This window comes from Ceratotherium simum, chromosome 10, assembly GCF_057802395.1.
Source record: "Ceratotherium simum simum isolate JZ-2026a chromosome 10, ASM5780239v1, whole genome shotgun sequence".
In the NCBI taxonomy this organism is placed as follows: Eukaryota; Metazoa; Chordata; class Mammalia; order Perissodactyla; family Rhinocerotidae; genus Ceratotherium; species Ceratotherium simum.
Window position 1 is genome coordinate 38,264,792 of NC_141909.1, and position 144,179 is coordinate 38,408,970.

Below are 144,179 nucleotides of genomic sequence, written 5' to 3' on the forward strand. Positions count from 1 at the left end.
GGCCCCTCATTGTTGTTTTAATTTACGTTTCCTTGATGACATATGATGTGGAGCATCTTTTCAGATGTTTATTTGCTATCTGCATATCTTTTTTGGAGAAGTGTCTATTAAGGTCTTTGGCTCTTTTTCAATTGGTTGTTTGTTTTCTTTTTGTTGAGTTTTAAGACCATATTGTTCAAAATGTTAATACTTTATTAATAAGTGGGAAGGAGAGGATTAGCAATAGGGAGAAAAATAGACTACTCTTTTTTTATTAAACACACTAAGTTCATCTCCTGTTGCTATTTCTTAGTGGAAAGATAATGGAGAGTCCTAAATTATATGCTATTTAGCAGGATTCTTGTCTCTCAATATGTTTATTGTAAATAAAGCCAGAAGCTATAGATTCTGGGATTTGGCTCCTGGAATACATCACATAAAATTAAGAGATTATAAAAGGAAGATATTTCACAATTGAATATCTCATGTTTTGCAAGTTATGTCCCGCTTGAATCATTTGAAAGCTCATGCGTGAAGTCTAAATTATTGTGCATTCTGAAATATAAGGAAAAGAGTGAAGGAGCTGGAGAATTCTCAGACATATCCATGTTTTATCTGTGCTATGTGATTATCTGGACTTTTTAAACTATTGGTAAGATTTTGTGCTGAGAAAATCTATAATTACTGTGAGCCTGATTTGAATATTTGACAATTTATGTTATGTAAAAATCTTATAAAGAAGACCTCAGATAAGGTAAAATATGTTTGTGGATGGTAAACAATTTTAAATATGTCAACTCTACTAAAATTTGTCTATATAACCAGTGAAATTTCAACAGATTTCTTGGAAAACCTTTTGGGAAATTAAGCCTATGCTATAATTTACATAGCAGGATAAAGTTAATGATATCTATCATAATTCCAAAATGGAGAGCAAATATATATGTATTTCACTATTATATATCACTATTATACATTAAGTATAATATATATACTTAAAGTTATATATATATATATATATATATATCACTGTTAGACATTAATATACTTAACAAAAATGTAGTAGTAAAAAGTGTAGTTGTGTACTTTGTGTACAAGAACTGACAAATAGACCAGAAAGAGCCCAGAAACAGATTCATGAATAAATGGTTTCCTCAATTTGATAAGAGGTAGTAATTGGAGGGTGGGGAAATTATACATTTTTTAGTAGATGATCTTTGAGAATTTGTCTCAGTATATGGACTTGAAAAGTTGGATTTCAAAATTGAGTAAAAAAATTGCTTCACGTAGATTAAATACCCAAATTCCAAAAGTAAAATTAAAGTTAATAATGTAAAAAATAGAATTTTGTGTCCACCAAGTTAGGAAGATTTTTTTAAACAAAATCTTACAGTATAAACCATGTTCAAAAAATTGTTACTTTGGTTAGGTAAAAGTGAAAAATGTTTAATTAAAAAACTTCATCACAGGCAAAGTAAACCACTATATGACACTCTGGAAATGATATATGCAATGTTAAATACAAGCAATTGATTAATATCTGTATTTATAAAGGAACTCATTCAACTCAGCAAGCAAAGGAAATATTTACAAAAATGGGCTGAGGACGTAAATAAAAATAATAGTTAACATTTATATAGCATTACTGTGTGCCAGACACTGGGTTAAGTACTGCATACTTATTAATTTATTTAATACTCAGAGTTATGAAGTAGATATGGTTATCCTTATTACAGATGAATAGACTTGGGCACAGAGAGTTAAATAATGTGTTCAAGTTTATTTTTGTCTAAGTAAGTGATGGAGGCAGGATTTGCCCCCAGGCTGTCTTGGTCCAAAATCTGTGCTCTTTCTTAGTTTGTTATATTGCCTTTGAGGAAATATCCACAAAACTAATATGTGCATGATCAGCCTCACCAGTAAATGTGGAAATATATATTAAAACAAAAATTGCATACCCTCTTGCAAATATCAGAATGGTAAAAATGTGAAAGGTCCTACGCTATGAAATGTAAGAATATGGGGAAATTGGAAATTTTAAGCATTGCTGATGGAAATGTAAACTGATACAGGCATTCTGGAGGTATTTAGTAATATCTGGTAAAACCATATATGCAAATATCCCACGTCCAACAGTTAGTCTCACAGCAGAGTATATACCCCTGAAAAATCTTTCCCACAAGTCTACAAGGGGATATTAATCAAGACAGTCATCACAGTGTTGTAGCTTTGGGTAACACAAAGGTGTAGGCAAATTACAAATCCATTACCAGAGGGATAGATTTATAGTTGTGTGATAGATACATCACATATATGTGTATGAGAAATGAATATGTGTCTACACATAGATATATCACATATATGTATATGATAAATGAATATGTTGAATGTAATGAGTTACATTTATTGTAAGAGCATCCATGTAGCTCAAAAACCTAATGTTGAATGGAGAAAGCAAGACCATAATACAGTTTATAGGGCAATACTGTTTATGAAAATGAAAACTCACATTTCAAACAAATCTATATAACTTTTAAAAGACACATTTATACCCAATTCAGGGTGATTTTGGTGAAAATATAGGCATTAAATACACTAGAAAGTGTTCTATGGGTGTGTGGGGGGGTAGAGTACAGGAATTAGTGTTATGTGAAAAATTCAGTTAAAATAAGAGAGCAATCAAAAATGAAAGAAATCTTAACTCATAAACTTGAACTTTGTGTTGTTTAGAGCATTCATATTTATATTTGGTTAATTGAAAATCAAATCATTTGTACATTTAATACATAAATATCAAGTCTTTTCTGTTACGAGCTGAAAAATTATTTTTATATAAGCTTTTATAATCATATTAAAGTCAGTAGCAGATGTTCTTGCAACAATTTAAAATTTATATTTATGTATGTGTGTGTATATATATATTTTACAATTTCATTCTTTAACATACCTCAGTTTAATATTTTTCAACCTAAAGCTGCAGAAGCAATGGTCTTCCTTTAATAAGCATACTCATGAAGCATACATTTATTTTGATATACATCTAGTGTATTTTTTTTTTTTAATTTTTTGTTTATTGCAGTAACGTTGGTTTATAACATTGTAAAAGTTTCAGGTGTACTTTAATTCGATTAATAATGAAGAAAAATGTTTCAAAGAAGATTAATTTAAAATAAGGGTTTTCAAAAGTAAAGATAAAAATATTATTGTTATATCTAAAGTTTTGGCATTTTAATATGTTAATATGAAAAGGAGATATTGAAATATCTATAGACAATATAATCGATAACTTATTTTTCCTTTTAATGCCAACTGAATGTAAACAGAATGAGAGTATTTAATCCTTAACATTGCCTCTTGAGAATTTTCCTTGATTTTAGATATGATGTGAATGCTGGATGACTCATTCAGTATGATTCAGTGCCCTTGAGGAAAGTTGAATAGAATAGCTCAAATAGGGAAGATGAATTCCCTATAGCATCTCAGAATGTAGCGTTTTTAAAAGCTAGAAATATTTTTCCACACAATTAGCACAAAATCACATTGCCAGGGATTTACCTTCAGGTCATTAACTAATATGTTCACTAACAACTTGCACAAAGTGGAGCGAAAAAAAAAAAGATTTTTCTGTCTGAGTCAAAACTGTGACTGATTTGGAACTAAACCACACTTACTGGAGTTCTATCAAGACTTCTACTTTCAGTATTTCTTTGTAACCCTGCAATGACTTTCAAAAAAATGTATTTTCTACCTCATTTATTTCTTCAATATCTAAATACTTTTTGAACAAAATTCATTTAATTATTTCATCTTTGATCCTGCTTCTCTCACCAAGAAATAAATGTATCACTCATCATAGAAAATAAAACAATATGTGTGCTGTCTTTGTAAAGCTTTACATGTGTTAATGTTGTGGTAGTTGTACTGTGTACAGAAGGATATTAAATAATAATATAGTGACAAAGATTAAAGAATAAAAAACAATCTTTATGAAGAAAATTGTCTACAATTCACAATAAATTATGAAAAACATCTCCCAAATATTACAAAATTTGAAAAAAAACAGAAATTTAGGGATGATTTTGGTGTTAATCAACCTCTGGGTGGGTGAAAAATTCTCTAAAATCAAGTCATAAAAGGTTTATTAACTGTCCTTGGATTAACATGATCTATGTGTACAGGTAGGACATGGAACAATTTGGAAAACATCCTTATAGGGGCACAATTTCATGTTACAGAATAGCAACTCAGTTCTTATTCAAGTTAAGGGATAGAACCTGAGATTTTACGTATGCCAAAACTAGAATATAGTTTCTTCCCAGCTCAGAGGGTTTTATGAGAAATGAAAGAACTCACATTTATTATTAAGAAAAAAGTGATGTAGAGATGTGAATGTAAAGGATCTATAAGACTCACTGACCAGCGTAGTAACTCACTTCCATCATTCAACCTCGCGGCTATGGCATATATTTAAAAGTGTGCCTCAACAAAATTGCAATTTGATTGCTCTTAATAATTAAAAGCATGATAGCTCACAACTGGTTCAGAAACACTCTTTGCAGTACTACTGATATGCCAGAGATGCTGTGCAGATATCTTGGAGTAGATTGGGAGCTTGAATTCCCCTTTTGCTCTCTCCTTGATATATTCACACAGACCACTGACACTACTACTACAGTTATCTGAGATGGCAGGAAATAATGGCAACAGGAAATGAGTCCCCACTTCCCAGCTGGATTAATCAACCCCCTGCTAACTGGGACTTTCCTCCTCTGATAGTGCTATCAGCCACCTTGAGGATGTTAAGAGAAAAGCTACAGAAATTTAAACCCTCAGGACTAGATGGAAAAGAGAAGTCAGCATCTCCACTCTCTGCAGAATGGAATGTGGTGGTTGAGAAAATCTAATCAGACCAGAGAAGCTGATCTTGACTTAGAGACTTGGTAGTATTAGACACAATATCCAAGGGGCACATCAAACTCGGAAAGGCATGGCTTGTCAGGAAGGGAAATCTAATATATTTGTTTTCTTTTTGTTTTCCTTCTCAATTCTATCCTGATTATATTCCTTCTCCAAGGATCTTTGTCTTCTTCATATTACTATTTGGAGCTTTTTGGTGGGATAACTAATAACTTATTGTATCGTATGTGTATTGCAACTGTTTCTCTGACTCTTTGTACATTTTTCCATTTTACTCATAGTAAATTTTGCCATGGGGAGTTTTTTTTTTTCTTTGTTTTTTTATTTTAACAAATATATAAATCTTTTCCTGTATAGATTCTAGATTTTCTTTCTATGATGACAAAAGTTTTATTTGTTATATTAAGGTGTAATATACCTTGAAGTATGTCTGTATCTTATGTACAGTGTTATGGGCTGAAGTGTATCCCCCCAAAATTCATATGTTGAGTTCCTAACCCGCAGGACCTCAGAATGTGACTATATTTGGAGATAGGGCCTTGAATGAGGAAATCAAGGTAAAATGAAGTCATATGAGTGGGCCATAATCCAATATGCCTCATGTCCTTATAAGAAGGAGAGATTAGAACACAGACACACACAGAGGGAAGACCACATGAAGACACAGAAAATGGCCGTCTAGAAGCCAAGGAGAGAGGCCTCAAAAGAAACCAATCCTGCCAACATCTTGATCTTAGACTTCTAGCCTTCAGAACTGTGAGGAAATAAATTTCAGTTATTTAAGCCACCCAGTCTGTGATGCTTTTGTTATGGCAGCCCTAGCAAACCAATGTATATGGGTACAGATATAGATGATATAGATATTACACATACTCATACAAAAATATATTGTGTTTCGGTGGTAGCGAGAGTGAGAAGTGGAGGCTATAACTTACTTCACTTTATCCCAGATAATAACCTATTGTGAAGATCATTAGGTGACTAATTCATCTTTTACTCAGTGTAGTAAATGACACTTATCACTTATTAAATTCCTTTATGTACCTGGATAGAATTCTGGACTCACTTTCTGCACTATATAGGAGGCTATATGGAAGCTTGTCCTTGGAAAACCAAATTTTTGGGTATGTTACCAGTGAAAGGGACTTGGAAACACAGTAAATGTGGTTGACTCCAACACCTGTGAAGTTGAACTTAATTCCCAAGTTTACCCAATGGCATACTGCCTACTTTGATCAAGATTGGTTCAGGGCTTGTGGGATACTTGACTCCATGCTATTGTAGGAGAGAGAGAAGGGGCACGAAGCCATGCAAGGAAAGATAGATTATCTCTGATCTACTAGTAAATGACTACCTCTAGTAGAAAAAAATAAATGAAGCTAGTTTAGAGTAACCCACTTTTCTAAAATTATACTGACTCCTTCTATCATATGATTTCTGCTAAATGAGCTTGAAAATCATCTTTCAGATTATATTTGTGAGAATTTTTCCTAGGTTGAATACATATGAGCAGTATAATTTAGAGGTATTTTTCTTTATTTTTGCTATAAAGTGCTTGCATTTCTTTCTTATCATATGTAGACAATTAGTAATATGTGTCTTCTTGTCTTCAGTTTAATTAATATACATTATTCTGAAATTTCATCATTTACTAACAGCATGATTGTGTTTATTCTTTCATATAAATTTAACAGCCTGTTAGTAGCATTTTAAACAGTATTAATTATCACTACACTTCTCAGTTAACCATGATACTTTGCTAATGATTTAATAAAATATATTTACTTAAAGTAATTAATTTATATCTGTAAGCAAATTTATTTTATTAATGTTATAAATGTACACAACAGAACATAAAATGTCATTGTTTAACTGAAAATGCCTTGAAAATTGTTTTTTAAAATCCTAGAATTTTCAAACAAATAAAAATTGTAGAATAATAAAAGAGAAAGAAGACAAAAAAATTATCTGATTCTTATTCTCTTTAATCCCTCAATCATATTGTATAACAAACCCAACATCAATAATTAAAATTAATAAGCTTTTATTTGGCTCACAGGACTGTGGGTTGGTGATTTAGACTTGGCCCTTCTGGGTTGTTCTGGTCTAGGCTGGGCTCATGCACATGCCTGTGGTCAGATGGCTATTGATCTTCAATGGGATGACTGGTGGAGTTGAATCTGCTCAACATGCCTCCTACCTTAAAACGAACTAGCCCAGGAATGCTCTGAGGATAATGATAGAGGCAGTAATGCACAAGTAGAAATACACAAGTGTTTGTTTGAGGTTCTGCTTGAGTCAGCTGATCACAACCCCTTGGCCAAAGCAAGTCAGGTGGGTTAGCCCAGATTCAGTGTGGGAGAACAAGTGAAGTGAACATAAGCAGCAGTGACAAAATAAAACTGTTTTTGTGAACTATCACACTTATTCAAACTATTGAATCCATAGTGCTTATAGAAAAGATTTATAGAGGTCCTTTTGGGTCTCATTTGTTATGGCATTATGTGTGGCAGTGATTCAAATTTTACCTCTAGCTTTATATTCTAATCAGGCTAAATCAATAAATTTTATTGAAAGTTTCAAAAAATTTTATCAAAGATATTCAAATATTCCATTATGCAGTGATAATAGCAATAGTTTCTATAACTGAATGGTGCTAAATATTTTTAGGAGGTGCAGAATATCTCTATATAGATGTAATTTTCTGCCTCAAAGGTATATCTAGGGATTTTAGAGTGTAACAATTGCAAGTTGGAGCAGAATAATGGATAATACCAGATATTCTACTTTAATGTTGTTAATAAACCTCTTATCTCATTCATTAATTTTTAATAAATAATATGAATATCAAAATTATATGAATCATGATTATTTTTATTGATTTAGCAAAATAACTGTAAACATTTTCTCCTTTGTTGATCCAATTGTATGTCTTTTTGGCTTTCACTCTGAATTTAATTTAGTTTATCACTACTCTTTTGGTACCAAATCTATAATTTCAGACAGCTCTAATATTTTCCTAGCATCCCTAACTATACAATGATTTCCCTTTGGAAGCCCCTAATGAGCCATTTTCTCAGGTTTGCTGTCTGGCCTATTATAGTTCCTGAACATAAGGCATAGTATCCTGAACACAAAATAGCTGGTGGTCTATTCTTACTTTCTTCTTGAATTTGTGTAATTTCCCAGTTACTTTCATGTTTTTCATTCCCCATATACAAAATCATATACTAATTCTATTTTTAAGGACCGTAAAATAATACATAATTTTTAAGTAATGTAAATATTTTAAAATATATATTAGTAAAAATAAAATAAAGATAATGATTTAGAGGAATTATGTCTTGCTTCATTGTTTCCGGTATACCTTTGTTTTTCCTGTTTAAAATGTGAATCATGGTCAACAAATTGTAGATCATTAATTTCTTGTGAGATTTCTTTGAAAGATAACTGATGTTATGAATATCTGAAGTTAATTGGACAATATTCTCTAATTTATTTAAAATGCACAAATATTCAAGGATTATAAAACATCTAGATTTCATTGTTTTCTTTGAGCAATTTTCAGGTACTTTGATTTGTAGTGGGTTGGTAAATGTTTAACAACAAAAAAAAAAGCCCTAGTTTTGAGTATACAGAATTCAAGATACCAATGTGATGTCATCAATTCAAAGTTGGAAGAGATGTGTACAATCATCTCTTTGAGCTAAATATGAGCAGACTTAGTGAGCGGGTTCCAGCACTCTGAGACCTTAAACATCTTGTCTCACTTTCTTCAGATAATATAGCTATAGATATAGCTTATTCTCATAGCTCTTCTGGCAATGAAAAGACCCACAGGAATTGATAATATAAATTATTTAGGTGACTGTGGGCAAGGACTAACTAGGGTATATCACAGGGGCTACGGTGAACCAGAGAGCTTATCATCCCATCTAAATGGCACAAAAATTACTCAGTTCCAGTGGACTATCTCTGGAATATTTCCAGGATTCACTTTATGTAAAACAATGTTTATTGAGAGTTTCTCCCTAAAAAAAGACGTTTTTATTAATAGTTCCTGTATGAGAGATATGTATTCCCTAGAGGCAAATACCACTCTACATTAGCCGGAAAATTATGGTTAGTAGGTCAGTGACCCGACAATTGGGGACTGAGCAAATCATTGCTCCTTCTTAACTAGCAGTAGTTTTATAATTTTAGCTTTTAAAAAAGTAATCTTAAAATATTAAAGAATTGCTGATGATTTCCAGGACAAAACAAAAGAGGCAACATTCCTAGTTAAGGATTCACTATTAAGCATTGGAAAGTTATATCAAGTGAAAACGAAAGTGCTGAATCTACCTAAAAAACTTCATATTTAATTGAAAAGGTACTTAAATGTAATGAATTTTAAAGCATAGTTACCAAACAAGTGAGAAAAATATAAAAATTTATAAAGTTCAAAACACTCTCACACATTATCATATACAGTAATTCTAAGAAATCTTTTTGAGTTACCAGGTACTGTTAATCCCTGAATTCAAATCTCTCCTTTGTTACTTTGTAGCCATTTGTTGTTTTATTTGGACAAGTTATTTATCCACTCTAAAGTCACAATTGCCATCTGAAAAAATGTGAATGGTAATTGTAGGATGTAATTTAAGGGTTAAATAAAATGTTTGAAGAACTCTTATCATAAGTCTAGCTCAATAGATGTTACTTATTAATATTCCTAACTTAATGTTGATAAAACTGCAGCTCAATGAAGATATTTTTGGTCACACAGTTTATACAAACGCAAGCAAATGTTTGATAGTAGAGTCTGGTTGAATGCTGTTATCATGAATCCGTATTCCTGGACAAAAATATATGGTTCAGAATGAGAACATATACTGTTAATAAGACAGTAGATGCAAATATAATACAGCACTAATTGAAATAATGGATACCTTGGACTTTATATTCAAAATTTTCTCCTTTTCACATCTCGCTGTTGAAAAATGAAAGGATAAGGCGTAAATTGGCAGAAATATTTGCAAGACATATAACTGTAAAAGGGCCTGTGTCCCAAATATATAAAGAACTTTTAAAAAATCAATAAAAAGAAGACAAACCATTGAGAAAAACTGATCAAAATAATTGAAAAATATTTCACAAAGTAAGATATGCTAATAGATAATGTGTATATGAAGCTATGCTCAATGTCGTTAGTCATCAGGGAAATAAAAATTAAAACCTCAGTGAGATGCCATTTTACGTCCATTAGAATGACTAAAATTCAAAAGACTGGCTATCATTTTTGAGAATGTTAAATGTTAGAGAATTCAGATCAGAATAAATTCCTTGAGAGGAAAAAACAGGATGAAATTTTGATCAGATATAGAAGGATTAACCTTTGATAAGTTTATTTTCCTTTTAATGATGAGACTGACTCCCCATATTAACATGGAGGGCTCCACGTTTTGAACTTTACCTTACCTCTGTGTTACCCTCACAGTGTACTTTTATTTTATTTTTTTAAATTAATTAATTTATTTTTTTGGTGAGAAAGATTGTCCCTGAGCTAACATCCATTGCCAATCTTCCTCTTTTAAGATTGTCCTTGAGCTAACATCTGTGCCAATCTTCCTCTATTTTGTATGTGGGACATCGCCATAGCATGACTTGATGAGCAGTATGTAGGTCCGCCCCTGGGATCTGAACCTGTGAAGCCTGAGCTGCTGAAGCAGAGCGTGTGAACTTAACCACTACACCACCAGGCCAGCCCCACGGTATACTTTTAGAAATGCTTAGAACTGCTCATAGGTGAGCTAATCAGTAACCAGTAGAAAGAATAACCTGTTAGCAGAAAATGTATGTCTTCTGCCCAAAACTGTTCCTTCTGTTCCAGATAAGGAAGTAACTGATGTTTTCTCAGATTCCTCAGGAATGTCACATTCAGCAGATCCAAAACTTTTTGTCTACGAAGAAGTGCCCAACTGTCTGCAGTCATCCATCACCTGACATTCCTGAGCCCTCTCCCCAGCCCAGTTTGGCTTATATACGTCATTTCCAAACCAGTTCCCCTTTAAGATGGTTTTTTAGGATGATAGTCTGCCATCTTCTGACCAACTAGCTCATCACTTAATAAAATGTTTTCCCTACCACTGCCTTGCCTTTGGATGGATTGGCTTTTGTCTTGTGGCAAGCAGATAGAGCCCTTACTCGGAAACTACAGTAAGGAAAGTAAGCCCTGTGTGCACAGAGTAGGTACAATTGTATTTGCGGTAGAGTGATAATGTCAGAGTTCTTGATATATATTTTCTTAGAGATCAATGAAGCAGATTTATCATTTGGTAGTAAGAGATGCAAGAGTTTTCAGAGGTGGTGAAAAGAGGAGAGGTTAAAATCCAGTTACAGTGGTAAGCAGGAAAAACGTAAGGTTGCTGGGCAATGTTGCGTCTCCATTTGCATTTTGGGTGATTTTGTAGTGTTGATACCCAGTACAAGATAGAGACAAGATATTGTAGAGTCTGAGAGGACAGAGTCTGGAGTCAGACCACATGTGTTTAAATCCTATTTCTGAAATAAATCATATGTATGATCCTGGAAACAGTAAAATTTTCTTGCGCTTCTGTTTTCTCATCTGTAAAATGGGGATATTGACAATACTTAGGTTGTTTGTAAAGATGAAGTGAATTAATAAATGTAAATGTTTAGATACTTTTAGTATGTATTGTTATCTCTGTGTTAATAGCAGCAATACCTCTGGCTATATTCCACTACTCTGAACTCGAGGAAATAGACAAGATATAGACAAGGAAAAAACACGTACTTACAGGGAATCAGGGTTGAAAAATTTTCAAGTCGGTGCGCTGGAGACTGAGTTCAAAAAGTAAAGAGCATTTTCAAGGGTGTTATAATAAACCAGAATCTAGGCTGAATAACAAGAGAAGTGAGAATATGAGGGGTAACAGTACTGAAATAATGCTGCTAATGTTGCTAATGAGTTAGATTTCTACGTGAGTTGAGTGAGTAAGGAAATAAGACAGAGGTGTGGGAAGTACATTCAGAAAGTGGGACAGTTCAGATTTCTGAATCAATGTACTTGCCAATCATAAAGGTTTTAAGATATGACAATGGGGATGGAGACTGAGATGATATGGATAAAACGGTTTTTGGAAATAAGAAGATCCAAGGAGCTGAGCGGCACATTTCTGGGCTAGTCATCTACGTGCAGTTTGAAGTCATACAGAAGAGTAAAAGCAAAAGAGGTAGAGAGGAATACTATGAGCCAGATTCCAAAGGTTTTAATGTTTGAACGAGAGTGAATAAGAAGTTTGAGTATGAAGTACCACATAGGATAGAAAGTAGTCTCTCGTATCTTGTGCTTCATCTAAACTAAATCTTTTATAGGAGGAAACAGCATAAACATTTGGAAATGCAGTGAGAAATGAGGAAACCTACACTAGCTCTTTCTTTGCTGGTGCCTAAAATCCTTCACAAGAGAGGCAGACTAAGAAGGCAGTATCATTGAGGTCTATCCTGGTGAAGAAGACAAAAGGAACTTTCAGAAAAGAGGTTCAAGATATAGGAAGTTTGAGAAAATGTTTCAGGAAGGTGGGGAATGGTGTAGAATTGCTAGATATTGGAGGATATATAGAGCATAACGGAGTATAAATCAAAGTTAAGAAGAATGGACCTGGGAGCCTGGACTTCTGGCATTAAATAAACAGAGCTTAGCAAATGGGTTTAGACCTGATGGTCTCTTAAAGAAAGATAATCTCTCATCTCTAAGAAGATATTTGGAGCATCCATGCAACTATTCTCTCCTGCATTAGTGATTGTTTGCTGGCCTGAAGGCACAGCAATCCGATTGGGAGCATTAGGCATTCAGATGTCCTCCAAGCCCTTTCTGGAAACCATGAGGAAAGATCTAGAAATGAACAACAAAGAAACAAAGTCCAGTCCGTAGACACTGAACTTTTTGCATTGTGAGCATCAAAATGCCCCCATTTTTTCCTTCAAAAAATATTTCATCTTCATTTAACATACAATTTCAATAAAATTGATATTTAAAAATGTATATAAAACTTTTTAATGTACACTTAAATATATCCATATTTATAAATATATAAATATTTAAATATATAAATATATAAATATTTCTTATATGGGAAAATATAGTTTTCAATATAGCGTTTCATAAATATGATGGTAACTGGGACTTTTAGAAATTTTTGATTAGTCTGTGAAGGTGAAACCTCATAGACATTATGATGAGTGATATCAACATAAATTGTTTTAACCCATTCCTTAATTATACAATTTCTCACTTGTAGAGTATGCTATAAAAATGGAAATTTCTTTGTACAGTGCCAATCCTCAACATGGCATGCCTGCTTGGCACGGGCACTACTCTTCCTGACCTCACCACCAAAGAGTAAAATAGTTATTTCTCTAAACACTACAACAGGGATTTTCCAGAACAAGGATGCTTTTCTGTGAACAATAACATATCAGAATTAATGTGTAGGCAATAGAGTGCCTATCTATAAATCCCTAGATCACTAAGTTGGCCATTCCCCTGTCTACAGGCTGCTTCCACATCTCTTGATGTTGGAACAATGATAAAGCCTTTGCATTTTTTCCCTGTCCCAATTGGTCTACAGTTCAGTCAAGCACACATCTACAAACCTTGTTTTTAATCTTCTCCAAGGCCAAATTGTTTTATTTCAGTGGTGGCTATATAAGTTCCAGGGAACAGTGGTCAGTAAGCTGTTATTCAGGCAGATGGATGCTCAAGGAATGAAGTAATAATGTTTATTTTCCTTTACAGGCTGTAGAATCCTTAAAATCAAGGACTTGTCTCTTTTTACTTTTTAGACTTAAATGTATCCATATTATTTAGTAAGTGCTAGTTAGAAGTGTTTAATAAATGTACATTGATTTTTGCAGATATAGCAGCACCTAGGGAAGGAAAAAAATGTGTTCTGTTCCTCTACTTTTCTTATACTTGTGTTCCCCAGCACCACACAAGAATCAAAACGAGATATGACCTCAGCTATATTCAACAAAGCCCATTAAATATTTACCCTTGTATTAAGTGTTCAATATTTACAATGATGAAAAATAAGGTACAGTGCTAGCGCTCTAGCAGTTTGCAATCTCGTTTTCTACAACTATATATGTCATCTAATAAATCCATGTGTCCATGTGACTCAGTTTCTACAGAATTATTTTTTTTTAAAAAGAGCATTCCATTAGACTAATTATCACATTAACACTCCTGAAAAATCCCTTTCTTCTTTCCCCAATCTCCACTGAACGTGAACTGCTCCACAGATATACATTCCAAGTTCCAAAACCCCTATTCTGGTTTGGAGACTTTTATTCTCTCACTCCCTCTTTTCTCTCTTTAATACATTTGTTGGCCAGAACAGCCCGCCTCCCATCGAGCAAAAGGAGGAGGACAAAAACTGAGAGGAAAACTAAAGAGAAAGTGGGAAAGCCCGTGAACACTCAATAATTTTTGTACCATTACATAGTTTTTAAATTCTTATTATTTTATTGGCATCTTCAACTAGATCATTGGAGTAAGCATAAAGAGGCAGAAGAGATATTCTTCTACAATACCTATTTTTTCACAATACATCTGAACTAAGTATGCAAAACTTTATCTTTCACTATATTGTTTATAATTCTAATAGCAAGTTTTGAGACAAATATATTCCTCTGTGCTGTTAATTTCTTATAATATTCATACAATGTCTCTGAAAGTAAAGGGCAAACACACCTGGTCCATTCAGTATCACGTGTTTTGAGCAATACATCTTTTGTATTCTGAAATAATATTTACCACCAAAGTAGTGTAAAATTTAAGTAAACCTAAAGAATATATTTTTTTAACTTTTCAGGACTTTGTTTAGTTTCCAGGACTAAACATTTCCAGGTTTTTGACTCCAACCCCAACAATAGTATTTCACCTTCAAAAGTTCAAATTTTTTTTTTGGAATGTCAGTGGCTTCATGGTTTGCTGGTTACATCTTCAACTCCCACTTCTCTTGCTCTATTACATTATTGTGCATTTATCCAGCAAGTGTGTTTGCTGTCTTTTCCTGGAAGAACCTTATTCCACTCCTCAAGGGCCTTTACCTCTTCCAGAAGGGCTTTTTCCTCCTCTTGAGGAGCACTGTTTTCTTCTGTAAGAGCCTTGTTCTCCTCAGGAAGGGCCTGTTCCTCCTCCCACAGAGCCCGTTCTTCCATCTCTAGTGCTGTTCCTTCTTTCATCAGGGTCTCTTCCTCCATCCTGATTGCTCTCTCCTGATGCTCTAGGGCCTTTATCTCCTTGTGGAGAGACCTTATTTCCTCTTGAAGAGTTGTCATCTCATTCTGGAAGTCTTTCTCTTGTTTCCCGAGAGCCTTATCTGACCTTCCAGGGCTCAGTTCTGTTGCCAATAAGACTTTCTTTCTGTGTTCAAGGCATTGATTTTTTTCCCCCGGTGGCTTTTGGCTTTCTAAAATCACAGTGTAAACTTGCACAGGATCTGGTTTTGCTGTCTCAGGGACTGATTCTCCTCCCACATTAACTGGTTGTCCATTCAGAAGGCTTTGTTTTCTGCTTGAAGATCTTTGTTTTCTCCCCAGAGGGACTTGTTTTCTTTTCTAAGAGCCTTGGTCTCATCCATGGACATCTTACTGTCTCTCTGAAGATTTTTTTCCATCTTGTGAGATTCATATTTGAGCTTTTTTTGATCTTGAATGCAAGAGAAAAAAGAGGAAAACAAGCACGATATCTTCCCTTTATTTATCCACTTTGATTCACAGACAACCATTGTTACTTAGTGTTTTATCTGAGTAAAATGTATAAGCTCCAAGTGTGCTGGGTTCAACCAGAGGTGAACTAATGATGCTGGCAACAAAAAAGGTCTTAGATTTGTTAAGAATTTGATCATACAGAACTGCCTGTTGTGTTGACTTGCATAAGGAGTAATATTGCAGGATCTAAACGAGGCTCAGTCAGGCCCACTGCAGGAGAAAACAGCGAAAATAGGAAGAGAAGTCAGAAAATTAATTATTAGGCTGATATAACAAACTGAGTATGTTTAAATCTCAACAGATATAAATTACAAGTTAATAATTCTAGATTACATGTTGAATATTGATCAAGGTTAATGCATTGAATTCCTGTCTATGGTAAACTAAGGTAAACTCTGAGCTAACCTACTTCTATTAACTAGTAATCTTCCACTAATACATTCATTATTTATAATTAAATCACCTGTTGTTGATGTGGTAAAATATCATGTATTAAAAAAAATTTCTGGCTTTGTAAGAACTAGAAATAATTTTTTAAAGAAGTTATACACTATAATTTGTACCATATTTACTTAAATATTTAGTACTGTATTCACATATTTAAATGGATATTGACACTTACATTTCTGTGGCCTCTGAATTCCCTGAAAGCCTGATTCTTTTTAGTACTAGACAACAACTAGGCAACATTTTATGTCATCTATAGCGATGTCATATAGTGTTGACACTAATGATATAATGGGTGTTATACATAGTCTTTGGGTGTTTTGTTGGTATGTATTTTAGGGAAAAAAATGTAATTTAAGAAGCAAGGTTATATCTGATAGATTTTCTCTATTATTAAATGAATATGTATTTAGTCCTTGCTTCCATCTAAATTATTAAAATTAACTTAAAAGATTGATTTTTGTTATTAGCAAAATAATTTCTAATTATTGTATCCTAGGAATTGGCAAATACTTGTAAACACTGTACAATCAAAGGTGAAAATATTTTAAATGACTTTAAGATCACTGCTGAAAAATCAGAATTAGGTAAATTTGTATGTTATATCGAAGAAACAGCACTGGCAACGTTTTAATTCCAGCAATCCTATTTAAGCTAAATTTTTTATTATGCAACAGTTGCCCACTGCTAGAATATAAAGCAAAAGAGTATTTTCATAATTTTTTAAAATGTAAACTTTTGGTGAGATATAGAAATATTTAAATATTTGTATATTACATAGATGTCACAATGTTTTAACTATTTATTCTTACAAATTTATAATTGGTTTGAGGTATAAACTTGAAAATTGAATACACAATAGCATATATAAGCCAAAAAACCACTCACACCTGAATAAAGATTTGCCAACTTATTCATCGTACCAGATTTTTAAGCAGCTGTTTACATTACATCTGTTGTGTTTAACAAGGTTGAAAAAAAGTGTTTTTCTCACACATTCATAACTTTCTGTTTAACTTAAAAATAGTAAAAAAAAAAATCATAATGGCATGGAATAAGAGTTAATGTAAAATTAAGAAGATGCCTGTAAAAGTTGTCAATTTCTTTGTTTTTCAATTGATGAGAGTGAAATATCCATTCAATAATCTTCATCTATAACTGAATTGAAAACGTATTTTATGCAACCATGCACAAACTTCTTCTTTATACTAGTGTTTCTGCTATTTTGCTACTGCTGCCATGGTAGCTAAAGATTCAGAGAGAGTTCCAAAAGACAAAGAACTCTGGGCATTCTGTATTGGAATGTTGTAATTCTTGAGGTTTAAGGGCAAACTAGGAAACAAGAAGAAAATCTCTGTTGTCCTTGATCTGTTGAATAAATTGATTCATAATTTAAAACTTTCCCTCAAATAAATTACAGGTCCAGATGGTTTCATGAGTGAATTCTTCCAAATATTTAAGCAAGAAAGAATATTAATATTTCCATGAACTCTTTCAAATGATAGGGAGAAAAAATTAACAACCTGTTGTTTTGAGACCATCTTACCTTACATAGAAATCTGACAAGGATATTACAAAAAAGGAAAACTGCAGTCTGAAGTATCTCATAAACACAGATGCAAAAATCCGAAACAAAAGATTAGCACGCCAAGTCCAACAATGCATCATATAAACAATATATCATCACCAAGCTGGGTTTAATTCATGAATGCAAGATTGAGTTAACATTGGAAAATCAATTAATGTAATTCACTACATTAACAGAACAAAGGAGAAAACTTTTATCTCATGCCAAGATGAGAAAAGCAATTTCAGTAGATTCAGAAAAAACATTTGATAAACAAAAATCAACACACTTTCATGATTAAAAGCCAAACCAAACCAACAATACCACCAGCAACAGTGTCCTCTTAGCACACTAGGAGCAAAAAATAACTTCTTTAATTCAATTATGAGTATTAAAGAAACCCTGCAGAAGCACGCCAGATGATGAAATGCTAATAGATCACAAATATATAAGGATGCCCACTATCATCACTTTCATTCTTCATTGTCCTGGAGTTTCTTACTGCTGCAAGATAAGAAGTTACATATGTAAGGATTGGAAAAAAAATAAGGCTCTCACTATTTGCAAATAATGTTGCAAACATTTATAATAAAATGTTGAACTATTGTAATAAAATAGTTGAACTATGCTAAACTATTAAAATTAAATATAATTTAGCAAGCTTGTTGGATATAAAGTCAATCTAAAAATCAGCTATATTTTCATATATTCAACAAACAAACAACTGGAAAATGAATTTTATAGTTATATATCATTTACATTGGCAGCAGCACAAAACACTTAGAAATAAATCTATGCAAGACCTTTCCACAGAAAGGTATAAACATTATTGGGAAAAATTATAGAGATATAAATAACAGGAAGAATAGACCAAGTCTATGATTGGAAGATTCAATATTGGAAAGATGTTAGGTTTCCTCAAATTGATGTATATACTCAATGGATTCCCTGGAAAAATAATACCAGCAGTTTGTGTAGATGCATGTGTGTAAATTGAAAAGTTGATTCTAATATTTATGTTGAAATGCCAGAAAAAGCCATGACAATCTTGAAAGGATTGACAACTTTTTAAAAAGCTATGGTAAATCAAATTGTGTAGTGTTAATTCAAGGATAGGTAAGTAAACTCAGGAAGGTAACTCAGTAAGTAAACTCAGATATTCAGTGGCTCAGAATAGGATGCTCAGAAACAGATGAACATATTCATGGACACTTTCTACATGGAACAAAACTGATGAATCTCACAAACAATAAAGTCAAATGAAGTAAACAATACATATCAGATAATTTCATTTGAGTAAAGTACAAAGTCGTGATAATATATGATATTACAAGGCATAGTAGAGATTACTTCTGAGAGGGAAGGAGGTACTAATGATGGGATGCTGGTAGTGTTCTACTTTTAGTTCTAGGTGGGGATTCCATGAGTTTGTTCATTTTTTGATAATTCATAGAGCTGCCCACAAGATTTGTACACTTTTACACATGTATGATTTACTAAAATAAAAATATTAATGTAAAAAAGCAACAAGAGAAATTGTTCGTGTGTAAATTGATGTTATCTTTGTGTTTGATTATTTTTATAAAAGTCTACCACTAAATAGCAGTGTTATCTTGGGCAAGTTATTAACTTTTTTCCTCTCCATTTCATGAATTGCATAATAAGGAATACCCGATCATTTTCTTATGTGGATATAGTGAATTAAAATACATATAAAGAACTTAGAAGTTCACCTGGCCCATGTTAAGTGTGAGTCACCACCAATTCATCATCATCATCACTTTTTTTTTTAATTTGCTTATAGTGAAAAGAACTTTCTAGCATATGTTTACATCTGTATCAAATGTCACTGGCATTGTTGCTCCAGTACCTTGCTTCACAAAATTTACTGTGTTTCAGGATTTTCTAAAATTCCTGGTCACATTAATGTTTCCATTATTGGTAAATACGTTATTTCAGATCTCTTCAGGTCAGTTATAAATTTCAAGGTAGTCTTGCCTTTGCTATCATTTAAACAAATTAAGTAGAAGATAGGGATGCAAAGAAAGTGACACCTTGGCTGTTTAGTAATATTAGAAGATCAGACTCAATTAAAAGAAAACTAATGTTTAGTAACAACATTATTTTAGAAAGGAAAGTTCCCAAACTATTTCTAATTATCTGTTTATCAATTTGCAGATGAATTATTTGGTTTCAGACTTTTAATTTATTTTAAACTGTTGACTAGTGCCATGTTCTAAATACTAATGTAATAATAGTGTTCATATAATTGCAGATTGTTGGGTAGAGCAAATATAGTGAGGATTTGAAATCACGTCCTCAGTAAGTTTCCTGCAGCTGGTCAGGAAACATCCAGCGTCATTTTATAGTTAACATGATTTGTTTTTGTTCCTTTTAGTTGAAGGCTCAGAACATATTGATTGCATAAAAATATTTTACGAATGAATAAAAAATTGTGGTTTACAAAGTCAGCCTTCTAGAATTAAAACATCTTAACATTTAAATTAGTGTGGTCTAGCCCTGGCTCTGTTGCTTTCCAGTTCTACGACCTTAAAAATTCTCTCTGAGAATGGGCTATCTCTGGTCTAAGTCAGCCTAAGTGACTCTTCTCTAAAGAAAAATCAGGCCTTCTGAGGATGAACAGCCTCAGGAATGTCAGTATCACGAGTCCAGAGACACTTGGGGAGCAGATTGTGAAGTCTTAAAAGCCTAAATTATTCTTAAATCTTAAATATTTTTATGTTCCACAAGTTCTTTGAGCTCCCAAGACTGGGAAAATAGCACAAGGAAAACAAAGGACAAGCAGAAATCAAGCACGATAAATGTGGTATTATTGAGGTTTGAGGAACCACTCCCAAATAGTGTCATTTGTCTGAATTGTGTCCCACCAAAATTCTTATGTTGAAGTCCTAACTCCCAGTACTTCAGAAAGTGTTTGGAGATAAGGTCTATAAATAGGTAATTAAGTTAAAATGAGGTCATTAAGGCGGGCCCTAATCCAATATGCCTGGTGCCCTTATGAGAAGAGGAAATTTGGACACAGACAGGCAAAGAAGGAAGACCCATCTGAAGACACAGGGAAAAGACCACCATCTCCAAGCCTCAGGGGAAATGAACCCTGTTGACACCTTGATCTCAAACTTCTAATGTGAGAAAGTATGTTTCTGTCATTTTAGCTGCCCAGTCTGTGGTACTTTGTTATGGTAGCCTTAGCAAACTAATAAAAGCACCACTCTTCTCTGCTTAAGTAATGAAAAAATTGACCTGTGAAATTAGATTTCATGGAAAGAAATTGACCATCAACAGGTTGATTTTGGTCCTCCTATGTTACCGTTTTGCACAACTTTTTAATTTCTTTTTCCCCTTTGAGTCTGTGATGTCTGACACCCAGTTCTATATTCGGTTTGGGCTCTAGCTAGGAACCCAGTGTTTACATTCCCTCATGAATGGGTATTTTCAGTCATGCACAACAGTGGCTATTTTTTCTGTTGCCTCTTACGGAACTGTTTACACTTAAGAAATCTGTCTCCTAGGGAGGTTTCTTTCTTATATAAAGTTAACCAATTCACAACCATCTTGAGTTCCTCTGGTTCTTGCACTAGTGAGAAGACTCGGGGTATACTCCATTTGTGGTTTCCTTCTCGACCTGGAATATAGAAGAGAACCGGGGCAGCTAATCCAGCTCTACTCATACAGGCTTGGCATTAAAAATTTAAAGCTGGAACCTCCCTAGTGCTGTGAAGGACACACAAAGTTCAGCTTCCACGTGATTCTGTAAATCAGTTTCTAAAAGAACTTTAAAAATATAAAGTGTTCTTTTGCCTAAAACTGAACCTTGGCTTCATCTATGCCTGCTTAGGAAATGCTGAACTTGTGAAGTAAACAATGAAAACGTGCATACTGAAGCCACATCTACCAACTAAAGGTACAGTTGTTAGCTTGCAGGCTCACAAGTAATCTAGCCTTTGTAGAAGGTAGGCTTGAGGTCTCCATGCATTTTGCCTGCTAGACCCCCAGCAGCCAGCCTGTGCTTGTCAGACTTCAATCATGAGGTTCTGCTGGCTGTTAAGCCCCATGAAGTCTGTCCTACAGAGCAATGTAGCACCCCAAGTGGTCCCCTTTGAGCTTTTCCAAGGTCCAAGTGACTTTGCCAAACCTAGAGATATCTGGCACTTCTGAAGCCAAGGCATCTTTCCTTAAGGTAATACCTTTGCTCAAGTCCCTGCAGTCACCGCAGAACTGGCTTGAACATCTTGCACAAGCCTTAGGAATAAAAAGCCAAATGCTCAACTGTAAAAATATCACCTGGATAAACATAAACATCTCTCAGGCTAAAAATATCTTGCTCACAAACTAAAATCCAAGGCCCAATGCCGTACACCCTGTACACATGTGTAGCCTTAATCACTTCCTTAAATTTCTTTTTTGTCTTATGTTTTAGAATATCTAAAGAGCATATCAAAGTTTCAGGTCTCTGAAATTAACTACTCAAAGCTGCAAATGTTCCAGGGAGAGACAGGACTTTGTGAAACATAAACTTTTCAGAAAATCAATTAATAGTAGGTACTATCTGTGGGTAAGAAGAGTGGAGATGATTCGTACATATTTGAGATAAATCACCCCACCTCCCCAAGACAGAATGAGTAAAGTGGTATAGAGAGGTCAGAAAGTACACTAATTGAGAACCTTCCAGTGGATGTTAGAAAGAAATGCCCCTCCCCACCCCCAAGAAGTAACAAGTGAATAGAGACCTACCATTGGGAAAAACTGTTGATGGAGGACACTCAGGGGCAGGTCTGAGAGCCTCCACTCTGTAAGAGTAGGGGATTAAGGGTAAGTAATGCAACCGTAAGAAGGTTAGGGCTATAGCCAGAAAATCAAGGAGCTTGGAAATAAGATTTAAATTTGCCAGATCAGGCAACAGCGACCTTTCATTTTGTTATATCTGTTTGAAAAGGTCAAGATTGACTTTGATTGTGATCCACTAGAATATGTTCCAATTTAAATTTCACTTTCAACCCTAAAACTCCATTATTGCCTTAAAAAAAGGAAAACAAAAGCAAAAATGGTAATCAAAACCAATAACAACCAAAAACAACCACTTACTTTTAACTTACATTCAAAGAACATCTCCTAAAGATATGAAAACTAAATACAATCACCACGATGGTTTGTTTGAGTTAAATGACTGTCTAATTGCTTTATAGAAAATTACCTTTCTTTCTCAAAACAGCATGAGGCTGCCAAATCTACTCCTGTTGTAGTGAGGAGCCTCATGCTATTTGGCTTCCGGGCGCCATCTGCGTTTGTCTGCATCTGATTTCATCCTCCTCAAACTCCTCTCAAAAGGAGCACAGAGAATCTGCAATTCATGTCAGGGCACCCAGCCAGATTAGAAGCTGCCAAATATCAACATCAGGTTTTGTGAGAAAAATTAAGTTACTTAAGCCTTCTCTCTAGCACAGCGATGATGTTGGATGAAAGGTTATGTAATTTGAATCTCTTTCTACCCTGCCGGGTAAAGATAATTTGGAAGTGAAAATGTGAGGTTATGATGTGATTAGGACATTTTACGGTGACCTAACCTTTTCAACTGTTATTCTCACTGTGTCTGGTTATCATGTTAGTGATTTTTTTTTTACTGTTTTTCTGCAGTTGTCACCCTATGACATGGAGAGTAGAATGCAAATATCTTCACATACTACATTTTTAAAGGGTTTTGTGGTTCTATAGCACATCTTCAACAATACATTATCCTGTGCAGCAAAAGTGATGATATGCGTGTGTTTTCACTCTGGTTATTTTCTTCCCAATAAATTGTTTTGGACTGATTTATGAAACAGAAATTTAAAACTGGAGAATAAAAGCAATAAGAAACCTCAAGGGTCAGGTATTGAATGGGGCATTTGATTAATATTTTTAGTATTAATTTTTCTCATCAGTAATGATAATAATAATAATAGTATATCCTCATAGGTTTACTTTGAGCTTTGACCAATTAATATATGTCAAATTTTAAAAATGTATAGTTACTGATGAATGAAATTAGCTGCAATTATTCTAGTAAAGTATATTTTCAATTCCAAATAAAAATTAGGTAGTGTTAATAACAACAGCAGAAATATTTTAAATGTTTATAACATTTTGTGGTTTGAAAACCTGTTCTCACATACATCAATTCATTTGACTGTCATAAAGATAACAATAAAATAAAAATTCTAAATTTAAATCTAAATAGCTATCACTTTGTAAAATTTAAGACCAAAATATTTTTATGACATTCATAAAGTCATGTAGGGTTGGAAAACTTTTCCATCTTCCCTTCTAGGTTCTTTGGCTGGTCTAATAATTAAATTGACATAAACAGATTAACATGAGAAAAACAAATTTAATTTAATATGTATGGGAGCCCCATAAGAAATAGGAGACTCAAAAAAGTGACCAACGCAGGTAGGTTTTATACCTTTTAGACAAAGAAACAATAAATTTGTGAAAAATTGATAAAGAAGTTTGGGTTTGGGATAGTAAATTAGAGAGGAAGTAACAACGTTTGTTTATATAGCTTTCTGGCCCTAAATTCCCTATTTCTGATGCTAAGGATGCCTTTTACCCTCCTGGTACAGGAAGGATACCTTTCATGTGGGAGATTTATTTCCTGCTTTTAAAAGGACAAAGAAAGTTTAGAGCGTCCTTCTTGTACCAGCTGTTTCTTAAGTAACTATAATTCAAAATAATCAATTTACCAAAATGGAGTATTTTGAGGTGACATATTCTGTTCCTCTTCAGTCACTTGGTTACTATGAAAAGGCAGAACTTCAGGATTTTGACTACAAATCTATGACTGTTCTGTACTATGAGTTCTCACAGATCCAATAGTTACCAGAGTCCTAGAATTCTTGGGGGAATTTTTTCAGACTACACTGATTTTTTCCTGCTTGGCTACTAGGTACAATTAGTTTGTATCTCTAAAAGCACTTCATCCTTATATATTTGAGCATACACATGATTTTATAGAATGTCCCAGAAAAGAGGAATGATGCAGAGTTTGAGATGGAATAAAATCAGAGGATAGATGGGCAGACATGTTGTAAACCAAGTGGCTTACTCACTGAATAAAAACAACAATAATAATAAAAAGCTTTATTTTATCTGTGAATGTAAGCAATAAATTAATATCAGAGGGATATTAATGATTAATAAAGCTGATAACTTTATTATTCGGGATCTCCCTTATTCTTTAACTGTGTAGATGAGTGTGAATGTGTGTGTGTTTGCTTTCTTTTTCCTTTACATTGTAGAGGAGGAAGAAATATTCCTCTATCTTCTGGGTTCTTCTGGCTGATCTAAGAATTAAATTAACATAAGATAGAATAACAGGAGAAAATCAAACAAATTTAATAACATGTATAGGGGAGAGAAACCCAGGAAAACTGAGTAACTCACCAAAATAGCTGAAGCCACGGCCTTAAATATTTTCTTTAGCTAAAGACAAAGCAGGATGTTGGGGGTAGTAGTGTGGGACTTCAAAAGGAAGGAAGAAGACAATTCATATGGAGATGGAAAAGTAAATGCTTGGTAAACAAATGTTTGCCATACCTTGTGAAGACAATGAGACATGGGGAGGACTTGGATTAAATGGACCTTGCTAGGTTCCTCCCTGTCTACCACACCTAGTTTATTTTACACTATAATAGTTATCTATGGTGATAGCTCCTTCCTGAAACAGGCCTTCTATCTTAAATTCTTTTAGGCAGTTAGGAGGAAGGTCAAAGTTTCTTTCTAAGTCTTTTTTCCTAAAAATAATCAAGCCAGAGTGGAGTGGCAAATTCTGATCCCCCACAACATACACTGACAAGCACAGCATTCATACCTCATTTACTTACTTTTTAAAGAAATTTTATGAATATTTGGGTGGAGTATCACTATGGGAAACTCTTATAATTTAGTCAGCTTTTTCTAAAAATATGTAATTAAGAAGAGATCCTAAACTATTTCCAGCAAATCAAATTGTCAATATTAATATATATCATCATTTTATTAGTCATAGACTACAGATCTTATGGCCTACTGGATTAGAAGATCTGAGACTATAGAATGGGTCTCTCAAAGTCTCAATCAAAAGAGAGAAGAGACATAAAGGATTTCGAGATAAAATATTACAAACATCTCCATATTCTTTGTAAATGATTGCTATCCCACAAATTCGTATGATGAAAAAGGCAGAAGGACAGGTTCGTTATTCTATCTTGTCCAGGTCCCATATCTCCACTAATATTTCATTATGGGTAACTGCACCAATTGGTTGTGCATTGTGCTTTTAAAGAATCAAGTCTTCATATTTACATTTCAATAAAGCTGTAGCCTAAAAGTGAGATGCACAAAATGACTGTTACTCTAATGCAATTGTTAGGGTAATTTAAATAATAAAGGAAATTAGTTATGTAAATGTCCAGCTATTCTCACCATTCAGCCTTGATGAGCTTCAGCAAAGAATAGGAAAAGTTGTGCATCTTTTCCTTTTTCCTTCAATACCCTATGAGAATAATATTCACTAGAGCTAAACTGCTCAATGAAACTGATACATTTCTAAAAATATGCTGGAACGTATATTGTACAGAAAGGAGAACATGAGTCTAACACATTTATAAAAACAGCATAGATATTAACGGTTGAAGGAATGGAGGTATAATTTTAACAATAGAATAGTTTATAGCTCACAGTAATAATAAGAAAGTGTCTTTTTGTAGCATCTACCATAGCTAGGAGGGAATTTAGAGATAATTGAATCCAACATCTTCCCTTCAGGTGGAGATACCGATGTGGAGAAAAGGGTAAGCTTCATGCCTAAGGCCACATAACTGGTTAGCAGCAGAACCTTCACCAGATCCAAGATATTTGACACTGGGACCAGATCACTTTTCAGTATGTCATAGCTGACTTTGAATTTAGTGAAAAAATTGTTTTATTTCTTCTTAAGTAGTGAAAATCCTGCTAATAGCTTTTATTTTGTGATTTAAGGAGACATTTTCTTATGTCTAGTTTTACATGAGGCTAAAAAAGAAAATCTTTCCATGATTTGGCCAAGCAATCCATGAATCCATTTCTCTACGTGACGTAGTAGCCCTTGGGTCACAAAGTACTTGCTTGCGTTTGTAAGACTTGTAAAAATCCTTAGCTATGACCTACACATTCTTGTATTTCTCTGAGGGAAGCAGAGAAAAAACAGAAGTAGTAATTTGAGCAGATGTACACTTGAGAATGACAGCGATAGGAGATGAGGGAAAAGGAGAATGGAGGCAGTTTATTTTTCCTTTACGACATGAGAAAACCTATTTCTTTCAGGAATTCAGATTCATTTAACAAATATATATCTAACTTAGACCAAAAGTATATAAGATATTCTTAAATGAATCATATAGGATCTTTGCCTTTAAGTTATGAACAATTAATTGAGGGTATCAGGAAAAACATAAAGCAGGACGTTAACTGAGAGCACTCTGAAAAAGCACTTAGAGTATGTGGCACATAATTAGTGCTCAAAAGATACTCTCAGACACTAAATTGGAATATAACAAGCACTATTATAATGCTTGTAGGCTAACAGGGAAAGAGAGGCATTGATAGTAGGGCTTGAATAAATAGGTAGGATTTCAACTGATATAACTTGACAGAATGAATATGTGAAGGAAGAAGTGTGAGGAAAATTGAGAAGGCAGAAAAAAATAGTAGGCACTTCTGTGAGCAACATTAAACATAATTCTGAAAAGATCTGTTCCTTTCCATTGATCATAAACGCTCATGTAAAGAGTGTAGGTATGTCATTCCTTACCTGAAATGAACAATAAATTGGCCCAGATTCATTATTCTGTTTGTTTTCATTTCCTCCGCAAATTGCCTTCGTTTCCAAATTGTGCTTTTTTGATAATGTACACCTAACTACATAATAATGGTCTTTTATACATACATGGTTTTGTTTTTCTTTCTCATATTTCTTGTTATCATATGTATGTTACCGACATTTGCATTATTTATATCTTTAGAGACTAAGCGTGACCTGTAAATTTCCACATTTGCTTTGTGACAGCCTGCTGAATGATAGTAGACTTATTATAAGCGAAGAAAATCAACACCTTTTAAAAGACAGATTGCCTTAAGTAGAACAACAGTTATGAAAAACTGAAAAAAAAAGTAAAAGCCCCAACCTAACAACAGATGTTGCTGTTTCTGCCAAATATTGCTCTATCTCTAAGCCCCATTTCTGAAAATGTAAGTTAATCAGCAGAATATAATTTTATTTACAAAGTTTATATAGATAATCCCTTTCAGTGCAATTTAAATTCTTGGAAACTGATCTAAAGCATCAACTTAGTTTAAACAATGTCTTGAATTGAAAAATTATATGTGACCCTGTCATTTGACAATGAAATTGTTGACAGAGATTTTTTTTTTCATTCTTTACTTAAATTGATTGCAATATTTTGTAGTGACTATACTGTTTTTCTTGAGTAGGCTCAGAGAGAGTTTTTTCACACTGAAGTGTAACTTTCATGAAAAAAATCTTCACAGGCCCTACTAAAACCTGCCTTTTCCTTATAAATTTGTATAAGTTACCAATTCTATATAGATATAGGTATAAGCATAGGTACAAATATAGATTGATATCAATTGATATGTATATATATATAAATATTTAAGAAAATATCTCCATACACACACACATATATGTTTAGATATTTATAGGTATATATATATGTGTATATTGAGGAAGGTCAATCCTGCGCTGTAATGTGGTGTTCAGAGTAAAGGGGGATCACATGGCAAGAGTCAGGAGCTTTACTTGGGTGTGGGTCAGTTAAGCTTTATGGAAATGGCCATGTTTTCAGTGAGTTTAGAAAAATATGGAACTGGTACTAGGTAAGTTAAAGGAGTCCTAAGTTCATGTTGCGAGTCAGCATGAGTAAACTCTCATGTATTTGAAGAATTGCAGTGTGTGGCTGAGTATAAAGGACGGGTATGAAATAAGGAGAAAATAAAGCTGGAAAGGGAAGAGAGATAAAATCACGCCTTATTGAAATATTTGGACACTTTCTTTTTTTCTAAAGGCAAATCATACATGTTTTAACCTGGAGCAAGACAAAAATCAGCTTTTTAATTTAGGTACCATTCTAGTAGCCAATGTTTTTGAGGGCTTACTATATTCTAGTATTTGAAGATATATTAGAAAATAAACCCAAAATTTTTGCACTTATGGCGCTTAAAGCCTAACGGAGAATACAGATTTTTAAACAAGCAACTAAAATCAATCTTGATCAGAGGAATTATTGGAAAAATCTCAGATCTCAATGAAAAACAAAGGGCATAAATTCATTTCTGAATGTTGATTTTGAGGTGCTTTTGGGCTATCTAGGAACAAATGTTTTTACAGTGTTTTGGCTCTATGGAGCTGATACTGAAGAAAAAGATGGGCTCTGGAGAAAAAGATATATTTATTATAATGGTGTATGGATGAAATGGAGTAAATAAGAGAGTCCAGGGTGACGTCAGACCAAGGTTTAGGTGAATAACTTGGTGCAAAGGAACACATCAAGGGTAAGAGAAGAAAGGTCATTTCCCAAAGCAAGACTGAAAAGTAAGGCCGGAGATGTAGGTGGAAAATTAATAGAAGAAAGACAAGAGATTCAAGAAAAAGATTATGGTCAAGTGAAGAGAATTTGGGAACTGATTTTTTTGGTGCTTTTTTAGTATAATTTCAATGAAATGGTATTGAAAATAATAATTACACTTCGTTGAAAAATGAATGAAAGTTTAAGAAGTTGAAGCAAGAATTATACAGAATTATTTGGAAGACCTTAGCATTGGAGGAAAAAAGTTACTGGATGGTGATATTGAGTGAAGGAACATTTTGTTTTAAATTAAAAATACTTGATCATGTACGTAGAGTAACCCAATTGAGGTGAGAGAAACTCTATAATGTGTGAACATGTGCGTGTAATTATATAGAAATATGTAGAAAAAAGTCCCTGTAACTCAGTTTCATTATTTGAATATCTGTCTTCAACAACTGTGAGATTACTTTTCTGGAACCTGATTTTCCTAAGTGCCCTTCTATCCTGCTAGTTGAATGTTTAAATGTATTTGTGACATCTAAGTCTTTTCTCCATCCTTGAATTTGGCCAGTGCAAGGATGGACCAAGGCAAGCTGCAACCTAAAGAGAAAGTGGGTAAGAGTGAATATCCTGCTCTGATCCAAAGGAATCAAATTTTCTGTGTCTTCCCTCATTTGAATACAAAACAATGTTTAACGAATTGCATAGGAATGTAAAACAATGTGTATTTCCCAGTGAATCTCCAGAGGTCTTTCAGCATGACTTTATGAACATCTTAGGGCATACTAGCTGCTAACAGAAGGCTTAGCAGGGACCAGGACCCTAAAAAATATGGCCATCAAGAGCCATTACCCTATGAAACTGATCCAGCAAATAAGGGTAGCTTTTGGAATATGCTTCCATGAAGAACATCTGAGAACTACAAGGAGCAGCGCTATAAGCTGAGTACCAGCACTGCTACCACGAAGAGAATAAAAAGCTTAGTGATTCTGCATGCAGCCACCATCAAGAGCCGTTATTAAGAGCCACAAATGGGGAAAAAGTGCTGTCCATGAGTGCTGCCTCCAGGATCAGAAACCTCATGGTTTGAGTAAGGAGACGTTATTGCTCAGAAATCTCTGCACCTCTGGCAATACGGAGGGAACAACTCCTGAAAGAGATGGCTCACATTGCTTTCTTTTAATTCCTGTGGCACTCAAGTTCTTTATTAGTATTATTATTATTTTTACTGTGGGTATTTTATTATTATTTTGTTTTATTCTACTCACAGATAATAAAATGTTCAAAGGAGAACAAAAAACTCTTTTTCATAAGAAACTTGATGTTTTAGAGTCTTAAATACTGAGTGTTACAACAAGTAAAACAGAGACTTTGAGATTGAGTTCTTGATGGACCACACTGTCCAAGAAAACAAGATTTTACGAACTGCGATACATTGAGAGATCATGCTTGATGTACAGTAAAAGTACAAATATCAGAGATTATTTTAGTTCAAATGTGTTTTAAAATTTATGTGGAACATATGTTCTTTTTTAAGCATTAAAATATTTTTTTGGTGGGGCTGGCCCTGTGGCTTGGTGGTTAGGTGCTCGCGCTCTGCTGCTGGCGGCCCGGGTTCGGATCCCGGGCGCGCACTGATGCACCGCTTCTCCAGCCGTGCTGAGGCCATGCCCCACATACGGCAACTAGAAAGATGTGCAACTGTGACATACAACTATCTACTGGGGCTTTGGGGGAAAAAAAATAAAATAAACCTTTAAAAAAATATATATCTATATTTTCATGGGGAGACTTCTACTTGTAGCAGTCTAGTCCTCCCTCTAAGAACAACTGTAGAGGTTGGATAAAATTAATTTAAAAAACAATGGTGTTTAGAAGGTAGCATAAAACAACCAGAACAGCTAGGATTAAACAAATCTGAGTTTTAATTTCCCCATTTAGAGAATGGGACTAATAGTTTATACTTTATAGAAGCTGATGATAATGATGGTGGTGATTGCTGATATTTATACAATGTTCCCTATGTCAGGTCTTGGAAGAAGTGCATTACTTGCTTTTGTTCAACAGTGCCATGTTATCACTATTATTATAATCTCTATTTTACAAATAGAAAACATCTAATAAGTGCCAGGACCTGAATATAATTTTCTCTGGTTTCAGGGATTTTGTGTTTAATCAATCTGACATGTAGCCTATCTGCATAGCAGAAATAAAGTGTTTCAAGCATCCAGTGAGGTGCCTGGGTCACAGAAGGTGTCCCACATCCACAACAAGCCTGTTCCACCTTACGCCCCCAGCTCCTTCTGTTCTGTTGCTCAACTCTTGGCCTCTAATGCTCTTTATCCATTGGTTTTCAAGATTTTTCTTATTTCATTTAAGTGTCTGCATAAATATCACCTCCTCCAAGAGTTCTTTCCTGCCCTCACTAACTAAAATAGCATCTTTATTATTTCTATCTCCTTAGCTTGCTTTCTTTGTTTACATTACACCAACCAATATTTAATTTTATTATTATTGTATGAAAATATATAAATAAATATTAAATATATGATGTGTCTCCCTCACACACTGTAAGCTCTATAGGGTAGGGGCATTTTCTGCTTTGTTCAATGTTACATGCCCAGTACTTAGCACAGTTCCTGATTTATAGAATGTATTCAAAATATTTGTTTATTTTATTAAACTAACGTTACCCAGCAAGGGCTTGCCACTGAACATGCATAAAGAGCCAATTATTACGACATCAGCTTTCAGGAAAAGAAAAATAGCTTTATTTGTGCGATCAATCTGCAAGGAAACAGGAGGCATATGCTCTCAGATCTGTCTTCCCACTCCAGGGTTTGTGGCAAAATTTACGAGATGAAGGGCAGGGCAGTCTGAAGTGTGGAGATAGATGACTGGAAGTAAGGAGAAGTGAGGTAATTGATGATCTGCACAAGCATAGTCAAGCTTCATGGCTCTTCATAGGATGCATGCTCACAAAATGGCGGTGTTAGCATGATCTGAGGGTGGAATTTTCAGCCCTTTGATGTCAAAAAGGTCACTTATTGGGCATTTGCTCAAGCACAATTGATGGGTTGGTGGTCTCAACTGGCCTGAACTGGACAAGGGGTCTCAGTTCCTGAAAAACCACTCTTAATTACTCTGTTGATAAGATGGGGTCAGTTGAACTGGTCCTACAGGGCCCGTGGTTACACTAATAGTAGCGACTGTCAAAAATCCAGAAATAGCTAAATTAAAACCACCAGATTAGTAAAATAGTATTTAGTAAGAGTTTACTGTGCATATAAGAACAGTTCATGAACTGGGAGCTTTCAAATTCAAAACTGATATGAAGCTCAGGGGCATGATGTCACAGGATGGCTTATGAAGAGAAAATGAGGAAATTGTTTAACCTTTACAATGATTGGTGATTACAATGGAGGTTTCCGTATGGCAGGGGATTGGTTAAAAGTGATTATCTTATACCATTTTTAGGAAAATGACTTGTTTCTTTTATGATTATAAGAGACATTTACAAGAAATAACCTAAGTTGCACTTATGTTCATGAAATAAGCTAGTTTTAGTTTTGCTTGTGTGGTTTAAATTGTTTTGTCTACTCAGAGAATTTTCAAGTTCAGTCTCCATTTTGTATTTACTTTTAACATTTCTTTTATTATTTAAGTTATTATAAGTTGAATTAAGAAGTGATATATAAAGCACAGAATAATATAAAGCATTATACTATAAAGTATAATGGTTGTATTAGTCAAGATTCTCCAGACAACAGAACCAATAGGATAGATAGATAGGTAGGTAGATAGATAGACAGGTAGATAGATAGACGGATAGATAGATAGACAGACAGACAGACAGACAGGTAGGTAGGTAGGTAGGTAGGTAGATAGATAGATAGATAGATAGATAGATAGATAGATAGATAGATAGATAGAATAGATAGATAGATAGAAGGTAGAGGAAATTTCTATTTATTATAGGAATTTGCTCATGTGATTATGGAGGCAGGAAGTCCCATGATCTGTCATCTGCAAGCTGGAAACCCGGGAAACCTGGTGGTCTAATTCTGTCTGAGTTCAAAGGCCTGAGAACCAAGAGAGCTGATGTCTGATAGCAGGAGAAGATACATGTCCCAGGTCAAACAGAGAGAATAAATTCTTCCTTCCTCTGCCTTTTTGTTCTATTCAGGCCCTCAATGAATGGATTGAATGATGCCCACCTGCCTGGGTGAGGGTGATCTTTACTCAGTCTATTGATTCAAATGTTTTCTTTTCTGGAAACACCCTCACAGACACACCCAGAAATAATGTTTTACCAGGTATGTGGGCATCCTTCTTTATTCCATTCAAGTTGACACATAAAATTAACCATCACAATGATAATATCATAAAGTGTGAAACATGTCATAATTCATTGTCTAAAAATGAATAGAGAAACTATAGATGTTAAAATAGTCTCAATCTTTTAGAGTTATGAGTCGTTTTATTGTTTGTTTCTTTGTTTATTTGTTGGAACCCAAATAGAACAATTAAATAATTATCATTCTTATCACTCATTATATAATTTCATTATTGACAATACTCCTAATTTATAAATGAGAAAACTGGAGTTTTAAGTAAGTTAATTATTATGTATGCTTTAAAAGGTTGAACCAAAATTAAATTTGTACCCATGGTATAAGTCTGAAAACTTCTTTAATTTTGAAAAGTACCATTAAAAATAGTATCTTCATCTAGTAAATAATACATCTAAATATTTCATGAGTAAAATACATATTGAATTTGTAATTTTTTTTAGTTTCCTGCCTATTGTATATTATTCTACTAGTTATTTAAGACATATTGTGTCAATATAGCATTTTCTCTCTCCTGTGGTTACAAAACATAGTTTGTTTTTAAAGGGGACCGAAGACTGGGATCAAGTCACAAAGGCGTTTTACCTGTCACAGACTAGGAGCATACCACAGAGAGCAAAACTGATGGTACTGTGCATCTGTGCATTCACATTTCATGGCTCACAGCCACCAGACTCTTTTCTGCATGACCAACTGACTAATTGCTGTACTTGGCCTCTCCTATTCTCTTCAATTAATGCAATGCACAATTGCACATAGCAACAGAGTCACCCATACAGAACAGAATGTGGGCCAGAATTAGGCTCTAAATCCCAGAAGCACCTGTTACAAATATAAAGCATCCAGATGGTCCAATCTTTGTGGGGAAGTGTCAAGCATTGACTTATCTGTCTTTCTTACTTTTGGTTTAAGGTCAAAAACATGATCTGTTGGAAGCAGGGAGCCAAGTAGAAATCATAAAAAATACCTAGAATTAGTGTGGAAACTTCTCAATTTGTTTATCTAAATCTTTATTGCGCAGTGGAAGTCATTGTTATCATTTTCTGAGCATGCAAATGGGATTAGTCCATGATTACATGGCAGCTTCAGTATAATTAGATAGATTTATTTAAACACAGCTGTAAATCATAAAAAAAAGTGAAATATTTGATGTTTGTAAATTCAGCAGTTTGTATATTCAAGCTACAGTCTTCAATCAAGTTCATTGTTCTGATTTTGTTTGGGATTCTAGAAAATGCAAAATATTACCTTAGCTTAGTTCAGCTTTTTATTGTTTTCATTTATTTCAAGCATACAGCAAAAAAGAAAAAAGTTACATTATGATATCTTTCGAGTGAATCTTAATGATATATAGTATTTGTGTTCTTTCTTTTCCTTCTCACTGACATAATATTTACATTGCACTTTTGTCCACATGCATGATCCTTAGCAATAACAGTTTAAACTTTAGTGAACATCTAGCTATTTTGTGAGCATTACAAAAGAAGTTAATGTGATAGATAGAAACTTTGCTCCTTCCCGTTATCAAATTCTAAATGGTTTATCATAAACTTCTCTCCAAATTAATATTTTATGTAATTATCTGCAAATAAGAGGAAAAAGTTATTTTCTGAAAATAACCACTTGTCCATTTGTTAAAAACTGAGTAATCCTCAAATATTGCAACGAGCAGAAGTGATTTTTGTTAGTTTGTTTTCCTGCTCATGCCAAAGCTCTAAGGAATTTTGTTACCACAACGATCACACTGGTTGCCTCTTGTTTCAGAGGTGGTATGGACATGACACATATAGTACATTCTTCAGCTTTTATTCCAGGTCACAATTACCAATTGACAGCAGTTTATTTCTTTGCCCTTTTGATTTTTTTTCTTAAAAGGGATACATTTTGGGGGCCGGCCTGGTGGCACAGTGGTTAAGTTCGATGTATTCCACTTCGGTGGCCTGGGGTTCACAGGTTTCGATACTGGGTGCAGACCCTCACCACTCATCAAGCCAAGCAGCGGCAGCAACACATGTACAAAAAAGAAGGAGATTGGCAGCAGATGTTAGCTCAGGGCCAATCTCCCTCAACAACAAAAAAAGGAATACATTTTAAAGACAGTAAGGTCTGGATCTTTCTTACTTTCTTACCAAGATTAAGTGATGATGTCAGTTGTCACACAATATTCAGATTCCAAACAGATACACTTTATCACTATTTGGAAATATTACATATTCTTCTGAAGTGTATTATAATTTTGAGCAGTTGAATTAGAATATCCATGGATACTGAATTATTTAGATTAATAGATTTTTTACTTTATAAAATCATCATGTAAGAGCTCAAAAGATTAAAAAGTAGTTTACTTAAAGCACATAAAATGTATACATATGTGTATATTTATGGGGAATATATGTATAAATCTATATGTTCATATAGAAAAGGAAAACAATTGTACTGAGAACTTAATATTCTTGAAGATAAATTTAAATGAGAGATTCCAATTTCTAACCTACATATTTTTTAGCCACAGTCCCTTGTTCAGCAATTGATTATGGGGTAAGCAGTATACTTAAATATTAACATTTTTAAGTTATTCACATTCACAGAGAACATATATCTTAATATTACAGCAAAAATTATAGAGCTTCTATATTGAAAGGTCAGATTAAAATTTCCACTCAAGTAAAATCAAGGGTCTATTTTCATTTTATTCTGAAGGATAATGTGCTTATTTATGAGTGAGATATACCTGCTAACCTCACTCTAAAATAACAGAGATAGAAATATTGTCTTAGGCATATTGCTTGGTACTCATCATAAATGAAAATGGAAAAACATAAACTTGACCTCACAAGCTAACTACCTACCAAAGAAAGAGGGAAACAACCAAGCACCACTTCCAGCAATGGCAATCAATATGTTTTATCTCCAGGTTCTTACTGTAAATAACTATAAAAGCTACACAAATTGTATTACAGTATATTTGAAGAAATCAAGGAATTTAGGAAGAAATTGCAGACCAAAATCTGTGAAAAGGCGGGGACTACACAGGTGAATGAGGCATTTAAGACGTGTCTATTCATGAAAGCATGGCTGAAAAGGTGAAAAGCTGAGCATATCTCTAAATAGTTTTGGCATGGGGACAAAGGTGTACTATGAACTTAAATAAACCAATCTTCATGGGGACTGAAGACTACTTTTGACTCATGTCAAGACTTCAATGGATTAAAGTGATCTGATATTGCTATATTGCCCATTGCCTAGTGGTCTCCTAGAATCCAATGAAATCCTTTCTGGAAAAAGATAACATCACACAGAGCATCAAAGTACCTCTAACATTTGCACAATATCCAATGTTGATATAAAAAATTATTGGACACATGCTAGGATAAGATTGTATGAAGAAAAACAACAGAAACAATAGAGAATAGAAAAAGATATGGAGGCAAGTTAGGTGATGGCAATATCATTCACAAAATTTAAAAAAAACTTATGTTTGATGTGACTAAGGAATTAAAAGGTAATATTGATAATTTTGGCGGAAAACTGTAACTATAAAAACAAAAGAACTAAAATAAAGTAACTAATGTATGAGTTTACAATGGATTAGATAACACTGAATATATTTTATGACGCTGGGATATACAGTCAATCCTCACTATTTGTGGATTCCACATTTGGGAATTCACCTACTTGGTAAAATTTATTTGTAACTCCAAAATCGATACTTGCAATGATTTCACAGTCATTCCTGGACACACACATGTGCAGAATGGTGAAGACTTTGAATCACCCATGCAGACATTCCCAGCTCAGATCAAACAAGACAACACTCTGCTTTCTTGTATCAGCTCTCATACTGTAAACATGTGTACTAATGTGGTCTATTTAGTGCCACATTTCTTGCATTGGTGTACTTTCTATTGATTATTTCACCACTTAAAATAGCCCCAAAGCATAGTTCTTAAGTGCTGTCTAGTGTTCCTAAGTTCAAGAAGACCGTGATGTGCAAAAGGGAGAAAATACATATGTTAGATAGGCTTCATTTAGGCATGCGTTGTAGTGATGTTAGCCATGAGTTTAATGTGAATGAATCAACAATGTATATTAAATAAGGTGTCTTTAAACAGAAACATGCACAAAACAAGGTTATTTATTGATTAGTTGATGAAAATATTTTCAGGAATCTAGCTCTGTATTTCCCTAGGAGCAATGACCGGTATTCACTAATTCGGTGTCCACAGCAACTTTATATAGAACATAACTACTTTGAGTAACAGTAATTGACTTTATTACAGAGGAAAATTTCCAAAACAAACGTAGAGAGACAGAAAGGTATGCTATACAAGAAATAATTTAGGAGACATAGGAAAAGATCAATCATATAAAAAATTTGAGGTCTCCACAAGAGAGAAATAATAGGAATGAACCCAAACAAAGAGGTAATAACTTAGAATTCTATCACACCTATGACAGATATCAAGCCACAGACAAAAAGAGTACTCTGAAACCAAGCAAAATGAATATAAATATAAAATATCTAGACTATTAGAATACAATAACTAAAACCAAAGAAAGAAGACATATTAAAAGCATTCAGAATTAGAATTTTTTAAAAAAAGATTAACTTCAGAAAGCAATGATAAATTTGCCAGCAATTTTTTCAAGAAAAAAACAATGGAGCCAGAAAACAATGGTACATCTTTTAAAAGTACTGAAGGAAAATAAGTGATATAGATAATGGGACTACAAGTGTCAATATCTGGATAAAAGGGTCACAGCATCACAAAAAGTTGAATTAACAATGGAGATAGATTTCCTAAAATGAGAGAGCAAGAGAGAAACAAATTTCAAACAAAAGAAAAATGATATAGATATATGTATTAGCATTAGTTTTCTATTCCTGCACAACAAATTATTCCAACATTAGTGGCTTTAAACAACAATCATGGATGATCTCACGGTTCTGTAGGTCAGGAACGTTGGCATAGCTTAGCTGGGTGGTTCTGGATCAGGGTCTAACCATTGGTTACAGTTAAGTTGTTGTCAGGGGCTAAATTCATCTCATGGCTTTACAGATGCTAGAGGATTCACTTCAAGGATGGCTTACTCACATGCTTTTCCTCAGAAGGCCTCAATTCGTCACCATGTGAGGCTTTCCATAGGTGGCTTGAATCCTCACAAAATGGCAGTTAATACCCCCAAAATGAGCACTCTAATAGAGAGCAAGTAAGGAGGAATCCACAGTGCCTTTCATGACCTAGTCTCCAAAGTCACATAGCTTCAGTTCCACTATATTCTATTTGTTTGAAATGAGTCACTAAGTGCAGCCAACACTAAAAGAGGGGAGGTCAAAGAATCTTTGGACACTTTTCAAACCACAACATATGAGATGGTTAAAATATAATAGAAGAAAATTATGAGTAACTGTGTTAATGAGTTTGAAAACCTAAATGAATTTGGTTAATTTGTATAAAAATTAAATGCAGTGTTGAAGCCCAAGACATGATAAACTTCTATTGACCAGTAAGTAGTAAAATAATTGAAAGAATACTCATAGATCACATCTAACCGCCACTCCCACTGAGACAGATAAAAATGGAAACACAACATACAAAAACTTCTGGGACACAGCAAAAGTAGTACTAACAGTTAAGTTTATAGTGGAAATTTCTACATTAAAAAAGGAGAAAAATCTCAAATCAATAACCTAACTTTACACGTCAGGAAACCAGAAAAAGAAGAACAAACTAAAACCAAACTTAGCAGAAGGAAGGAAATAATAAAGATTAGAGCAGAAATAAATGAAATAGATAAACAATAGAAAACAATCAACGAAACTAAGAGCTGGTTCTTTGAAAAGATCAATAAAATTGGCAAATGTCACATTAACCACATTAGGCCACATTAACAGAATGAAGGACAGAAACCAGACGATTATCTTATTTGATTTAGAAAAGAATTTGACAGAATTCAACACTTCTTCATGGTAAAAAAAAAAAAAAACTGAACAAACTAGGAATAGAAGGAAATTACCTCAACATAGTAAAAAGCATATATTAAAAGCCCATGGCCAACATCATATTCAATGATGAAACACTAAAAGCTTTCCCTGTACGATCAGGAATAAGGCAAAGATGGTCTCTCTTACCACTTCTATTCAACACAGTAATGGAAATCCTAGCTAGAGCAATCAGACAAGAAAGAGAAATAAAAGGGATCCAAATAGAAAAGGAAGAAGTAAAATTACTTCTGTTTGTAGTAACACGATCTTGTATATATAACACCTAACAATTCCACAAAAAAAGTATTTGAACAAATAAACAAATTCAGCAAAATTGCAAGATACAAAATCAACACACACAAATAAGTTGTTTTTCTATACACTAGCAGTGAACAATCCAAAAAGGAAATTAAGAAACAATCTCATTTACAATAGCATTAAAAGGGGCCAGCTGGGTGGCGCAAGCAGGTAAGTGCGTGCACTCTGCTGAGGCAGCCCGGGGTTCACCCATTCGGATCCCAGGCGCCCACCAACGCGCTCCTTTTGAGCCATGCTGTGGTGGCATCCCATATAAAGTAGATGAAGATGGGCACAGATGTTAGCTCAGGGCCAATCTTCCTCAGAAAAAAGAGGAGGATTGGCATCAGATGTTAGCTCAGGGCTGATCTTCCTCACCACACACACCAAAAAAATAGCATTAAAAAATATATTTAGAATAAACATAACCAAGAAGGTGAAAGGCTAAGGCACTGAAAATTACAAAACACTGCTGAAAGAAATTAAAGAAGACACAAATAAATAGAAAGACATTCTATGTTCAAGGACTGAATGACTTAATATTGTTAAAATGTCCATACTATCCAAAGCTACCTACAGATTCAATATAATATCAAAATTCCAATGGCATTTTTTGCAGAAATCGAAAAAATCCATGTTAAAATTCACATGGAATTTCAAAGAACCCTGAATAGCCAAAACAATTGTGAGAAAAAAACATAGTTGGAGTCCTCATACTTTCTTATTTCTAACCCTGTTACAGATCTACAGTAATCAAAACTATACAGTACTGGCATGAAGACAGACATATAGACCAATGAAACAGAATAAGGAGTCCAGAAATAAACTTTCACATATATGGCCAAATTATCTTAAACAAATGTGTCAAAGCTACACAATGGGAAAAAATAATTTCTTCAACAAATAGTATTGGAAAAACTTGATATTCACATGAAAAAGGATGAAGTTGGATCCTTACACCACACACAGAAGTTAAACAAAATGGAATAAGGACCTAAACAACACTTGGATCTATACAACTCCTAGAAGTAAACATAGAGGAAAAGTTTCATGACATTGGATTTAATAATGATGTATTGGATATGATACCAAAAGCACAGGGAATCAAAGCAAAAATAGACAAATGGGACCACATCAAAGTCAAAAACTTCTGTGAAATAAAGGAAACAATCAACAGAGTGAAAAGGCAACCTATGGAATAGGAGAAAATATTTGCAAACCATGTATCTGATAGGGGTTAATATCCAGAATGTATAAAGAATGCCTACAATTTAACAACGAAAAAATCAATTAAATAATAGGAGAACTTGAATAGACATTTCTTCAAATAAGATATCCAAATGGCCTACCAACATACGAAAAGATTCTCAACACTACTAATCATCAGAGAAATGCAAATCAAAACCACGATGAGATGTCACCTCATACCCATTAAGATGGCCATTATTTAAAAAAAGAGAAAATAAAAAAAAAAAGAATTAACAAGTGTTGGTGAGAATGTGGAGAACTTGAAACTCTTGTGGACTGTTGGTGGAAATGTAAAATGGTGCATCCACTACGGAAAATAGTATGGCAGTTCCTCAAAAAATTAAAAATAGAACTACCATATGATCAGCAATCCCCCTTCTGGGTATATATCCAAAAGAATTGAAAACATAATCTCAAAGAGATATTGGCACACCCATGTTCTTTGAAGCATTATTCACAAGAGTCAAGATGTTGAAGTAAACTAAATGTTCATCAAGAAATGAATAGATTAAGAAAATGGGGTATATATGTATAATGGAATATTATTCAGCCTTAAAAAAGTAAGCAATCCTGCCATATGCTACAACATGGATGAACTTTGAGAATATTATGCTGAGTTTAATAAGCCTGTCACAACAAGACAAATACTGCATTAATCTATATATGTGAGGTACCTAAAATAGATTCTTAAAAACAGAAAGTAGAATGGTGGTTGCAGGGGCTAGGGGACAGGGGAACAGGGGCTTTACTCAATGGATTGTTCTTTTTTGCAAGATAAAGACTTCTAGAGATCTATTGTGCGTCAGTGTGCATATAGTTAACACCATTGGGCTCTATATTTAGAAATAGTTAAGATGGTAAAATTTATGCCAGGTGTTTTTGACCACAATAAAAATAAATAAATAAATAAATTATGTTGGTGATTATTCTCTCAAGGAAATTTTACACTTGCTTTACTCTAGTCACTTGAAACAATAAATTTATAGAAACTCATCACTATCTCTTGATTACATGAGATTGATATATTTCTAATCACATCAATTAAGATAATTAGAATGTTTCACTTAAAGGCTAACTGTTAGCAATGAATGTACTGGGGGGTAAGCTTCAACTTTATCACTAGCACTCTGGCCTTTGATGTCATAAGCCCAATTCCTCATCTTTAAGCCTCAACATCTGAGAGTGGTGCCAGGATTAAAAGATATATTAGTACAGTTTTTGGTGCAGTGTCTGGTATCTAAGAAGCCTTCACAAAAGTTAGATATTATTATTCCCTCTGTTATTATTCTACTTATTCAGACTAGATGACATGTAATGTAAGAAATACAGACTTTTATGTATTCAAATATATTATTATTATAAGTAAAATTATCATTCTTATACAAAATTATGATTTAGTGATGCTATATTTTATAAGCAATTTGTTCTTGAAAACAAGAACAAAATCAATAATACATTTTATTGAGTGTATTTGAAAGGCAACTGCAGAATGAAATTAAGGAAAAAATTGTTTCAACTTTCCTCTTTACAAACACCATACCACAGTTTCCTAATTTAAATAATAAAATAAATCATGACATTTCAGACCTCATCACATGCATTTCCCAGAGTGTGTTACAATCTTATAAGATATTCTAGGGAAGATAAGTATGATGGCCAAATAAGTATCAGCACTGCTGTATACTACATTCACCCCTTTGAGATTCACAGTGTATCCATGCAAGGCTCTAAGAAGTCCTACTTCAGAGATACCATTTGATAACTGAAACACCCTTTCCTCAAACACACATGTTGAAATAAGTTTCTCTAAAACACATTTGGAACGTGCTTCACAAGAAAAGTAAAAACGAAATGTGTAAAAACAGCTTAACAAAAATGTTTAAATAAGTTGAACCTTCAAAGAGTGAAGTACAAATAAAGACTGTTAAAATAGAAACAAAATAAAATGAAGAAATGATTTAAATGGCTAAACAACTATATAAATAAATTAATTGTAAATACTAAAATTTTAAAAAAGAAACTCCAGTGTATTAAACACTAATTTAAAATAGAAGTACATACACATTTCGAAGCTTAGATTCTCCATTAAATACAAGTTCTTAATTTCTTCTTCTTAGGAATTCTTTCAAGGAAAACAAAAAAACCTTAGCAAGATGACTTGCATTTCTGAAAATTAATAGGTTTAAGAAATCAAAGAACAATCTAAAACCAAATACCCAGGTTCTAGTAGCTTATTATTCCCACTCTCTACCGAAAGTCATTCAGCCACTCCCTTGGATATGCATATATTTATTGCACACACTTTAAGAGTATTGACTTAAACATGAGCATTGTTGATGGCTATATATTTGGAATAAAGATGGCCTTTTAGTTCTCTAAATTCTGTTATAAAATTATCAAATCCATCAGTTTCTGCATGGCTTGAGACCAAAGTGATGGATGATGTGTGGAGTGGTCAGTCCATCACCTTGGCTATTTTTATTTGTGACAATGTAATATTTATTCAGATGCTATAAGGGTTCCAAACTCATTTGTGTGTTCCTTAATGACAATGACCATGTCACAGGCATGTTTATTTCAGGAATTCCACAGAGTATATTGTAATTAGTAGCAATTTGAATAAATATTAAATTAATCATGAATTTTGAAAACGCTCTTTTGGCATCAATAAAATAGTCACAGCCAAAACTAAAAATCCAGATGTCTGAAAAGATAGTGAAAACGGATTGTGAATACATAATTTAAATTGTTATTATGATGTAGATTTAAAGAAAGGCTCATAGATTCTATTTGCATGACATCTTAATTGTCATGTTTCTTTTCTTATATTCATTTTCACAATATGTTTATTATGTACTTTCTCCTAGCCCCTTCCCCCTAAAATATTAGATAAGCACATCTTAACCACCACCCCTCTTTGCCATTCTGGCTGATTGAACTTGCCAGTATAACTTTCAAATACAAGAGAGTTGGGGGAAGAATAACACATCCTCCTCAGGTATTTAAGCAGTAAAATTAGGAAACTGTAGCAGCTCTATGAGGCATTGGTATAAAACGTTTAAAGTCATTTTAATATTTCAGTAATGTTATTGAAAAATTTATAACATACTAAACAAAGAATATTTAGAATAATTAATGGCATTAAATATTATTATAAGACCATAGCTAAAGCATTAGAAAATCATTGCTTTGTTATATTAATATATATTTGCTGCAGTTGTCAATTTATATTCTGAGAAAAGGATAAGGACACTTTTGGTTTAATTATTCATTTTAGTAAATTCAGAAAAGACGCAGTAAATCTCCTTGATAATGAATATCCAATCTACATATATTGTGCTGCATAATAGCAGAACATATGTAACATTTTCAAGTATGCTTTGCAGATAAAATTGGTAACAACAGCTTGATATAGTAAGAGTGCTCTCTTTTATGTTTTTCCCCAAAATGACACTCAATCCTTAACTTCACAGATGTGATTTTTTTCTTCTCGTTTCATTTATGCTATTGAATTTTACGTTCTTTTCCATGTGTATAGTCAGATGATTATAATGGTATATGCTATTTCAGACTATAGTGTGAAACCGGTTGTGTGGCTGAATGTCATTGCACTTAGAACAGGTGGCTCCTGTGGTTAGAAGTAGGAATATCAATTATGATTATTTATAGATTTGTGGAAACAAAACCATGTCTCTGCAATATGAAATTTAAGATTAAATGCTAACGTTTAGAATGATCAGTGTTTTTTGTTTGTAAAAATACTCAGATTGGTTTCTGGTTATGTTTACGATTGTGCATTGCAATTCAAATGATCACATTAAAGGAAGAGTTTGTTTAGTTTCCATTTTAAGTAAACTGTAAAATCACATATTCAGCAATATATGTGCCTAGTCTGTTCAAAGCATCTATTTCTTTTCAGCCCTATCTTGTTTTTTCTTTAGTACAAAAGAATTTAATGGTTAAGAAACAAAATAACCCAAGAAACCCTAAACTATATACTTTTATAGCTGTATAATTCTGCTATACTATTGAAACTCCTATAGTTAGCACATTACTAGCTCAGTGTATGTGAGTGATCAATTTAATAGTAATAGAATTTATAATCACTATATATTTTCAAGCTATCTTTAAACTGTTAACATTATTTTATTCCAAAATAACACATATTCACTTGGAAAATTTAGAATACTACAAACAAAAAAATAACAAAATCATTTATAGTCTTTCCACAGAGATGATATTTCAGTGTATAGCATGGTTTTTAAAATAATTCACGTATACATGTTATCTGGCTTCATGGAACTTACAATACTGTGGACAAGATAAATAAAAAAGAGGCAAAATAATTGAGACTTTTTTTTAAACAAAATACATGTGAAAAATAAATTAAAAACTACGTTAGACTTGAAAGGGAGCCTGCATTTAAATAGGATGATCAGCAAAGGCTTTTCTATGAAGGTGATGTTCAAGTTCATAAATACATGATGAAGAAAAGATAGCCAAACAAACAGAAGGAAGAGAGGAAGAACATTACAGTTTGCAAATATCTTGCTATATGAAAGATCCTGACATATTTGAGAAAGTAAATGTAAATGTCAATGCTGTTGGGCATAGTTAGCAAGTAGGAATGAGGGTAAGAGAAGTAGGAGACAGAGATAATGCAATGCATTCTAGGAATGGTAAAGTTAGAGTTTTATTCTAAGTGACACAGAACACCAGTAAAGGATTGTGGGGAGAGCATTTATTAGCCTTATAAAGTCAGGCTAAAGTTGACTACGTGTAGGACTAAAGGGGAAATGGCTCTGATTTATTTAGGGAGAATTGCTAGGATGTGGTAATGGATTGGAAGCTGGTTAGTAAATGAGAGGGGAAGATCATGGCTCTTTTAATTTTATCATTTGAGCAAGAGGAGGGATGCCAATCTCCTTTAGAGAGATAGGAAAGACTAGAGTTTGAGGAGGGGCAGATTTTGTGAGAAATAAGAATAAAGAGTTTCAATTTAATTATATCAAGTTTGAAATGTCTATGAGATATTCAAATGGAGGTATTAGGTGGTAAATTGGATATACATGTCAGAGGAGAGGTGTGACCTGTAGATATAAATTTGTGAATCACAGAATAAACATAGTACGTAAATAAAGTGAAATTGAGAGCTCACCTAGGGAGAGAGTGTTGAGAAGAAAAGTGGACTGAGTTTGATAACAAAGAAATCCAATACCTAGAGGAGGGTGATTCCTAGGCAGCAATACTGTTATTAAAAGATCTTCTAGTTATAATGTTGGAAAGAAAAGAAACAAGGGAAGAAAACTCTACAATAAGCCACAGTTTGTTTGAAAATATGTTTTTTTATTTAATTTTTGCTTTTGTAAATATTTGAAATAAATAGCATAGGGAAGCTTAAGCAATTCACACATACTAATTGACATATTTAGTCTTCCGTGATTTTATGGTTTATTGCATGTTTTTCTTCACCTATATTTTGGTATATTTTTCATGTATTTCTCAGACATAAGGGATTATTTAAGACCACTCCAATGTTGTCTGAGTTGAAGTGCATATTTATGTCATGTATATTTTAACCATTTCTCTAATGCTGAGTACGGCTTCCAAGACTTGGTTAGAGAAGATATAAACACACGTTTGTTGAATCAATAAATTGTCTAATTGTCAATATATTCAGATATTCTCAATCTTAAATATTTTTTCCCTGCATTAAGGAATACTGTCTTTCAAAACATGGATAAAACTGCATAAATGGTAGCATTACGTCTTCTCTTCTACCTATAATTTTACCATTTTAGTATTACAGTAAAATTCCTTTAAAAATAATAGATCCTTCATTTGCTTTAATAATTCTTTTGAAAAATTCCCAAACTTTTGTTTTTAAAACCTAGAACACTGATATTTATATTTTGTCTGGTCTTTAATGTAGGAAGGGTTAAGGGTGCTAATATTCATGAGGAGGTTGACATATATACAGAGGCACATGCTGTCTACCTCTATGGCCCACTGTAATTGTGGACAATTCACTAGACGTGCTTCTAATTGGAATGTGAGCCAAGTTTTGTAATTGACTCTTCCAGAAAGGCATTGATTCGAAGTTTTCAGGAGTACAATACACAAGGGAAAATCAACTATGATAATTTTTTGGGAAAAGTTTTTTCAAAAATATCTCCTTCCATTTTGGAGGCTGATTTGGAGGTGAGTGAAGGATATCGGTGTGTAGAAAAGATAAACATGAATCTAGTAAGGAATGAAAGCAGACCCCTCAAATAAAGATTAGCCACAGAAAGAGTATTGGTAAAATTGGTTAAACTGCTTAAGAAGCAGGCTTGTGTCAGAATCTTTGGATAAAACGACAGAAGAGAGAAGGCTCACTATGCTTTCAATGATAATTTAGATGAATATGCAAAATATGGTTTTATAAATGTTGGTTCCATATGCAAGGTTTAATAATTGCTGTTATTAATTTCTGTTAATGAAAACTTTACTCATGCTTTCATTTTGAGAGTGCATGCAAACATGGAACACAAACTACTTAATATGTTTGGGGTGACTCTACCTACCATTTGTTGTCAAGGTCGGGATATTTTGGAAAACAAAATTGGACACTGCTGATAATTATGTTAGGCCAACTGGCGTGAGCTGGAACCATCCTGGCTAAACAAATACATATAGCCATTTTAGTGGTACAGTAATTTCTCAGGTGTTCTAAGTGGGCACTAGGCTTCTTGATATTCCACAACAAGATAACCCGAATCTTCCTTGTGAGGAGTGTGTGTTTGTGTGTGTGTGTGTGTGTGTGTGTGTGTGTTTAAAGAGCCTTTTTTTGGAAATGAGAAAGATATGGTTTAAACTTTGAAAATTGGTCAACAAGTTTTTCTGCAAATTAAGAAAAACTCATCAATAGCTTCCTGGAATAGCTCCATTGTGAGGGTTATAACAGTAAATTTTCTGTCAGTGGGCACTTTTCTCTAAACACATAATATTAAAAGTTTGCCAATTATCAAATTGAAAACACTGCCATAAAATGAATTTAATTTTTACAAAATAACAAATCCATATGGATAGGCATATATCTATTCTGTATCTTTTTTTTTAAATTAAACCACTGGATTCCATATCAGAGATATATGGAACTCAAATAGTTAATTCAAAGCCATATATATTTTTTTAGCTTGCAAACAGCACAGAGATTTATTCTGGAAGTAAATTAAAAATACAAATGGTTGTTAATATCTGCACTGTTTATAGGCACCAGTTAGTTTGTCATCAGTCGCTGTCATGTTAAAGATAATTCTCTAGGCCATACAAGCCTGGATGGGAAGTCAGGGCACAAGATAATTACAAGTCTTTTCCTTTGTAGCTCAGCTCCACGGACTACTTTGATAAAAATGTAGTTTTGATCCAAATCACTTCTTTACTCAAGAATAAGAAGATAATGTGATCCCTGAGATGTTTAAAGAACTGTTGTTTTCCCTCTGGCCCATGTGACTGAGAATTCTCTCACTCTGTGGTGCTCCCTGTGTTTTCATTCAAACCTTGTTCCCTGAGGTCATCGTTAGAGGCCTTCTCTAGCACCAGTAATACTGTGTGCTGCACATTGATATTTAGCTTGTAAAATGGACAGTATTTCCCTCTGCACCAGCCATCATGACCATTTTTCACAAAGGGTCATAATCTTTTGTTAGCTTTCTTTCGTCAAAGCAAAAATTGCACTGGACAATCTTAAATAGGCAAGGAAGAATTTATTCAAGGCTATTGCAATAGGAGAGAGAGACCAGAACTCAGTCTTAACTCAATTTTGTTGAAACAAAGCGTGGAAGAATTTTTAAGTCCTGGAGTAAGCTAGTGGAAACTATAGAAGAATGTTAGTGGGAGGTTGTTCAATGAGATGTGTTGAGCGTATTGAGTTATTCTCAAGTTTGCAAATGTTTTTCTCTGTGATTAGGCCACCTGTGTTTGCTAATTGGCACTCATTAATGTTAGGCTTCCACCCTCCCACAGAGACAGAGAGATAGGTGCTATCTTCATCGATGTATTACATTTCAAAGAGATGGTTCCCAGGTCCTTGAGAAAGACGTTACTGAATTGTAGTACTGGCAAGAGGATTTTAAAGGATTTACACAGATCTTGAGGGACAGAGAAAGAATTTACAATTACAAGTTTGTTTTAAGTAAATGATCTAAGGAAAGGAAGGTCAAGAACCTAGATTTAGGAAGAAGGCTGTCTAAAGTTAAGTCAAGCTGAGGAGAACATTAAGACCATCTTCGTCTTTTTCGTGTTATCACACAGTGAATGTCTATCCTGGGAAGTTCAAATCAACTTAAGAACCTTGTCTCTTAAATAAAAATATTTAGCCTTTTTCCCAATTAGAGCAATCTAGTCCCAGTTTTTCTTCTCAGAACCATAGGCTATCATGCCTTATAATTGTCCTCATGCTTTATGGACCTCTTATGACTTTTCTAGTCAGCTCAGCTCTTGCCACAAAACAATAGAAAACAAAACATTGTTTTCCTCCTGATCTACCAGCCAAAATATCTCCTATCCCACCTTGTAGGTCAATCCAACTAAATCTTGTACTACTTTTCAAAAATATTTTCATATTTTATCCCACTCATTAGCAAGTGCACTATGGAGTAAAAATATTGTGGAATGTATTTAATTTACAAAGATACATCTTCAAGTACAGATCAGCATGTTATGATTCAATCAACCGGGTATTTAGAAATTTTTTAAGAGTTAAAAAAATATATTACTTAGTTGACTTCCTTTAAACTAGTGCTAAGCATGCATTAACTGAGAAAAACTGTATGACACACGAATATAATTAAATGTAAGAAATACAGTCATGTGTCGCTTAACAACAGGGTTACATTCTGAGAAGTGCATCATTAGGTGATTTTGTGATTGTGCAAACGTCATAGAGTGTACTTACACAATCCTAGATGATATAGCCTACTACATACCTAGGCTATATGGTACTAATCTTATAGGACCACCATCGCATATGCGGTCTGTCATTGACTAAAAATCGTTATGCAACACATAACTGTATGTCATTAATTAATTAATAAGTGACAACATAACAGTTTGCCTGACAGGACATGTAAAACAAAAATAACTATCTGATGCACTTAGGGTTGTTTAATTGAGAGTTGAAGGAAGGATATTCTAGCCCATAGGATTACTAACCCACATTAAAATGAACTCTTCATTACTTATTTTATTTCCTAATGAAAATGAAATTATGTAGTAATTAGGTCTATTAGTATATTATCAAGATATTAAGTGGATTATGTCACATTAATTAACTATTTCATCTTTAAGGATATTTCTCTTACAATTTTTACGACTTGCTGTATCATAAGAGTTACATTTTTGAAAATAGGATGTATATTGTAACCTCAAGCACTTATTTATTAACTCTGAGTAAAATAATATAGCAGAGGGAACACAGCATTGGAGCTCAGAAGATCAGAATATAAATTCAGATTATGCCATTAGAGTCTTAGGATATTGAAAAATTAGATGTTACTCTTAGTTCCAGAAAGTATGAAATGGTCAATAAAAATGAAGGCACTTTTTTTCAGAAGTATAAAAGAAAGATATGTTTTAAGAGCAATAGTCACAAAAGATCTGTTACTAATCTACACTGAGGACAAAGTCAAAACAGAAGGATCCTCTGTAACAACCCAGGCAGATTTCCAGCCCCACAGTTTGCCTTATTGGGGGTTACAAGCAAGTAGGTAGGCAATTACAATATAATATCCTGAACCTTAACATGTGGGAGGAAGAAGTGCTACCTTATCAGATATACCTATGGGAAAAATTATCATAGAATTAATAGGTAAGACTCAAAGATAAATAAAACTACTAGGTCTTAATAGCTAGAGGAGATATGTGCAAAAATCATTGGACAGTGAGAACTTGGGACATTCTTAAAGTTGATTTTGGACTTTATGCTGAAATATTTTAAGCAGGCAAGTGATATATTATTAAGTTTGAATTTATAAACATTAACCTTTTTTTAGTACAGTGAGTTCTTTGGAAATGGCTAAGATAGGAAACAAAAAACCCAGATAATAAACTGTAATTAAGGGCAGTTTCAATCTGTTGTCCATTCATTCCTTTCCAAAGTATTTTTTGAAAATCTACTATGTGAATTAGTCTGAACTGAAGGAGATGTAGTAGATATAAAGCAAATTAAACGAATTTAAGAGTAATTGCAGAATTAGAAATGGTTGGATTTGGAGATTGTGTTTATCTTTTTTTTTTTTGTAGAGTGTAGAAAGTATGCTAATGATGTTAGAAAATCAAAAAGATGGATTATCATTTATTTTTCATTCTTCAAAAGTTCAGTACTCAATAAGACCCCTCTGGGTTATTCAGCACCTTATGGATACTTAGGGGAAGGAGAACTCATATCCCCAATTTAAACAGTGACACCAGAACATCACTTTCCTAGCCTCTCTCTGGTAAAGCATTGGCTGACTCGGTATTAAACCCTGATCAGCCAAAGACCACCAAAACCAACCTGTAGCCCAACAAAATCAGATCTATTGACTCACAGGGAGGATGATCCAGAGGACTGAAGGATGCACTCAAAAACTGAGAAGAAGGTGCCTTCTTTTATAAGGTTCAGGTTCTTGTTGAAGGATTTCGCAGAGGGCCTCAGAGAAGCAAGGATCAGTTCTAGATTGGTTGCTTTTCTCAAAAAGATTGGGACTGACTAGGGATTTAGTGGTTTAGCAACTAGGCGTCCCCAGGAATGGTTGAGAACAGCAAAGTAGATCTGACACGTTATTGGCAAGAAAGCAGTAATCAATCAAACAGGGGTCCTTATGGCATTTGACAGCGGCTGCATGACCTTAGGAGAAACAATGTTTTCTGTTCATTAGACAGCTGTTTTGACCTATGTCTACTCCTAGTCTGATTAATGGCATGGCAGCTCTTTCTTTTCTTTTTCGTTTAAGCTGATTTTCACTTTTTTGTTCATAAATAGTTTTCATTCTTTCTCTGCTTTCTGATAATTTGATCAATCCACCCCTGACTTTGATTCAGAAACCAGAGATTCACGTAGCAAGAAGGAGGTCTATGGAAAATCTATTCTTGTAATAGGCCGGAATAGCAGTGGTGGCAGCATGCGTGTGGGAGACAGGGTCTGGCAAGCAGAGGCGCAATCTGTATCGTCCCTTGTCAGTATTACTGGCAGCAGTTCTCAGAAGAATGTCATGATTTCGGCTATTAGAGCAGCTTCAGCCTACTTCCAAACTCTCGTCTCCGCCCGTGTCCCAATCTGAACAATGCCCACAAGTCTGTGAATTTCCTAGTGACCTTTGGACAACCACTTTCTGTTGCTTCTGATACAATGTTGTGCTTGCTTCAGCAGCACATATACTAAAATTGGATTTTTTATCATTGTGAACATTTATCATTGTGAACAATGATAAAATTACAAAAGGGGTATCCAACTTCTGGGTAAATCTGGCTTTAATGTGGTCTGAAACTTAAACGTCCGGTTTGCTTGAGAATACAAAACTAATTTAGAATTTTAAGTATTATAAAAATATATGACCATGTGAAGACATTTCTAGGGCTCTTTTATGGGACCATATAAGGTACCCTTACGAGTGAAGAGGCCTGAATCTTAAGCTTGGTTAACTTCAGAGTAAATCGAACCTGGACAATTTGGAAGTCAAACTTGGAGATTTAGACAACACAACTTATTGCTCCTTGCCTGTGGAACGCTTCTTCAAAATGTATGCTTGCCATACCCTCTTTCAAGTTCCTACTCTTCAAATCTCAGGATTCTCTGTGGATAGATGTCATCCAGCCCAGTGCTGGGTTTCTTTGGACTAACTTCCCTATTAGGCGAGGTTCAGAATTTATTAGATATCTCCCCTGTATGTATTTTAAAAAATTGTTTTAAAATAAATGAATGAATAATGAAAACAAATTGTTAGTGAACGAAGATAGTGAAGAATAGTGAAAGCCTTTTGAAGAGTAGTGGAGAAGCATGCTTATCTTATAGATCGTAAGTTAGGCATTGTTTATAAATATGTGTGTCTTTATTTCAGATAAGACATAACATCTATTTTAATTACGTAATTTCTGACTACAATCACTTGACACAGATTGTTGATCGTTTTTAAATAGTTTCAGTAACTCCATTTAATGAGAATATTATAACCAATTTATAATAGCTGTCAAAATACAAAAAATAATTCTAAGAAACCCATGTGTACTAGATTATCTGAATTTGTTTCCACAAGAAATAGTTAAATTAATGTTGAAGATAGTGAACTACTTTGAAAAATTTGCAAACCTAATATATCATCATTTGTAATAGTATTAGAAATTTCTTCACCATGGTTAATATGGTATTAATGAGGTTTTGAGGTTAAGCAAACCAGAATTGTTATTTCATATAAGAATTTAAATAACTTTAGATGTCATTGGGTCCCAAGTTGGGATTTATTTTAATAATCATAATAACATACTTGTGCATGGCTTAAACTAAGCTACAGCCTAAAGGAGACAAGGAAATAGCAGGGAGATATTTTCTCCTGCTCTGTTATCCTTCTTCATTCCCAACTTCTCCCCAGTTATCTATGCTCTCTGCTACCACATCTGCCAAGTCTTTACCACAAGATGGTACTGCTACTTTTGTTTACTATTTATATCATCATGGCTTTGAGGCATTTAATAAGCAAACTAATGCTGAGGTTTCATCTCTCCGCTTTCCTTTTAAAACACTTGAATCCATTTTCTTGCACACACTTTTGATCCCTTAGTCTGTCCAGGGTTCATGGGTGAATACTATTGCTAATCAGTTATTTGTAGTGTCTACTTTTTCTTTTTCCACAGAACGCAGGGACTTACTTACAGTTTGCTAGTTATACAGACAGAAATAAAATATTTGAAAAGTTAGTGTACGAATAAATACTTAGTAGAAGAAAGAGAGTGCTTGGTGACTATCCAGGAGAATGCATATCCCTAGTCATAGGAAGGCATATAACCAACAGACGAAAACTTACGTGATTATACAGTTTGCGTGTTTTCCCATGGCTCTATAAAGTGGGCAAGTAAGTAGAGCTTATGTTTACACTTTCAAACATCACAATGTTAAAAAAACAACAAAAAAAAAGGGGGCCCACCCGGTGGCATAGTGGTTAAGTGCACGCACTCCACTGTGGCAGCCCAGAGTTCAGATCCCGGCACACACCAAGGCACCGCTTGTCGAGCCATGCTGTGGTGGTGTCCCATATAAAAATAGGAGGAAGATGGGCATGGATGTTAGCCCAGGACCAGTCCTCTTCAGCAAAAAGAGGAGGATTGGCTGACAGATGTTAGCTCACGGCTAATCTTCCTCACCAAAAAAAAAAAAAAGAGAGAGAGACGAAAACCTCATTCTTCACATCTAAGTGAAAATGTGATTATTTTTCCATGTGGTTAATTAGATATCACTTTAATTGCCAAGAAATCATATGTAATATAGATGCTGTAAGTTAAACTGAGACATACTATTAAATCCAAATTGTTAGATCAAATGCTTTTAAAAGTAAAATAAAAATGAATTAACTTCTTTTAAAAAGAATATTTAGAAAAGGTGAACATTTTACATTTTACTTATAATTATGCATCACTTTCAGCTTAACAGTCCAGGCAAAGTGCAACACATGAGGTTACATTTCAAAGAGTTACACTATAAATATCTTTTAATTATATCTGGTACAGCTTTTTTATCAGTTTTCAGTGACAAAGTATAGTTCATCTGCTTAATTAAAAACAGATTCTTTAACTGTAATATTAATCTTTCTATGAAAATAACTATTTATAATTTTTTGACTTTAAGGAAATTAAAGGACTATTTTTCCAACCACTATATTATGTTTAATAATAATAGTAACAATAATAGCAATAATAATAAAAACTGACTGATGGTTACCCAGATTGTGCTTGAATATCTGCATTGGAGAGCAACTCACTACCTGACAGAAAAAAGTGACTCGATGGCCTGAAAGATGCCATTCCATTTTTGAGGAATGCAGACTGTTAGAAATCTTTATTGACATAAACTTCAAAATGGTTTTTCTGTATGACCCATTCATTAGAGATAATTTCTATAAAGCTAATCTTTCTATTTGATGATAGATCTTGAAACATTCAAATACTGATGTAAATTTTCCCTTTGTAATATTAAATATCCCTCTCGTATCTTTAAGAATTCTTTATAAAACACTTTTCAAACGTCTCTGAGTATTCTCATTGTTCTTCCCAGAATAGGATTTATTTTGCAATGGTATCTTCTAAGAGAGAGTAATTAGGACTGAAAGCAGTGCCGTGTTACAAGCAGAGAGTACACTCTGCTTTAGTACAATAGAGAAAATGTTTGATTAAAATAAAGAAGGTAAAATATTGCTCTTGTTATTATCTTGGCCATCTCAGACCACGTGAATAAAGAGAATAAAAAGACATGAATAAAAAGAAAATAATTTGGTTGGCTAATGCTTTTGATATCATTTAAAAGATATGTGGTTTAGTTATTGATTCAACATTTACTCATATGAGAGGTTGTATTTTGCACATGGGAGGATAGAGAGATAAGACATCTGGAGGTGCTGCTCAGCTTCTCCAAAGCTGTCACTAACAGTTTATTTATTGCTGGTGGTAATGTAAAATGGTATAATTAACGTCAAAGACAAAATGCATGGAATGATTAAGGGTATGATTTTACTCAGGTTCTTGCAATAGGAAAAATGTTCATTAATGAAGAATGTCTCAAAGAAAACAAGTGAGCCTGAGGTTATAGAGAGGCAAGTAAACAAGGGAGTCATCTCTGAGTCCTTCTTTCTTTAACTGAGGGAACATTGGTTTACATTATATAGGTTTCAGGTTGTACTACGTTATAATTCAACATCTGTATATGCTCCAGCGTGCTCACCACCAAAAGTCTAGCTTCCATCTGTCACCAAATAATTGACTCCCTTTACCCATTTCACCACCCCCCCCTTCCCTTCTGGTAACCACCAATCTGTTGTCTGCATCTATGACTTTGTTTTGTTTTGTTTTTGTTTATATTCCACGTGTGAATGAAATCATACGGTGTATGTCTTTCTCCATCTGACTTATTTCACTTAGCTTACTACCCTCAAGGTCCATCCATATTGTCGCAAATGGCAAGATTTCATCTTTTTTATGGCTGAGTAGCATTCTGTTGCATATGTATATACCACATCTTCCTTACCCATTCATTCATCAATGGGCACTTAGGTTGTTTCTATATCTTGGCTATTGTAAATAATGCTGTAATGAACATAAGGGTGCATATATCTAAGCAATAAGCTCCTTGACATAGGTCTTAGTGATGTTTTTGTGGTTTTGACTCCAACGGCAAAGGAAACAAAAACAAAAATATACAAATAGGACTACACAAAACTAAAAAGCTTCTGCACAACAAAGAAAGCCATCAACAAAATTAAAAGGCAACCTACCGAATGGGAGACGACACTTGCAAACCATATATCTGATAAGGGGTTAATATCCAAAATATATTAAAAACTCACACAACTCAACAGCAAACAACCCAATTAAAAAATGGGCAGAGGATCTGAATAGACATTTTTCTGAAGAAGACTTGCAGATCGCCAACAGGCACATGAAAAGATGTTTAACGTCACTAGTTACTAGAGAAATGCAAATCAAAACCACTATGAGATATTACCTCACACCTGTTAGAAAGATTATTATCAAAAAGACAAGAAATAACACGTGCTGGAGAGGATGTGGAGAAAAGGGAGCTCTTGTACACTGTTGGTGGGAAAGTAAATTGGTGCAGCCACTGTGGAAAACACTATGATGATTTCTCGAAATATTAAGAATAGAACTACCTTATGATTCAGCTATCTACTTCTGGGTATTTACCTGAAGAATATGAAAACACTAATTAGAAAAGATATATGCACCCCTATGTTCATCCTTGAGTCTTATGACGGTCATGAGGAAGGATGGGAATGGGTTTTATCTCAGAATGTGTGGGTGCAGGGTGGTTTTTTATAGTCAGTGATTTTCCTGAATATAAAAGGGTGGGGGGATTTCTTAACCATTATTGTTTTTCAGGACCACAAGGCTCGGGTAAAGTTCAATGTCGGTCACCACTATGATGAAATGAAAAAAATATATATTAATACAAAAGGTAGTTTAAAAGTAAAGAGCCAGAGGTGGAACCCTGGGGCAACCAGTCCAGTGGATTCTGTGGGAAATCAAGATTTGGCCACCCTGGAATATATCTCTTTACCTTGATTGTTTTCTCTGACGGACATTTGACCTCCCCCACTAACTGCCTAAAGAATTTGACATAGTAACTCCTTCCTGGAACAGATCTTTTATCTGATGGCTGTAATATAATGTAAAATAGATGTTACAATAGGAAAGGCACCAATAAGCTCATCTTATCAGAAGTTCTGTCTCTCTGGCCACATTCTCTAGATGGCCCTGTGAGGAGTTGCCAGAAAAACATTTACATTTATAAGGGAAATCTCCATTTGTAGAGGTATCTCCCTCTCTGTATTGGGAAGAGGGGGGATGGGCTCATTTCTAGAGATTTATCAATGTGGAAGGTAAGGCCTTAAATCTGCATAATAACCTTACTCTTGTTTACTGTGCTTTAGTGGTTATCTCCTGTAACTGACACCCCCCACCCCCAACATCCTCCTTTGTCATTGGCTGAAGATGGTATTTAAGACGAGAATTTCTGCTATTGTGTTGAGAAATGCAATGTCCCTGCTTTCTCCCATGTATACATGTTACTAAACTTGGTATTATTTTCTCCTGCTAACCTGTCTTGCTAATTATTTGGCCAGCCATAAGAACCTTAAGGGAAAGGGCAGAGGGGGATTCTCCCTCTTCTCTCACAATTCCAAGAGTTCAGGGGAGGAAAATCTTTAAGTTTTGCAACACTGCTCATTAAGTTTATTAAAGCTAGCACATAGATGCTATTGGTGATGCTGTCTACAGTTTCAGTATAAGGGCATACATAATCTGAACGTTTTACCAGAAACAAGAGAGTGGTTCATCTGGGGAGAAATACAGTCCATGCAAGGTTTGTTGTAGTGATTGTTGGGGGAAGAGGGAGAATCTCCCTCTGCCCTTTTCCTTAAGGTTCTTATGGCTGGCCAAATAATTAACAAGACAGGTTAGCAGGAGAAAATAATACCAAGTTTAATAACATGTATACATGGGAGAAACTCAGAAATGAGCAACTCATCCCTCTGTCTAAGCTGCTTGCTTAAGTATTGCAGCTAAAGGAGAGGAGCGTGTTGGGGGTGGGTAGTGGCCTGGGACTTCAGAGGGCAGGAGGACAATTCTTTTTGGGGTCATCTATAGATAATGTGGTCAGGGAGAGACAGAGTTTTTTGATAAAAGGAGCTTGCTGCCCCTCCCATTGTAACATCTATTTTACATTATCATTACAGCTATCGTGATAGAAGATCTGTTCCAGGAAGCAGCCACCATGTCAAATTCTTTAGGCAGTTAGTGGGGGAGGTCAAATGTCCTTCAGAGAAAGCAATCAAGGTAAAGAGATATGTTTCAGGGTGGCCAAATCTTGATCTCCAACATGATGAATCTTTTGAGGTTTATGTCATGTTGCCAGGCTTTAGCTTCCAGGGCTTCCTCAGAACCTGGGAGAAATGGCCAGGTGCAAGGCACCCTGGGATACTGATAGGGATCTGGGCAGTCAGAATTTAGTTCTCTGTGAGGATGTCAGGAGAAAGGGAAAAAAGTTGGAAGCATTAGTTTGGATCATCATAGACAGATATTGAAAGAAATTGGAAGAACTCTAAATTTGATAAGGATTGAAAACTTGTGCAAGATCCAACCCAGTTTACAGGTAAATCCCAAAACTGTTTTGTTTTTTTTTCATAGTGGAGGAGGATGTCAGTTAAATCTCTAACAGACTAGACAGAGTCTGTGTATTCATAAGTTATCTGCACTTTATGAAGACCTGCAAAATAGCTCAAAGACAGTGAAAAGGCTCGAGATCCAGAAGGATGTGTAATCGTTTTCCATTGAAAAATCAAAATTTCTCTCTACAGTCATTCCCCTTCCCTCCCACTGAAGATAATCTCAAGGAAAGAGTATTTTTTTTTTTTTTTTGTGAGGAAGATCAGCCCTGAGCCAACATCCGTGCTAATCCTCCTCTTTTTGCTGAGGAAGACCGGCTCTGAGCTAACATCTATTGCCAATCCTCCACCTTTTTTGTTCTTTTACCCCCAAAGCCCCAGTAGATAGCTGTATGTCGTAGTTGCACATCCTTCTAGTTGTTGTATGTGGGACATGGCCTCGGCATGGCCGGAGAAGCAGTGCGTCGGTGCGCGCCCGGGATCCGAACCCAGGCCGCCAGTAGCAGAGCACGCGCACCCAACCGCCAAGCCACGGGGCTGGCCCAAGAGTACTCTTAATTACAAAATAAAGCTGGTCTCATTAGAATTGGCCAGATTATTTTACGAACATGATTAGCAATTTAACATACAGGCCTTTGTAAGTTTGCTGGAAATTTTCATAAGGAATCTCAGATTAGACATTTAAAAGCCTCTTGAGGCTTGAAAGCCAAGGCAAGAACTCGCCACTGGGTTTTACCTGTGAATTCCTCTCTTCTCGAAGTATCCAAAATATCCTAAGCAATCTGAGCCTGCCAAGAAGTGACTTTCTTATTCATCTGTAAGGCTGAGGACCCTATAAGCTAGGTATCTGGCTAGTTTTCCCAAGAGAACTTTGTAAGCATTAGTGGCATAAAGTCAACCATATTTCCTTGTAAGTCTCTGGTCATATATGATTAAATGAGCATCATTCTCAAATATGATATTTCTGACAAGGCCAATGTTTCCAATTATGTCATATTAACAAGGAGGACAGATCTTTTTGAACCTAGCAAAAAATGATAATTTCCATGGAAATAACAATATTCAATAAGAGTTTCTGAATTCTGGAGCTGTCAGGCAGGGAGGAAAATACATCATTTACAAATGTTTTGCTTGTATTTGCAAAGGCTCAGTCTACTAAATTGCTGAGTTTTATTTTTTTTCTGTCTTTTTTTTTAATTGAGGTAACATTGGTTTATAATATTATATACATTTCAGAAGTACATGATTATATTTCGATTTCTGTGTAGACTGCATCATGTTCACCACCCAAAGACTAATTACCATCCATCACCATACACATGTACCCAGTCACCCCTTTCACCCTGTTCTCTCCCCCTTCCCTTCTGGGGTAACCACCAATCTAATCTCTCTAACTATGCCTTTGTTTGTTATTGTTGCTGTTGTTTTTATCGTCTATTTACGAGTGAGATCATATGGTATTTGGCTTTCTCTGTCTGACTTATTCCACTTGGCATAATACCCTCAAGGTCCATCCATGTTGTTGCAAATGGCAAGATTTCATGCTTTTTTATAGCTGAGTAGTATTTTATACCTGTGTATACATACCACATCTTCTTTATCCATTCATCACTTGATGCCCACTTACGTTGTTTCCAAGTCTTGGCTATTGTGAATAATGCCGCAATGAACATAGGGGTGCATATATCTTTATGCATTCGTGTTTTCATATTCTTTGGATAAATACACAGGAGTGGAATAGCTGGATCATATGGTAGTTCTATTCTTAATTTTTTGAAGAATCTCTATACTGTTTTCCATAGTGGCTGCATCAGCTTGCACTCCCACAAGCAGTGTATGCGAGTTCCCTTTTCTCCACATCCTCTCCAACATTCTTTATTTCTTGACATGCTTATTATAGCCATTCTGATGGGCATGAGTTGATAACTCATCGTAGTTTTGATTTGCATTTCCCTAATAATTAGTGATGTTGAACACCTTTTCATGTGCCTGTTGGCCATCTGTATATCTTCTTTGGAAAAATGTCTATTCAGATCCTTTGCCCATCTTTTGATTGGGTTTTTTGTTTCTTTGTTGTTGAGATGTATGAGTTCTTTATATATTTTGGACATTAACCCCTTATCAGCTATATGATTTGCAAATATCTTCTCCTAATTCTTAGGCTGTTTTTTTGTTTTGTTGTTGGTTTCCTTTGCTCTGCAGAAGCTCTTTAGTTTGATGTAGTCCCATAGTTTATTTTTTCTCTTGTTTCCCTCACCTCCTCATACATGGTATTTGAAAATATGCTGCTAAGACCGATGTCCAAGAGAGTACTGCCTAGGTTTTCTTCTAGAAGTTTTACAATTTCAGGTCTTACTTTCAAGTCTTTAACCCATTTTGAGTTCATTTTTGTGTATGGTGTAAGATAATGGTCTACTTTCATTCTTTTGCCTGTGGCTGTCTAGTTTTCCCCAACACCATTTATTGAAAACATTTTCCTTTCTCCATTGTGTGTTCTTGGCTCTCTTGTGGAAAATTAGCTGTCCATGGTTGTGTGGGTTTATTTCTAGGCTCTCAATTCTGTTCCATTGATCTGTGTGTCTTTTTGTGCCAGTACCGTGCTGTTTTAATTACTATAGCTTTGTAGTATATTTTGAAATCAGGAAGTGTGATACCTCCAGCTTCGTTATATTTTCTCAGGATGCTTTTGGCTATTCGGAATCTTTTGTTGTTCCATATAAATTTTAGGGTTCTTTATTCTGTTTCCATGAAAAATGTCATTGGAACTGTGATGGGGTTGCATTGAATCTATAGATAGCTTTCGGAAGTATGGACATCTTAACTATGTTAATTCTTCCAATCCTAGAGCACAAAATATCTTTCTATTTATTTGTGCCTTCTTCAATTTCTTTGAACAATGTTTTATAGTTTTCAGTGTATAGATCTTTCACCTCTTTGGTTAAATTTATTCCTAGGTGTTTTATTCTTTTTGTCATAATTTTAAATGGGATTATATTCTTAATTTCTCTTTCTGCTACATCTCTGTTAGTGTATAGAAACACAACTGATTTTTGTATGTCGATTTTGTATCCTGCAACTTAATTGTATTCATTTATTATTTCTAAAAGTTTTTGTTGGATTCTTTAGGGTTTTCTATATGTAATATCATGTCATCTGCAAATAGTGACTGTTTCACTTCTTTTCCAATTTAGATCCATTTTATTTCATTTTCTTGCCTAATTGCTCCGGCTGGGACTTCCAATAATACGTTAAATAAGAGTGGTGAAAGTGGGCATCCTTGTCTGGTTCCGGTCCTTAGAGGGATAGCTTTCAGTTTTTCACCATTGAGAATGATATTAGCTATGGATTTGTCATATATGGCCTTCATTATGTTAAGGTACTTTCCTTCTACACCATTTTATTCAGGGTTTTTATTATAAATGGATGCTATATCTTGTCAAATGCTTTCTCTGCATCTATTGAGATGATCATGTGATTTTTATTCTTCATTTTGTTAATATGGTGTATCATGTTGATTGACTTGCAGATATTGAACCATCCCTGCATCCTTGGAATAAATCCCACTTGATCATGGTATATGATCTTTTTAATGTATTGTTGTATTCAATTTGCTAGTATTTTGTTGAGGATTTTTGCATCTATGTTCACTAGTGATGTTGGCCTGTAATTTTCTTTTTTTGTGTTGTCTATGTCTGGTTTTGGTAGCAGGGTAATGGCCTCATAGAATGAGTTAGGAAGCTTCCTCTCCTCTTCAATTTTTTGGAACAGTTTGAGAAGGATAGGTATTAAGTCTTTGAATGTTTGGTAGAATTCACCAGGGAAGCCATCTGGGCCTGGACTTTTATTTTTGGAAAGGTTTTTGTTTACTGTTTTGATCTCCTTACTGGTGATTGGTCTATTCAAATTCTCTATTTCTTCTTGATTCAGTTTTGGTAGGTTGTGTGATTCTAAGAATTTATCCATTTCTTCTAGATTATTCAATTTGTTGGCATATAGCTTTTTGTAGTATTCTTTTATAATCTTTTGTACTTTTGAGGTGTCCATTGTAATTTCTTCTCTTCCATTTCTGATTTTATTTATTTGAGCCATCTCTCCTTTTTTCTTGGTGAGTCTAGCTAAAGGTTTGTCAATTTTGTTTATCATTTCAAAGAACCAGCTCATTTCATTGATTTTTCTAATTTTTTTAGTCTCTGTTTCATTTATTTTCACTCTGATTTTTATTTCCTTCCTTCTACTGATTTTTGGTTTTGTCTGTTCTTCTTTTTATAGTTCCTTTAGGTGCACTGTTAGATGTTTACTTGGGATTTTTCTTGTTTGTTGATGTAGGCCTGTATTGCTATAAACTACCTTCTTAGAACTGCTTTTGCTGTATACCATAAGTTTTGGCATGTCATATTTTCATTTTCATTTATTTCCAGGTATTTTTTGATTTTTGATGTCTTCATTGACCCAATCATTGTTCAGTAGCATTTTATTTCGTCTCCACATATTTGTGGCTTTTCCAGTTTTTTTCCTGTAGTTCATTTCTAGTTTCATACCATTGTGGTCAGAAAAGATGCTTGGTATTATTCTGATCTTCTTAAATTTATTGAGACTTGTTTTGTGGCCTAATATGTGATCTATCCTGGAGAATGTCCCATGTGCATTTGAAAAGAATGTGTATTCTGCTGTTTTTGGATGGAATGTTCTGTATATGTCTACTAAGTCCATCTGGTCTAATGTGTCATTTAAGGCCAATGTTTCCTTATTGATCGTCTTTTTGGATGATCTACCCATTGATGTAAGTTGAATGTTAGAGTCTCCTATTATTATTATGTTATTATTTCTCCTTTTATGTCTCTTAAGAATTGCTTTATATATTTAGATGCTAAATATATAAATATTTAAGTATGTTGGGTGCACGGGTATTTACAAGTGTTATATCCTCTTGTTGGATTTTTCCCTTTATCATTATGTAGTGCCCTTCTTTGTCTCTTGTTGCAGTTCTTCTCTTAAATTCTATTTTGCCTGATATAAGTACTGCTACCCCAGCTTTTTTTCATTGCCATTTGCATGGAGTAAATTTTCCATTCCTTCACTTTCAGTTTGTGAGTGTCTTTAGGTCTGAAATGTGTCTTTTGTATGCAGCATATATATGGGTCTTGTTTCTTTATCCAATCAACCACCTCATGTCTTTTGATTAGAACATTTACTCCATTGACTTTTAAGGTAGCTATTGATAAGTAAGTACTCTTTGCCATTTTGTTCTCCTAATCTTGGAGAAGTAGCCTTATGCAAGAGATGCCTTATGAAGCCCAGCAATGTTCTTCCCTCTTGTCACCAGTTCCAAATGTTCCAGGATTGTCCCTTGTGTGGGCTACATGTATCCTTCCGTTGTGGTGAGGTTGCTCTTACTGCAGGTGCAAGGGAAGTCTAGGCTGTGCCCCTGGCCAGCTGGTTGTAAAGCTTAGCTGCATGTAGCTACTGTGGTCCCTTCAGCCACTTTTCTAGGCTGGGGGAGCCCCAGCACAGTTGACTGCAAGGTCTAATAGCACATTCCTGCTGCAGCTTTTCTGTCAAATAGCAGGCCCCCAGCATGGCTGGTTGCTAGTCTCAGGGGCTCACAATTGCTGTATACCTCAGGCCTGCAAGGCTGTCATCAGCTCTCTCAGTAGTACAGCTGGGTGGGGCCAGCCTCAGGTGTGGCAGCACACTGTTGTTTTAGGTGTTGGAAGGTGGGACAGATACCCTATATAGCTGTTTGAGAAGCACAAGTCTGCAATAGCTGACAAACCCCACTGCCTGCAGACCCACACACCCCATCCACACAGTCCTACCACGTGCGCATGTCCTGCCCCACTGAAGCAGACCCACTTGCCCTGCTGAAGAGGCCCCAAACATTCTGCCAATGCAGGCCTCCCCCTCCCACACACTGTGCCTTGCAATGGTGGACCCACTCGCCCTACTGCAGAGGTCCCACACACCCAGCCTATGCAGCCCACAAGGGGCCCAAGGGTGGGTGGGACCCATACCTAGGACAGGCTGCCTGCCCTGGCTGAGCTGGATTAAATCAGTGCTCTAGTGAGTGGGGCAGACTCCTGTGCTAAAAAGCCAAGGGAAAAACTCCAATGGTGTCTGCCAGAGCCTGTGTCAGCATGCCTATACTAGGTCACAATAATGACTGCTGCCAATGTCTCTGCCCCTGAGGATGTGATGCCAGCTGCCTCCTGCCATGCCAAGATGTGCCCAGAGCCTATCAAATGAGTCTCTTTTCACCAAAGGACTGTGCACCTTTCTTTCTGGTGATTTTGTCTTGCTTTAAGTAATGGGTGAATTTGTGTATGGGCTCTTTAAGAGTAGACTTTTTTTTCTCTTATGTTCTATAGCTTTTCTAGGGGTATTCCCTCTTGTTGTTAATAGCCAGCAAAGCCAAATATTATGACTCTCTTCTAGGTTGTGCTGAGTTCAAATGCTGCATATTGTGGCATAGCTCTCCCACTCAGATCCCCCCTCTCCTCTGAGAAAAGCTTCATGCCTTAAGACTGCTCCAAGTTGTGAAGCACTGTGGCTAGAATGTGGCTTTTTTCTTCTCCAGAAAGGTATCTCTGCCTCTTCCACCTCAGTCAGCACTGTTCATTGTAGTAGAGGTTCTTCTTATCCAGTTTCTGGTTCTCTTTCAGGAGTAATTGTTCCAAGGCTAGCTGTAAATTTGTTGTGTCCATGGGAGGAGATGAGTTCAGAGTCCTCCTTCACTGCTGATCTTCCTACCTGAATAAAATTGCTATGAGTTTTAATAGTTTAAGAGTAAAAAGAAAGAAATTCCTCATATTCATAGAATAGAACATTAAAACATTTACAATATTGTAAATAAAAACCACAATCACCCCTCATTACTTTACTCAGTCCTATGTAATTAATTTTTGTTTTGCTCCCTCTTGTGTTAGTAGTCTCATGAACTCATCTGTTTCTTGACTAAAGTTTGGAAATTCTGACTCAGTCTGCTTCAATGATGTCAAAGCTGTTTACATGATGCCATCCAATGCCTGTACCCATAAGTTACCTGTCATAGTCCTTTCCATGGAAATCTGAGACAATCCTTTGTTGTAGAGGAAGCACTTTGCCCCTCAGCTAATTGCAAGTGCTTTTGGGGATACCAAAAAGTGAAAAAAGAAATCATCAGTACATGACAAAAGACTTAAAATGGCTGTAATTAACTTATTATTGATAATTTTCAAAAGTGAAAGATGGATGACTGTTCATAAAAGTAGTACAATTGACAAGGAAATTCTGTTCTTCTTGTGGTATATAAAACAAAATAAAAGTCAATCTCCCAAAATCATCTATAACATAATGATTAACACATTTTCAAAGAAGAGTGAATACTTGCATCTATTTTCTAAAAATGGATGAACTTAACCTTCAGAGAGAAAAAAATCTTCAGATAAAATAACAATATTAAAACCTAATTTACTATGAATATACTAAGCACATATTTAGAAAATACCAAAATATAACAAGAATATCAAGTAAAGATATTAACTGAGTCTGAAGTAGGTACTAAACATCTGTATATTAATAAAACTCTATAAATAAGTTATGTGAATCCCCAAATGAAAACCACTTACTGGGAAAACTAGACAGCTACATGTAAAAGAATGAAAGTAGACTATTATCTTACACCATACACAAAAATTAACTCAAAATGGATTAAAGACTTCAACGTAAGACCTGAAACCATAAAATTCCTAGAATAAAAAAGACAGAAGGCTCTTCGACATCAGTTTTAGCATATCTTTTTGAATACCATGTCTCCCCAGGAAGGGAAGCAAAAGAAAAAATAAACAAATGGGACTACATCAAACTAAAAAGCTTCTACAGAGCAAAGGAAACCAAGAACAAAACAAAAAGGCAACCTAACAATTGGGAGAAGATATTTGCAAATCATATACCCAACAAGGGGTTATTATCCAAAATATGTTTAAAAAACTCATATAAATCAACAGTAAAAAAAAAAAAAATTAATAAATGGGCAGAGGATCTGAACAGACATTTTTCCAAAGAAGATATACAAGTGGCCAAAAGACACGTGAAAAGATGTTCAGCATCACTAATTATTAGGGAAATGCAAACCAAAACTATGATGAGGTATCACCTCACACTTGTCAGAATGGCTATAATTAAAATGACAAGAAATAGAGTGTTGAAGAGGATGTGGAGAAAAGAGAACTCATACGCTGTTGGTGGAAGTGCAAACTGGTGCAGACACTATGGAAAACAGTATGGAGATTCAAAAAATTAATACTATAGCTACCATATGATCCAGCTAGACCATTTCTGAATGTTTATCCAAAAAACATGAAAATACTAATTCAAAAAGATATTTGCGCCCCTATATTTAGCATTATTCACAATAGCCAAGACTCAGAAACAACTTAAGTGCACATCAAGGGATGAATTGATAAAGAAGATGTGGTGTATATATACAATGGAATACTGCTCAGTCATAAAAGAAGGTGAAATTTTGCCATTTGTGACAACATGGATGGAACTTGAGGTATTATGCTAAGAAAAATAAGTCAGATGGAGAAAGAAAAATACTGTATGATTTCACTCAAATGTAGAAGATAAAAACAACAACAACAAACACATAGATATAGAGTTCGGATTGGTGGTTACCAGAGGAGAAGGGGGGAGGGGGCAGGGTGAAGTGAGTAAAAGGTCAGATGTGTACAGTGATGGAAGGTAGTCTTTGGGTGGTGAACATGATATAGTCCACACAGAGACTGAAATATAAGATGTATGACTGAAATTTATATAATGTTATAAACCAATGTTACCTGAATTAGAACTGAGAAGGTGTGAAATTTGAGGTAAGGAAGTTGAGACCAAGTTAATATTTAAAAAAGATCAATAAAATTGTGACTGCCAGCACTATACTGTTGTCTGATTTCAGTCAGAGCAGCTCTAGGGCTTTTATAAATAGAAACATGCCATAAACTATAAGGGCATTGACCATTTCCCAAGAGCTTCCTGCATATCATATGATTTCTTAAATATTTACATTAATAGTGTTTTGCCATGCAAATTTAACCCGGGGAAGGCTGAGTATCTTTTTTTATTTTTATTTTTTTGAAGAATTATTTTCATTTATCTATTTATTTTACTGAGGTAACATTGGTTTATAACATTATATAAATTTTAGGTGTACACTATTATATTTCTATTTCCGTGTAGATCACATAAGGTTCACCATCCAAAGACTGATTACCATCCAGCACCGTACACATGTGCCCTATTATCTCTTCCTATTTGAGAACTCTTCTCATGTGACTCATCAATAGCAACTTATCAAATAAACCTAATTATTTCTAGTACTTCTCTTTTTACAAGGTGAAGGAACAAATTGTTTGTAATTTTCCAGGGCCCTCTGGGAAATATAAAGGATGATTTTAGGTTCAAAAGATAAAATTAGGATTAAATTTTCAGAAGGTAAAATATAAAAAGTTGTCAGGAGATTTGAACACTTAAGATAGAATCACGAATAACTAAAAAACAATTTTTGGCAACCTATTTAGGTAAAGTGACAGTAAAAGATTTTAAAAGTAAACAGATGAAATAACATGATTGCAAAGATCTTTAGCTCTTGCCTAAGTGAGAAACTTTTGTTTTCTTAAATAAACAAGGACATAATGAAATCAGCATAAACATTGGAAGATTGTTCTGGTAGGACACAAAATCTCTCTTATATAGTCAGATTAGACAGAAAGTAAAGAATAATCTTTTACAGCCTCTTATTAAGAATAGGCCAATAATCTAAGAAAATTATCTCATTTTAACAGAGAGAAAACCAAATTCTACTTTTGTGTCAATACGATATTGGATCCTAAAGTTCTTTTGGAAAATCTTATAAATAAACCCATCAATTTTAGACAGTATTGGACAAGGCAAATAAAACTCCATGTCAGTGAAAGTTCTATAACTTTCCGTTATATAGATTTTTGTCCTGCACTTACTTCTTTCTCATCAGAAACTAACAGTCACTTTTACTTTGGCACAAACTACTACCTTTCTTCTTTAACAAAAAATACATCCTACGTACCTTGCACACAATGTTAGATGGCTGTCACTCTAGCTCCTAGTAGTGTCTCATTACTGTTTCTTTTTTTTATGGGAAGCTTAGGAATGTTTCAGAAATTTTAAGAATATTCAATTTTTATAGGTGGCAATTTGCCTTCAAGTCAAACAGAGTTGTTTTAGTTGATTTGTAGTCTAATATAGTAACAGCATCCAGAGACGGGAAAATACTACACACTCCCAGAAACTTAAACATGTATAGACACATATAGAGAGGTTGTCATTTCAATTCTAAAATTTCCACTGTAGGCGAAGCATACCCACAGAAATACAAAACTCAACGGTTTTGCATCAAAGAGCTATTCTCTTCCCTTTAGGTGCAAATTCTTAATTGATTTGAACTCAAAATAGACAAACAGAAAGAAAAACATACTAGATTCTTTGTTGCCTTTCACCCAACAGAGACAAGATCTCTATAAACCATCTATTTAAAGAGATCATCAAATGATCAGGCTATAAAACCAAAGCAAGCTGGCACCAGAAATAAAAATAAATCTTGCCATATCCATTCTGTCTTTTTGACTCAAAAGTATCAGTGGGTGCTACTAAATATCAGTGTTACTATTAGACAAAAGTCTGGAACACAGGATCAGGAGCTCACCACTGTGCTACCCCATGTGCAGTCAGGAATGGAGCACAAGGGGGACGGAGAGGCCTTGTTAACTGGATGGAGTAAATAGGGATCTAAAGGTGAGATCCAATCTAACCAAGTCGTGGTATCAAACTTTCAAAGACAAAATGTACTAGACAATTAGGAAGATGGTTTTATCCAAGACATTGCAATAGGGAGAGCATTCATTAATGAGGAATGTCTCAAAGAAAAGAAGGGGGCCTGGGATTAGTAAAGGCAGGTAAACAAGGAAATCATCTGAGAATCTTATGAGAATCATGAGGAAAAATGAAGACAGTAATTATCTTGGAATATGCAAGGACGAAGTGGTCTTTCGTGGATAGCCATTTCTCTGGAGCATAAAAGGATGGTGGGAGGAGAGTTTGGAAAACAAAAGTGTGGGGTGACTTCTTAACTGATTTTTTTCTGGGAGCACAGAGCTCAGGCATTGTTCCACATTATTACCACAATGGAAAACAATTTGACAGTTTCTTACATAGTTAACTGTGACCCAGCAATTACTCTCCTAGATATTAACACAATATAAATAAAATATATGTCCACAAAAATACTTGTGTATGAATATTTATAAGTGCTTTATTTTTAATAGCTATTGACATGTGAAAGAATATACAAACTGTGGGATATTCGTGTAAGAGAATTCTACTCAGCAACAAAGGGGACCACAGTATCGATTTGCAACAAGATAGATTAATCTCAAAACATTATACTAGGAGAATGAAAATAGAAAAAAATAGTGCATACTGTATGTTTCCATTTATATGAATCTCTAGAACAAACAAATCTAATCAATAGTGATAGAGGATTGGTGGTCGTCTGGGAGAGAGATGACTATATATATACTATATACTTACTATAGACAAAATATGTGTATTTTTTACTGAAAATTATACCCCACTAATAGTGATTTAAAAAACATATTTGAGAAAATTATCATTTTTTATTGCATTTAAAACACTTGAAATGCCTAGGGAGAAAAAGTTTGTTTTGAAGTTAAATACTGACAAAAAAAAAAATCATTCTCTTGTTCAGTCTCCTACAACAACCATCTTTCCTTCCATACACTTTTATTTTTCAAAAAATATTGATACATATTATAGTGGAATGTAGGGGAAGCCATATGTAGAGTGGTAAAGAGTAGGGCTTTAGAGTTAGATTGCTTCCATTCAAATCCCATTTCCACCTCTAACCAGCTATAAGACCTTGAGTAAATCTCTTAAGTTCTCTGTAAATGGCAATGATAGTAGTAGAGCCTATCACATATTGTTAGGATTAAATGTTTTAATACATGAAAAGTACTTACTTATGTACCTAGCAAATACTAAGTTATATTTGTGTTAGCTATTTTTCTTGTCCCTCCTCTTCTTTTTGTTATTGGAATTGGTAAGAAAAATAAAAAACCTCTGTAGCACTGTGTTAAATATGTGGGTTACATAAAGAAAAAATAGTACAAAGACTTTCTCCATAAGCATGTTGTAAATCCTAGTACAACTATCAGAAAATAAACATAATGAGGTATATGCAATAAGCTAATAGAGGCAAAAATATTCAATTAGTTCAACAGAAGTCATTTGATCCAACAAAATTACACTCCTAGGTATTTACCCAAGAGAAATGAAAACATATGTCCACAAAAACATTGAAAGTAAGCCAAATGTCCATCAACAGATTTTGTATAAACAAATCCTGGCATATGTATACAATGCATTACTAACCAGTAATAAAACAGGAACAATCTAATGATTCTGACACGACAACAAAATGATGAACCTCAAAAGTGTTGTGCTGGATGAATAAAGCCAGAAACAAAATGTATGAATTATTGTTTCATTAATATGAAGTTCTAGATCAGGCAAAACAAATCTATCATGATAGAAATCAGATTAGTGTAAACTGGGAATGGGAGTAGTGAAGGTTTGACTGCAAATGGGCATGAGGGAATTTTTTTGTTTGGTGGATATATTTTATGTTTCGATTCAGGTGTTGGTTATATAGGTGCATACATTTGCCAAAACTCACTGAACTAAAAATGTGATATGTTCATTTTCTTTTATGTAACACATACCTCAATAGAGTTCATTTTATAAAATAACACATACAGGAGACAGAGTTTGTATAAGCAATTTAGATTAATGCTTCAACAGTGTATATAGGAGACAATAAAGCCAAAATTATGGCTAATATTGACTAAGATTTTCATTGTCTAATGAATGGACGATAAGCGTACTGATTTTGGCCCCTATGACACATTTTAGGTATAAGATTGAGCAGAAATCTGTGAACAAGTTTCAAAAAAAGTAAGACATACAATAGAAAACTAAGAAAATTGGTGTTAAAATGTAAAAGATAAAATTTCATGAAAAGTGGGTGTTGTATGTTTTAAATATTGCAAAGATGTCAGCATCTATAGTATTGGACACTTAAGATCACTGGTTGTTGTGGAGAAGGTTTTAATGTAATGATGGGTGAAGAATCCAAATTATTTTATCTTGAAATGTGAATGAGAGGCTTGAACAAGAAGATATAGAGTGAAACTTTATATCTTTTGAAGAACAAAATGTAGTTGTGTAGCTAGAGAGTTATTGGTCACATGAGGATAAGAATGAGATTGTAAACAGATGAGTATATTTGTATGCTGAGTGGAAGGACTCAATAAAACGCATGAGGTTAAGGGTACAGGAGAAAGGGGTGAGTGGCTGAGCACTTGAGCCGGTGGTTAGGGATAATATGTAGGTCAAATAGGAAGAGTTAAGGCTGGATCAGAGGAATGACAATTTATCAGATATGATGTAAAAAGACGTGAAGGCAAAATTGTTTCGTGTATCTTGATGTATATCAAATATACATAAAGGAGAGACATACACACATGGAGAAATTTTCTGTCTGTTCTCTGTGAGTTCAGTTTTACTTCAATAATTTCTTAACTAAAAAGCTCAAAGAAAGGGGAACCACGTTTCTTCTGTGTTTACTGCAGGAAATGATTTATTTAGTACCATAAACTCTTCATGTTATTTATTAATCAGAAAAAGGTCTAATTTAATGGATTTCAATAGTTTCTCTTGAATTCCTGCATTCTTAAAGAGATAGGTAATACAGTTGTTTTCTCAAGAAACATTAATCTAATAATGATCATAAATACAGAAATACATATTGCCAGATATAGTATGTTATTGGGACTAATGCCAATTATGGTAAGGGGAGATTGCAGCAGTGGAGGCATTGGAAATTCATTCATAAATAAGAATTGGGAGAATTTATGGAAATAAATTTTCTTGATAAAGATAGGTAGGATGTGGAAAGGCAGAAGAAATGGAAAGTGAGGGAAGGAGACAGGGATGGGGGGGGGAGAGAGAGAGAGAATGCATTTCAGGATCAACAATGTGGAGGCAGAAAACACAGGGATATAAGAATAATAATAAAAAGCCAGTGGGCACTTTTTAAACACTAAACCTGATGTGAATCCTACCAGTTTGAACAAGTTGCATACCTACCCTTTTTGAAGCTGAAATTTCCTTTCTAGAGACAAATTTACAATACCTGTTATACATATAAATACTATGAGATGTTGTATATAAGGAACACAGCACACTCCCTGAAACATTCTCTGAAACAGGGAACAATTATAGGGAAAGGATGGTTATTAAGACTTGAATATTATGCTACAGCATAAACGCTGATTTGGGAGAGGAATTGGGAATTTATCTGCAGCAGTCTACATGATTGAATAGACTCTTGGGAAAGATTAACAGTAAAACCACCAGCTTCCCCTTCCTTCCAAATAAGCAAACAGTCATTGGAGTAAAGTTATTTACGTTAATGTTAGCATACATCACTTTCTTCTTTATTCAATAGTAAGTCTGACAGACTATCAGTTGCTGTCTCACACCAAAGAGTTATTTGAAATTGATATATCCTGGTGTGACAGAGGACCATGATGAATTATACCCAACTATCATGACCCTATTGATTGGTAAGTGGCGCTCACTGTAGGAGAAGCTGTTTGGTCATGGGAATGTATTCAGCATCTTATTCACTTATAATTGCCCCTGAAGTGTCAGACTATGTTTTATTTCAACTAGCAAGAATGCTGAGTATCTAAGTACACCTAATTGACTTTGAAAGTATTACCTTACATATCCTATCAATCCGAATATTATTATGATTACTAGTAACAGGGAAAATTGATAAACTACTGAATTTACTTTTGAGTTGAATGAAGTAAACTATTGAATTGAAAGTTACGTCTGAGAATTTTTCGTAACATCATCACTTTTGTAAGATTCTTAAGTATTCCTTTCTATAAAGTAAATATTCGAACTTATTCTTTGCAGAAATTCTCCCTGAAATCTTTAAGAATTAAAGTTTTTTATTTCACTTTTATCTTTATTTTATTTCAATCTCTAATTTTTGTAGCAAATTATAAATTATGATAATAGCAAATAGAGCAAAGCAGAAGTCAAGAGAGTAGACAGAGGAAGTCCCTAAGAGAGGGAAAAAAATAGCCCTCAAAGAGTTTATACCTTTAAAGTTCAACGTTAAGAAAATGAACAACCCAAATAAAAAAAGAGACCAAAGACCTTAACAGACATCTCACCGAAGATATACAAATGGCAAAGAAACACATGAAAAGATGCTCCACATCATATGTCATCAGAGAAATGTAAATTAAAATGAGATACTGCTACACACCTAATAGAATGGCCAAAATCTGGAACACTGACAACAGCAAAAGCTGCTGAGGATTTGGAGCAACAGGTACTCTCATGCATTGCTGGTGGGAAGGCAAAAGAATAGAGCCACTTTGGAAGACAATCTGGTGGTTTCTTACAAAACTAAATATACTCTTATCACACAATCCAGCAATTGTGCTTCTTGTTCTTTACCCAAAGGAGTCGAAAACTTATAACCACACAAAAACTACACACAGATGTTTATAGCAGCTTTATTCATAACTGCCAAAATTTGGAAGAAAACAAGATGTCCCTCAGAAGGTGGAATTTATTTATTTATAGGCAAATAAACCGTGGTATATGCAGACAATGCAGTACTATTCAGTGCTAAAGAGAAACGAGCTATCAAGCCATGAAAAGGCATAGAGGAAACTTAAATGCATATTTCTAAGTGAAAGAAAACAATAAGAAAGGCTACATACTGTATGATTCCAACTATATGACATTCTGGAAAAGACAAAACTGTGGAGACAGTAAAAGGATCAGTGGTAGCCAGGGTTTAGAGGGGAGAGAGAGATGAATAGATGGCGCGCAGAGGATTTTTAGAGTAGTGAAAGTATCCTGCTTGATACTATAATGATGGATACATGTCATTACACATTTGCCTAAGCCCATAGAATGTACACTAATAAGAGTGAACCCTAATGTAAACTATGGACTTTAGATGATAATGATGTGTCAATGTAAGTTTATCAGTCATAGCAAATGTGCCACTCTGGTGGGGGATGTTGATAATGTGGAGGCTACTCATGGGGGCAGTGAGGAGGGACACATGAGAAATCTCTGTACCTTCCACTCAATTTTGCTGTGAACCTAAAACTGTTCTACAAAGTAAAGTCCATTTAAAAAAAGGTTTATACTTCAATATTTGAGAAATACATTATGGAGAACACCTCAGAACACTCAAAGTTGGCTTGCTTTTACTTAAGAAGTTTTTACAAGCTCCATTTCCCAATGTTTCAACAGAATACATATGCAAAAGGAAAATTTTATTGATCCTGGACCCCTCACAAAGTTATTTTTATGGAAACAAATTTATTTTTTTAAAAAAGCTTTCTATTTACATTTTTACTTATGCTCAACAGAGGCAAAAATGATAGTTATTCCATACAACCCTCTTCCCTAACAAGGAGCTATTTGGTATAATTGTCCTCCAGAAGAACTGGAGGCAGTCACAGTCAGGATGTTGGCCTCTTTCCTCCTTCAAATACATCTATCAGCCTATTCCTAACAGCCAGAGATAATTGCTGCTTGTGGTTTACAAGTTAATTTAAACACCTTCTATTTGAGTCTGAAGTAAGTTTTCATGCAAATGATATGGAATGAGAATGGTTTTATGAAAACAATTTAAGAATCAATTAACTACTACATTCAAATAGTCCAAAATCTCTTAAGAGCTATTTGATCCTCACTGTTGAACATAATGATTGAGTGACTTGTGAATCCCATAACTAAATATTAAAATGAGGCGGAAAAGAAACTTTTGATATTATTGCCTTATCACAGGATCCTCATATTTGTTGATATTCTGATGTTACATATGTTAATATTTGCCTTATTTATTGCTCCAAAATAAAGTATTTCCAATAATACTTATAGACTTATTAAGATTGTACTTCTAGGTATAGCTGACATGAACTAATATGATTATAAACTTAAAGAAAATTTAGTAAAAATTGAACTAACATGTATGACTGGAAATGTGTTCAATCACGCGAACATATGTTTAATATGATTAATGACTTGATTATATTATATTTAGGGGAAGTATGTGGAAGAATTTAATCACTATAGAACAACTGCCCCAAGGAGATTAACTGCCTATTGTTGTTGAGCTGGAGTAATAAACATGTCTGCCCTATATTTATTTTGATTGTTAGTATATCTAGCTTATGAAAAAATGAATCTGTAGAAATGTTTTCATTAGTACCATAACATTTTGTATAGTTTATATCATGAATAAATTTAGATTTAGTTATTGAACTTATCCTCAATGATAGTCAAGGAATTTTAAAACTCATATTCTGATGCTGTAAGTTTCAATTTGCTATCGCCAATGGCAAACATTTACTGTATCAGTGACTGAGGCTTTTGGCCTGTCAGAAATAACATTGGGTTATCTTATGACTTTTATAGGCTTGCAGCTTATCAGCTCATATTTTCTCCTGCCTCATATATAGCTATGCTACCTACAGAGGAATGAAAAATGATGTACATTTTTTGTTGTCACATAACGGAATCGTTATGTGTCTTACTTTAATATGCCTTAAGATAATTTACATACTTCTTTTATTCTAATACTCCTATAAATGCAGAAGATATATCTGATAACAAACTTTATCTTTGTGCGATATAGAAATAATATAAAAGGATTCTCCTTTGTCCAGATAAGGGAGTTAAAGCACCTGAATATTATATGTAATACACTGGGAATGGAAAAGAAAATGAAGTAGAATTTAATATAAATGTTAATATTCAATATGAGAAGAATCTACATTACGTAAGAAAGAACAATAGAACTAGATGCGCACTCCTTCAAATTCTCTGTTGTTTTACCATACATCCCTCTCGTTACCTAATGATCATCACTGCTGAAATCATAATGTTTACTACTGATATTATCCTCACATTGCAGATATCTGAACTTTAGTTTTTGAAAACTTACATCTCTCTTGACCAAGACTCAATGCCAAGCACCTTCCTTATAACATTAGATCAAGCAGCCCAACTTTCTCCCACATTCTAGATCCTGTCTGCCTCCTCAACCAAAATGTAAGCACAGGCTCTTAGTAAATACTTGTTGACCAACTGATTTGCCCAGCAGTTTAATAGTAGAAACAGTGTTCCTTATCATAATTTGTGGTTCACTTTTTTAGGGTCAGTAGCAAGATGAAGAATACATAAAAGTTTCATGTGCACATACACACATCTATGTGTGGATAAGTGACATAAATCATTTGCAGACTTTGCATTTAAAATATATAAGTATATATATGTAAGTGTATGTGTGTGTGTTCATAATTTATGTGCAGGCTCTATGTTTACTTTATATTGTAGAAAAACACAGAAAGAAAGGACAAAAATATACATTTCAAAAGTTTTTGTGTGACTTGTTTGGTTTGGGTCTTTGTATTGATAAAGTGACACATTAATTTAATGTTATATTAACTTAATTATTAATATTGGAGATTTATTAATTGGTTATTCAAACTTCTGATAACTTTTATTGTTTAAAATGGAAAAAAGAGCCACATGAAGCTATTTAAGAAGAAATAACATGCATAAAAATAATATCTTAGAGAGAAAATGCTTTTATGGTTTTATCTTTGTTAGATCCAGAATTTTTACCTTAAATGCCTCATAGTTCTCAAAACCTGCCCTGTTATCCTCCTATTACAAAATCTAAAGGAATTTTTAGTAGTGCTTTTATTCAAAGAAAAAAATGTTTTTGCAGAGATTGAATAAATCATCTCCTTTGAAATGAGTGCTAATGTAAGCATATCTTTATAAACAAATTTGAAATGGATTCATAGGTATAAAGGAGAGTCACATTAAAAATTACCAATCCCTCCTCACACTGAGAAACAAACAACATTTCTTAGCTATTGAAAATTTGAGACTAGACTCTGTTCTGTTCAGGTCAGGATTCCACAATGAAATTCCACATTTGGTTTGTTCAAATGTAGTTGACTTCTTTTGCCTACCCTGTGGTGTTTTCCAACCCTGCCATCTGTGCTGAGATTATTTACATTTAATTAGAACACTTAGGTTTATTCCCTGCTTGTAAACTGGCTCAAACTTCACTTTATTTATTGTCACCATCAATAGATTTCTACTGAGATTTGCTTCCTCTAATATCACCTGTAAAAATGTTAGTTTGGCACTTTCCTATATCACTGGGATTTTTTTCCCTTTTCATGTCCTTTCAGCTCTCCTTATAATTTGAGTGCTTTGCATTGTGTGTTTGTGTATTCCCATAATGCCCCTTTTGTGTACAGATAATTCTTGTCTGCTAATACTAAAAACCCCCTCCTGGTTGCCGTTGTTCCTGTATAACAGTTTCTATCATTACATTTCTGTTCACACGAGTAAAAAGTATATGCTTTTTAAAATAGAAGATTAACTCACCCTAGACTTTTAGCCTAGAAAAAAAATGTTGTAAAGTTTTTAAATCTACTTGTTCAATTCACAGAAAATTAAAATGAGGGAAAAGAAGCAGGAAGCTAGTACAATAGGAAAACTGACAGAAGCGAGAAAATAAGCTTACAAAAAGTGATATAATAGGGTGGCATATTATAGAATGGTTCCAAGTAATACCAAAATGTGGCCACTTAGTACTGGAAAAAATACTCGTGTGATACTCAGAAGGTCCAGAGGACACCACTGAATTAACGCAATACAGCTGATGTTCTTAGTATACAAATTAAACTGTGCTAATTTTTTTTACGCTTTCCATTTTCTCTTGGAGAATGCAGAGAAGGATAAGATATATAAGATAGAGTTAAAATTCTTCTTCAAGATTTCATGCTTAGTGATGTTTATCTTCGACTTGGAACAAAATCTTTTGATCAAAATTGACGCATTCTCTGAGGAGTACAAGTAGGCTGTTTACTGGATGTAGTTGGTACAATATTATTAACTTGTTCACAGTCTCTATTTTTCTCTAATAATTTCTCTAAATATTATTCTCTATTCTTCAAAATCATTGTTATATTTTATTTATCTCTACATTTTCTAATGCAAGCTCTCCTCATAAATACTTTGAATCTGGTACATATTACCATACCAGATTTCTAGTTGTTTTCTGAAACTAAAGCAATAAAACAAAAAATGTTAGTGTATATATTTTGACAGTAATTGAAAAGAGGTAGAATTGAAAGTGAGAAAGATCATTAAGTGACTTTCTTTTTACAATTATTATCTTGACAGGATTAAAAACCAAAGGAATAAAATGTGCAAAATAGTTTGCAGCATTCACTCATTTCTGAATTAAAATAGTGTAATTATAGGGTCATCTGGTTATCTTTGTATTAATATTTTTGTCGGTGGTGATTCATTTTTTTCTCACTATCCAAGAAAAATACATGTCTTGTGTTAGTGGTTTTCAATGCTACATATACATTCCATATAAAACTCAAATCAATATATATTTATCAAGCACTGACCCTACACCAGCAACATTTAGTATTCTACACCTAGATTAACATTGTGGGAAATTAGTTATTGAAAACATGCAACTTTATTTCTGGTTTCATGACATTCGTTATACTTCCAACGCCTGATTTACCGAGTGTATGTTTAAACTATGACCAGATCAAATGACAAATTAATGTAAGGAAAATACTACCAGAAAAATATAGTTTCTAGGAAATTACTTCACATAAATGATGTTTACTGAAAATTTATCTCATTTAGGAAAAAAAAAAAACAGAAATGTCTCTATCGTGAAGCTTGTATTTCTAGAACGTCGAGAACACTAAAATAGTTCTTTTATAGAGCAGGATATAGACTACTCCAGCTCACTCTGATATCTTGAAACCTTTATCTCTCTACCACTAGTACTGTTTCAATATCAAAATATTCCAGTGATATCGAAGTAACTGCTAAGAACAAGAGCAACATTTCTTATATTGCTCATGTGAGGAAAGTCTATTCCAAATAAAAATGGACAACCAATAGTTGGGGGAAAGATGAAAACATTATTCTGCTGCACTTTTTTGAGAAATTACTGCTTACTTTCTTAAATACACATGGTAAAGGATAAGCTTTGTTTTTTCTATCAGAAAATAAGCAATTTGAAGGAATGGAAGTTTACTCAGTAGTGATATGAAATTTCTTCTTCTTTTTTTAGGCTTCCAAACTTGAGTATACTCTTCTTTAGTCATTAATTCAATCAAAGAATTTGCATTGTGTTCCTTCCATATGCCAGACACTATGCTAGCCATCAGAAAACAATGATTAACAAAATAGATATGATCAACAAATATCATTCTTACTCAAAAGAATTCCCATTGAAATATTTTAAAATTCATAAATGGTTTAGCTTATGTTATGAAAGTATATACTAGAGACTATTAGTAAATGAAAATAAATTTATGAATCTAATATTTCATTCAAGCTCATAAAACAACTAGCAGGACACTTCGATAATAGCTTGGGTTTGGATATTATTAATTAAAACAAATAATTAACTTCTGTGTTAGTACTCCAAATAAACCATAAATGAATTTGTTAATTCCTCTTTCTTACCGCCTTTGAGATACATAGTGGAGGCTATTAGGACTGCTCTTCTAAATGAATGCCCTAATGTATCAAAGTGGTAGCCAAATATATAGTGGTTTTGGTCACTGAAGTGTCTTGGAAATACAGGCTGCCAGCAGCTAAGCTTTTATTCACAACGATTTCTGCCAAGAAAAGTGACCTTGCTGCATATTTATAATTTTCAAAGGAAATTTCAGAGAACTACTCTCATTTTTATCCAAAGAAATTGGACTAGGCAAATAAGACGAATGAAGTCTTGACTGAATGATTTTGGCAGTGAATAAATCAAAGTTTAGAAGTTGCCGTTAAGTGATTTTAGCTGCTAAAATGCCTCTAAGGTTTTATATAAGGGCAAGCTGCTATTCAGCCATCCTGCAGTACAGCAAATGTGAAGATGCCTCTAGGGTTTAGTAGAAACAAGATCAATGAAACAATGAAATGATCAGTCTCTTTGTACACAGGGATCTTATGACACACCCGACATATATATAAATTAAATATATATATAATTAAAGGATTTAGTAAATTTTACACTAAGTGCAACGGAAAATACAGATGGTAGGTTTAATTGAGTTATGTAAAATATTTGGAAGGAAATATCTTTTGATTAAAATCCTTGCTTTTTCCAATTTCCTAAGATTTTTGAAACAAAAATAAAATAAAGCAAAAACAGCAGCAAACACCAGCAAAAGCTGTAAAGAGTTTACTCAGAACCCTAGACATATTCTGGGACTACATTTCTTTTTTTTTTAATAATGAAATAGTCCAATCTTAGTATAATCAAATTATTCTTCAGTCATTTAAACTGTTAAATTCTGCTCAGTGAAATGCGCTTGAGAAAGTGACAAAGTTGCTGTTCTTCTCTACAGAACTCTTTGATTTCCTCCTGAGACAGTCTACATTCGCTTTTAGTTAGTATTTCTAGGTAAAGCAAACTTCTGGCTACCATTCCTCAGAATCCTTAACTTTTCAGTAACTTTTTAATATTTATGCTGCTTGAATTACTCTCTCAGTTTATTATTTTTCCAGAGAATTCCTTTTGATCTCAGGAATGCTTTAAAAATAAAATAATCAACTTCTCATGAGTGTTTTCAACATGGAAAAAGCAATAGCAATTGTTAGATCTGGATTGGTATATATTGTCTTCTAATCTTACACTAGAAACTGAAGTACTTTGGTCTTTATCAATTTAGGGAATTTATACCTGATCATCTGAAGGACACTAATAGAGCCATGCACTTGTGATTGGTATTGGATTATGATGAGAATCATGCCTACCATGTTTATCCTAATAACGACCATGTTTTAACTCTGCTGTTGTAAGGGTCAGTGGGGCTATAACAGACAGGAAACAATAATCCATAAATTCAATCGCAATTTAGCTTGGCTAAGAAGGGTTTCTGGTTACCTTTCTTTGCTTCTTTTGTGTATCAAATGTCTGATTCTAATAGGCACTATCATCATCCATCCCCAGGCTTTTCTAGGAATCTACATAGAGTTGTCTTGAGATAAGTTATTTAACTCAAAAAATTATGAACAACGAAGGATAAGCTTTTTTGAAAATAAATGGATACATTAACTACACTAAGAATTATAAAAAATTTCTCGTTGTACTAACTGTGATCAAAAATGATATGTACTAGGTTTGAATGTAAGTTTCTTCCTTAGTAAGAAACCAGAAATCTCAGCCAGTTAGACCTAAGGGAGTGTTAATCAAAAATACTCCACGTTTTATGTGAGAAACAAAATAGTTTCAAGGCTAAATAAGTATGTCGAATTTCTGATAAAACATACATTGCAAATTAGAGTACTTTCCAGAGCCTCAAAATGCAGATGGGAATTGTTGATCACTAAGGAATCATGATATGTAGTCTATCTTTGAGACCTATCCAATGTTAGGGGAAAGACATCAATGATTCACTCTGAAATATGAAATAAGATATATGTATATATATAAAATAATTATATACATATTTGGTAGAAAGCCAACATCATATTGAGGAAAATCTCTCTAGTTCTAATTTGGTAAGAGTGTTGTTTGTTTCTTTATTCATGAATGAGTTTGAATTCTGTCCAGTGATTTTTTTTTATATCTATTGGAATTATTATATTTTTATCCTTTATTTCAATAGGAAAATAGATTTTTCACAGAAAAATCTCTTGGTAAAATTTAATATCTGCTCATGATTTCCTTTATCTTTTTTGGGGTTTGCTGACCTTCTTGAATCTATAAAGCTGATGTTCTTCTCCAAAAAACCCGTGAAAAGTTTGCCATTTTCTTTAAATTTTTTTCTTTCTCAGTCTCCCTCTACTTTCCTTCAGCGAGACCAATTGTTAATACTGTTTGATATTATCTCACAGGTCACTGCAGCTCTGTTCATTTTTCTTCATTTTTTTTCACTGTTCTTTGTTTTGAATAATTTCTATTACTCAGTCTCCAATTCATTAACAATACCTTCTACCATCTCCAATCTGCTCTGAAGCCTATCCAGGGATTTTTTCGTTTAAAAATATTGAACTTTTCATTTCAACTTTGGCATATTTTGTTGTTTCCACTTCCCTGCTCAATTCTTTTTCCTTCACTCATTATTTTCTGCTTTAAATAAAGTAAACATTTTATTTTCTGCTTTAAATATATTTAAAATAGCTTCTTGGGGGCCGGCCCAGTAGCCTGGTGGTTAAATACACATGCTCTGCTTCGGCAGCCCGGGGTTCACAGATTTGGATCCCAGGAGCGGACCTACACAACACTTATCAAGCCATGTTGTGGCAAGCATTCCACATATAAAATAGAGGAAGATGGGCATGGATGTTAGCCCAGGTCCACTCTTCCTCAGCAAAAGAAGAGGATTGGCAACAGACGTTAGCTCAGGGCTGATCTTCCACACACACACAAAAAAAACAAAAAAGGAAAAATAAAATAGCTTCTTTAACATCTTTGTCTGCTAAATCCAACATAGGTGACTGATCATCACTGATATGCTTTAGGGATTGTCCACCCATCCCCTTAACACCCAGGCATAATTCTGCTTAGTCCTCAGATGTTTGACCACTCATGGAAACGGTAAAATCACAGAGTTGATCCCTGTAGAAGAGGGTCCCTGGTGGTCAATCCAGGAAAAGTCTGAGGCACCGTAATCTGTACTCAGCCTGTACTAATGTTGATTTTCTGGGATCTGCTGACGGATCTGCACCTATTTGTACCTGACAAGTACATTTTGCTATTGCCACACTTTCTTACTATACTATATATGGTGTAGGAAAAAAAAGTATTGTTCATAGTAGCCTCATCATCCTTGGTATTTCTGTGGTATCAGTTGTAATTCTCCCATTTCATTTCTGATTTCATTTATTTGAGTCTTCTCTCTATTTTCCTTAATCCAGGTAAAGGTTTGCAATTCTTTTTTTAAAAAAACAAGCACTTATTTTTGTCGATCTTTTCTATTATCTTTTTAGTCTCTATTTCATTTATTTCTGCTCTGATCCTTCCTTCTGCTAACTTTGGGCTTATTTTATTCCTCTATTTCTAGTTCCTTAAGGTGTATAGCAAGGTTGTTTATTTGTGATCTTTCTATTTTTTCTTATTGTAGGCCTTTATTGCTATAAACTTCCCTCTTAGAACTGTTTTTACAGCATCCAATAAGTTTTGACATGTAGTGTTTCCATTTTTGTTTGTTTCAAGATCTTTTTTGATTTCCCTTTTGATTTCTTCTTTGGCCTGCTGGTTGTTCAGGAGTATGTTGTCTCATTTGCACACACTTGTGAATTTTTCAGTTTTCCTCTTATTATTGATTTCCAATTCCATACCATGGTTGGAAAAGATATTGAATATGATTTCAATCTTCTTAAATTTGTTAAGACTTGTTTTGTGCTCTAACGTATGATCTATCCTGGCGAATGTTCTGTGTAATGAATTAAGAATAGTTTTTATTCTTTTTGTACAGCTAACAATGTGTATGTCTCTTCTATGAATGTAAACGTTTTATATAGTGTGGAAACATATTGTAGCACAAGGGACTGATTATATTTATATGGATATGCTTATACAGACATACAAACATATTATAACTGCATTTAGGGTGCTTGATGGCTTGTTGGGCAGAGGTAATTTAAATTAGGTGGTCCATGAAACCTTAACAAAGAAAGTCATATTTGAAATAAAGGTTTAAAAATGTAAGAAAGCAATCCATAAGGAAAGTCCAGAGGCAAGATATTTATCAAAGTATACAGTGCAAAGGCACTAAAGCTAGAAATAGCTTGTTGTGTTATAAGCTATTATGACTGAAGCACAAAAGGGGAGCTATTTTCAGGTGAGAATGTAAGAAAGCAATGACTAAAAGCTATATATGTAGTGCATCATCATTTTTAAAACTATATATCTGTATGAAAATAGCATTTCTAGGTTTTCTGCAGAAAACCCTAATCATATTGTTTTGGTAAATTTAAATATATTTTAAACTAAATTTTATCTGTTTCATCAAACAACTTTCCATAGTTTATAAATCACATATATATGGAATGATATCTAAGTAAATGAAAGTAACAGTTCCCAAAACTCCACATCTTTTAATTTTAGTAGGTATGTTAATGATTTAAGATTAATTATTTAAGAAAGAAACATAGTACTGTTAATTTCAAGGTATCAAAAAATTTTTTTCTCACTTTCCTTTATCATTTTTACTTTTATCAAAAATTAAAAGTATTATTTTACAATGGAAGTATTTCTATTTTTGCTTTATATAGCATTCGGTAGTTAGTCTCAAATTACAGCATTCTCTTATGCTTTTAATAAGCAAATTATTATACCAAAATATTATTTCTGATAACAATAATATTCATTCAAAATATATGATAAGAAGATATTTCAAATTCACTTTTTATCTACCAACTTTTCTCAATCTTCTGTATACTAAGTAAAAAATATGTAATTATATTTCCTATAAAGTTAGATATCATAGAGAACACTCACTCTGTAAAGATATATAGCCTTTAAAGCTAGTATACATTTCCAAAAGAACAAGCTCATTATTTAATTAAATTGAAATGGACAGTATTTGCATTTGTAAATGAAGATGCAGCAATAGATAGAAGAGAAATTCTAGATAATGTTAAGATCAAAGATATGGTCACGGTTGAATAAGATGGAAATAAGGAAAGTCGTGGCCCTGAAAGAACAACATGCTGATCAGTTAATTTATATGACAGTTTCCATCCCTCAGGATGATGGCAAGCCTTGGAATGAATATGATGACTCAACCTCCAGGTGCTAAAATCTTTCATTTACCATGAATAGTGACCAGATTGAAAAGACTGTATAGAAAATTATTTAGGTGGAGAGCTATATCATTCTGATAAAAATTTCCAAACTAAACTATTAACCAAACAATGAAAACAAAGCTATATTTTCTTAAGCAGGATTCTCTCTGAAATTTACATTACTTGGATAGTTGAAACACTTTTAATATCTTAGGTTATAAATATGGTTTGAAGAAGTCTGGAATTGATAGTACACCAAAGCGCTGAGCAGAAAAATACTAGAATAATCTGGGGAGAAGTGTCTTAATATTGAACCATAAATTATTTGCAGAAATAATTTTCAAAGGAAAGTGATCAACTCACAGTTAGAAGAAACAAAATAATCAAATACCGATAAAAAAAATGCACCATGAGCAAGAAGTAACAGCTAACATAGTTATCAGAAACAGACTAGCAAAGACCTCAAGATCAGAAATATCAGACATTGATTATTTAGAAAAAGTACTTACTCTATTGTATTTGTAAAAATAAGTAAGTGACAAACCAGAAAAATTCTGAAAGAAGCATGACAATACAAAATTCAACAGATTTAACAAATAATCAAATATAGTTTATAGAATGAGAAATATAATAATTGATAAAACTTAGAGGATGAGTTCAAATGTGGATTACAGAGAGCAATAGAGGCCAATTGTAAATTGGAAGATGGTGAAAATAAAGAATCTGCAAAATATCTGTGAAAAAGAGATACACAAAATTAAAAGGAAGTTGGGACAAGGAAAATAAATGAGCAATTCTAATATTATATTTATTTAATGAGAATTTCAGAATGAGAGAGAAAATAAAAAGGAGTAAAAACTATATTTTAAGACATAATGGCTGATGACATTGTATAATTACTTAATAATCAACAATTCACATATTGCAGATGTCCAAGGTATGTCAAGCAGGATAAATAAAAAGATATAGTATAGGATGTAATTCAGATATACCAAAGGATAAACGCAGAAATAAATGACAAGAAAAGATCTTAAGTACAATAAGAGAAGAAAGGCAAATAACATCAAAATAGTATCAGGTAGATTGAACTATCTCATTGAATCGATAAGATAAGCAATAAGAATAAGATGAGCAACAATAAAGTAAGCAATAAGTTGAAAGAAATTAGTTGGCAACTTAAAGTTCTAAAACAAATAAAAGGTCTTTTCAAAATGGAAGTGTAATAAAGACATTTTAAGACAAACCACAATGGAATGACCTTCCATCAGCAAATTCTCAATGAAAGTAATTTTAAGCAATACAGCAAATTCTCAATGAAAGTAATTTTAAGCAGTATGCTTCAGGTAGAATTGTTACTGTACAGAGGGTCTGAAATCCAAGAATGATTTTTGAGGTGATAAAAAATGACATATATGAGGGGCCGGCCTGATGGCACAGCTGTTAATTGTGCACGTTCTGCTCCGGCGGCCCAGGGTTACCAGGTTTGGATCTTGGACGTGCACCAATGCACCGCTTGTCAAGCCATGCTGTGGCAGCATCCCATATAAAGCAGAGGAAGATGGGTACGGATATTAGCCCAGGGCCAATCTTCCTCAGCAAAAAAGAGCAGGATTGGCATCAGATGTTAGCTCAAGGCTGATCTTCCTCACAAAAAAAAAAATAGCATATATGAGAGGAGGGAGAAAATGAAGTTCCAAATTCCTAGAATTTTCTAGAATGTGGATAAAAGTATCAATTAACTTTAGAGTATGCTATGATATAAAACTAATGATAAACAATATATGTTGTAATATCTATATTAATCACTTAGACGATTAAGAATGTGTAACTTCCAAAAGAGGAAAGAAATAACTGAAATGATTTTTTTAAATAAAAAAATTAAGAAGGAAAAGAAAAATTGAATATAGAAAAATTCACAATTTCAAATAAAATAGCAGATAAAATACACATATACACATAAATATGTATGCTATATATTAAATTCATCTAGATTTATATACAAATATTACACACACACAGACACACACATACACATATAATGTATTCAAAGTTGTCTTAGATGGAAAAGTTCCAAAACTATTAAAAGGGCCAGATCAGACTTTGCTAAACACTGTGAACCCAAAGTGGTATAAATAATAATAAATTCACACTTAGGCAAAACATGGTATACCTTCTGAAAAGAAATGGAGAAGAGAAAAGATTAATATAATTCAGAAAAAAAGATAAATTTTTATCAGTGACCAGCAGGTAATCTGATACATGAATTTTCAATAGAAATAAATGAAATTAGAAAAATGAGTAATATTATCTTTGTGGGAAATAAAATAAATTGCCATTGGAACTCCAAATCTAACAAAAATATCCTAACAAAAACAAAAGAAAAATAAAAATGATTTTAGAACAACCAAAATTAGAATTCATCAGCAGAAGGCAAACATAAGGCAGAGAGTCTCATTTTATTCTCAAAAATATTTTGTACTCTCTCAAACTATTAATTATCTGAAAAAGCTTTTATTTATCTGGGTTATAGTTATTAATAGTTATTATTTTATAAATTAAAATGTAAAACACAAAATATATCTTTAATTTCATGAAAAAAATTAATAACTCCATTGTAATTTAATAATAAAACTATATTTTTATGAAAAATAATATGTTAAAAAAACAATTATTGAAAAATTTGCATTGTTTTACATTCTGATAAATATGCTTAATACCTGGCTTCACAGATAACAGCTGGAAACTCATACCTGATTCTCCATTCAATCTGTTATATGTTGTTTTAGTTGAAGTAGATGAAGAAAATTCATTGTCACATAGGTAGTTGGGAAAAGGAAAAGTATTTTAATAGTATTTTCAGAAAATTGAGGATGTTCTTTGACAAACAACAAAAGTTGACAAGTGATGATTTCTTACAATTTATTTAAATATGTGAGCTATCAGTGAACTTTTCATAATCAATATCATTTTAATTCATTGTTCTATCTTGTGCATTGTACAGATTGTTTGCCAGTGCATGGTCATCAAGAATTTGTCAGAGACATCATCATGGCAGTGGGAGAGGATCCATTTGTCTCTCTCCTTCAATCTACAGTGACTAGAACATTCAAAACCCAACAAAGGCTACATTGCTCAACACACCAGGACACCAGAGAGATCCACACATTGGTACATACGAATGTGGGTGGGTCAGAACCCATAGAGGAGGCCAACCAGGGGAACAGTGGAAGTGATGCCCAGGATCCTGGCCCCCCCAGATACAACAGCTGAGCCAACCACCCCCATCCCCACAGAGCCTAGTGGACAGCAGTGGAGGTGCACGCATAGCTCCAGCCTCCCAGCTATGGTGACATCTGCAGCCACAGGCTGCAGAGCTGCAGCAGAGGCATAGCCCCACAATCCTGGGCCTCCAGCCGCAGCTACAGCCTGGTACCTGTAGCCAAGGTGTGCACACAACTCCAACCTCCAACTGCAGCAGCACCTGGGGCCACAAGGAAATGGACAACAGTGGAGGCAAAGCCCCATGAACCCAACTCCCTCCCCCCTTTTCCCTTTCCCTGCCACCGTAGCAGAGCTTCCAACCAGGGTGATCGCAGACACAGTGAAGACATCAGCTATCCCTGTACTCCCTGTGGCAAAGCCGGCAACCACAGTGACATCAGCAACAGCAAGGCATCAGTGACCACTAGAGGCATAGGCGGTGATGATGAAAGTGTGGGGGACAACTCTAGTAGAGATGGTGGTGGGTGGAACATGCCAATCCTCAAATATAGCTAGAGGCAGCTCAGGTAAGAGAAACCAAAAACTAGTCCCATAGTGCCAGTTACTGAAAAATAAAACAAAGCCTTCTAATCTCTAATCAGTTGAATAGTTGGAATCAAACAAACAAAGCTATACCAAAATAAGAAAAGTATTCACCACGGCAAATGTGCTGGCAAACAAATAACTCAGAGATCATCACGACGATAAGCCATGGTAACATGGCATCACTAAAAGAAAATAACAGTTCCCCAGAAACCAAACATCAAGTCATGGAAAAGTGTGATCTAACTGATAAAGGATTTACAATAGCTGTCATGAGGAAACTTCATGAGCTACAAGAAAACTCATAGTTCTATGAGCTTAGGAATAAAATCAATGAACAGAAAGAATATTTTACCAGAGATTGGAGCTCTAAAAAAGAACTAAGCAGAAATTCTGGAGCTGAAAGACTCAATAAATGAGCTGAAGAATGCATTAGAAAGCACTGGAAATAGAACAGACTATATGGAAGAGAGAAATAGCGAGCTCAAAGACAAAAACCTAGAAATGATACAGATAGGAGAGAGAAATAAGATATTTAAAAAATGTAGAAATTCTATGAGCATTATCCAACTCCATTAGAAAGAGCAACATAAGAATAATGGGTATCCTAGAAGAAGAAAAGAGAGAGAAGGAAACAGAGAGCTTGTTTAAAGAAACAATAGCTGAGAACTTCCCAAACCTGGGGAAGGAACTGAATATACAAATCCATGAGTCTAATAGAACTCCTAATTACATCAATGCAAAAAGACCTTCTCTAAGACACATGATGATAAAACTTCAAAAAATCAATGACAAAGAAAGAATATCAAAGGCAGCCAGTGGGGGAAAATAACCTATAAATGAACCTCTAGCAGGCTATCAGCAGATTTCTCAGCAGAAACTCTATAGGCAAGGAGGGAGTGGAATGATATATTCAAAATATTGAAAAATAAAAACTGTCACCCAAAAGTACTATAGAGAGCAAGGTTATTCTTCAGATATGAAGGAGAAATAAAGGCTTTCCCAGAAAAAGAAAAACTGAGGGAGTCCATTGCTACTAGACTTGCCTTACAAGAAACGTTGAAAGGAGCTGTCTGACCTGAAATGAAAAGGATGGCCAACAGGCACATGAAAAGATGTTCAACATCACTAATTATTAAGAAAATACAAATTAAAACCACAATGAGATATCACCTCATGCCCATCAGAATGGATATTATTAAAAGATAAGAAATAAGTTAGAGAGGATGTACAATGCTGGTGGGAATTTAAATTGATGCAGCCACTATGGAAAACAGTATGGAGATTCCTCAAAAAATTAAGAATAGAACTACCATATGATCCAGCTATTCCACTGCTGGGTGTTTATCTAAAGAATACAAAAATACTAATTCAAAAAGATATATGCAGCCCTATGTTCATTGCAGCATTATTCACAGTAACCAAGACTTGGAAACAACCTAAATGCCCATAAATGGATAAATGGATAAAGAAGATGTAGTATATATATATTATATATATACACACACACACACAGTGGAATACTACTCAGCCATTAAAAAAAGATGAAATTTTGGTATTTGTGACAACATGGATGGACTTCAAGGGTATTATGCTGAGTGAAATGAGTCATATGGAGAAAGACAAATACCATATGTTTTCACTCATATGTGGAAGATAGAAAAAACAACAACAGTAAACTAATACTTAAATACAGAGAACAGATTGGTGGTTACCAGAGGGGAAGGGGGGTGGGGGAGGGCAAAAGTGGTAAAGGGGAACCTTTGTATGGTGATGGACGGAAACTAGACTTTTGAGAGTGAACACAATGTAGTGTATACGGAAGTCGAAATATAATGATATACATCTGACATGCATGTAATGCTATAAACCAATGTTACCTCGATTGAAAAATAAGTAAATAAAATTTTAAAAAAAGAATTGGTCATTAGAAAATATTGGTTCATTGAATTGACCTTCCAAATATTGCCATCTCATTTTATAGAAGGATATTATTTATATCAAAACATAAAAATGTCAAATAAATCAAAATTTTAAGATGACTGTAATTAACTGTAAATCATCTAATGACAAAAGAAAAATATATATCAAAAAACATAAATAAAAAATGAAAAACAACGTAATGACTTGACAAGCAAAAATTCTTTGTTATATGTAATGATTTTTCAGTCAATAACAAGAAGAAATATGTACAAAAACTACATATACATAGCCAGTTCACAAAAGAAATATAATCGGTCCACAAATCGATGATGCAATATACATCATAATTAACAATTTTTTCGTTGTTAATGTTATTGTTATTAACAATGTTATTGTTAATACAAACAAAACAAGGAAACACTGTTTTTCATTAATCAAACAAGAAATAAAACATAAAAATTACCAGAAAACAATCTAATTAAATACTAAATTCAACATACATATTAGGGGATTTTTAACAAAAAGGGGACATATTTAATTAAAAAAGGAAAGCAAATTGTATGAAGAGTAATCTCTTACTTATATTTAAGAATATATGGAATGATAGAAGGTTTTTTATATTTGTTGGAATTGTGCCTGCTTCTTATTTTCTTCATCTTTTTATTTCATTTTACTTTCAAATTTTTCTATGATAATCAAGTATTATTTTATAATCACAAGGCCAAGTATGATGGCTTCCTAGAGAAGGTTAACCTCTAAAGGAGAATTTTAGATGAATATGACTTTATTACATATTAAAAGTCAAATGTCGAGGTCAAAGTAGAAAAGTTTTTCTGTAATTTTTTTACTTTTTACCAGTAATGTATACAGCAAATATCTCCTTCTGGTATTTCATACGGATTGCTGTACTTCTCTATACCACTCTCCAGTAGCATGACAGCTGTTAAAATTTGATTAATCATTGATCATCTCTCCACGAATATGAACAGCTGTGAACCTATGAATTGGAACCATTAGTGAATCACTCATGCTTTGTAAAAGGAGAAACATATGCAAGAAACATTTTCTGTGATTTTACTTTGATGGCATTTAAATTTTGGCAGTCCAAAATGTCCAAAGTAAAGTCAATGTTTTTCATCGGATGAAATATATTTCCTGTTTTATTTTATTTTTATTTTTTTTCTTGACCTACACCAGCATATTTTTTTTTGAAATATATTTCCTGTTTTATTTTATTTTTATTTTTTTAGTTAACCTACACTAGCATATTTTTTTTTGAAATAACTTTTTATAGTAGTATTTTGGAATATAAAATGCCTCAATTAAAGTTATTGTATTATTATGAAAAGCAAAAATGTAGTTGGGATAAATGTGATCTTGCCACGGCAATAGACTGATATTCACCATTTTATTCTATTAACGAATATCATGTTTTCTCATTTAATCTCATCTTGTCACATTCTTCTTTCAATTATGAGAAGTAATTAAAAGAAACATTCATAGCAAAATCTCTCCTTATTCAGATGTAGCATTAATGAGCCAAAAGATATTATACTTTTTACTTTTTGTTAGAATTGCAAAATTGAAAAGAAAAAAACATTGGTGGGTAAAGAGGAGTTTGAAAACATCCACTTGTAAATGTTTTAAAAAATATATAGTGTATATTTCTTCTAAGGCATGTTATATTTTAAATTATTTAGGATATTACCAACTCCATATTTTTTAACATTGCCATTTATTTAAAACTTTCCTTATAATATTATTACAATCTAATATTTTCACCACCAGTAGATTAATTCTTTCAAATCAAATGTTCTCTAAATGTGATCCATGAACCAGCAGGATCACCATTCCTGAGACCTTGTTAGAAATGTAAATTTCTCAAGAACCAAGCTCAGACCTACTGAATCTGAGAGTGGGGCCCAGCAATCTGTTGTAACAGGCCATTCATGTGATTCTAATGTACATTAAAGTTTGTGTTCTACCATTTTAAATAATTGATTTAGCTTTAGACATTTTTGTATTCATTCAAGCATTCATTGTTTCATATATTCATTTTGTTCATTTAGCTAAATTGATGGATACATTGCTATTTTCAAAGTAAATATTGAAAAAACAGAGATGCATAAGGTAAAGTCCCTTAATTTAATTATTTCTCAAAGGAGAATTCACCTAAATTATTCCAACAATTACATATGCTAGGGGCCAAAAATTAATATGTAGACGTGCGAGGGGTTCATCTTAGGATACTAGGGTAATGTTCTCGTAGCCCATGATTATGGAGTGGACTCAGAAAAAACGTGTGACAGCTATGTACTATGGATTTCTCCAGTCACAGTTAGCTCTGTGAATAGTGGCACAGATTAGGAAAGAATTTGGATTTAATAGTGTTAGGATTTTAACCCAACTAGTATGACCAATGAAGACAGTGGCTAAGGTTTTGGAAGTAGGCATTATGATAAATTTAAGCTGTGCAAGGAGGAGGAAAGTAAGATGGTGTTGGGAGGTGGGGGCGGGGAGTGGAAGGCAATATAGATTACTAGTTGAATCAATTGATTGAGGGTTCCAGATAGTTAAATAATTACTGAAAATGGAGTATTATTGGTGGTAAGCAACCAAAACACATAACCATGGCTAAAATGTGAAACAGTTTAACTTGAGATATTGGAATTACTTTAGGTCTGAGTAATGAATCAAGAGAGGAGAACAGTTCAAGTCACTGAGAAGCCAGGTTGCTGGTTACATAGAACACTGAGAGGAGTAAGTTTGGAATAGTGACTGGGACCCAGAATTTGTATATGATCTCTACGTTGACAACTATATAATACTGATGAAAGAAATCAAAGAATATCTAAAGAAAAGGAGAGATAAACATTTTGTTAAACATATGTTTCATTTTTTTTGGTGCTATTTTAAGTGATACTCTTTCTTACATTTTGATTTAAAATTGTTCATTGCTAGTCTACAGAAAAAAATTTTTTTCTACAATAACTTTGCATTCTACCTTGCTGAACTGACTTATTACTTTTGTAGCTTTCTGTAGATTCTTTGGAATATTCTTTGTAGGTAATAATGTCATATGTGAATGCAGGCAGTTTTATTTCTCCTTTTCTTATTGATTGATTGATTGATTGCCTTTTTTTCATTAGATAGGCCCTCCAATATATTTTTAAAGATGAGTAGTGATTGTGGATATTCTTGATGTTTAGTTGCTCAATGTTAGGTATAACGTTAGGTCTAGGTTTACAATAGATAATCATCATCAGATGAAGAACGTTTCCTTCTATTAGCTGAGTTTTTTTTTTTTTTTTTAATCAGGAATGGATGTTGAAGTTTGGCAAATGCTTTTTCTGCATCCATTGAGATAATCCTATGGTTCCTCTTCTCTAATCTCTTCATATGGTGAGTTACATTCATTGACTTTCAAATGTTGATTCAATCTCACGTTTATATGATAAACCCCACTTAGCGACTTTTTAATCATTTTTATATATTACTGGATGCAATTTGTTAAAATTTTATTGATAAATTTTACATCTATTTTTTGTGAGTGGTATTGATCTGCAGTTTTATTGTACGGTCAGGTGTTGCTTAATGGCAGGGATACATTCTAAGAAATGCATTATTAGATGATTTTGTCATGCAAAAATCATAGAGTGTACTTAACACAAACCTAGATGGTGTAGCCTACTACACACCTAAGCTGTATGGTACTAATCTTTTGGAACTATTGTTGTATATGGGGACCCAAATGTATGATGTGGCAAGTGACTATGATATATTTTTTTCTGGTTTTAGCGTTAGGAAATACTGGCTTCAAAATATGTGTTGCGGGGGCCGGCCCCGTGGCTTGACAGTTAAGTGTGCGCGCTCCGCTGCTGGCGGCCCGGGTTCGGATCCCGGGCACGCACCGATGCACCGCTTCTCCGGCCATGCTGAGGCCACGTCCCACATACAGCAACTAGAAGGATGTGCAGCTATGACATACAACTGTCTACTGGGGCTTTGGGGGGAAAATAAATAAATAAATAAAATCTTTAAAAAAAAAAAATATGTGTTGCGGGGCCAGCCCCATGGTGTAGTGGTTAAGTTCAGCACACTCCACTTTGGTGGCCTGGGTTTGTGGGTTCAGATCCTGGGCACGGACATACACCACTTGTCAGCCGTGCTGTTGCAGCGACCCACATACAAAATAAAAGAAGATTGGCACAGATGTTAGCTCAGGGCTAATCTTCCTCAAGCAAAAAAAGAGGAAGATTGGCAACAGATGTTAGCTCAGGGATGCACTTCCTCAGCAAAAAAAAAAAAAGAGTGGAGGAGGGCGGAGTCAAGATGGTGGCGTAGGCAGACTCTGAACTCACCTCCTCCCGTGGACACAGCCAATTTACAACTATTCGTGGAAAAATTACCCCTGAGACAGAACTGAAAACTGGATAAGAGGAACTCCTGCAACAACGGACAATCCTAACTGGGGTAGAAGAGGCAGAGACTCCCTTCTAGAGAGGAAAAACGCCGCCTTCACAAGCCGCCAGCTTCACGGCCACCAGGAGCAGCTCACAGGTATGCACCCTCCCTGGAGGCGCGGGGCCCTGAGCCGGGGAGCGCCCCCGCTGTGGGCATTTTGTGGACCCAGCACAATCGACACCAGCGGCATAATATCTGACTGTGCCTGCTACTAAAGCATTGGGTAGCACCCCCAGAAAACCCGGTTCACAAAGAAACTAAAACTGGCTCTTAAAGGGCCTGCGCACAAACTCACCCGTTCCAGAAAGCATCCTAAAATCACCAGAAAGAAAGGTGCACAGTGCTTCGGTGACAAGAGACTCACCTAATAGGCCCTGAGTGCATCTCGGTGAGGGGTGAGACCTCTCCGGGGACTGGGACATTGGCGGCGGCCATTGTTGTGGCCTGCTGTGAGAGTGCTGACACAGACGCCATGGAGTTCTCCCTGAGAACTGCTAGCCCAGGGTCTGCTCCACCCGCTAGAGCACCGATTTAATCCAGCTCAGCCAGGGCAGGCAGCCCACCCTAGAGACTGGCCCCACCCAACAACAAGCCCTCAGGCAACGTGTGGGCCTGCATAGATTGGTGACTGGATTCTCTGCAGCCTGGCAACTGAGCTGACTTGAGCAGGGCAGGGTGTGCACAAGGAGCGGGTGGAGAGTGTGGGGTGGTGGCGGAGTGTGTAGGGCTCCCGCCGTGGAGAGACTGGGTCTGCTTGGGGAGGTCGGGGGGCTCACACGGGGCAGGACTGTGTTGACTGTGTGTGTGGACCTGTGGGCAACAGGGCTTGTCAGCTGCAGAAGACTTGTGCTTCTCAAAGACCCACATAGGAGGTTTGCCCCACCTTCCAAAGCCTGAAACAATTGGGTGCTCCTGTGCCTAAGGGCAGCCCCACCCAGCTGCAATCCTCAGAGAGCTGACAAGAGACCTAATAGGCTAGAGGTTTACAGCAATTGTAAGGCCCTGAGCCTAACAACCTGCCACACTGGGGGCCTACTCACTTAAAAGAAATACTGCTACACAAATGTGGTATTAGAACTTGCAGCCAACTGTGCTGGGGCTCCCCACACGTGATAAAGAGACTGAAGGGCCCACAACAACTACAAGCAGCTGAGCATTACAACAGCTGGCCAGGAGCATAACTCAGCCTCCCTGGGTGCCTATAGAAGGACACACGTAGCCCACATAGGGGCCACCCCTGGAACATTGAGAACTGAGGGAAGCACACTGGAAGCCTCCTAAGGCATCACTTACATAAGGTCACCTATCCAAGAGCAGGAGACGTAGCTGACCTACCTAATACACAGACACAAGCACAGGGAAAGAGGCAAAATGAGGAGGCAAAAGAATACATTCCAAGTAAGGGAACAGGACAAAACCCCAGAAAAGGAACTAACTGAAACAGAAATGAGCAACCTACCCGACAGAGAGTTCAAACTAAGAGTGTTAAGGATGCTCACTGATCTGGGGAGAAGAATAGATGAACTCAGTGAGAATGTCAACAAAGAAATGGAAGATATAAAAAAGAACCAATCAGAAATGAAGAATACAATACTGGAAATGAAAAATTCATTAGAGGGACTCAAAAGCAGAGTAGAGGATACAGAAGAACGGATCTGTGAGCTGGAAGAAAGACTAGAAGAAATTACCCAAGGTGAACAGGTAAAAGAGAAAAGAATTAAAAAGAGTGAGGACAGTCTAAGGGACCTCTGGGACAACATCAAGCACACTAACATCCGTGTTATAGGTGTCCCGGAAGGAGAAGAGCAAGACAAGCGGGCAGACAATCTATTTCAAGAAATAATAGATGAAAAATTCCCTAACCTAAGGAAGGAAACAGACATCCAGGTATAGGAAGCACAGAGAGCCCCAAACAAGATAAACCCAAAGAGGCCCACACCAAGACACATAATAATCAAAATGTTCAGAATTAAAGATAAAGAGAGAATCCTAAAAGCCGCAAGGGAATGTCAAGTTACATACAAAGGAAACCCCATAAGGCTATCAGCTGACTTCTCAGCAGAAACCTTACAGGCTAGAAGAGAATGGCACGATATATTTAAAGTGCTAAAAGGAAAAAACTTACAGCCAAGAATACTCTACCCAGCAAGGTTATCGTTCAAAATGGAAGGAGAGATCAAAATTTTCCCAGATAAGCAAAAATTAAAGGCGTTTGTCACCAAGAAACCAGTGTTACAAAAAATGTTAAAGGGACTGATTTAAGGGGAAAAGAGAAGACCACAAATAGGAAAAATTATCTATTTCCACGATTAGAACGTAATGGATACAAATGCACAAAAAAGAGGTTGGATATGATATCAAAAACATAAAAGGAGGGAGGAGGGTAGTTAAAGAGTACAGCTTTCAGACAGAGGTCAAACTAAAGTGACCATCAATTCTGTATAGAAGAAGTAAGGAACAGAGAAGGACTACTAAAACACTGAGAAAAAAAAAAAAAGTTAAAAAATGGCAGTAAGTACATACTTATCAATAGCTACTTTAAACATCAATGGACTAAATGCTCCAATTAAAAGGCATAGGGTGGCTGATTGGATAAAACAAGCAGACCCATATATATGCTGCATGCAAGAGACACACTTCAGACCTAAAGACACTCACAAACTGAAAGTGAAGGGATGGAAAAAGATACTCCACGCAAATGGCAATGAAAAGAAAGCTGGGGTAGCAGTATTCATATCAGACAAAATAGACTTTAAAACAAAAACTGTAAAACGAGACAAAGAAGGGCATTACATAATGATCAAGAGAACAATCCAACAAGAAGATATAACACTTGTAAATATCTACGCACCCAATGTAGGTGCACCTAAATATATAAAGCAATTATTAACAGACATAAAAACAGAAATAGACAGTAACACAATAATAGTAGGGGACTTTAACACTCCACTTACACCAACGGATAGATCATCCAAACAGAAGATCAATAAGGAAACATTGGCCTTAAACGACACACTAGAACAGATGGACCTAGTAGATATATACAGAGCATTCCATCCAAAAACCGAAGAATACACGTTCTTTTCAAATGCACATGGAACATTCTCCAGGATTGATCACATATTAGGCCACAAAACAAGTCTCCATAAATTTAAGAAGATTGAAATAATACCAAGCATCTTTTCTGACCACAACGGTGGGAAACTAGAAATCAACTATAGGAAGAAAATCAGAAAAGCCACAAATACGTGGAGATTAAACAAAATGCTACTGAACAACGATTGGGTTAACGAAGAAATCAAAGAAGAAATCAAAAAATACCTGGAGACAAATGAAAATGAAAATACGACATGCCAGAATTTATGGGATACAGCAAAAGCGGTTCTAAGAGGGAAGTTGATAGCAATACAGGCCTATCTCAACAAACAAGAAAACTCTCAAATATCTAACAATGCACCTAAAGGAACTGGAAAAAGAAGAACAAACAAAGCCCAAAATCAGTAGAAGAAGGGAAATAATAAAAATCAGAGCAGAAATTAATGAAATAGAGACCAAAAAAACAATAGAAAAAATTAATAAAACCAAGAGCTGGTTCTTTGAAAAGATCAACAAAATAGACAAACCTTTAGCTAGACTCACCAAGAAAAAAAGAGAGAAGGCACAAATAAGTAAAATCAGAAATGAAAGAGGAGAGGTTACAACAGACACCTCAGAAATACAAAAGATTATAAGAGAATACTATGAAAAACTATATGCCAACCAATTCGACAATATGGAAGAAATGGATAAATTCTTAGAATCATACAACCTTCCAAAACTGGATCAAGAAGAAGTAGAGAATTTGAATAGACCAATCACCAGTAAGGAGATCGAAACAGTAATCACAAACCTCCCCAAAAATAAAAGTCCAGGACCAGACGGCTTCCCTGGTGAATTCTACCAAACATTCAAAGAAGACTTAATACCTATCCTTCTCAAACTCTTCCAAAAATTGAGGAGGGGGAAGCTCCTAACTCATTCTACGAAGCTGACATTACCCTGATACCAAAACCAGACAAGGACAACACAAAAAAAGAAAATTACAGGCCAATATCACTGATGAACATCGATGCAAAAATCCTCAACAAAATACTAGCAAATCGCATACAACAATACATTAAAAAGATTATACACCATGATCAAGTGGGATTTATTCCAGGTATGCAGGGATGGTTTAACATTCGCAAATCAATCAACGTAATACACCACATTAATAAAATGAAGAACAAAAATCACATGATCATCTCAATAGATGCAGAGAAAGCATTTGACAAGATTCAGCATCCATTTATGATAAAAACTCTGAATAAAATGGGTATAGAAGGAAAGTACCTCAACATAATAAAGACCATATATGAGAAACCCACAGCTAATGTCATCCTCAATGGTGAAAAACTGAAAGCTATCCCTCTAAGAACAGGAACCAGACAAGGATGCCCACTGTCACCACTCCTATTTAACATAGTACTGGAAGTCCTAGCCAGAGCAATCAGGCAAGAGAAACAAATAAAAGGGATCCAAATTGGAAAGGAAGAAGTGAAACTGTCACTATTTGCAGATGACATGATTTTATATATAGAAAACCCTAAAGAATCCACCAGAAAACTTTTAGAAGTAATAAACAAATCTGGTAAAGTTGCAGGATACAAAATCAACATACAAAAATCAGTTGCATTTCTGTACACTAACAACGAAGTAGCAGACAGAGAAATTAAGAATACCATCCCATTTACAATTGCAACAAAAAGAATAAAATACCTAGGAATAAACTTAACCAAAGAGGTGAAAGATCTGTACACCGAAAACTATAAAACATTTCTGAAAGAAATTGAAGAAGACACAAAGAAATGGAAAGATATTCCGTGCTCTTGGATTGGAAGAATTAACATAGTTAAGATGTCCATACTTCCTAAAGCCATCTATAGATTCAATGCAATCCCTATCAAAGTTCCAACAACATTTTTCACAGAAATAGAACAAAGAATCCTAAAATTTATATGGAACAACAAAAGACCCCGAATAGCTAAAGGAATCCTGAGAAAAAAGAACAAAGCTGGAGGTATCACACTCCCTGATTTCAAAATATACTACAAAGCTATAGTAACCAAAACAGCATGGTACTGGCACAAAAACAGACACACAGATCAATGGAATAGAATCGAAAGCCCAGAAATAAACCCACACATCTATGGACAGCTAATCTTTGACAAAGGAGCCAAGAACATACAATGGGGAAAAGAAAGTCTCTTCAACAAATGGTGTTGGGAAAACTGGATAGCCATATGCAAAAAAATGAAAGTAGACCCTTACCTTACACCATACACAAAAATTAACTCCAGATGGATTCAAGACTTGACTGTAAGACCTGAAACTGTGAAAGTTCTAGAAGAAAACATAGGCAGTACGCTCTTCGACATCAGTCTTAGCAACATCTTTTCAAACACCACGTCTGACCGGGCAAGAGAAACAATAGAAAAAATAAACAAATGGGACTACATCAAACTAAAAAGCTTCTGCACAGCAAAGGAAACCATCAACAAAATGAAAAGACAACCTAACAATTGGGAGAAGATATTTGCAAACCATACTTCTGATAAGGGCTTAATCTCCCAAATATATAAAGTACTCATGCATCTCACCAACAAAAAAACTAACAACCCAATTAAAAAATGGGCAAAAGACCTGAACAGACATTTCTCCAAAGAAGATATACAGATGGCCAACAGACACATGAAAAGATGTTCAAATTACTAACTATCAGGGAAATGCAAATCAAAACTACAATGAGATATCACCTGACGCCCGTCAGAATGGCTATAATTAACAAGACAGGAAACAACATGTGTTGGAGTGGATGTGGAGAGAAGGGAACTCTCATACACCGCTGGTGGGAGTGCAAACTGGTGCAGCCACTATGGAAAACAGTATGGAGATTCCTCAAAAAATCAACGATAGAACTACCATATGATCCAGCTGTTCCACTGTTGGGTATTTATCCAAAGAACTTGAAAACACCAATTTGCAAAGTTACATGCACCCCTGTGTTCATTGCAGCCTTATTCACGATAGCCAAGACTTGGAAGCAACCTAAGTGCCCATCAAGGTACGAATGGATAAAGAAGCTGTGGTATATATACACAATGGAATACTACTCAGCCATAAGAAACGACGAAATCCAGTCATTTGTGACAACATGGATGGACATTGAGGGTATAATGCAAAGTGAAATAAGTCAGAGGGAGAAGGTCAAATACCGTATGATTTCCTTCATTAAGTAGTAGATAATAACAACAATAAACAAACACATAGGGACAGAGATTGGATTGGTGGTTACCAGAGGGGAAGGGGGGAGGGAGGAGGGTGAAAGGGATAATTCGGTACATGTGTGTGGTGATGGGTTGTAATTAGTACTTTGGTGGTGAACATGATGTAGTCCATGCAGAAATAGAAGTACAATGATGTACACCTGAAATTTTTACAATGTTATAAACCAATGTTACTGCAATAAACAAAAAATTAAAAAAAAAAAAAAAATGAGTGCTAGGAGACCAAGGTCCGCATTTCAGAACAAGAAACCGCAAGAAGGCATCTTTCGATTAATTGCAATGCCCCAAACAAATATGAAAACCAGTAAGTCTATCTGGAGCGGTTCCCCGGGCTAGAGTGATTGACCTCAGAATCATGCCATAACATTCAGCAAAGGCCGACTTCCTGCACTGAATGTCACCTTCCCAGCTCCCTCCTACCCAGAACCACAGATCAGCCCTCAGGAGTTAAGAGATGAATGCTTTTCTTGGGAAGGTGGGAACCTGGGGCCGCAGACGGGCCCTTGGGGTCTTCCCTGCATGCTGATTAGCTGTCTTGACTGAGCCCCCTTTTCCCATATTGTGGAGTCCTCAGGGATGAAATATAGCCTTCCCTGTCTTTTGGGGGGGAAACGCTCCTAGGAGCAGGGAGGTGAGGGTGGCTTACTTTTACTGTCCGTGGAAAGCTGACCGTGATCTTGGTGGTGGTTTGAAGGTGACTGGCATCTTGGCGGAGAGTTTATTCTTTGGTGTTTTGGCTGATCTCAACAATGGTGTCTATTCAATTTAGTGATTTAAGAGGACTCCTGATTCCTAGGGGACCCCCTCTCCCCGCCAGCCTGTAGCTCCTGCTGTACAGAAGGATCTCTCCTGTTCTGAAGTTTTGCTGATCCTGCCTTTTCTCCTAGGTTTGTGTCCCTGCCTGCCTCAGTGGGTGGGTAGGGTGGGCTCTTTCTAAGCTCTCCCCTGCTGCCTGGGGTCCCTGGCCCTGCCTCCTCCCCCAGCCGGCAGCACACTGCTCCCCACCCCCCACCCCCAAAATGATGACAGAGTCTTTGTGACAACCAGGAATCCAGTTCCTTCTCAGTTGGAGATTTTCGATTTGAGGGAAGGCTTGTAAAGTCTTCCGATTTTTAGGGGGGAGTGCTTTTAGGCCACTCTTTGCTTCCCTCGGTTTATCCAAATAGGGGTTTTCCTTGTTTTCAGGAGCCAGCTTTTCTGAAGTGCTCCCTCCCTGCAGTCCAGCCTATTTTAGGCATGACTGGAATTGATCATTGGGTGTCCCAAAGGCCGGAAGGTCCCAAAGCAAAAGGGGCTTTTGTAGGAGTGAGTGGAATCCCTTCTTTTCCCGGATGCTCGCCTCCTCCTGGAATGCAGTGCAGGCAGGGGCCTTGGGGGGACCCGACTGCCCGTGCGGGATGGAGACCCTGCCTGGGTGGGGGCAGGTGGGGTGCAGGTCGGTGCCACAGTCTGGGGGCAGCTCCATGTGCTGCAGATGGCCCCTTCCCCAGGCCTCGATGCAGGTCCCCAAAGCCTGGCTCTCCTCTAGCTCGTCCTGGAAGAATACTTAACCTCGTTCATCTAGTGATTAACTATAGACAGAAAGCAGGAGGTACTTGAATAAAATGAAGCTGTTTAATTTTGGGGAGTTATTTTGGAAACTGGAAGCTTGGTTCCCATTGAAGATACCTCATTAATATGTGTGGTTGTGTTTTTAACAACTTAAAAAATGTTATTGAAATTATGGTGCCACTACTGCATTAAAATACATTTGAAGAGAAAAAAAAAAAAAAAAAGAGTGGCAAAGTGTTTCCTCTTCTTCTATTTCTGGAAAGTTTGTACAGCAATGGTATTTGTTCATCAAATTGTTTGATGTAATCTGCCAGCGAAATCAATGGGGCCTAAAGTTTTTTGTTGAAATTTTAAAACAGTAAATTCATATCTTAATAGGTATACTATGGTATAAGTCAAGCTATCTATTCCTGCTAGAATAAATTAAACTTTGCTAGTTTAGGTATTTAAGAAATTAGTAAATAGCATCAAGGTTATAAAATTTATCCTTTTAGTGTTTAGGTTCTGTGGCCACATTAACTCTTCATTTTGTCATGGTAATATATTTATTCTCTTTTTTTTTCTTGCTGAGGAAGGTTAGCCTTGAGCTAACATCCATTGCCAATTGTCCTCTTTCTTTTTTTTTGCTTGAGGAAGATTAGTCCTGAGCCAACATCTGTACCAATCTTCCTCCACTTTGTGTAGGTCACTGCCACAGCATGGCTGATGAGCAATGTAGGTCCATGCCCAGGATCCGAACCCATGAACAAGGGCTGCCAAAGTGGAGTGCACCAAACCCAACCACTATGCCATGGGGCGTGCCCCTATTTATTCTCTTTTAATCTTAGTCCGTCTGGTTAGAGTCTATCAATTTTATTGACTTATTTGATGAGTCAGCTTTTGGTTCCATTGAGTTTCTCTATTGTTCCTCTTTTCAAGTCCATTGGTTTCTTTTTTTTTTTTTTTTTGCAGTAACATTGGTTTATTGCAGTAACATTGGTTTATAACATTGTAAAAATTTCAGGTGTACATCACTGTACTTCTATTTCTCCATTGGTTTCTACTTTCAGATTTACTTTTTCCTTCCTCTTGCTCACTCCAGGTTAAATTTGCTCTTACTTTTCTAGTTCCTTAAAATGGAAGCATATACAATTGATTTGAGATATCTCTTCTAATATAAGCATTTAATAACAAATTTTCTTCTATGAAACATTTAACAGAATTCAAAACATTCTGCATTCAATTCAAAATTTTTTCTTATTTTATTTATGACTTCCTCTGTGACCCATGGGTTGTTTAAAGGTGTGATCTCCAACTTCCAAATATTTGTAGATTTTTCAGGTATCTTTACATATTGGTATCTTCTTCAATTTGATTATGGTCAAAGAATATCTTCGTGTGATTTCAATTTTTTAAATATGTCGAAGTATTTTTTATGCCACAGAATATGATCTTTCTTGGTGAAAGTTCCGTGTGCACTTGCAAATATTGTATCTTCTGCTCTTGTTTAGGGAGTATTCTGCAATTATTAATGAGGTCAACTGGTTGATGCTGATGTACAAATCTGCTTTATCCTGGCTGACTGTCTGTCTACTTTCTTTGTGAGTTACTCACACAGGATGTTGGAGTCTACAAGTACAACTGCGGATTTGTCTATTTCTCCTTTCATTTCTATTAGTTTTTGCTCCATGTATTTTGAAGCTCTGTATAAGGTGCATGTGCATTTACTATTGTTGTGTCTTCTTGTTGGATTGATCTATTTTTTCTTTATCTATTGCCCATGTTTATTCCTAATAATTTTCTTTTATCTGAATATTAATAAGTCTACTTTATGTTATATTATTATAGCCACTGCTGCTTTATGTTGATGAAATTTTTCATGGAATATATTTTTCATCTTTTTATTTTTATCTATCATTTTCTTTATTTTGAAAGTGGATTCTAATAGACATTACACTCTTGGGTCTTTATTTTTTATCCAGTTTGACAATCTCTGTTTTTAACTGGTAGTTTTATGCTATTCGTATTTAATCTAATATTGATATGGTTGGATTAAGGTGTCCATTTCATTATCTTCACGTGTATGTCCTTAGATCCCTTTATTCCACTTTTTCTGCTTTCTTTTGTAATGTTCTATTTTTGAATCTTTGTAATATTCTGTTTTTATAACTACTGCATTTTTGTCCATATCTCTATTTATATACGTACGCATCTATCTATCTATCTACCTACCTATCTATCTGTCTATCTATCATCTATCTTAGTGGTTCCTCTAGGGATATCAATATATATATCTAACTTTTTATAATCTAGTTGGTGTTAATGTTTACAACTTCAAGTAAAATGTGAAAGCCTTTCAAACTTATAGGTCCCTTTGCTTCCTATGACAATAGTATAATTTTTGCTTTAAATGGTAGTATACATTTTAAATAACTTGAGATTAGAAAAATAGTCTTTTTCATTTACCTAGATATTTACTACTTTTCTGCTTTTTCTATCATTTCATTCCTGGGTCCCTTTGGTATTATGTCTCTTCAGTCTGTAGAATTTTCTTTAACATTTTTTTAGTGCATATTTTCTTAGTTTTCCTTCATCTGAGAATGTCATTATTTTGCCTTCATTTCTTCATATGGAATTCTGAGTTGATAGTTATTTTCTTTCCGAACTTTAAACATGTTCCTCTGTCTTCTGGCTTCCACGGTTTCTGATGAGAAATCTACAAACATTCTAATTTTTTATACTAAATGGTAATATGTCATTTTTTCTAGCTTCTTTCAAGATGTATATACATACATGCACATACACATTTATATACATGTGTGTATACATTCCATATACATATATGCATATATATACACATTATAGAGTCATGTGTTGCTTAACAACAGAAATACGTTCTGAGAAATGCATTATTAGGCAATTTCATCAGTGTGCAAACATCATAGAATATACTTACACAAACCTAGAAGGTATATCCCACTACACACTTAGGCTGTATGGTGCTAATCTTACAGGACCACAGTTGTATATGTGATCCATCGTTGACTGAAACATCATCATGTGGTGCATGATTGTATATGCATTTGTGTGTGTGTATATATACATACTTTGCAATTCACTGATCTTATTGAATCTGTAAATATATAAATATATGCTTTTCACCAATTTAGATAGTTTTCAACCATTTTGTCTTCCAATTTTTCTCTACTCCATTTTTTTATTCCACACTCTCTGTGACTCCAATGACATTAGTGTTATCCCTTTGATATTATGCCAACAGGCCCTGAATCTGTTTGCAATGTTTTATTTATTTTTTCTCCATTCTTCAGATTAGATCATTTCTAATGATCTACCATCCAGTTTAATGACTTTCCTCTCTAAATTTCCATCCTACTCTTGAGTCCATCTAGTAATTTTTTCAAGATACTATATTTTCATTTTTTTAATTGCCTTTGGATTCTTTCTATAGTTTCTGTCTTCCCTTAATTTCAAGTGTTTATTTTTTTACCTCATGGAACATAATTTAGTACATGCCTTAAAGTCTGATAATTCTGACCTCTGAGTTCTCATGATTGGGATTTGTTGTTTCTTTCCTTGAGAATTGGTCCCATTTTCCTGATTCCCAAAGTATACTGCATACACTTTGGTTCTTGTTAAAATCTTTTGGATAATGCTGCCCTTGTTTTGTTTGTTTTATTTTATTTACAAATTCTGATCACATGTCTTGTCTCATTTTCTCTGGGAAGTGGTTCAAATATCAGTATTAACCCCCAGGACTCTGCTATGCTACTTTGAATTTGTTCCGTGAATGTATCATGCAAATATTAGTCTGGGAGTTGAATGGTACTCTATATCATAAGTCAGTCCTCAAAGCTTTCGCTATGCTGCTTTGAATTGGCTCTGTGAATGTGCAACTCAGGAGGGAGACAAGGACTTGTATAATTTCGTAGACAGAATTGTGAAATTTCTTTATCCAGCTCTCTTCTCTCCGGAATGTTTCCTGTATTCTCCTGCTGACAGGGACCCCTTTTCCAGGTTACTCTAGCCAGAAAATAGGGTTTCTCTTGGACTCTTAGCCACCACCACACGACTGCTTGCACTTCTGGAATTGGGACCCACCTTAGGTCAAAGTCATGAGAGAAAAGCAGGGGGAAAAGCGACCCCTCTCCCCCTTCTGCAAGTTTTGACTTCTCTCCACAATCCACTCTTTTTTGAATGTTTTCAGAATCCTCAGGTAGTTACCTTTTTGCATTTTGTCCATTGTTTTTAAGTGTTTTCAGCAAGAGAGACAGATTAAAGTGGGATTCCTCCATTTTGGGGGAAAAACCCAATGATTTATTTTTTAAAGACATATTTTATATTAAAAAAGAAAAGTCTTTATTTTTGCCTCTCCTTATGAATTATAGTTGAAATCTTGCTTTTTACCTGTGTTCAATTCCAAAAAATAGACTATTCTCAATATCCATTCAATTTTCCTTAAAACCTTGAACATCATTGATACCCTCACAGTCTGACTTGCACTTGTTTTCTTTTGAAAGTCTCAGCAATATCTTTTTTGAAGAATTTTTAACCGTTTTTTAAAGCTTCCTAAACTCTAAGCAACATTTACCGTCATGGAGAATCCTGTCATTCTTAAAATATTTTTCCATGTGTCCCCAAAACTTCCCTCTTATGATTTTACCTCTTGCTTCTGTAAATTGCCACCTATCACTCAAGACTAGATCTATGCCTCTAAATAGAAAAATAGATGAGATTTTCTGTGTTATCTCTTAGAATGTATAGTTTAAAGCCAGTCGCATATTGAATATGGAAACAATCCATCATTATTTGATCTCTTTTCTGGTTAAATAGCCACGTTAGCCTTAGTGCTTCTCTGTATTCTACAGTTTTAGATATTTTCATGTTTTACTGGATATCCAATAGTTGGTCAATGTTTCCCTTAAGGGGTGGCAATGAATACTAAGTACAGTATGAATAATGAATTTACTTCCTCTTTTATTATTGAATATATTTTAATGGAAGACATGTTTAAAAGGTCAAATTGATGCCATGTATTGATCTTGTGTCAATTAAGACTTTGTGGTCATAATTTATTTCTGCTGATTGTAAAGCTCCCCTCTCCCATTCTGTACTGATTAGATTGATTTTTAAAGCTGAATATTGTACTTAATATAATCTTTTCCCAATTTCCTTACACAAAGATGGGCTAATTTTCCCATAACATTTTATTTTCTGCTTTTATGATCTCTATGAATTTAATCTTCTACTTACTATATATTCTACTTATTATATGGGAGATTATGTCATATACATATTTGATAAATATGCCTTTTAAATATTCTCCTGAGCATAAGTCAGAACTACTTATAGTGTCAAGTCTAAGATATAGATTCACTTCTTAGGTTATGCTGGCCTATTAATCAGCATTGTGGGTACAATTGTGTTAAATTAATGGTGAATCTTTCTCCTAAATATATTTTAGTATATCATAGAAAAAAAAAGATACAAATTCTGCTATACTTTCAATTTCTTTGCCATCTAATTAAAGATTTGTTGTAAGGGTCTATCTCTATTCCCACATACAGTCTGGTAAACTGCCTTTTTTGAAAATAAGAAACGTCTTCTGTAGGCCAGATGCATAAACTACTTGACAGATGTTCTATCCCTGCTTTAGCCTCCCGATCACTCTCTCAGATGGATTTACTGCTTTTTTGTGTAAGAAGTGCTGGGTTTCAGTAAAGACGCCAATAATTTCATATGCAGTGACCTTGGCATGAAGTAACTTTTCCAAAATTGTGAAACCGCAGCTGTGAGAAACTTATTATCTTCTTTGAACACAATATGTTTACTTTTGTTGTTGTTTTTTACTTTCTTTTCTCATAAATGTAATTCTACAGTTTGGTTACCTTGAAGTTGTACACAAAGGAAACTATGTAAGTGCTCATGGTAGTGAAGGATATTTAACTCATCAGAATTCTAACTGCAAGAATTTGCTTTGGAGCAATATTTAAGTATTCACTGTATAATGGGCAGAATAATCATAAAAGGCCCATTATAGTGTATCGCTTGCATCCTTTTATATTGCCTTAGGGAATAGACAGCAGGTCATAAAAAACGTTGTTTTATTTAAGGCTCTAACAACTTTTCTATCAGGAAAATCACAAGCATTAATGTGTGCCCTTACAAAATAGTCACATAATCATCAGTGAAAATCACCTTCTTAAGAAAAAATGTATCTATCTGTGATATCTTTATAAGTACTCAGAAATGAGAAGAGTAAGAAAAACTCTCAATACTTCCTTCTCAAAATATATGATATATTAGGCTTACCATCATCAGTATTAAGTGATGTCTTGGTTAAATATAAAACAGGAGGAAATAATACTCATCCTTAAACGTGATGTCATGTGTAATCTAAAAAATATATAATACAAATACAATGAGAACTTGGATTAAATTCCCCAAATTGTGATTGGTGACAGTTGAATGATCTTTAATTTTAAAGATTATCTGGCTTTTCTATAGGTCTATTTGATTTTCTTGAACAATTCCATTTCATAGTTTTCAGTAATGTTTGTGAAACAGTCATATATATTGAGATAGTACAAATTTGAGTAAATACCCTTTTTTACAAGTTTTATAACTATTTGTGATCAAAATGAGTCAAGATATTGATTTTCAAAAAATAAGAGCAGCATTTTCACTTTACAGATTTGAAAATTGTACTAATGTAAATTAATTTTTCTTAGTTACTCCACTACCTACCACAGTTTATAATTTAATAGACACTGAACAAATTCTTACTTTTATTAAATAATAGAACACAAAAAATGCAGAAACAAATATTCATCCCTATAAAGGCCAGTAGGTCTTTGTGTCTACCACTTTTATTTATTTTTATTATTGATATTTTTGAACTACTATTCTTTCTTTTTTTATACATGGTATATGTTCTTAGTGGTTGCATTATTCATATCAAAAATTTCAAACAGTAGAATATTGTCTTAGGGAAAATAAAGCATAGGAATGAGAAGGACATAAAGTCATTTAGAAATTATCAAAGAAAACTGACTTCATCCTACTTAGCTACACATGTGATTGGTTACTACAGTCCTCATCAGTGCAGTGTAGATGTAGATAATGCAGGCTCTGATGTAATCCAGTTTTTATTCTATAGCAAATCCTTTAGCTACTATACATCTTGATTGCCCTTTCTACAAAATGATACTCGTCAGGCTAAGTAACAGGGTATATATTTTACGGTGATTATAAGTATTAAAGAAACTATTGCATATAAAATGTTGACTTCAGTACGCTGCAAATATTAAGTGTAGTTCTTCTGGCCCTCAAAATGTAACCCCAACAAGTGTGCAGTTAGAGTTCTGTGTTCAAAAGTTCTGAATTCATTCTTTTTTTATGTGTAGTTATGATGTTAATATACAATAGGGTTCTATTGTTTTTATTTTTCTTGAAATTTAGCATTTGTGTTTTTTCTTATCCTTAATTTTCTGATTATTAAAAAAGTATACACAGGGGCTGGCCTGGGTGGCGTAGCGGTTAAGTGCGCACGCTGCTCTTTGGTGGCTGGCCCTGGCTTCGCAGTTTCGGATCCCGGGCGTGCACTGATGCACTGTTTGTCAAGCCATGCTGTGGCGGCGTCCTATATAAAGTAGAGGAAGATGGGCACGGATGTTAGCCCAGGGCCTCTCTTCCTCAGAAAAAAAAAAAAGAGGAGGATTGGCATCGGATCTTAGCTCAGGGCTAATCTTCCTCACACACACAAAAAGAACAAGTATACACAGAAACATCTTATTTCTATCTCTATCTTCCCAGATTGTTCTCATTATCCCCTACAGAAAACCATTTCCTTAGTTTAATTTGTATTTTCTGTATTAAATAAGCAAATACACACACACATATCACACATATACACACACCCCCACACACATACATACACATATATTTGTTCTTTTTTTACTAAAAGCTATAATATTATATGTAATACTCTTTTGCACCTTGACTTTTATTTTGGTAAATGGTGACAGAACAAATAATTTCACACATACTTTTTCTTATGTGTGGAGATATATATGCTAGAAGTAAGGTAGCTATGTGTAAGCATGAATGTACATGTAATTTTGTTAAGGTATAGGCAAATTCCCTTTCATAGGTGTAACATTTGACAGTCCCACAAGCAATGTGTGGATGGGTTAGTTTAAAACAGACTTGCCAACAGTCTATGTTGTCAAGCTTTTGAATTTTTACCAAATAGGAAAGAAAGGTATGACAATGTAGTTTAAATTAGCAATTCTCTTATTATAAGGAAATGTAAATTCTTTTCAAAAATTTTAGTGCAATTTATATATCTTTTTTCTGTATTGCCTTTTCATGTCTTTTGCACATTTTCTACCTATTTTTGTCCTTTTTTTCTTATCAATATAATTTTATTCTGTAATGTATTAATAGAGATAATTTTTTTCTTTCACAATAGTCATATCATTATTTATTTTCTTTTGCCAAATTGTATTTTCTGTTTTCTCCAATACAAGGTTACTTTGCAGTAGAGATAGTGGTCATCCTTTATTCGTGACCTTTACAGGAGTGAGTTCAGTCTTTCTACATTGAGTAACCTGCTGGCTTTAATACTAAGTTGTACATATTTTATGATGTTAAGAAAATATCCATCAATTCATACTTTAGGAGTGTTGACTTATTTATGTCAAAGGCTCTATCAGGACCTATGCAGATGATTATATGAATTTTCTCCAATGATATATATTAATATGGTAAATTGTATTAATATCTTTCCATTTCTTTGTGTCGTCTTCAATTTCTTTCAGAAATGTTTTATAGTTTTCGGTGCACAGATCTTTCACCTCTTTGGTTAAGTTTATTCCTAGGTATTTTATTCTTTTTGTTGCAATTGTAAATGGGATGGTATTCTTAATTTCTCTTTCTGCTACTTCGTTGTTAGTGTACAGAAATGCAACTGATTTTTGTATGTTGATTTTGTATCCTGCAACTTTACCATATTCGTTTATTACTTCTAAAAGTTTTCTGGTGGATTCTTTGGGCTTTTCTATATATAAAATCATGTCACCTGCAAATAGTGACAGTTTCACTTCTTCCTTTCCAATTTGGATCCCTTTTATTTCTTTCTCTTGCCTGATTGCTCTGGCTAGGACTTCCAGTACTATGTTAAATAGGAGTGGTGACAGTGGGAGAAGACACAAAGAAATGGAAAGATATTCCGTGCTCTTGGATTGGAAGAATTAACATAGTTAAGATGTCCATACTTCCTAAAGCCATCTATAGATTCAATACAATCCCTATCAAAGTTCCAACAACATTTTTCACAGAAATAGAACAAAGAATCCTAAAATTTATATGGAACAACAAAAGACCCCGAATAGCTAAAGGAATCCTGAGAAAAAAGAACAAAGCTGGAGGTATCACACTCCCTGATTTCAAAATATACTACAAAGCTATAGTAACCAAAACAGCATGGTACTGGCACAAAAACAGACACACAGATCAATGGAATAGAATCGAAAGCCTAGAAATAAACCCACACATCTATGGACAGCTAATCTTTGACAAAGGAGCCAAGAACATACAATGGGGAAAAGAAAGTCTCTTCAACAAATGGTGTTGGGAAAACTGGATAGCCATATGCAAAAAAATGAAAGTAGACCCTTACCTTACACCATACACAAAAATTAACTCCAAATGGATTAAAGACTTGAATGTAAGACCTGAAACTGTGAAACTTCTAGAAGAAAACATAGGCAGTACGCTCTTCGACATCAGTCTTAGCAACATCTTCTCAAACACCACGTCTGACCGGGCAAGAGAAACAATAGAAAAAATAAACAAATGGGACTACATCAAACTAAAAAGCTTCTGCACAGCAAAGGAAACCATCAACAAAACGAAAAGACAACCTAACAATTGGGAGAAGATATTTGCAAACCATACTTCTGATAAGGGCTTAATCTCCAAAATATATAAAGAACTCATGCATCTTACCAACAAAAAAACTACCAACCCAATTAAAAAATGGGCAAAGGACCTGAACAGACATTTCTCCAAAGAAGATATACAGATGGCTAACAGACACATGAAAAGATGTTCAAAATCATTAACTATCAGGGAAATGCAAATCAAAACTACAATGAGATATCACCTCACGCCCGTCAGAATGGCTATAATTAACAAGACAGGAAACAACATGTGTTGGAGATGATGTGGAGAGAAGGGAACTCTCATACACTGCTGGTGGGAGTGCAAATTGGTGCAGCCACTATGGAAAACAGTGTGAAGATTCCTCAAAAAATCAAGGATAGAGCTACCATATGATCCAGCCATCCCACTGCTGGGTATTTATCCAAAGAACTTGAAAACACCAATTTGTACAGGTACATGCACCCATGTGTTCATTGCAGCGTTATTCACAATAGCCAAGACTTGGAAGCAACCTAAGTGCCCATCAAGGGACGAATGGATAAAGAAGCTGTGGTATATATACACAATGGAATACTACTCAGCCATAAGAAACGATGAAATCCAGCCATTTGAGACAACATGGATGGACATTGAGGGTATTATGCAAAGTGAAATAAGTCAGAGGGAGAAGGTCAAATACTGTATGATTTCCTTCATTAAGTAGTAGATAATAACAACAATAAACAAACACATAGGGACAGAGATTGGATTGGTGGTTACCAGAGGGGAAGGGGGGAGGGAGGAGGGTGAAAGGGATAATTCGGTACATGTGTGTGGTGATGGGTTGTAATTAGTATTTTGGTGGTGAACATGATGTAATCTATGCAGAAATAGAAGTACAGTGATGTACACCTGAAATTTTTACAATGTTATAAACCAATGTTACTGCAATAAACAAAAAATTAAAAAATAAATAAATAAATAAATAAATAAATAAATTGTATTAATAGAAATTATAGTAACCAACCACTTTTGTATTGGAACAAAATTCACTTGACCATGATATATTTCCTTAATGTATAATAGAATTTTATTTGTTATTATTTTATTTGGATTTTTGCATCAATATTTACTACTGATATTTCTATAGTTTTCTGTATCATGTCTAACAGATTTAAGTATAAATTTTGTGTCTCATGCACACGTTTTGAAAGTTTTCCTTCTCTTTTCATTGCTTGGAATAATTTGTGTCACATTGAGATTATGTGGATTTTAACAATTTAATAGAGTTCCTCTACAAAACCATTAGGATTTGATGTTTTTTTGTAGTGTAGTCAGTCCTTTAGTAATTTTCTCTGTTTCTTCCTAGAAAATGTAGTTGTTTAAGCTTTCTCTTCTACTACAAATTTTATTTTCCAAGGAAATTTTACATTTCGTGTATTTAAACATTTACTTCCATCGAGTTTTGCGAAGTTGTCTATTAATGATATTTTTTATTTTTTTCATAATTTAACAGTTATTTTCTTCTTGCCACACGCTATTTTGTCCCATTTTTCTTTATCAACTTTTTATGTGTAAAGTTATCTAGTAGTTATGCTTTTTATTGAATTTTTTTCAATAATGAACATTTTAATTTACTATTAACTGTTTTAACTTCACCAAATTCTTCTTTGATCTTTATTTTCTTCCACCATTTATTTTGCCTCATTTTATGTCCTTTTTCTACATATTTCAGTTGGAGATTTAATTCACTTATTTTCATCTTTTATTGTATTGTTTAGTGTTGGGGCATCAGGCGTTATGGTGTAAGGCTTGCTGTCTTCAGTTCCTTTCGCGATCACTTCCCTTTATTCCACATACCACCCTACGCAGAGGAAAGGGAAGAAGTCAGGAGACACAATTTAATCTCCTTGTGCACTAGACTTCTAGGTGAATAGACTAATAATATTTTCTAGAAAGAAGAGAACTTGTCTACAAAATATTTTTAGCTGGGTAAATTTGACTAATTTTATATTCTGTATATGAAAAATCCCATTATATGAAGTTGAGGGAGATGTCTTTTCCTGCTATTTGTTTCTACTAACTCTTCTTCCATTTGGTTTATATTTCCTCTCTCTCTCTCGTTCTCTCTCATTTGTTTGCCTCTGAGTCTATGTTCTGCAAATTTTATCAGAAGTTTAATTTTGACTTAAAGTGCAACTATGCAGTTAAGTACATGGGTTTGGCTCGATTAGGAATCCTATGCCTCCTACTTACTCAGGCTTAATTTGAGTTAATTTTCAAAATTTGGGTTTCCTAGACAACACAAATAGCATATACATATAGACATCCCAATCTAATGCCATCATCCAGTTTTTTAAATCAGAATTTCTGCATGAAAGAGATTAACATTTTTCAGCATTTTATAATGACTTTTTTAAATATACAGAAAAACGAAATGTTCTATGAACACCCATATTCTACCACTAAGATTTGACAACATCCATTTTACTCTGTTTGCTTTATCATTTGTCTGTACATATACCCATCCATCCATTCATCCATCCGTCTATCTATCCATCCATCTCTTATTTTGATTAATTTCAAAATAAGCTGCAGACATCATTACACTTCACCCATAGACATATTAGCGTCTACAGTTAGCTAGAATTCTATATTTTTAATGATCCTTTTAGGTAAAACTTACATAAAATAAAACGCAGAAATCTAAATATACTGTTTAATGTTTTGAGAAATGCATACACTTATAACCCAAACTACTATCAAGATGTAGATCATCATCACCTCAGAAAATTTCTTTATATCTCTTCTTGTCAATTTCTGCCCTCACACTTTGAGAAGCAATAGCTATTCTTACTATTTTCAGCACAGTGATTAATTTTGTTTGCACTGAACTTCACAGACTTGGAATTATATATTATGCATTCCTGTATAAGACATTTCACTCAGTGTAATGTTTTTGAGGTTCATCTACGTGGTTGCATGATTTTGCTTTCTTCTAAAAAGGAAAAATAAAATATTTTATATGTCAATACAAACCCTCAAGAGATTTCTGAATAGCACGACTAAACCAGAGTTAAATGCCTGTATCTAAGAAATAAATGATCACATTAGGGTGCAACTATTTTTGAACAATTCCTATCTGATTAGCAATCAATTTATGCAATTGTTAAACAATTCCTTTGTCTACAGTAACATGTCCTCTCTTAGTGCCACCTATGTACATTTTATATACATCACCTTTGTTGATACTTGAAATGTTTTTCCAAACATTACCATTTGATCTTGGAAATTCTACAATTGCATTTGAAATGTAAATTGAGATTTTTCCCTCATGCTCATTTATAATGTTGTAGCGAGTTTTGTGAGTGTACATATATTTTTCCTATAAGTACTAGCTGAAACACACTGTAATGAGATATACATTTCATAGGAAAATTGGATATTAAAAACCAGGAGATATTCCTCCAAAGAAAATACCAAATGGGGAGATGTTCTGTGGAATATGCCTATATTAGAACTAAATTTGCTTTATTTCACTCAAATCTTAGCTTAGGCCATTTTCATTTTCTTATTATTCTGCCAGTGGATGTGTTGTTTCTTCCATAAACTTTCACCGGGAATTTAGCTTCAGTCCCAACACTCTGCATGATTCCAAGACTTTACTCTCCCCGGTATGGCCGTTGAAACTCAAGCTTCTTGTTTCATTACACAAGGAGCCATAGCTTTAGCAGTAACTTACCACTCTGGTTTTTGCTGTCTCTTACATTTTTGCTGTTCTTCTCTACCGCATTTTTCCTCCACTTTTTTTGTGAACTCATCTATGTATATTATGGAATTTTTTAAAACACATTTTACCAATCATTTCTAAGCGTGTTGAATCAAAGTTCTTTTCAAGATATGTAGTTAGTCATATTGCAAGAAGCAGAAGTTGATCTTGCCCACCATGTTGTAAAGATTATAGCGGAAGATTTTAACCTCTCTTGCTTGTTTGGTGATTTCCTGTTTTACTTGGTTTAGTTTATTAGGCATTGGGTGAAAGAGACTGTGTATAAGAGTTGCATTCGCTAAATTTACTCATGGTCTTTTTTTTTTTGCAATGATTGTCATACTACTTACTGTTTTTCTATTTATGTATAATCATTAGCAATTCCCTTTTTAATTTTTTAACATTTTAAGAAAATATTATTTAATTACTAGTGCAAATTATTTTCTGAATTCTTGCAGGACATTGCTAATTTCTTATTGTTTGATTTCTTTCATAATCTGATTATCCCAAATATCAATGAATAGTCCAAAAATACAAGTAATTTTCCCAAACTTCCTATAACCTATGTGAATCACATATTTTTATGAATAAAGCAAGTACTTGTTCTCATACAGCAATGAAATTTTTAGTTATATCAGGAGTTATATGTTTTAGTCTATAAAAAGTCAAGTATCTAGCAAGCTCACAAATATTGGGCCAAATGTATTCACCCTTAGAAGAGAGTTCCTTCTGTTCATCTGCTCATATTCTAGTGCCCCGGTTCTATATCATAGTGTCTGGCACATAATAAATGCCTGGCACGTTAAATATTTGGTGAATGGATTATTGTACTAGCGTGACTTTTTCACTTACTCATGTAATTTAGCAATTTGGGGAAAGTGGTCAGTGTGGTTCCCCACAGTTGAAGGTTGATAATGTAGTAATGACATGACAAGAAAATCAGGTGAGGATTGTATTGTATTATTGAAATAGCTGAAAACATTATTTAGGATGATACATCCTGAACTAATAGATGGGAAATGACAACAAAATTAGCAAAGGAGCAGACAATATGTAATGGCACATCATATTCACAAAGGAATATTTAATGAAGATTAAAAGTATGATTGCTGCTTCATGGGATTTATTTTTCTTCTTATATGACACATATTTCATTTATAGGTAAAGATGTCAAAGGCTTCCTTAGACTTTACCCAGGTAGTTAAGTCCGCTGGCCTCATCATATATAACATCTTAGGAAAATTAGATCCAGTTTTTCAGTATTTTCCCTCGAAATAGTCTTTTCCATAGTATTGTCGAATATCATATTCTCCTATTTTTCTTTTCCCTCTTCTTCTTTTGATATCCTTTGATAACGTACCTTCCTTCTCCCCACTGATATGTGTATTACTACCAGCCCTTCGTCTTTTTCTTAGCCAGTTACCTCTCCCACAGGGATTTCACCCATGCTTCATTTTCAATTAGTTTCAATTCATTTCAATTTCAATTCATTTCAAATATAGTTCAGAATTGTAAGTGAAGTCCCAGGTCCATTTTTCTATCTACATGATGTTTCCAATAGGATGTCTCATAGATGATTAAAATTTAATGTGTGAAAAACTGAATTCATCTTCCGTGCCTCTCTTGTTTCCTACTCCTGACACTCCTAATATTAAAACTGCACCCTCTCCCAGTGTTGTCGGTGAGTGGAACCACCCTCTGCCAGTTGTGCAAGCTAGAATCCTAGACACCATCCCTGACTGGTCCTTTTCTCTCATTCCCATATTCCTGTCAAATCCTAACATTCAACATCTAAATGCATCTCAAATTCATCCACTTGATGTCTCCTTCAATCACTAAGTCCTCACAAGCACAAGTGTCTTCTTATATTGACTATTATAATTCATTTTCCAAATTGAGACACTTTTGAACACAAAAAGGCTGATATAAGTAATTACACAAAGATGACTGACATAAAGAAGAGTGGTACTGTCCCTGACAAAGCAGGAATTATTGTTCTCCCTACTTAAAGATCTTACTTTATCAACACTTGTTCTAACTCCCATCCATTCCCCTTATTGCAGTATGAGTTAAATTTTAAAATGCAAACTTGTCCACAGCATTTTTGCATTGCTCTTAGGATAAATACTACAATTCCTAACATGGTCTGTAAGGCCTTGCATAATCTGGCTCTTGCCTACATATTCACATACATCCCATGCTTCTCTCCATCCTGCTCACTGTGCTCCAGCCACTGGACTTTTCTTTCAGTTTCTCAAATGACTGTGCACCTTTGCATTTCTGGAGTTGCATGAGTTATGGCCTCTGAATGATAGAATCCTCCTCTCCTCCTTTGCACAGATAATTTCTACTCTTCATTCAAAGTTTAGTTGAAATATAACTTTCTCAGGGAAGTCTTCCATTCCAACCCTACTCAGGACTAATCTCTAAGAAACTCTCACAGTACCCTTGACCTCTCCTTTTTAACCCTTCTCATGTGTACTACTTATCTATGTAATTATTTAATTCCTGCTCCCTATTGAAATGTCAGTCCCGTGCAAGGAGGGACTCTGAATGTATCATTCATCTTTTTATTCTTAGTGATTTAAAAAGTCCATTGCAGGGAAAAAAAAAAGTTAATTGCAAGAAGCAGGCTCATAAAAGGTTAAAAGAAGCTACTGTCCTCTTAATATTCTTTTTTACTTACGTTCAGTGTTTGATTTAGGGTAATGAGTAAGGATCCGTTGTGATAAGGATGGGAAGAGGTAGACCAATAGCACAGGAAAAAAAGTGGGTCATCTTTGTGTTTACGTCTGCAGTCTAAGTATCAAATTTCCATCACTTGTCATTTTAACAAAATTTCTGCCTCAAAATGGACTTTTAATTGGCAAATTCGATAGATTATCTTGAGCCCTTATCTTGTCTTCTGCAGTACTGGCAACTATCTCTTTCTAAAGATTTTTTCTAAATGCTACCATCACCTGTTTTTCCTCCTACCCCTCTGATATCTCCTTCTCTGTGATTTTTCTTTCTCCTGTCCCCTACTTTTAGACCTTCATGGGGATTCATTCACACATTTAATAAATATTTATGCGTCTATTTTTGCCTATCATTGTTCCAGTTATTAATTAATTAATTTACTCATTCATTCAAGTAATATTTCTTAAGTGTTTCTTAAATGCCAGACACTTATATATTCATTGAATCCAACAGCGAGCAAGGCAAATAAAATCCCTGCTCTCTGACACTTATTAGAAATATAATGAGTAAGTCACGCAAGTTTCCTGCCATTATAGGGCTTGCATTTTAGTTGGTGAAGAGGAGAAGAGGTGAGGCAGGGAGAGACGATAAATAATAAGACAAATAACAGTATTTTTGTATAAAAGATGTTTCACTAAGAAAATAAGACACGTTGTGTGCTATTTTAGATACTGTAGTCAGGGAAAGTCTTTCTTAGTAGATGCCGTTTAGGCTGAGACTTAACTGATGAAAATGCGCCTCATGAAGAATCAGGAAAAATGAACCATCAGGCAGATAGAAATAACAAGTTTGGAGGCATTTAGGAGGGAATGGATTTGGACCTTCTCAAGTACCAAAAATACCAGTGGTGATGGAAATTAGTGACGGAGGAAATATTTGTGGCAGAACTGCTATCCAACCATGTTTCTGCTCTTTACTCCTTCATAGACCCCAGCCAGTACTTTGACTGGGCAGCTGCAAGTTACATCTCATCCCTGGACTATAATAAGAGTATACTTTTGGATTTCTTCTGTTACTATGCCATTACAAGACAGGGAGCGGAGTGTCATCTTAGGCAACCTTGTTTGTTGCCTGCAGAGTCTTTTCTCATTAATGGCACTAATGTTGATATTTTCTCTGCATGTGTATAATCCATATGATGCTTTTAGTATCAATGCTATATAGAAATATAGGTTCATTTTCCATTTGAGCTTGTAGATTCTATTACTTAGCTTAATGGTTTTTTTCCTTCAACTATCACCATATTTTTTCCCTACTTTTATCAGAGGCCTGTATTTCTTAGATTTCATTTTGCTTAATTTCAGTTATTTCTAAGGTACTGTTAAGACAAACTTACTATTGCATTTCATTCACCTTGCTGCTCTCCATTACATAGATATAAGGCAGTCAAAATACTGTACGTTTAAAAAATGCTAGTTAACCCAGCAGCAAATTCTAATTGTCTGCCCCTTCTCAGCCCTTCACAGACCTACTAACACTTTGAGTTTCTGATGAGACAACAATGCCTCCAATCCAGGTGTAAGTAGAAAATGCAGATGTGGAGTTGGAGAATAGGTTGGATTAGAAATAGAGATTTGAGAGTCATCTCCATGGAGATTATGCCTGGCACAAAGGAAGTGAATAATATTGTTAAGGGGAAGAGTGTTAAGTGTAATATAAGGACCAAGAATAAATTTCTCTCCCGAGTTGTAACGTTTGAAGTCTTTGTCTTCGATAAATCCTTGCACACAGTGCATGCCTGTCATTTTCCCTTCTGTCGTGGTTGTTGACTGTGTAAATAATCAGTTGACTTGCCCACTGTACCTGTCATCCTAGCTTCATAGATGGGTTCTTAGGATTGGAAAATAAAATTCAAAGCACATCCTGAATTAGAATTATAGTGATTGTGGCAGGCTGCTACCTCAACTATTCTTCTTGACCCTTATCACTGCTAGAACACATTGAGATACCTGTAGTGGGAGTTAGAGAAGTGAATATCAAACACATTTCTCACAGTTTTTCTTCCACGCTGCTTCCTCTAACACCATTTAACCATGACCTTAACCGTTGCCTCCATCATCTTCTACCAGAAATTAAAGCTAAGTATATTTTAAACTAAATTTAACATCTTTTTTCTATCAATACAAGTGCCTCCTGGGTTTTCTTATTCCATGATTGCACTACTATAACATTAAGCAACTATATTAAAAAATTGATCCCTATCTCTCACCTACCTCCTATTTTTAACCAACTGCATAGCCTTAAAATATCTAACCTGTATTGCATTTCAAATCTATCGACTCCTTCCCATTCTCACTGTATCATCTTGTTATTGGACCAGTTAACTCTTCTCGCCTCTTCCCTCATCTCCGTCTATCACATTGTGAGATTCATTCCCTTGAAACAGTGCCAAGCATGCTTCTTTGATCTGCAACACATACTGGATCACCACCACCAGTTATTTTAGTCAACACTTCTAGCCTTAGAAAGAATGTTTTCTACAATACGATCCCATCCTACATTTTGCTCTGATCTTTTACTGCTTACACACGGCAAACATTTATGTGATTTATTTATTGTTTAACGCACTTTGTACTTATGCATCACATTCCAAGTTCATTTTCTAAAAGGCATTTCCTCCTAAATATGAGCCTGTAAAAATTATCTTCATACTTAATAGCGTATCTAAACAACCACTTCTCAAATGAGCTTGTCTTATTCTTCATGAAAGATGTTTTCTTTTTTTACTTTGATGTGTTGAATAGCCATGATATATTTTACTTCTCTTAAATTTTCATAATCAAGATACTATATTCTAGTATAATTTATACTTATCTATGGATTTGTCTTGTCATTGTTCTAGATTTTTAAATGCTCTAACATTAAAATAGTGTTTTTTTTCTTTCATCCGCAGTAGCAAGCATATTTGTATACACCATGCTTTTAGTATATATATGCTAATCTGAGTTAAATATGATAATCAAGATCTTTAATGGCATATGCTTTCATAAAAAAATGGTGGACTGTGTTGCCCAATGGAATATTTTTATTGCCATATATATTCTTTAAATAATCTTCAACTTCACTCCATCTGCTATAATGTTTATTTTTACAGTGCTTGTGGGTAAGCCAACTCAGTTCAAATATGAGTACATCTGTAACTCAATGCTTTATGTATTCATTTCTTTGTTACATTGTATGTCTTATCTTTATTAGCTTCTTATCATATTTATAGCCAATAAAAACTCTATAGCCATTGTGAAATGAGATACATGCCATCATCACTGATTTGGAGGTATTTCTAGTTTCCAAAATACATTTTACAGAAATTTAACAGTGTAACATTTGAATGTTTTTAATGGTTCAGATAATTTCTCATTGTTTTTACCTTTTTAATGACTAAAAATTAAAAAATAACAATTCTTTAAACAATGAATTCATGAAGAGTAAATTCTTATTTGGCAACTTACTATGTACTTAATCTGTAAAATTTTGTTCAAGTTAGACTATGATAATTATTTAACGATTCCTCATCATGCAATTACTTGTTATAATCACTATTTAAACCATTTGATCTATTTATTAGGCTACTGAAAATGTCATTTACAAAACTTAATTGCTTTATATTCGAAGGGATAATAATTTAATTATGGCAAGGTATAGTTTTGCATCAATAAATGGGATGTTTCTATATAGCTAAAACATCTGCAGAGATTTTCAAATAATTGAGTTACAAAGGACTATATTCTACAATTGACTTCTACTTTAAAAAAGCAGTTACAACCTGGGAATCACTAAGGAAGTAGTGGAGCAAAGATATCAATAGATTAAAATCCATGGTGAAGATTCCCCCTCTTATGAAAGTGCACATTAGAGCAATTTGTACAACTTATGAATTAATTGAAGATGTGACTGAAGTTACAGGTGTAGATATTCTCTTGAGTCGTATAATCTGTTGCTCATCAAATGTTATAACCTATTTAGGAAGAAGTTTTGGAAGGGAAAATTAATTATATCAGAAGCCATTCTGTAGCCTGCATGTTAAATGCCAAAGAGGCCAAAGAGCCTTCAAAGTATTTTCAGTCTATGTTGTTATTTTATTAGTTCCTGAACCAGTAAAACATGCAAAAGAAAATGACCATAAAATATTAGAGCTACGTTAAATATATTTAAAGCTAAAGAAAATATGGTGTCTGATTATTTTATGCCTCCATTTCTCCTCCATTTTAAAAACAATGAGATTCATAGCTAGTGTAATTTTAATTTTTTAATAACCTAATGGATTAGAAAACTAAAAATCTTTATGTTCTATTTTACAGAGGAAAGCTCTATTTTTCAATAAAATTGAAAATAGACCTCAAATCTCTAACATCCTTCTACTCCTAGTATTTTCTCCTAGATATAAAAAAAAAAAAAATGGAGAAGACATTTTGCACACTAAAGAATATATGTCACTGATAAAATATACATCTTGAGGGGCCGGCCGGGTGGTGTAGCGGTTAAGATCATGGGTTCTGCTTTGGCAGCCTGGGGTTCATTGGTTCTGATCCTAGGTGTGGACCTACTCACCGGTCATCAAGACATGCTGAGGTGGCGTCCCACATAGAAGAGCTACAGCTCTACAGCTATGATACACAGCTATGTACTGGAGCTTTGGGGAGAAAAAAGAGGAGGATTGGCAACAGATGTTAGTGCAGGGCCAATCTTCCTCAAAAAAAGAAATAAACAAAAACAAAAAAAATCTCTTTAAAAAAATATATATATATGCATCTTGATAAAATTTCCAAATGCTTGTGCCAAGCCATCTTCTAAGTGCTTTACTGTACATAATCTTTAAAACATTCTTATCTGTTAGATACAATTATTAGCTACAGTTTATAGGTAAAGAAAATGAGAAACAGAAAGGTAGATTACTGTGTTAAGATTTCAGTTACTAAACTTCAGAATTAGGATTCAAATCTGGCAGTCTGCCACCAAACAGATTTCATCACCTCATCACATTGCCTATGGCAGACAAAACAGGACTTACTTTTTCTTGGACAAACAGGAAGAATTCTCTGATGAGGAGGGAGCCATCTATGAAATAAAAAATCTGGTACAAGTTTTCTAAGCAGAGGGATTAACACATGCAGAGTATCCAAGGCAAAAATAAGCGAGATATTTTCTAGAAACAGTAAAAACAAAAATGGTATCTGTGGCTGGAACAGAGAGCAAGTGGTATGAAGTCAAAGAGGCCTTTCTTAGTGTTTTGTGTTTTATCCCATGCACAATAATTCACCCTTAGAGGAAGGATATAAATTTCTCTTTAAAATGCTTGCTTGCTCTGTGTTTAAGTTACAACATCTATAATATGAGAATATAATAGTAATCCTTTCATAGGGTCTTTATCAAGATCGGTTGAATTAATACTGTAACAAACAGACTATGATGCATATTGAATACTCAATAAATATTAGCAACTATTATTGCTTTCTAATCTAGATAACACTCTGAGTAGATGTTGTTCCATTTTTAATTATAAAACTATTTCCATAAAGTGAAAAGGAAAATAAATGCTACTAAAATCAAAACAAGAAATGTATAATCCAAATCAATGACATATGAAAAGATATTAAAAATGCATAATTTAGCAAATTTGAGAAAAATAGAGAAAAGTGAAGTGAAAGCAAATGCTAAATTGGATTCCATAAGAAAACATCTAAATACAATCAAAGAAAAGAGTAAAGGTACAGTTAATTAAAACAAATATAAACAAGGCAGCAGCAGTCAAACATGAGCACAAAATGTATGTCAAGTGATTAAATGAAAGTGTATCAAAATGCAATTTTAACTCTAATTAGAAATCCGTAGTTGTCAAATTAATATCATTCTGTTAGAAATTAATCTCTGCTTTAAAAAATTAAGTAAACCCAGAGTAAATAAATATATAGACATTGAAAACAACATAAATTTGAATTTCATAAATTAATAAATTCTATTATAGTAAATAAAAACTTTTCAAAGGCAAAAGTTACAAAAAGCAAAGTCAACAGTCTTTGAACAGTTTGAACATATTGAACAGTTAGGAAAATTTTGCAATTCATGTAGACACCATTGGGACAAAAATATTTTTCTATCAAGTCTTGAGTATATAGTTTGATAGTTGTATATTATATATGAAATATTTTCATCCAGATTATGTGCTTATTTCCACTTCCTTTTTTCCTTCAGTATGAAAGCTTTTATATTAATATTATTTTTCATACAAAGTTCTTCAAATACTTTACAGAATATAGGGAAGAACTCACATCAAGTAAGTTGTCTTCTATAAATTTACTCTTTGTATTTGAATAGTTGTTTAAAAGAAGAAATGTATAAAATGTGCCTTTAAAACGAAATAAAAATGCAAAACCAAGTACCCTATTAAATGGGAATTCTCTTTTAGATTATTTTATTTTGTTGGGATTGTCTTTTAAACTATGATTTTGTGGCAAAGAAATACACATACAAAGTATTTTATTCAGTGGCATTCCTTTTAACTACAACTAAGATAAAAAGCCAAGTATACATTTATTACTACATTACATAAATATCATAGATATATGTAATATATACTACATATATACTTAATATAACCACATATATTTTATCATAAATATTATTTATTATAGTGTGTAATTTACAAAAAATAATGAAGAAATTCTAGGCCTTTTCTACTGGGTTGCAACAACTGCTGTATTTGTTTACAGGATGGTATATGAGTACATGATAATGTGAACTAGTATCTCAGTATTTTTGAGCTAGTGTGAGAGCTATTTTTTTATAGAAAGCAAATTGTGAAGACATTTTATGTAAGGCCACCAAATTAAGCAAAATAGAGATTTAGTTATTTAGAAATGAAAATATTTCAAAATAGTAGATTTTTAAAGCTCAGCACTAGCTCTCAGTGGAGCAATTATTCTAATAAAACTTATGCTGATAGTTTTTTATATGGGAAGTTTGTAACATTTATCTTTAAAACTTGAAAAATGTTCTCTTGAGTTCAAAGACATCATTAAAAAACCCATATTTTACTAAATATTGTGAGAAAAAGTATTATTTGCTTTTTATTTGTATGTGAATGGTACTTGATAGCACTTGGAAATAATTAAGAAAATAAAGTAACTAAATAATGAATTAGTTATGGATTAACATTTGTATTTTGATCCGTGCACTTCTTTAGCACAAACATAATTTTTGTTTTCATTTAAAAATAAATGAGAACCCTAGGAAAACATCCAAGTAGAGAAGGACAGTTCCCTGTGGAGTGGATTTCTATGTCTTGAATATGCATGATTATTAAATTCACAATGTTCTACTTAGCTAGAAGTACTGTCATTTTTTTAAAAAGAAAATTAACTATCATTTCCACCTTGCAGCTGCCTCAGGAAGACTGGTGTAGAACATAGTGCAAGGCATTTTTTATGTCGTCTTGATGGCATCTGGTTCCCACCTGATGCAAAGGGGATTCAGAAAGAAAAAAAATGTATATCTATATATTAAAAGCTTACCGATGGTAAAACGTTGACCAAGAAATGCCAGATTTTTAAAGTCTTTTTCTTTTCTCTTAAAATTCGATTCTTGTTCCAACTGCTCATCTGTACTTATTTACCTTCCTGAATTTCCTCAGCTTTTTTTAAAAAAAACTTTGTTTTCCTTACTACTGGGCATTATGGGTTTTTTTTGTTTTGTTTTGTTTTTGTTTTTTGTGAGGAAGATCAGCCCTGAGCTAACATCTGATGGCAATCCTCCTCTCTTTTGCTGAGGAAGATTGGCCCTGGGCTAACATCCATGCCCATCTTCCTCTACTTTATCTGGGATGCCACCACAGCATGGCTTGACAAGTGGTGCGTCGTGCATGCCCGGGATCCAAACCTGTGAACCTGGGGCCCCGATGATAGCATGCGCACTTCACCGCTGCGCCATGGGGCCAGCCCCAGCATCGTGTGTTTATACTGTGAACTGAATCACATTCAACACTAGAAGGGTCTTGAAAATACATTCTCCTTTAAGCAATGTGCTTCCAGTAGGGTCCCAGGAAGAGGTGCATCTCTTTGATTTTTCATTGCAACTTCATTCATTCATTCTATATTCACTTCAGTAATTTCTTGTAAAATTCAGTAAATGTTTCACAATATATTTGAACCCTTATTCTTTATCCTTATCTCCTATCCCTAGAATCCTTGCATTCTAGGACTTTATATATTAAAGTGAGGTAAAAACATTTAAAATTATCAAACACACTGTGTGCGTTTACATGCACAAAAGAGATAATGAGAGCATCAGAGAAACAACAGATTGGGAAACGAGAAAAGCAAAGTGGTGAGTGGCTAACAAACATTAGCTGAATAGTGATGTACGTGGCTAATTATAATATTAATGATAACAATAGCAGTTATTACTATGTATTACTAGGTTACCAAGTTCTAAGCAATGTACTAAGAGTACTATGTGCATTATCACATGTGATCCCATGTATTCGTATAATAACCCCAATCGCACAATGGGTTAGATACTGCTATTATGCACTTTAAAAAATTAAATTTTCAGGTCTGGGAAAAGATCATCTAGACTCACATTTCCTGTTCCTGCCTTCTAGATGCAATTAAATTCACTGAAATAATTCAAAACATAATCATAAAAGGACTTTGAAAGGTGGAGAGAAGAAGGTGGCCTAGCTAAGGATCTTAGTGGAGTCCTATCCCATACTTTGGACGGTGGTGGGTAGAAGAGTATGTCTTGTTCCTAGAATAGCTTGGGATTGATCCACAGTTGTGTCAACATCATCAGGGTTCCACACCAGACTTGGGGCAGTAGGGCCCAACCTACAGCAGCATTAGTGTCAGTAGTGTCTCTCTCTAGAACTGGGAGAGTCATACTCCAATTCCCAGTTGCAGCAGTGTCAGTAAAGCCTTGATGTGGATCCAGTTCCCTACCCACACCTGGCAGCATCTGTGAGCCAATCTGCTGGCACAAGACTAGGACATATACACTATCCTAAGTAGGGTTACTGCCTATTGAAATAGAAGATTGAAATAAGATCAGGAGTCTCCTAACATAATATCCAAAATGTCTGGGATACAATTAAAAAAAATACTTGTCATACCAAGAGCCAGAAAAAAACACAACTTGATGAGAAAAAATAGTCAACAGATGCAGACACCAAAATGAATCAGATGTTGAAACTCCCTGACAAGGATTTTAAAGCAGCCACCATAAGAATACTTAATAAAAATAACTTTGCTTAGGATAAATAAAAATCAGCAAAAAATAGAAGTTAGAAAAAAGAACCAAATGGAAATTACGTAACTGAAAAAATACAACTGAGGTAAAATGACTTGTTCGATGGGCTCAATAGTAGAGTGGAAATGACAGAGGATAGGATCAGTGAACTTGAGGACTGAACAATAAAATTTACTCCATCTAAACAACAGAAAAAAAATAGACTGAAAATAAAATGTAAAAAGCTTCATGGATTTGTGAGACAATAAAAGTTTTAACATTCATATTATCAGTCTCAGAAAGAGTGTGTGGTTGAAAGACTATTTGAAGATATAATGCTGAAATCTTCCCAAATTTGATGAAACACATAGAAATAATTACCCAGGAAGCTGAACAAACTACATATCACCCACATCATAATTAAACTTATGAAAACTATAGACAAAATATCTTAAAAACAACCAGAGAAAATGAATGCATTACATATAAAATAACATCAATTTGAATGACAGAAGCTCTCTTCTTCAAAACCGTGAAGGCCAGAGGAAGTAGCACAACTTTTTTTTTTTTTTTTTTTTTAAAGATTTTATTTATTTATTTTTCCCCCAAAGCCCCAGTACATAGTTGTCTGTCATAGCTGCACATCCTTCTAGTTGCTGCATGTGGGATGCGGCCCCAGCATGGCCGGAGGAGCGGTGCCTCGGCGCGCACCCAGGATCCGAACCCGGGCCGCCGGCAGCGGAGAGCACGCACTTAACCGCTAAGCCACGGGGCCGGCCCCGCACAACTTTTTTCAAATGCTGAAAGAAAAGACTATTACCTGGAAATACTTTACCTGGAGAAATTACAGTTCAAGAATTCAGAAGAAATAAAGACTTTCTCAGATGAAGGAAAACTAATAGAATTTGCCACCCTTAAAGAATGGCTAAAGGACACTCTCCAAATACAAAGAAAATAACAGCAGAGGGTCACAAACTTCAGAACAGAAAGAACAATGGAATGGGTAAAAAAATAGGGGTAAATATAAATTAGTATCTTTCTTTATATGAATTTCTTTTTTCTTCTTTTTTTTTTTTATTGTGAAATTTTTGTTCTACATTATTGTTTATCAGTCACCATATAAGTGCATCCCTCCACCCCTTTTGTCCACCCCACACCCCCATAGCCCCTGGTAACCACCAAACAATTCTGTCTGTGTGTGTGTTGGTTTATCTTCCACACATGAGTGAAATCATGCCCTGTTTGTCTTTCTCTTTCTGGCTTATTTCACTTAACATAATACCCTCCAGGTCCATCCATGTTGTTGCAAATGGAACGATTTTGTCTTTCTTTATGGCTGAGTAGTATTCCATGGTATATATATACCACATCTTCTTTATCCATTCATCTGTCGAGGGCCACTTGGGTTGCTTCCATATCTTGGCTATAGTGAATAATGCTGTGATGAACATAGGGGTGCATAAGCCTCTTTGGATTGTTGATTTCAGGTTCGTTGAGTAGATACCCAGTAGTGGGATAGCTGGATCATAAGGTATTTCTATTTTTAATTTTTTGAGGAATCTCCATACTATTTTCCATAAAGGCTGCACCAGTTTGCATTCTCACCAGCAGAGAATTAGGGTTCCCATTTCTCCACAGCCTCTCAAGCATTCGTTGCTTTTTGTCTTGGTATTTACAGCCATTCTAATCAGTGTAAGGTGATATCTTAGTGTGGTTTTGATTTGCATTTCCCTGATGACTAGTGATGTTGAGCATCTTTTCATGTGCCTATTGGCCATCTGTATATCTTCTTTGGAGAAGTGTCTGTTCATTTCCTATGTCCATTTTTTGATTGGATTGTTTGTTTTTTTGTTATTCAGTTGTGTGAGTTCTTTATATATTATGGAGATTAATCCCTTGTCAGATATATGGTTTGCAAATATTTTTTCCCAGCTGGTGGGTTCCCTATTCATTTTGATCCTGGTTTCATTTGCCTTGTAGAAGCTCTTTAATCTGATGAAGTCCCCCTTGTTTATTCTTTCTTTTGTTTCCCTTGTCTGAGTAGACATGGAATTCAAGAAGATCCCTCTATGGCTGATGACAAGTAGTGTACTACCTATATTTTCCTCCAGGAGTTTTATAGTTTCAGGTCTCATCTTCAGGTCTTTGATCCATTTTGAGTTAATTTTGGTGTATGGCAAAAGCAGATGGTCTACTTTCATTCTTTTGCAAGTGGCTGTCTAGTTTTCTCAGCACCATTTATTGAAGAGACTTTCCTTTCTCCACTGTATGTCCCTAGCTCCTTTGTCAAAGATTAGCTGCCCATAGATATGAGGTTTTATTTCTGGACTTTCAATTCTGTAACATTGATCTGTGTGTCTGTTTTTGTATCAGGACCATGCTGTTTTTATTACTATCTCTTTGTACTATGTTTTGAAGTCAGGGATTGTGATGCCTCCAGCCTTGTTCTGCTTTTTCAGGATTGCTTTAGCTACACAGGATCTTTTGTTGCTCCATATGAATGTTAGTATTCTTTGTTCTATTTCTGTGAAGAATGTCCTTGGGATTCTCATTGGGATTGCATTGAATATGTAGATTGCTTTAGGTAGTATGGACATTTTAGCTATGTTTATTCTTCCAATCCAAGTGCATGGAATATTTTTCCATTTCTTTATGTCATCATTGATTTTGCTCAATAATGTCTTATAGTTTTCATTGTATAGGTCTTTTGCTTCCTTGGTTAAATTTACTCCTAGATATTTTATTCTTTTTGTTGCAATTGTAAATGGGATTGTCTTCTTGAGTTCTCTTTCTGTTAGTTCGTTGTTGGTATATAGAAATGTAACTGATTTCTGTAAGTTGATTTTGTACCCTGCCATTTGGTTGTAGTTGTTGATTATTTCTAATAGTTTTCCAATGGATTCTTTAGGGTGTTCTATATATAAGATCACGCCATCTGCAAACAGCAAGAGTTTCACTTCTTCATTGCCTATTTGGATTCCTTTTATTCCTTTTTCTTGCCTAATTGCTCTGGCCAGAACCTCCAGTACTATGTTGAATAAGAGTGGTGAGAGTGGGCACCCTTGTCTTGTCCCTGTTTTCAGAGAGATGGCTTTCAGTTTTTCCTCATTGAGCATGATGTTGGCTGTGGATTTGTCATATATAGCCTTTATTATGTTAAGGTACTTTCCTTCTATACCCATTTTCTTGAGAGTTTTTATCATAAAGGGATGTTGGATCTTATATGAATTTCTTAAATCATACAAGGTGGTTGAAGCAAAAATTATAACACTATCTGATTATTATATGTAGAGGAATATATACATAAAGGAAATTATATGTAGAGGAAATACTTAAGACAATCACATTTAAAAATGAGGAACAGTAAAGGGATATAAGTGGATGTAAGGTTTCTGTACTTCACTGAAAGTGGTACAATGCCAGTACCAGTATGCTGTGATAAGTTATGTACGTGTGCTGTAAAGAGGTGTCTAAGAACACTTGTAATAAAGAGGTTTCTAAGAGCTGTACTTGCTAGCTTCACTGAAAACTGTGTAAGATCAGTGAACAGACCAAAATGATTAGTTTTGTTCCTTACTTCTTCATCTAATATTTCATTAGACACTCCTAAAGGTTATGATATAATTAACTAAGGGTGACATGTATCTTCTCTCACAGAGAGACTCCTACTTACCAGATGGCAAAACCAAATACAAAAAGATGAATTGTAGGGACCGGGCCGGTGGCATAGTGGTTAAGTTCACACGCTCTGCTTCAGCGGCCTGGAGTTCGCAGGTTCGAATCCCAGTCGCGGACCTATGCACCGCTCATCAAACCATGCTGCAGTGTCATCCCACATACAAAATAGATGAGGATGGACACGGATGTTAGCTCAGGGCCAATCTTCCTCAGCAAAAAGAGAAATATTGGCAATAAATGTTAGCTGAGGGCCAATCGTACACACACACACACACACACACACACACACAAAGATGAGCTGTAAGTTATTAGGTTCATATCACATTCTCCATCACGAACCCCACTGTGTTTTCAACCACCACATTTTTTCCATTCGTGTTCACTATCCCTGAATCCACAAATACACATTTGAATTCTGTTGCACAAGTACCCAATTCTATAACATGCAAAACTAGACACTTGCCATAGCCACTTTCTCTACTACCTCAGTTAAGGATGCTACTGTTGCCTGCCATCCGACACAGCTATCCCACTTATCCTCTCACTCAGTGTTCAATCCCTAATATGGTCACCATGCTGTTACTTGCACCTATCCACATTCCTCTTTTGAAAAAAAATTACACATTTAGCCTCATTAAGTTGATTTAACTCCTGGCATAATAATGGAGTACAAAGCCAGACTGATCTTCCAGGGCATTCTCAGTTTCTCGAATACTCTTGGTCATTTCAACTATTCTTTAACTGTCCTTTGCCGTTTCAACCACTCCTTTAGGGACTCTTCGCCCCTGAACTTTATGATGAGAATATCCTCTACTCCATACTCAACAGAATTCCATGTCACATATTCTAATAGTCAAAAGAAATCTTGACTAATAAAGAATTATTCAATGTTTCCTTTTCCTGGACCAAAAAAAAAAAAAAAAAGAGAGAGAAATGGAAATGAAGGCGATTCATTTATACAGCCTCGATGTTTTATAGGACAAATGTTTCAAATGTGTGTTAAAAGTTCTCATTTTGCAATTTAGAACTACAGGGTCCATATTTTCCTCTCCCCTCCTTTAGACCACAAATTAAATCTGGGAGGGGGTTGTGTATATATTCAGGTGTTAAATAATGCTTGTGATTTTGACGTTTTAAAGAACTGAGGTATACAGTGGTTCTCAGCCCCTGGCTTCCTCTAATATGGTTCTTATTAACAGAAAAAGTTTTGCTTTAAATTCTGAGTTCTTTTTATACTGCAGTGAAGACCAACAAACAATTTGTTAAGGATGACTAAACCCACACAATAAATGAAAATTATATTGATGTTAATAAAAGTTAAGCACAAGAGTTATAAAAAATATTTAATGTATTCTAGCATTAACTTTTTATGAATATTAAATAATTGATACATTTCAAGAAATAAGGTTTTCTCTTTACCATTTTCGTGGTAATTTTTGTGTGTGTATGTCTGTGTGTGTGGCAAACCTCACATTCATTTTTATAATTGATAAACCTATAGCGTGATTTTCAGTACTTATCTCAATTGACCTATGTCTTCTCCATAATCTCATCACCCTTTATTTTTTCTCCCATATTTGTACTTCATCTTAGTATCTTCTGCCTTTAGATTCACACTGCCACTTCTCAACTGTATTTCATACTTCTCCATCCTCTGTTCTTATCTTTTTTTCTCTTTATTCTTTCTTTCTTGATTTATTTGTTTTTTTTTTAAGTAGAGATTTTTTGTTTTTTGGTGAGAAAGATCAGCCCTGAGCTCACTTCCATGCTAATCTTCCTCTTTTTTTGCTGGGAAGACTGGCTCTGAGCTAACATCTATTGCCAATCCTCCTCCTTTTTTTTCCCCCAAAGCCCCAGTAGATAGTTGTATGTCATAGTTGCACATCCTTCTAGTTGCTGTATGTGGGACGCGGCCTCAGCATGGCCGGAGAAGCGGTGCGTCGGTGCGCACCCGGGACCGAACCCAGGCCGCCAGTAGCAGAGCGCATGCACTCAACTGCTAAGCCACGGGGCCGGCCCCCTCTTGATTTCTAATGCTGCAAAATTTTCCTGTTTCTTTTCCTACTTCTCTGACCAGCTTTCTCAGGCTGTATTTCTATCTTCACCCTTCTTCACTTCATTATTCCTGATTATAGCCAGTTTCCTGGCATCCATTTCTACCCCCACCTAGATATCACTATATATGGCCATTTTTGCTAGGGAGACATCTTCCTATAGGAAAATCTAGTAAAACTACTCCATCACTTACATGTCCATAACTTCTCATTAAGTACAGGATAAACTCCAAACTATTAGGAGGTACATGTTTTTCAAAACAGCAGGTCCCTGCCTTCTGATGTGATCATATTTTAAGTCACTCTCTTATATTTCGTTGCACTGAACAAATTGCATTTTCACAGAGACTACAGCTGAATCATATGTTACTTGGAGTTTCTGTTCTGAAGTCCGTATAAATAGCAGACATTGCATATAGACAATGTCCTTAAAATATCATGCAATTAGGTTACCAAAAAGTCCAAATGATAGTTTTTTATCCAGTGTAAACACAGATTATTGTAAGTTTAATTGAATGGTAGATAAAGGCATTGGTTTGCATTTACAGATGATTTTGTAAAAAAAAAAATACAGATCTTGTATATTTAAAATTATAAAATCAGGGCCAGCCCCAGTGGCCAAGTGGTGAAGGTGAGTGTGCTCCTCTTCAGCGGCCCTTGTTCCATTCCTAGGTGCGGACCCACACTGCTCTGTTAGTGGCCATGCTGTGCTGGTGGCCCACATACTAAAAAATAGAGGAAGATTGGCACAGATGTTAGCTCAGGGTGAATCTTCCTCAGCAATAATAATAATAATAATAAAATCAGACACAATACTACAAAAAGCTCAGGGAGCAAGACTGAACATTTTACACTATTAGGTGTGCAGAAATAGAACTTTTCTATCTATTTCTAAAATCTAAGATCTACAATGTAATACCTGTATAATCTTGGTCACATTATCTAATCTCTCTGTGTCTCAGTTTCTTTATTATTGAATAGGAGGATGATAATATAGTGTACTTCACAGGGCATTGTGGAGACTAAAGGGGGGATCAAAGGAAGAGAGTGTACAACAGTTTCTGGTATATAATAAATACTCCATATGTGTTTCTTTTTAAGAAAATCTAAAAATATAAAAATAAAAAACAACCTCTTGGGTTGGGTTTTTGGAACTCCTATTTTCAGTGTTATGGAAAGCTCTTAAGTTTTCCATGCGAGGCAACATATATTTTTGATTTGAAATTAAGTCTCTTTAGAGTCAAATTTCAGCCTAATTCAAGATTTAATCTTATTCAATTCAACAGTTAAATATTATAGGACTGTTCCTATGTGTTTGTATAGACATATAAGAATGTCAACAATTTCTTCCCTGTTTCCTTCTCGCTCTAGTGTGTCTAGGCACAAGCAGATGCTTACAAAGATTATCACGTCAGGGGAAGGCTGTTCTACTCTTTCTTGGCCTTTGCTGGCCTCTACTGGATGTCTCATTCATCTGATGCTTTAGGTGTTGTGTTCCATATTCTTTTTATCCCTACTGAATCAGACCATACACGTTTTCATGGCAAGGGTAATGCACAGTGATTATGAGGAAATAAGCAGTCTCCTCTACTAACTTTTCCTGGCTCTGCAGATTCTCTGAGGTCCATTCAGGTTTTTTCCCCAGCTTTGGATTTCCATTCTGTAGTGTCTTCCATTAGACTTCTTGCACCAAGATGCAGTGACTCTCAACTATAACTCTTACTTCTCTAAAGGACGTGTTTCAAATATTCTTCATGCCATATTAGAGTTTGAAGAGTTTTGGGGATAAAGGAAAGGGACAGCTGTCTCAGACTTCTCTGTTTAGCCATATTCTCCCTTGGCATGTCTCCCACCGTTGCTATCCGTATTGCTTCAGGCTGCATTAAGACAGTCTTCTCCCAGATTTCTAGGAGGGATTTGGTACACAGGATTCCCTGTGCATCTGGATCCCTCCTCAGATGATCTGAACTTTCTTTTTCCTCAGTACGCCCACACTCTGGCTGGGCCCATGGCTCCTTCATAGGAGCCCTGATAACGTACAAGTGCTAGACATGTTTCCTCAGATCCTCTCAAAAGCCTTCCCTCAGATAGGAAAGGACTTTGAATTATTTATTGGATAGTGGGAAAATGACCTCGTGGAATATATTCCATTCTATCTAACATTGTAGTTAACTTTTAGGAATCTAATCCTCTAGGTGTGGCCCAATAATCCACGGTAAATCTTTAAGAGTTTAAAACAAGCCATTTTTTCTCCAAGTGTCTAGCTACTACAAATAAAATTCTTCTAACATAGACTGTGATGGCTGTGAATAAAACATTCATTTGACATTTCATTTTATGAATTTCTTATAGATATTATCAGCCCTTTCTCAAATGTAATTAATGCTACTGGCTCCATAATTGAAGGAGTATGAAATAAAAAAAATTAGTCAAGAAAAAAAATTTTCAGTTTAAAATCTCCAAGTGTTATCTTACTCATATTGTGAAAAGCAAGTAAGATCAGTGACTAGCTAAGGCAGTCTAAAACTTAAGTTTTCTAAATTGCTCGCTTTCTGTGTTTATGTGTGTCTGTATGTCTGTCTGTCTGTCTCTACTAATCCTCTACTTCCCATGAATTAACAGGGTGTAATGTACTTAGACTATATGCTGTTGCATAATTCTTCACTTTCTTTGCGCTTTTTCTTCAGTCTGTAATGTCCTCCCATGTCCATTCATCTAGAATATTTTCTTTTTTCTTTCCAGGTGCAGTAACCACCAAATCACCACTTCTGAGAGAGACTGTATCCCAAATCATACTAACTAGGAATGCCGCCTGTGGTTGCTGGAGAGAATGGCCATTCCCAGCAATTCTTTCACTCAGCTAAGTATTTATGAGTATAATGTTAAACAGAGCCACCATCCTCCTCTATGTGTCTGAGTTAGTTCCAGTATGCTTCACTTTTCCTTCACCACAGTGACCAAAGTCATCCAATATCATCTGACTATCCTCATCCGTCCTTGCATATCTTCTGCCAAATCCAACTCCAGATTCCTCTCTAGGCCATAGCTTCCCAGTTTCTCTGAAAATCTTGATCTAGGATTAGATGTTTTCACAATATTCAATCTCACTCCTAAGCACTCTTCTCTACTCTTTGTCTTGACTGTAAACAAAGTTTCCCTTGCATTTATTCAAGTGAGAACATTTTTTCTTTCTACTCTTTGCTGTTTGTATCTCTTCATTTCTTTTTATTTTACACAACCCTCACTCATATACTCAAAGCACACATTGGGATAGATTTTCTCTTTTTTCCTCCATTTACATCTCCAAAATATTTCCCAATATTTTTCTGAACAGGTAAACAAAATGAAGAAGGAGAAGAAAAAATCTCTGTTCTTTTGAAACTCTTAAGACATTATCAATTTCTCATTGCATCCGTGGTGTGATACCCTTGTTACTAGCTTCTGTCTTGTAGATTTCCTCTCCATTGCTACAGCTATCACCATTCTTTATAATGTCTATATCCATGTGGCTAATCCTTAGTCAAACAATATTTAGAGTGAAGCTCTGTCAACTGAGACTCCATCAAGATGTACCAAATGTCAAAGAGTTTCTGAGATAAATGAATACACGTAGACTTTACAAAAGAAATTTATTGAAAATATGCCTTATGTTTTTTTGCATGCTCACCCACTTCGAAGATATTTAAAGAAGGTCGGAGTACAGAGCAAGAGAGGATTTTGTGAAGAGGATAACTTTGGAGAAATCTTTAGTAATGAGCACTATCTCTGTCTCTCTCAAAGAAAGTACTTCTATCATGTTACTCAAATACTTAAAACATATCCCTATGACTAGTTGCCTGACCATCTCTTGGGTAAACTAAACAATAAGCAGTGGGCTGTACACGTTGGCCTTCTCCGTATAACAAACTACTCCAAAACTTAGTGATTTAACTCAGTTAGCATTTATTGTCACTCACAAGTCAATATTTCAGGTGAGTGGTTCTTCTGCTCTTAACAAGGCTTGCTTTTGTGTCTGTGGTTTGGTAGGCAGTTCAACTGATTTTGGCTGGGCTATCTCACATAACTGGGGGTTGGTTTTCTTAAGGCTAGCGTAGGGTGGTCTTGGCTGGTACAAAAGAGCTTTCCTTCATATTGTCTTTCATTGCCAAGAAGGCTAGCCTGGGCTTATTTCATGGCAGTGTAGCGTTCCAAGAGAGAGTGAAATATGCAAGGACTCTTAGGGCTTAGGCTAAGAACTGGCATGCCATCAACTCTGCTATATTCCATAATCCAAAGTAAGAGATATGGCAAAGCTTCAGTGGAAACATGTTACCATAGGTAGGCATGAAAAATTGAGCTGCTCTAGCATGTGAGCTGACAAGCTGCTTTCCCATTAGAGTAAAAAAATACCTCTGCCTTAAGAGGAAATGAACAGACACTTCTCCAAAGAAGATATACAGATGATCAATAAGCATATGAAAAGATGTTCAACATCACTAATCACCAGGGAAATGCAAATCAAAACAACACTAAGATATCACCTCACGCCCGTTAGAATGCCTATAATCACCAAGACAAAAAACAACATATGTTGGAGAGGATGTGGAGAAACAGGAACCCTCATACACAGCTGGTGGGAATGCAAACTGGTGCAGCCTCTATGGAAAACATTATGGAGAGTCCTCAAAGAATTAAAAATAGAGATGCCCTATGATCCAGCCATCCCACTACTGGGAATCTATCCAACAAACCTGAAATCAACAATCCAAAGAGGCTTATGCACCCCTATGTTCATTGCAGCATTATTCACTATAGCCAAGAGGTGGAAGCCACCTAAGCATCCCTCGACTGATGATTGGATCAAGAAAATGTGGTATATATATACAATGGAATACTACTCAGCCATAAAAAAAGACAAAATTATCCCATTTGCAACAACATGGATGGGCCTGGAGGGTATTATGGTAAGTGAAGTAAGCCAGAAAGAGAAAGACAAACACTGTGTGATCTCACTCATATGTGGAATATAAACCAACACATGGACAGAGAAAACTGTATTGTAGTTACCAGGGGCAATGGGGGTGGGAGGTGGGAACAAGGGGTGAAGGGAGACGTATATATGATGATGGACAAACAAAAATGTACAACCCAAAATTTCTCAATGTTAAAAACTATTAAAACATCAATAAAAAATAAAAATACCTCTGCTTTGGAATCAGCCTGCATATTTAAAAGAACTTTAAAAGAACAATGGATATTTGAATGTTTCCACTTGTAAGAGTCATGCTTTCTTCTCTAAAGGGTGTTATGTCGAAAAAGTAAAGGTAAAAGCCAAAATATAATTTCAACATAACTCAAGTTCTATCTTTGCATGTCTTAAATACATGAAGGGACATATGTATACCACAGCAACTTAAACAAACAAACAAAAACCTTTCCTCTTCTGTTAAATCCTGTCATTCAAACAAAAAACCTGACTTGCTTCACAAAATTCTGCTAAACTCATAAGGTGTCATCCCCATTCAATATAATTGTTACTCTTCTAATTTCCCTCTGCTTCTATCTCTGCCATCTTCATCCTTCCTTTTGATATTCTATCACCAAAGCAAAATTAACATATGAAAGTCATGACCTGCTCAGGAAGAGAGGAGAGGTCAAGAAACTGTCCAGACAGTCAAAATAAGAGGGAAATTTTAGAAAATGAGACATAAAGGTCAATTTGTAATCATAAAGAATACAACAATGACAAGGACACAACTAGGATGAGTTGATAAGAACCTGGTTGAGTAATATAGTATAAGATAAAAATAATGACACACAATTCTTGGATGTTGTCTGGCTATTGGTAGTCCATCTCTTCATACACATCACTGAATTGGTGATACATACAATACTCTTTCAGGATTGTTAACTCTTTGGCCTTCACCTTCTGAATTTAGATTCCTGGTTCCTTATCTTGAAATTTTATGTTATCAATTAAGTTCAACTTCTTTGGCTTAGTCACTTGGCCTCCTACTATGTTCTTGGCTCTATATTTTCCAATAATTTTAGCATTCTCTACAGTTATTCTTTTCTGGCCTTGATATTGCAGGATTCCTGTGATGATACTTATTCCTACACCCCTGCCAGTATTAGGAGAATTGTTCTTTCCTTTCTTCCTTCCTGTCTTTCTTCCTTCCATAAAAATTATTTAACATCTACCATGTCAGGAACTGTTATAAGATACACCAATAAACACAATGGACAAGGTACGTGCATTCAGAGTGCTAGATATAGAGTAACAGAAAACAAAAGTAAAAATTATTAAGAGTAAAAATTAATTAATTTATTACAATGTAAGTTGTGATAAATTCCAAAAGGAAAACAAAAGAGTGACATAAATGAAGGTGTTTTAGACTGAGTGTTCAGAGGTGGGAATTATATTTCACCTGATAACCGAATCTGAATGAGCTGCCAGCCATGTGAAGATCTGGAAGAAGGTTATACCAGATAGAGGGAGCTGGTAATATGAAGGCCACTAGACATAAATGAATTTGTCATTTCAAAGACCAGAAAAAACAATGGGTTGGAGCTTAATGACTGAGAGCGAGGTTGGTGGGTAGGTGACATTCTTATAACTTGGCAGGAGCCATATCATGAAGGGTCTTGCGGGCCAAGGCAAGAAGGCTGAAGTTTATTCTAAGTGTCTGAAAACCATTGCATAGTTTTGTTCAGACGAAGGATGTGATATGATTCATACCGTTAGAGAATTGCTTTGCCTGATATATGGAGACTTTAGAATTGTGTCATATGGTGGTATCTGTGTGACAATCAAAAAGGTCTGACAGCATAAAGGAGCAGATTAGAAATAGCAAGGAGGATGAATCTCTCTTAATTAGAGAATTGATAAAATAGATATCTGATTGTAATTGAATGAAAAATCTTTTCCCTGGCGCTGTCAATAGCTCTTTTACTTTTTGTCTTTTGAGTCCTTGGCATGACCATGACCTTTTGCTCATGTCTCAATGCAATATCACTAAAATGTCAACTTTTTTCTATCAGGTTCTTTTAGGTCAATTGTAAAAAGCATACAAAATCTTCCTAAAATTATTCAAACTAGAGAAAGTTATATCCATCAACTCCATTTTTGTTTTCTGTTCACTCTTACACAAATGTGTAATTCAGATATTTAAATTACTCTCTTGAAATAAGTCTGCAATATATCCATTGTCTTTTACAGCAAATGGTCTTTCCCTTTATATTCTGGGCAGATGTTCTCCATTCTGTCTCTTTCTTTTCTGTAAAGCTGCTTTGTGAGCTATATATCTCATTTGGTTGATTGTTGGTAGATATACATCAAAGCTTGACTTGACAAGTTCTCTCCAACTGGAGTAGGAGTTGTTGACCTCTGTGACATACTTTTAATGGAATGCCTTCCTTATATTGACAGCTGTTCATAATTATACTTGTTAAAAATAGCATGCTAACTATTATTTATACCAGGGGTTAGTAACAGACCCCACCACCTGGTTTTGCAAATAAACTATTGAAACACAGCCACACCCATTTGCTTACGTATTGTCTATGGCTGCTTTAGTGCTGCGACTGCAAAACTCAGCAGTTGTGACAGAGACCGTACGGCTACATGACAGAGAACATATGAATTTTATGGTCTACATAGTTCATAATCATACATATCTCATGATTTTTTAATCTATATTATGATTATGCCTTATGCGTATTTAGAATATTGGAATTTGCAAATAATTTTAATGAGGCATCATTTTTTTCTCCACAATTCTGAGTTAGGTATTATTATCTTCTTTCATATGAACACCTGAGAAGTTAAGAAATATGTCCAAGATACATACTTAAAAATTGTCAGATTAAAAAGAAAAAGTTATGTATAGATCTATTTATAAAGTCTCTTCAAATAAACAAAGAAATTGAATCATGGTAGTTGGACTATGCCATCTGTAAATAGCCCAAATAAGCCTCTTTATAATATTGTAAAAAGTTGATATATTAAAAATCAACATTCCATTTTTCCTGAGTACAAAATTGTCAGTTCAGAAACAATTACACTAATCAAACATACTCCTGACTACAGTTAATTAAAGAAATGAAATTAATTTTAAATTGCCTTTCATTTAGTTAAAGAAATAATGCTGATTAAGATGATGGTTTTTAATCTCCAATCATGTTTCTGCAACTCTCAAATTTATAGTTTTAACTCATCAGTAACACTTTTATATATTGAAGAAAGTTGTCTATTTGTATATTTAAAGATAAATGGATTTGTGATTAGATCAATTATAACTTGAAAGGTTTGTTTTCTACACAGTCTGTGCTGATTTCAACTTTGATGAAAATAAATTGCAATGTGTAATAATGATGAAGAAAATCATACATTTAATTCTACTTTTCCAAGTACAACACAAAAACTAGATGATTCAATAACAAACATTCTTAAATGTTTAGAAAATTAAAATCAATGTTTAATGCCTTTCATTATATTATTGGAATCCATGACGAGTGTGACAATTTTCTTTTCCTTTTATGTATCACAGACTTAACACATAGTAGACATATAAAAAAATAACATTTTAATAATAAAATGATTAAAGGACTAAAAATAAATTGCCCTAAAACGGAA

At 34.6% G+C, this 144,179-nt stretch overlaps 1 pseudogene across 1 annotated transcript; it reads right to left on the bottom strand.

The window, feature by feature from the left end:
- Positions 1 to 13,423: 13,423 nt before the first annotated feature.
- LOC147916097 (uncharacterized) lies at positions 13,424 to 96,746 on the bottom strand (annotated as a pseudogene). The gene is made up of 2 exons (XR_015553400.1): positions 96,631 to 96,746; positions 13,424 to 15,885 (listed from the first exon to the last, which is right to left on the bottom strand). The product of XR_015553400.1 is annotated as an uncharacterized LOC147916097 (transcript).
- Positions 96,747 to 144,179: the final 47,433 nt, after the last annotated feature.